Genomic DNA, 143755 nt, shown 5'->3' with positions numbered 1-143755 from the left:
CCAGGCTGCTGCTGAGGTTTTATTCTGATCTCAACCTTTTTATTCCATTTACCACTGGAGTATCCTCAGCATCTTGGTAAAAAGAAAGCAACTCTACTTTCATGGAAAAAACTGCTAAGATTGTGGCACTTTCCCATCATCCTTTCTCCATTAGTCATTCTGGAAATTATACAAAGTGGCATGCATATTTGTGCATCATTATGCATTGTTATCTGCCTAAAAGCAGGCAACATAGAAAATTATCAAGAAGTGGTAGAATTCATAAAATACTTGAACAACATCTAACAAGGAAGGCACATCTTTCAGGAAGCATCCCCCAACAGTGGAGGCAAGAGAGTAGACAGACTGACCATATTGGTCTCCTGGTTTAAGAGCAGAGGGGAAAGGTTCAGAGCCACATACTTATGCTAGTAGTGGGATACAATAAAAGAGCAACTATATAAAACTCTAGTCATTATTTTTTAATCTGAATATATAACAACTACTTACTGAGAGCTTATACACTGCTCAGAATCAGCAGTTTTTAATAGTAAGCCCTGCAAACAATCGTAACAAAATATTATTTTTCTTTCTCCCTCATGATTCAGCCAGTGACGTTTTAAAATTCACAGAACAGCACGTGTATCTGCAGTTCTTGGACTAATTGACAGTTGGAAAGATATTGGCTCCGGAAGATCTAAGCAGGTGTGGGGAACTCATGGCTCTCCGGATGTTGCTCAACTGCAGCTCCCAGCAGCTTCAACACAGCAGTGTCAATTGCAAAGCATACTGTACTGAAATTACCCTTTAGCAGTTACTAAGGGCCTTATAATCCTACAACACTGCCTTGTGGGTTTGTTTGTGTGTGTCTATGTGTGTGTCCATGAAGGTCTATGTATGTATGTTGATTTGTGGGGGGGGGGGGGGGAGAGAAAACCAGGCAGGCTTTCTTGATTTACTGAAAACTTTGTAAGTCAGGGATGTCAAATTTGCGTCGATATGGTGGCGTTATGTAACGTAACATGACTTTTTTCCCCTTCACTAAACTGGGTGTGGGCAGCTCATGATGCATCTGGCCCACGGGCCGCGGGTTTGATAGCCCTGTTGTAAGTGAAATATTGTGGTGTTATTTAAAGTGCCCAGGTTTATTTTTCTCATCCTTTATCTTCAGTTGAAATTTTATTGAGACAGTATATCAGGATTGTTATGTTATGTTTCAACCAGGGTGGATAAAAATCAATGATTTTTTTAAAAAAATCAAAAAAATCAGATTTTTTTTATTTAAATCAGATTTTTTTGATTTTTATCGAATTTATTTTAATAAAAAACTTTTGGGGTAAAAATCTATCGTAAGATAGTTTTCTATTTAAGATACATAAATAATTTAGTTTATTCAGCATGAAATGGAGCTTAGTTATGTAGCATGAGGCTGTATATTCTGCAACACTGGGACTATCGGTGAGTCAACAGTGGGTCAAAGGAGTAGCAGAGATGACAGTTGCTCTTTAAAAATTATGACTTAAATCGAGTTGATTTAAATCAAGCCTTTTTACTAGAGATTTAAATCATGATTTAAATTGTGTTTTAAATCAACTCGATTTAAATCAAATCCACCCTGGTTTCAACTGTCATCAGAAAATTTCCTCTACCCCACTTCTTCTCTATGGCAATGAGGAAAAAAGACAATCCAGCAAGGTGGTCATTTTCTGCAAATTGATTTCTCTGAGCTTAAAGTAGTTTCTAAACAAAGAAGCAGGTTGCAATCATTCGGATGTAATTAGTTGGACCAATGTCCTTTGATGTTGTTTGATCCGTAATCTACTATTATTCAGTCTCTAGGTACTAGCCTGAATGGAATTGATGTACATCCTATGAGCTACTTAAAAAAAGTGTACAAGGGGTACACTCACATTTTAGATTAAGCTAAACATGCTAAACGACAAAATACAGAAAAGGCACTTTCATTTTTATGAGACATATCTTAACAGTAAATTCCCATCCACAATTACATAACAATTTTGATTAGTGTAACTGCTGTATTAAATTGTTATCTGATCTGAATGACTGATCATAGGCCATCAAGTCAGTGTTAACTTTGGTGAGGACAAAGACAGATAATTCCAGAACCATATTAGGGTTCTTCAAGGTTTCCAATGGGGCACTTATCTTGCTGTTGTTGAGTCCATCCACCTTGCTGCTGATCATACTCTTCTCTTTTCTTTCATGTTTCCCCTTACAGGCTTCTCAAGAAAGCTAAGTCATATTACTTAACTATCTATCTCCCTCAGAGCGGGGCTCTGAGTGGTGTGCAATATCAGCAATAAAATTAAACATTTAAATCAGAATAATTTAGGATTAAAAGTTTTAAAATTATAAAAATAACATTTTAAATGATAAAAACAACAATTTCAGAAGGTGAAGAATTCCAAGATGGGAGATTAACTTGTAAATACAGGCAAAGGGGAGGTTCTCATGGCGCCAGCCCACCCCATGGTTATGTGGGCCTCTGTGTCTTCCTTGCAAGCTACACAACCAAATTTTGATACAGCATTTGATAAAGTTGACCATAGTCTCTTTGATCATGGGAACCTTGTGGGATGGATGGTCCTGCTACGAGATGAATTTGCAGTTGATTAAAACTAATGTGTGGTCAGTAATAGATCTATTATACCTGAAAAGAGATATGCAGGGCCTCATGATTTGGTCCTGGGCCCAATGCTGTTCAGTATGTTTATGAATGATTCAGATGTTGACATTTCTACTGTATAGAATTCTAGTACACTCCTTCCACCATTATTTGATTTTCTTTGTATTGGTTACTATTGGTCCACTGATCCTTTAACATACAAATTTAAGGCTGGCACCTCCTTCTAAGTTCAGAGATCTTTTTGAAGATTTGCCTTGTTTTTCTGTATGTATTTCCTTTTTCAGGAACAAATGTCACTGTAATATTGCTTCTTGTCTCTAACAATTCTCTGAAATTCTTTTTTGAGTTCCTTCCTCAGATCTTAAGTCTCTCTTGGCTTTGGCTTCTCTTCTTTTCTTGGTAATTTCCACCACCTGTTCTGATATGTGCTCCTTTCAGGGGTTGGGGGAGGTTGTCAGTCTATTTTCACTTTCATCATTAATAATTATTTGATTCCACAGTTCTTCTGGTTCCCTAACAATGATGGTCAGGACTTCAAAGCAATTCCTGGTGTTCTTTTTGAAAAGGGCTCAAGATACTATCATGAAAACTAGCCACCTTTGTTCTTCTGCTTTACGATGACTTGAAACTTGCATGAGTTTGTAATCTGTTCCAGAGTTCCAGCCTTTCCACCTTCCAGTATTAATAATATAGTCAATTTCTGTGTGATGATGATGTCCATGTATATAAGCATCATTTTAATTGCTTGACGAATGTGTTAGCAATTAAGAAATCAATGCATCTGCAGAAACTACCATAAATCTGTAGTACAGAGCCTATAGTACAGTGGACTAAAGCACTGTTATTAACAACTGCTGCTTGCAATTACTGCAAGTTCAAATCTCACCAGGCTCAAGGTTGACTCAGCCTTCCATCCTTTCAAAGGTAGGTAAAATGAGGACCCAGATTGTGGGGGCAATAAGCTGACTTTGTATAAATATACAAAAGTAGGAAGGCTATTGCTTAACGCATTGTAAGCCGCCCTGAGTCTCCGGAGAAGGCAAAAAAAAAAAAAAAAAATCATTCCTCTGCCTCGTTCTGGTTTCTGATTCTGATCCATATATTTTATAATATATTTACTTCTTCATTATTTCCAACTTTAGCATTCCGGACTGCAAGCATTAGCAGCAGACTTGCTTGCATGTTGTCAATTTCTGATTGAACTTGACCATTAAACTCATATATCATTTATTCTATATCACTGGTTGTAGCACTGGTTGTTGAATAATTATATTAAATGGCTGTATGCAAAATCATATATTCACTGACTGTATTGTACTCAAGTACTATCTTTATTACATCGTTCCTGACAATGAAAGCAATTCCATTCCTTCTTTGTTCTTCATGTCCAGAGTATGTTTCTTTTTACTGAAAGTGTCCAATTCCAGTCCACTTTAATTGCTGATGCCTCAGATGTTAATATGTAATTGATTCATTTCATCTTCGAGACCGTCTTCTGCCACCAATTGCCTCCCACCGACCAGTTCGCTCCCACAGAGAGGGTCTCCTCAGGGTGCCATCAGCCAAGTTATGTCGGCTGGCGACACCCAGGGGGAGGGCCTTCTCTGTGGGAGCCCCAGCCCTGTGGAATGAACTGCCCCCGGAAATACGTAAGATCTCTGACCTCTGGGTGTTTCGTTGCGCATTGAAGACCCTGTTGTTCTGCCAGGCCGGGCTATCAACATAATAATTTTAATTGGGGTATTTTAAATTTTTGAGGTTTTAATCCGGCCAAATTTATTTAATTATTTTAATTTTTAATCATTGTTGTGTCTTGTGTTTTTAAATTGGCTGTGCACCGCCCCGAGTCCTTCGGGAGAAGGGCGGTATAGAAATAAAATTATTTATTTATTTATTTATTTATTTTCACTGTATTAAGGTATTCCATGCTAGTGCCTTTCGCATTCCATGTTTCCGTTGTAATTCTGCCTCCGGTTCAGATTTTCTTTCCCTGCATGATAACATCAACAAAGAGATGCCCCAAAGGTTTTAAACTAGCCACATAATAAATACCATTGGTTCTCTGAAAACAACCTCAGCTCTTCCTCAATAGCACACTGAGTGCCATCTGACTTGAGAGGCCCTTCATCCAGCTCTGTGTTGTTAGTCACTTCATTTGCCTGTCCATGTGGTTTGCTTGATAAAATGTAAAGTTAGTTTACCATTGTCTCTCCCACACAATATTAAATGCCTTTGTTGTTGTTAATCAAGAGATTATCCTCCTCCAACATCTTTTAAATAAAAGTTTATTAAATTTCAGAAAAGTTATTGCTGTCTGATATAGGTGCCTGCTTGCTTAACTGGACAGCCGGAATGACCTTCATGCTTAAATGACCCTGGAGGGAGTACCCTACATACTCTTGGTGTATATTCCCGGCATTCTTTTCTTATCCTTCCCAGGAATACCTCCACCACCATGATGAGGCAGCATAGCAAGACTTGAAGGGAGGGTGGGTTATCTCATCTATGATCTATTAAAATTATTTGAAAACATGAATTCTACATATATTGGCAAAGCTGCTAAAAATTGAAGTATGCACATACAGACCCAAAAACATAATCATATTTATCTGATGACCAGTTTTTCAGGAAATGGAATAGTAAGGAGAAAGTTCTAAACATTTCAGGTCAAGCAATCAACACTAACAACAAGATGCTCTGATGCAAATACTAATAACACCCATCGCAATTCTATAGCAATGTTATAGAATATAACAGTGTATATAACAATATAGCAGTGTATCAGCAAATATTAGTCCAGGTCTCTACTAAGCACTGGTGAACAAGATAGAATGTTATTATTTTTCCATGGACTGACAAAGATAGAGAAAGAAGATAGTCTGAAGCTTTTAAAAATGCAAAAGTAAACAACATGCAGTGGGTTACAGCAGAATTAAGCTTAGAAACCATACCTTTTAAACCAAGCCATACTACAGTCTATTACACGCTACAGTGTATTAAATTGCTTTTATTTTTAAAAGAATGTCTAAGCGAGGTTTCTTTACAATGCTTCATAGCTACTGAGTTAGGAAGGAGAACAACAGTTGTCTACACCATACTGATGTTGAGAAAACAAAATATTAGAAATGGTAAAGATGAAATATTTTTCTTTTTAAATGAGTGTAATTTCAGTTTTATTTCTAATAAAGCCAGATCCCCTTTGGTATGTGGCAGCCTTTTTGGGTTTTTTTACCACACTTTTATTCTTATCAACCCAATAAGTAATTGCAAACCCACTACAAACTATAGATTTATACAAGCATAAGTGGGGAGAATGTATATGTCTGTTTTCTTCTCACATATGTTCATCACCCAATCATCAAAATAAGAGGTTTGATGTTAATGGAGCCTCTTCACAAGAATGTAATCTTGTATCAGGCAAAAGGGAAAAAAACATCTGCCTAATCTTCTGTCACAACCTAATTAAGCAATGTTTGAAGCCTGGTTTCTTTAGAGTTCCCCTGCTAAAAATAAAGGCAAGGAAAAGCCAGCACTCTGGAAATGATATTCAAAACAAACTGACCCACAGTAGCCAAGGTGGCCTTTGAACCTACTTGGCATCACTGTCCTCGACACATCCGACAGCCAAAGAAAATCCATAGTTAGGGTGTAACATTTATTACTCAAGACAAGATATAAAAATCAGTTGGTGAAGAATAAAATGACAGGATGTACAGACATGACATCCAATCTGACCATGTCAAAATATGAAATTGAGAATAAAAAGAATCATACGGCTAGTCGGCAGCATTTGTCTTATAATCAGATTTATAGGCATTCTGGTTCCTTGTTCGCACTTGCTATTCACTCTCTAGGAAGCATCATAGGATGGGCTGAAGGCTAAACTGTACCAAGCAACTATAGTACTACAAAGATGTTAGAGGGTATCCTTAAAGAATTTGAAGAAGTTGGTGAACTGAGCTTTGCTATTGCTATCCACAAACCTCTTTGAATAGGTGACCACTTATTCAACTCATAAAGAAGTCACTTCATTGTAGTGCATAAAGACTGCAGTTATGGCTTCCCTAATACTCTGCCTTCAGTCAAATTGCCTAAAAGCATTCAATGAAATAGAGGATACCAATGAAGTAGAGGATTACCAAGTAAGATGTACACTGTTCAATATTCATACTATTAAGAGGACCTTCATAAAAACGTAAGCATTCCTTTTCTTCTAGTTTGAAGGCCACTGAGTCAAAACCTACCATATGAAGTAACAGAAATAAATTTGTTTGCTTATGTTAAATTAACTTAAATAACTGAAGCAAGCTATCACATCACTTCTTAATAGATTCTTCTCTGCTGCCACTTTGGCCTTTCCTCGCTGAACTTTTATTTACAGACCCTCAGTTCTTATACTGTGAAATACTGTGCATCTCCTCCCATGCACATTCCAGATGACTGATAGCCTTCTTAAATTGTGATGATCAGATCTGAGTACACAACTGTAGCTGAACTTTTCTTAAAACCAAGTTTCATATTTGCTATTAAGTGGCTAATGTCTAAATCAATTCAGGAAACAGGAAAATTCTTATCACTTCAGGCAGTAAAAAGTAACTACAGGTAGTCCTCGACTTACGACATTTCATTTAGTGACCCTTCAAAGTTACAACGGCACTGAAAAAAGTGACTTATTACCTTTTTGCACACTTATGATGATTGCAGCATCCCCATGGTCACATGATTTATATTTTGATGTTTGGTAACTGACTCACATTTATGACCTTCTGACAAGCAAAGTCAATGGGGAAACCAGTTTCACTTAACAACAGTGTTACTAACTGAACAACTGCAGTGAACAACCTGCTGTGACTGTCACCATTAGGTAGGGAGGGTGCGAGGCGTGTGGGGTGCGTCGCTTGGCCTCTGGCTTCTTTTGCAGCCGCAATTGGCTGCAAAAGTGGCCGTGCCTGCTGGAGGCGGTGGCCTGAGCGGCATCCACGAATCAGTTGTGAATGGCAGCCTGAGCACTTCAGCTGATCCGACTAAGGGGCTGAGAAGCCCTGAGGTGACCAGGGAAGGGAAGGGCTGCCTCCTATGCCGGCCACACCCATCCCATCACTAGGGCTTATTTTCAGGGGAGGTATATTTACACCTACCCCAAAAATCAGGCTTGGCCTTATTTTCGGGACATGTCCTATTTTTGGGGAAACACGGTACAAATTTGAGTTCTTAAAGTTCTTAAAGAAATGGTAGAATATAGTCCTAGAACAGTATATAATAACATAATGTGAACATTCTGTGCTTAGCATTATCCTGAAGCTTAATAAGCATATTATTTCACAGTCTCAGCAAAGTTTTCTCACTTTTCAAGTGTAAGATACATAATTGACAATTCAAGATTCTATTAAAAGGCACTTAATTCAGAATTAAACCCCTAATTGTGATGAATAGGAAGCAGTAAAATGGCTTGAACACATAAACAAATGTTTGTTTAAAATACATACAGTCCTTAAAGAGATTCACAGAATTTTGGAACACAATAATTGCATTTTAAGACTGAATTCTGTCACAAGACAAAGCTGAAAACAGGACAACACAGAGCATAGTGGAATGAAATAATTTAGCAATGTCATCTTCTTGATTGCTCAACAAACTAGGGACAGCAAAGCACAAATAAACCAAGCAGAATCAAAACAAATACATCCCTTGGATTTAAAAAAAACTCTTCTCATTTTAAGAGAAGGAAAAAGCAAAAGTAGAATAGATGAACTGGTCTTGGCTCCGAAAGCCAAAGAAGTAAATCAAAAATTTGCCAAAGACTCAGTTTCTATGCAACACTGGACTGCTTAAGTGATCTGATTATTAAAGAGCAAAATAATCTGCAAATCCCTGCCAGCAACTTTCCCAAACCTTTCATTATATCTCAAAAAGAGATGCCTTAGACATGGTAGTTCCCCAAACTAATATGTTTATTCCACACAGGTGCGTTTGCTCCAGGACTGGGTCTGCTTAATGGCCATGCAGGATCCTTAAAACACTGTTTCAAAACACAAAATAAGAGGCTTTCTTTTATTTATGGATTGATATTAAAGACTGGGGTGAACTGGATACAGACAACTTATTGTAGCCTTCCTCAATCTGGTACCTTCCAGGTGCTTTGGAATTACAACTCTCTTAGCCAGCAGACCGTGATATGAATAACTAAAAAGTCCCAGGTTGGGGAAGACTTGCATACTACGATCAACTATGATCTATCCGTATTGTTGACTTTTACATGTCTCAAACACACGGGTGTCAAACTCGCCATGTCACGTGATGTATCATGACGTTTTTCCCTTCAAGGAGCTGGGGTGGGGTGGCCTGCACATGACGCATCCGGCCCACGGGCCGCCAGTTTGACACCCCTGCTCTTACCCAAAATGTGAGTTCTGCTTTCTACATTGTATTCAATGAAGTGTTTAGATAGTACATGTAGCCCTTGATTTACAACCATTCATTTAATGACTGTTCAAAGTTACAATACCACTGAAAAAAGTGATATATGGCTGATTCTCACACTTATGACTGTCTCAGCAACCCCCATCATGTGATCAAAATTCAGGTGCTTGGCAGCACACATTTATTTATGATGGTTGCAGCATCTCAGAATCATGTGATCACCATTTGTGACCTTCCCAGCTGGCTCCCAACATGCAAAGTCAATGAGGGAATCCAGATTCATTTAACGAACTTGTGGATTACTTAACAATCTTGTGACTCACTTAACAACCATGGCAAAACAGGTAGTAAAATCAGACATGATATGCTTAAAAACTGCCTTGCTTAGCAACTGAAATTCTGGTCCCGATTGTGGTTGTAAGTCGAGGACTACCTGTATTTATGGAAAATGCTAACAGTTTACAAAGAAATGATTTTTCTTATGCAATGTAGTGCAATTGCAAAATCAAACAAAGGCTTTGCAATCACGGGTGTTACAATAGTTGAAATATCAGCAATTATTTCACTGAGTTTAATTTAGCTTTTTTGAGAATGACAATTCTATATGTTCCTCCTATGGTTCTGTAACAAGTGAAATTTCTATCCTTTTGAAAAATAAATTGAAATTTCCTAATTGTATTTTTTCAGTTTGCACAAATTTTTCCTCAACTCATTCTGAAAAATTCATTAAGCAAGGTTTATCCTTAAAGAGCTGCATTTATACTTTGGATTTGACTGAGTTTAGAGACAGTTCCAGAAAATCATCTGGTCTGGTTTGGTCTGCTTGAACTGGACCTGTAGAGTACATGTTGGAATCCTGCTGCCAAAAGAATCAACTGCACATAGAAGGAAGCAGCAGAAAGCCACAAGAATCAGAGGCCAAAGCTACTTCAGCATCCCCCTCAAGGATTTTATTTATTAGTGCAACTGAACAACTGACCTAAGGCCAAGCATTCAGGGAACATTTTTTTCTAAAATTGGAGGCATTTTAGAATAAACTTCCTGGCAATCTTAATGCTTTAGCTGAGAAGATCCACGTCGCAAGCAATGATGCATCATGAAATTATAAGCATCAACAATTATTTTTATTAATTTCCACCAATAATCTACTGCACATTTTATAACTAATTGAAAGTCCCTCTGGATCTACTAAATGCCAACTACACTTCTTTTCCATGATACTGGAAGCAATATCACTTGGTTACATTCTAATGCTCAGGCATCTAATCCAAGAACAGTTTCTTCATTTAAGGAGGCCTCAGTGGCAGAATCCATGCTTTGCCTGCACAGAGCCTTCAGTTCAATACCAATATTTCCAGTTATGGCAAACTTGGATTGCAGGTGATGAAAAAGACCTATCTATGCCTGAAATCTTGAAGAATAGCTACTATCAGTGGTTTCATGTTAGACACATAGTAAGCTTACCTTGAAATTCCTGGCAGTTAGTGTGAGATAGAAAGTAAAATGGTTTATGAGTGGACTTTATAGGTAGAAATGTGGTCTCAGACTGAGCCAATTTGGTTAAAAAAATGCTTGTTATGTGGATAAAGGGGGCTATCTTGCCTGCAAAACATAAAACAATCTAGGATTCCTCTCTGACTATTATTGCTGTATATAAGACAAGAATAGTTCCAACGCATTTGTTTAAAATAACACTTCTACTCTGAGAGCCTTCCTGTTCCCCCAACCAAACAATGGGGATGGCTAAAATTATAGTTTACATCCCAAGACTTAGCACTGGAGACAACTTTTAGAGCTCAATTCAGACACCTAAATCAAATTTGTCTCATTTGTTCTGGCTATATGTTAAGGAACTGGATGCCAAATCATTTCAGAACCTCCCCTTCACAGGTTTAAGAAGGAAAAGCCATAGTTTTTCTCATAGCTGACAATTACATAGCCTCACATTATGGCTGAGTGATTCCAGCATGACCACATAACCAAAATTCCACAAGAATTACAGAATAACAGGCTGTAATACAAGCAAGAGCAATTTAGAGTGATAAAATATATGTTCTGGTAAGTAGAAAAGTATGTGATGGGCACTATTCTGCAGAGGCTGCAAAGAAAACTAGAATAAAGAATGCTCCAAACCACCTCTGAAGCAAAGAATTGCACTCATATTATTGATCTCTCATTGTTAATTTGCACTGTTGACCAGATACAATGCAGAATAAGGGGGGAAAGGAGCTGAAAGGCCTTACACAAATTACTTCTCTGACAAATTACCGTATTTTTTGGAGTATAAGACACTCCAGACTATAAGACGCACCTACCTTTTTTGGGGAGGAAAACAAGAAAAAAAAATTCGGCCTCTGCCTCCCAGCAATTTGCCTCCTTGCAGCAAACAGCCCATTTCAACTTCAGCACAGCCTGGTTAGCACAAGCAGCTGATTGTCAGTTGGATCAGCCTCCCGAGGATCAGCTATTTCAGGATGCAGGGATTACCATAGCCTATTGCCACCTCCATTTTCCGCCTCCGCAAGCCCCATTTTCTGCCCATTCTGGGCGGTGGGGATCGGAATGGGCAATAGGCAATGGCAATCCCTGCAGCCTGAAACAGCTGATGGTTGGGAGGCTGATCCAACCGACAATCAGCTGCTTGTGCTAATCAGATAGTGCTGAAGCTGAAACTGAAATGGGCTATTTGCTGCAAGGAGGCAAATTGCTGGGAGGCAGAGGCCAAAGGGTGGGGGCCAGTGGATGGGAGGGGCTACATTCAGTGTATAAGAGGCGCCCAAATGTTCACCCTCTTTTAGGGGGGAAAAGTGCATCTACGGTACTTGGCTCAGAGCCCAGGAGCCTTGGCTTCAGAGCATCAGGAATTGATGCTAGAGTTTATGTGATTGAGGTAAATGATTAATTAAATGGATAAAATGGAAGCCAATCCCATGACTGACTGCCGTTTCTTTCTGATGAGGAGAATTTGGTACATTTATTAATATCATTATAGAATCCTCTCCTCCGATGTGAATATATATTCATCATACAGATATGCTTACCATCTTTCATACTCCTCTCCAATATTTCTAAAAAAGTTCATAATACGTTAAAATCAGCAGACAGTATATAAGTAGTGACAATACACCACGAATCAACAAACATACAACTTTTTTCTACAAAAAGCATGATAATCAATAAGTTGATCCCAAAAAGATCAGACTAATTTGAAAATTAGGCAGAAACAAAGATGATTAATGACTTTTGGTACTACTTAGGGGAAGAAGGTGCTCATACAGAAAGGTACATCTGTACATCCCGAGATCCTGACTAGATGGCCATTTATTAAAGGCCAGCCTCTTATCTGCTCAAGAATTCATGACTACCATAACTAACCTGTCCTGTCACAGTTGATATCTGCTGTACTAATTAAGTGGGGCACATTTGACTTCCTGCATCATGATTAACACTCCATAGATGGAGAAGCTAGAATTGAATCCTTTGTCATGGACTGCTCACCATTCTAATTAAAGTACACTTAATGGCTCTATCCCATCTTTGCACAGAGGATGATTTTGAGGTTCTATCTACTAGAAATTTGCTGCTGAATCTATCTCCTGCAGGACCAAACGTTTGGGTGGAGGACTCAGTGGCAGATTTAAATCTCCAGCTCTCAGTCTAGACTGTAGACTATTTGGCTCCTAAGCAATTTCTGCCTTCCCACCAAGCTGTAAATCTTCTTTGCTTAAGGAGTTATAGACTACTGTATGAAGCAGGCAGACAGATGGCCACAGCAAAAGTGATAAAAATCCGAAGTAACTATGATCACATAGCTGGATTAGTTTACAATCTGGCATAGGGGGTGAAAAAAAGAGCTTCTTCTCCTCTGTCATTGCATCTGCAGAAAATCACCAGATGAAGCTATTCTGGGTAGTTTGGATGCTGATAGAGACTGAAAAAATTGTAGAGTCCTCCTTGAGTCCTTGGAGAGTGATCTGTGAAGGTTCTGTGAAATGTTTTGCAGATAAAGCCAACCATATCAACAGTCAGATGGAAGATACCATTAATTATGACAACATGGAGATAGTCAATATACTTGCTTGTCCTATTTGTCAATTTGTTTGCTGCCCTTGAGTATTTGGAAAAGATGCTTGGACAAGGTTGAGCTATTACTCAACTAAACTCAGTTCTGGGTAGTTCAGATTAGGAGGTATCCATTGAGGGAAGTGATATATTTTCTTATTAACACTTTCTTCTGTCAGATGTTATACCACCTTCATTAAAGATAGCAGCATAGTACCTCCACTGAAGAAAAAATTGCGTTTAGATCCTTCCCTATTTGTGAACTATAACAAAAGATGTTACTGAGCAACTCTTGATGTTCCTGATTATCCAAAACTCTCTCAATCTGCTTTTAAACCAGGGAGTGACATGGAAGATACTTTTGATCACTCTGATGTTCAATATGTTGGGAGTGTATGGGCTTGTGTTCCTCAATCACTTGGTCTATAATACCACTTATAGTATTTTACTAAATTGCCTAAAGCATTTGAAAATCAAAGGCATGGCTTTGCTGTAGTTTCACTCCTAATTTGAAGGGCCTAGGTGCAAATGGTAACTTTGGCTACCCTGCAGCCTATCAGTTGCAAATTTCCATAGGGTTCTATTTACATATTCATATTCATCAATATCTATATGAAGCGACTGGAGAATATCTTATTTTATTATTTTATTTTATTCATTACATTTATTGGCCTTTGAACTTACCATCAAACTCATCATAAGGGAATATGGAACCAAGTAGAATTTTTATCTAGATAAAGCCAAGATCTTTTTTATTTTCATCATCCTCTATTGTACCAGTCTTCATAATAATGATCCTGCTTGGACTATGTAGCGGTCCGATGAAAGGCACCAAACTAAAACAATACCCATACAACTTTGAGTGACCTTTTTTATACAGCCTTTCTTCTATCAACCACCACTCTGTGAGGTGCATTGGGCTGAAAGAGAGGGACTGGACCAAGGTCACCCAGCCGCCTTTTAAGGTAGGATAAGAATTTATGATTTCTAGCTCTGCACCTTAACCACTATATCAAACTGGCACTGATTGGTTACTCTATTTACTAAAAGGGATTTTACTTATTCTGATATATATATATGATTTATATATATATATATGATTTATATGCCGCCCTTCTCTGGAGACTCAGGGCGGCTTACAATACGTTAAGCAATAGTCTTCATACTTTTGTATATTTATACAAAGTCAGCTTATTGCCCCCATAAACCGGGTCCTCAATTTACCTACCTTTGAAAGGATGGAAGGCTGAGTCAACCTTGAGCCTGGTGAGGTTCGAACTTACAGTAATTGCAGACAGCTGGTGTTAATCACAATGCTATCAGTCTGCTGAGCCACCAGGCCCTATTCCCTATTCCCTAGGCCCTATTCCCGTGAAGGAGAGGCATTAAGGGGAAACTTCTAAAGCATTTATTGCATTTACTATCAGACATTGGTGAATAGTTCTGATCTGACCCCTGTAAGTCATGCTTTGGTTATCTCTCAAAGAAATTCCTGTAATGCACTTTACATATGGGGATACTTTGAGGTAAAGCCAGAAGCTGCAGTAGGCCCCATCCTCTCCTCTCCTCTCTTCATTTCTGGAGCAGCAGACTCCAAGAATTCCCAGAAGTTTACAACAACAACAACAACAACAACAACAACAACAACAAATAAAACAGGGTATAGTGACCAGGTTTCTGTTAAGATATTTCTTAGTTGGAACATATATGATACCACTTCTGGATTATCTCTACTCTATTATTTTCCAAATCAAGTGCTAGTTTTGATTTATAACCCTCTGATGCAACTTGGATATTGCCTAACAGAATGATTTCCACAATAATTCAAGAGTTAGGAGTTCCATTCAGCCATTAAGATCTCTTCAGGTACTTCATAAAATGGAGGCCCTGTTAAGATCCAAAGCATTCTCAATAGAGGCATTTTCAATATAAAATTCCTTGTGATCCAAGCTTCACCTTTAAATGCTTTTGAAAGAAATTTGAAAACCCATTTTTATAAACTGCTGACATCTTTTTGATTTATATTTATGACTTGTGTTTGATGACTCTTGGTAAAAATGTGTTTTAGTGTTAATTGTATTGCTTTTATTATTTGTTTCATTAACTGTTTATTAAATATTGTATTGTATACTACATTGGGCTAGCTTGCTGGAAAGTGTGCAGATTAAAAATATGACAATTAAGAAAAAATTAAAAGTAATGCTTAGAACAGAGTCTCAAAATAGACTGGCACACTAGCTACTTAGTTTCAACAAACAGGCAACCATAGTTCATTCTGATAGCCTGAAGTTGCCTTTCAGGATGGTCCCAACAATGTACTGTATATTAATAGGTAACACCTTTGGTGCTAGCACTCAGTGTGGGCTTTGGAAAGGATGCTTGTGCAATCTGGCAGGATAACAAGACTGAATAAAAAGATCAAAACAGAGAATTGTCAAGCCAAAATATATTGTATGTAATCATCACAGATTGACTTGACACTTTTAATTTATTTTCTTTCAATTTTTTGTAGGTGCGAACCGATTTTTTTTTTGTCAACAACATTGAGGGTGAAGTATAAGGCATAAAAGTATTAGCCAATGCTTGAACATGACTAGTTGATGCTTGGCAATGAAAAGCATACTCTCTGATCTGTTTGGTAATGAAAAGTACACTAGTTACTGGAGCAAACACTGCATTTGCAAGGCATAGTTTTGCCTCTAGTGTCTTAATAACCAAAATACTGAGAACAGCTTACTCAAACACAACTTCATTTCAATTTTGAACAGCTGGTATTTGGAAGAATTCTGAGAGACAACAATAAAGGAGTCTGATACTTAAATCCTGAGGTGGGAAACACTTTTAGGGGGTCTTTCTATGATAATTTATAGAAACAATAGTTTTAATTCTACTCCAAAGAAGGAAAAAGACCTTAAAACACACTCTGTATATCTGTGTATATGTATATACATATTATGTACCCTATATATATATGGTGAGTGCAGAGGTGGGTTCTACTTACCTTTACTACCAGTTCGCAATGGGGCCGCAGACGCTTCTGCGCATGCGCAGAAGTTTCCTGATGACATCGGAGTCTGTGGACGGAGCCTCCTGCCGGTTTTACTACCAGTTCTATAGAACTGGTCCGAACCGGGGGCAACCCACCACTGGGTGAGTGTATCTATATGTATACACACATTCACAATACTTACATACATACCATACATACAACACAGAAAATGAATGATCATCACAATTATTTATTTATTTATTTATTTATTGGTTCGATTTATATGCCGCCCTTTTCCGGAGACTCAGGGTGGCTTACAATGCGTTAAGCAATTGCCTTCATACTTTTGTATATACCTGCTTAGTAAGGCTTTCGGCCCCTTCCAAGCGGTGTTCTTTTTTATACAAAGTCAGTTTATTGCCCCCACAATCCGGGTCCTCATTTTACCTACCTTGGAAGGATGGAAGGCTGAGTCAACCTTGAGCCTGGTGAGATTTGAACTCGCAGTAATTGCAGGCAGCTGGCAGCTAAGTGCTACTTAACAGCACTTTACTCCGCTGTACCACCAAGGCTCTTGGTAGTGCAGCGGACAACTTTGCTGCTCCCATTCTTTTCAAGTTTTGTTATATTTTATTGTGTTCAGCTTTCCTCCAGTAAACTTTCTTCTGTTAAATGGACCACCTTCCACTCCATTTAATACTAACCACTAGAATAAATTGTTTTTTAAAACAAGCAGCTTACTCTTCATATTAAGAGTATATGGTAAAATGCTCCTTTACAGTCGATATTTTTTATAAAATCCACTATTTCTAAAGCTTCAAATGAAACATTAACATCCATAATGCTAATTCCTTCATTGCTTTCAGTCCTGTTTATCATACAAAAAGTTACTGTGAATGAATTCAAATATTAATGACAAGGCAAGATTTGGGATTAAGTACATGTACCAGCAAAAAGATTCAAGCTCACATTTTCACATTCCCCATATTCTAGCATCTTAAACTAGCAAAACTATGAATTGCTCATAAAACAGTTGGCCCACAAGCAAGAATAAAATTCATCCAAGGCTGCATTCTGACATACAAGGCTATGTTTTTTATTATGCAAAGTCAAAATTTGAAATTCACTTTTAGAGTAATTTTCAAACTGCAGCTGGATTGTTATGATAAACTGTAACAGGACAAATCAGAAATGCTATAATGGGTACAGCAGTCTCCCCAAAGATGGCATTCTTCAAATAAAGACTTCACATCTTCAGAGTTCTCATGCAACATAGGATAGAATTGATTAGTAAGGTGATGGGTCCTTGATGCTCTCTGAATTTGGTTTTCTTGCAGACATTTCATCACCCAAACTAGGTAACATGATAATGTAACCTAATCTGCATAATGAAACATCTGCAAGAAAACAACTTAACTTAGAGAGCACAAAGGACCACTCATTTCAACCCTGAGCTACAAATATTCTCCTCCATCTATTAGCAAGCTGTTGGAGATGGTAGTGGCTTTTCAGCAGAAATGGGAAGTTTCAACCAAAGGCTTGATTATCTCCTGAAATATATATTTTAGTGGTATATGACATCTGTGGGAAAGGCATCCTTCTTTTATATATCCAAATTCAGAAGTGTAAGTACACAGAGAAATGAGCTACTTTCCATTTCTTTATACACAGAGGTGAATACAGGAGTACTGGTCTGGAAAAAGCAATTGAGACTTCTCTATCATCAAACCAGTGTTTGCTTGAGAACTCTTAGAAAGTACTTCATCTGACTTTCGTGGCGAAAGTAAACATGCTTTTTCCTCCTCTGATACCAGTAACAGGAAACATTTGTGTATGCTTCAAAAGGATTAATAAATATCACATCCATGAGAATGGGTCAAATAATCTAGTGCTATCATTAGGTTTGGTTTCCCATACTGTGAGTGGATGGGGCTGGGTGGGAGAAGGAAGTAGTATATGCAATAAAACTTGGCCTATGATTACAGAAATTCCCAGGACATTTAGAAAAAACACAAGAAGTAAATGGAAACAGTTGCTAAGTAATATTTCTACCTAAGTAAACAATACAAAGAACTGTTTCTCACATACACACACCTCTGAACTTTGTCACTTTCTAAAGACAAGTCAGTAGAAAAAGCAGAATTTTTTTCCAAAGTTATGAATCCACCAAAGAAGGACTTTCCAGAGTTACAAACTCACCAAAGAAAGTCTATTTAAGATTATGTGGGCTAGAAGTTCTTTTTGTGTTAGAAGGAAAAATCTTTCTCAACAGACCTAGACTTCAAAGATCAGCTCCCTGAATAGAGTGAATATTCTCAATCGCTATATTCATCCAGGGTTTTTTGTAGAACATTTGCTTTTCCTGTTCCATGAATTCAGCATATGGCTGTCTTTATACTAGTGCAGGGGTCTCCAAACTTGGCAACTTTAAGATTTGTGGATTTCAACTCCCAGAATTGGCTGGTGAGGAATTCTGGGAGTTGACGTCCTCAAGTCTTAAAGTTGCCAAGTTTGGAAACCCCTCCACTAGAGAAATTGAAACAAAATACATAGGATAATATCTCAAAAAACACAGGATAAGCAAATAAGACTGAATAACTATTATTTCAGAATAGATGCGTTTTTTTTTTCCAGTGGATATAAGCAGGGCTGAAACTGGGGGAAAGGACACTGCGGCATGGTAACAAAAATGAAAAATACAAATTTGTTTGGGGAAAAAACATTTTCCTTGGCAAAATTCAATATGAAAGCAAATAACAGAACTTTGATATTTTGTCCACTGAATTAAACAAAGGGGCTTGAATAGAATTTGGTGAACAATACACAGGGTCTTTATGGTAGAAACAGAATGCTTGTACACTATATGGAAACATATGGTCCAGTCTATATCATCAGACGTTTTTTCAGACTATGGCCTGAAAAAACATTTACTTAGCATACCACAGCTTCTGGCAAATAGGTACATACTGAGATAGACAAGGAAGTGACAGCTTTTTCAATAGCCTTCTACCACATGTCTAGAAGTCAAAGTAGAAGGGAGCTACTGTACAACTACAACCACAACTTCCGGGTGATCATTTTGAACAAAAATGTTCTATTAGGACAATAAACTATTTGCAACAAATGCCTTTAAAAGTTGGCAAATATACCCAGAAGAATTTCAGTAAATCATGATAGTTTGTCAAGTTAACATTTTTACTGTTGTTTATCCACAAGTACTGCTACTCAAAATGTTTTGGCCTTATAAAACAAATGAATAAATGGAAAACAGAACCTAGAAGAAAGCTTGAGATTATAAATAATGAGTTTAGTAATCAATTAAAAAGTTTTGTTTCTTCCCTTCTAGTAAGCCCTAAACACTGACAAGCAATTTCAAATGGGCATGATAAAGTTTTCAAGACAGCCAGCAGACACATAGATGCAACCAATTAATATAGTAAGCAGTTTTCTGCACTAAAACCAAGATTTTAGAAAATCATCCAGCTGGCAAATTAAGCTGCCTTTGGAATAAACACTGGCTCAAGATTCATACACACACAAACACAGACACACACACACAGACACACACACACACACAGAGGTATGCACATACATAGGTATGAAGAGTAAATCCTCAAGCAAAGCAATACAATCAGTCCACCTATGCACATGGGAGGAACTGTCCTATCAGTTATTTTTATTTTGCATTAAGGAATATCAAGAAAGCCTTACGCCCAATCATATTTGTTCAGCAGCTCAAGCATTTAAGTATTTAATTTATTACAATTCTTCAACAACTCAGATGAAGGTGTTTCCAAGGGTTTGTTAGGTGATCTTCCAGCTGAAGATAGAAAACTACAGAATTTGAGTGTTTATCCTGTATTACCTATGCAGAATACAATTATTTCTTCTTCAAAGTCAGATGAAGAACATCCATTTGCTGTAGGATGGAAAGGGTTCAGAGATTTATAGACCATTAGTACGCAACCTACAGCATTCCAGAAATTGTTAGAACTATAACTTGCAGCAGCCTCCAGCTAGCCAATGATGAAGGATAAGGGAAACTGTAGATCAGCTGGTAATAAGACACTTGATAAAACTAGAATTGTGACAAAGCAGCTAGAATGGGAGACCAATCATTTTACAAAACAACTTGCTTTCAGGACAAGCAAAAGAAATTACATATAGCAATAACCTGAATTCATCAACTTACCTCTCTGGCAATGGGCATGACTCCAACAACGCTCAGTGAAATCACCATTGACCACAGTCTGAGGACAGGTGCTTTTTCCTTGCATTATTCCTGGGCATACATCTCCACACTCATTATTATCTTTGTTATCAACAATATAATTATCTTCTACAGAGTCCAAAATCCGAGACCAATCAATAGTTGACAAAAAGCAGAGCTCAGCATTCTTTTCAATCCGTACGGACCCTCGAGTAATGTTCATCAGACTGTAAAGGCCAATCTCTTTCAAGTGAACCATCTCAAAGATGACCAAAGCATAATTGAAAAAGAGATGAGTCCCACGAATCACAGTCAGATTGGGGAAAAGCTTCCTGAAGCTCTCCACACCGTAGACTCGGAATAGCAAGATGTATTCAGTTACCATCGTCAGCATAGGAAAGCTGAGATCTCGAAAATCCTCAGCCTTAGTTCTGAACAAAAGCAAGATCTGCAAATGTCCCTCAATCACAGTACAATTCTCAAGCATGCTGAAATTGGTCATGTTATTCCGGATGTCTATACTTGGACAAACTGGAAGAAAGAAAAGAAAAGTATTATTTTCAAACTGATAAACATTCCACTGATTATTTTCAATGTTACGGTTATCTTTATAACTAACCACCCATCCAAACGTACTCATTTAAAGTCTTCTTTGTAAGACAAGGTACAGGTAGTCCTCGTCTTATGACTACAATTGGGACCTGAATTTTGGTCATAAGTCATGACAGTCGTAAGTTGAGGCACCTACATGATTGGATCCGATCTTACAATCATTTTTATGGTAGTTGTTAAGCAAATCATGTTATCCTAAGCCCGAATCCATCCTCCTTAATAGGCATTTTTTTACTGTAAATTGGCAAAAAGACAGAAACCAGCATAAAAAAGCATTGCAAATCATAGTCATAGGATAACTGGATGCTGCAAGTAAGTAAAAATATGAGCCAGATTCCGAGTGCCTGAAATGCAATTATGTGACCACAGGAGTGGAGGAGGTGAACAGCACCTTATGATGCCTGAAGTGCTTTACAAGTCATAAATCATCCTCTCTGACGTTGTTGCAACTACAGGTGGTCATTAAATAAGCAGTCATAAATCAAGGACTACCTGTACTTCAAATACAATTTTTCTTGTAAAAACAATTAATAAAACTAAGATGTTATTAAATTCACTACACTCTGCTCAGTGATAGATAACATAGCAAGCAAGTAATACAACAGCCAACATCTCAGGGATTTACTGTTTCAATACAGTAACATGCCACTGCCCAATATTGTAAATAAAACCAGCTAACTATAATCATGCAAAAATACGTAATTCTTGTTTAGTTTTCTTTATTTTCAGTAGTTGTGCTATGTATCATTGTTTAAAAAGCAATTAACATTTTGGCTTCATTCTCATTGCAGAAGCTAGTCTGTGGCAGCTTATACTTTCAAATTTTAGATGGTGACTACATGCAATAGAAAGTTCCCCTAAGGGAGTGGGCCTCCATACAAACTCTCTAAGGAAGTCACCTTAGCACCATTTCCCAGTTTATCACAACCTTCAGTTTCAAAACATTTGGATGATCTAATATAACAAATCCAACATACATTCATATCCCCCACACTTTTTAATTAATTCTTAACATCGCTTGCCTTTTAACAAATTTAAATACTGTTTTCACGCTTTTAATATTTTATTGTACACTGTCCAGAGTCCCTCTGCGGGCTGAGATGGGCAGTTCTCAAATATGATAGCTAGATAGCTAGACAGATAGACAGACAGACAGACAGACAATCATGATCCAGATTACAATAACTATTTCAAATTTAAATGTACATTTTTTCAAATTTGACTGTTCAAATTTAAATATGGCTTTTGCATGGGTTTGTATTGTACATCAGTCGTACCTGTTCCTACATCAGGGGGCTCTACTAACTGGCACTCATTCCCTTGTTGCATCCCATTTGAATTTCTGTAATGCTGTGATTCTCCCCCCAATTATATTGAGCCATTCCAAATAGCCTGATATATCCAGGCCATTTGCACTAACATGAAATATTTATTACCTTATATATTTTAAAAGGCAATGTTATTAATATTGATTACTGAATGTGTATGTGGCAATCAGAAACCTAAAAAAACAATTTCCCCTGGTTTGAATAAATGGATACAAATATTATACTAAGATTTAATTTGATTGGTTTGGTTTGGTCTTAGCATTAGTGTAGCTCTAACACTGTGGTTTAGGAACCATTGCTTATGGCTAAGTTTGTTGTAGGAAACTGGCCAATTATAGTTTTCAATAAGCCATGTTTCTGATATAACCCTGTACATGTACATTAACTGTACATATATAGCTACTGTATTAGTCCAGAAGTATAATTTTAAAATATTTGAGGCCTATGAAATAATTTGCATGCACAAAACATAGATCATCAGATATAGCCTACAAAAAACCTCCCAACCTGAGTATTAATATATCACTAAGTAAATTTGGTTTCTAGTTGTTGGGAATCATGGGCCTTTAGGTACCTATTTGGAACCTATTTGTGCTTCACAAAGCTGTTTTCGTTGTCTCATAAAATAAGTAAGAAAGAATTCTTATTATTTGTTTATAATAGTATTCTAAGTTTTATTTATCCTTCTGTATAATTGGGTCCAATTCTGAGAGACTATTTGAACAAGTTCCTGCAGGTTCCTTGGCAAAGTTTTTCAAAAGTGATTTGCCATTATTTCTTACTAGGTTTAAGAGAAAGTGATTGGCCCAAGGTCACTCAGTTGGCTTTGGGCCCAAGACAGGGCTAGAACTCACGACCTCAGTTTCTAGCTTGAGGACTTTAACCACTACACCAAAATACATCTAGACAGAGCACTTTATTACCTTCTTGTTTTAACTGCTACTAACAAATACAGGGTGCATTTGAGATTTATCTCTATAGCCTTATCCATTTTTCAATTTATAAAACTTTTAGATTTCTAAAACTTTTTAAGATTTTAAAATCAGATTTGTAGGGATCCATTTTTTTAAGTTTACATATTTCAGTGCTTCCAACAGTTTACTGCCGCCCGAACCCGCGATCCCCTTCCCGATTCCAAACATGGGGTGTGTGCAGAGACAAAAAAAAGTGTACCGTGTTTCAGGTGGCAGATCTGGCCAGGAGGAAAGAGAAGAGTCTGCTGAGAAGGAGGACGGGGGCACGCGGCTCTGCAATGTGCAGAAAAACACTTTCAGGGGGCAGCGCTACAATCTCCTCCCCGAATCCAAAGCACTTCCCAGTTCCCCGCTGCATATTGCAGGGGAACTGGCCGCCACCTGAAGCGCGACTCTTGAGGTTTGCATTTTGGAATCCGGGCAGTGATGGCTGGAAAGGAGGAATGTTTAGGGGCTCCCATTCAGCTCGGCTTGGCTCCTGGGCGCAGAGAGGGTTAGGCAGCGGCGGCGGCTCCTCACATTGCTGGGGAGTGAAGTCAGCGCAGCCAGAGGGGTGACCAGCCACAAATCATGTCACCCGCCTTGTTCCCCAAAGCTGCTGGACAGATTCCTCCCCGCCCACTGTCCCAAAGAGGGAGGGTTGTTCCTCAGGCTGTGCCCCAACCCAGATCCCTGCCGCCTGGAACTGGCCAAAAATGGCTGAAGGGTGGGGGCCGGCGGGTGGACGGGGCTACATTCGGCGTATAAGACGCACCCAGATTTTCACCTCCTTTTTGGGGGTAAAAAGGTGCGTTTTATACACTGAAAAATACAGTAATAGGATTTACCCACCATCATTAGAATAGCAAAAGACACAAGGCTTACTACATTGCACAATCCCTTGGAGCATCTCAATCATCAAACCCCAGAACCCTATAAAAGTCCAACCACTCACTTAGCCATGTTGTCAGCCACCCCAGAAACATGCTGCTGTCACTGAAGTTTCTGGAAACCAAATAAATAGAGATCTTCTTTTGTTGTAGCCATCCTCCATTTTATTTCCAGCGTCTTTCTCCTGGCTTAGAACCGGACTGGATTTTTCTTCCAACACTGGTATCTATGCAAAAGCTATAGATAGCTTTCTGAGCCTGGGACGCTGCAACTGTCATAAATATGTGCTGGTTACCAAGTACCCAAATTTGGATCACATGACTTGGGGATGGTGCAACGGTTATTAAGTATGAGTCCTCATACTTTGTAAGTGTGAGTCCCTTTTTAAAGTGGTGTTGTAATTTCAAATGGTCTCTAAATGAATTGTTGTAAACCGAGGACTATCTGTGTAATAATGACAATGATCCCTAGCCTTAACAAGGATAATTGGGAATGACTGGGTTTGCAGCAATGGTGGATTGCCCCCGGTTCGACCGATTCACAAGAACTAGTAGTAAAATCAGCAGGAGGTCCCGCCCACCGCCCTGGATGTCGTCATCAGCGATCTGTTGCAAACTGGTAGTAAAGGTAAGTAGAACCCACCCCTGATTTGCAGGATTTTGCTGGCAAAAGCCACCAAACAATCTTTTGTACTAGCAGAATACATTGGAACAAGCAGGAAAATATTTAGCTGTCCAGCATACTTCATTTGCTACCTTGTAGACAATTTGTCTGTCTGAATAGAGAAGTCAGATTACCACACAGACTTTGATTTCAATTAATATTCCACACAAACATATCAGTTTTGGGAAATGCAGTTTGAAAAACAGCATGTAAATAATTAAAATGCTGTTTATGATTAGAGTAAAGGTTATTTAATGATTTACAGAGAAATAACATAATTAATAACTCATTGGCTTAAAAAAATTAGGAAAATCCATATGTAGAAGAGATTTTAATAGGTCTTACTTTTTGCGGTATTATTTTAATGAAGTAATGAATTTGTTGATTTAATATATATTATTTTATTGCTTGATTTTTTTTCACTGCGGTAATAAAATAAATAAAAAAGAAAAGGGCCCAAGTCTTACATGTTCTCTCAGTAGCCGAGTCCAAAGGACAAATCATGGAATGCAAAAAAACAATTTGACTGCTTTGAGCTTCCTCTTCACTTACAGGGTGGGGAGTGGAAATCATCAGTTTTGTGTCCCCATTCTTATTGTGATCATCAGGATGACAAACATCAGCCCAAGGTACAAAACGGGAAGCTCTTATCTTTCTTAGAACTGTATGTGGTTTTGGTAATAATTGGGATGATCAACTAATCCTCTTTCTTAAAATACCTAATAACCCTAACAAACATATTGTCATATTTCATAGTATGGGGCTTACTTCACTCACGTGTGGACACCCATGGAAACCTCTGATCCAATGCCCTGTGCTTGCTTTTCTATGTGGCACATTGTAATTCAATTTAGGCACATTCATCTACAGGAGATAGAGGCATTTTTAATCAGAGACTAAGATTATGAGGTCTTCCAGGCCTATGGCAAGTATGGCAAGTAGCCTGTTTAATCACACATATAGCATTTTTTTCCTAAGATCTAAGAAAAAGCTCTTAATGCCTGCTTCCACAATATTTGTGTCCAGAGGGGATAGAAGAATGTGGCTATTTGTGCTATAAAAGCCAGCTCAATTGGTGACAATTTCACAAATAAACACACACCTCTTACTTGCCTCATCACAAGAATGAAGCATTCATAAACAATGATTTTACAACTCTGGGATTACTCCGACTATTATGTTCACTTGTCAAAATAATCTCCACTATTACAGTTACTTGGAATGTGCATGTATTCATTGTAGTTGAGGTAAAGTATATAGGTCAAACCATAATTCTGCGGTATTGCTTGAGGTTATAATCTTTCAGTAAGAAAACCACAGACTTTTGTAGCATTCGATTCATGAAGCAGCAAGATCCTACACTAAGCAAACAAAACAGTTCAGATTTAATGTGAATTTTATTTCATCACATGCAATCAAACCCTCAGAGGTAAACAGATGGGAGGGATTAGTATTTCCACAACATCCATTTTAATGCCTAACAAAGCAATGCCCATAATTGCTCTTCTGTAAATTAGTATCTCAGTTAACAACCCTGTATGCAACTAAGATGTACCTAGCACTATGGCCCATCTAAATAAACTCAAAAAGCCTCAGCACTTTGAACTCACTTTTTCATGTGTGTGTATCTGTAACATGGCAGCCAATCAAAGGCAGCTATGCAACAATTGTTCAGTCTCTGGTGCTATCCATTCTATCACTGACAAAGTGCCCTGCAGCCATTTGACTGAAATGGGAGAAGGCTGCAGGGCATTTCTTAAGCAGCAAAAGGAGGATCTGAATATCTACATTACTATGAGCAACACATCCATTTGTCATATTAGCCTCCTGTCATCTTAGGGAACAAAAAGCACTGCAGTTGCTTGCCTAAGAGCAGTCTGGAGCAACAGAAAAGCCATTCCAGAGACTAAAAACTTTCTTAATTAGTTTCAAAGCTAGAATTATATGTACCAGCAGAGAATGTTAAATTACATCTAACACCCTGGGTCTCTTTTTAATGTATATCTTGGCCCTAATACAGGGACTAGCAAAACATAGAATATTAAACACTCAGTTCACACGTTCTTTTAGTTATGAGTCCTACTTAACAGAATACACTATTGATTGAATACACCTAAGATAAATGTGCATAAACTCCTTTGACTCCTAAACCAACTTCTAGTGCTATACAAATTAAATTAGAAAGGGAAATAAAGGCAACCAAACACCCTAATATCCACAAAATTACTCTATACTCTTTATGTGCATGATTGCATTCCCATTCATGCTATAATACTATTACTAAATTTGCAGATGATACAACAGTGGTGGGACTCATCTCCGGGGGAGGGGGGGAATGAGTCTGCCTATCGAGATGAGGTGGACAGGTTGCTTCTGTCCTGTGGAGACAATAACTTGGTCCTTAACACCAATAAGACTAAGGAGCTTATAGTGGACTATAGAAGGAATAGATCAGATATCCAGCCCTTGCTTATCAATAGAGACCGAGTGGAGCAAGTTTCTGGGTGTTATCATTTAAGTTTCTGGGTGTTATCATAAAAGAGGACCTGACCTGGGGCATCCACATTGCAGCACTGGTCAAAAGGGCCCAGCAGAGATTACACTACCTGAGACTTCTCAGGAAACAACAACTGAATGAAAAACTGTTGGTGACCTTCTACCGCTGCACCATAGAGTTTTTTTTAACTTACTGCACCTGTGTATGGTTTGCCAACTGCACAGTGGCAGATAGGACAGCGCTCCAGAGGGTTAATGTCACTGCCCAGAGGATTATTGGTTGCCTTCTCCCCTCTTTGGAAGAGCTTTATAGCTCCCGCTGCCTTAAGAAAGTTCAAAGCATTCTTAAAAATCCATCTCATCCTGGGCACCCTTTTTTTGAACTATTACCATCTGGCAGACAGTACAGGATAATAAAAACAAGGACAAATAGGCTGAAAAACAGCTTCTATCCCAGAGCAATAACTATATTGAATTCTACTGTATAGTGCAATATTAATGCAATATCGGTTTTCAGTTCAATTGTACAGAATGTGAAGGATGTGTGTTTGTATTTGTATTTTTATAATTATAATGTACACTGAAGATGGCATTTAATTTCATTGTACAAGGTGCAATGACAATAAAGTAAACTAACTAATTAACGAAAAGCCATTTATACTTAGTCCTGACAAATGCCATCACTGTGGTTAATACCAACATGATCTAACAAGCTGGACTAATGTCCTAGGAGCCCTTTTCACAAATGGAGGGGAAAAAAAAACAGAAGCCACGTAAGAAAACAATATTTTTCTAGCAGAAATTGTCTCATAAACGCAATCACTGCAAAACATTTAACAACCTGGTTTCTTCAGTGCTGAGTCTGCAACTTGGGCCAGATTTAGACTTCGTTCCACCACAGGAGCCCTACTGGCACAACACAGAATGTACAACCTTCTTATCAATAGTCTTAAGTACGTGTTTCTGAAGACTGCAAAGCTAGCTTCATAGATGCATTCTAGTGTAATTAAATTACAAATGCCACTTTGTGAGTAATCATTTAAGACCCATTAATTAAAAAAATATTAACTTGGCAACATTACTGTGAAATCTGGAACAATTTGGTTGCTCAACAGGATTCTTTTGGCATTTATAGCTAAGTTGTCTCATAAATCATCAATGGAATTTTTTACTCTGCTTTAAAGCAACACTGCATACTTCTGGTACCTTAAAAGGTAATACAGGAAGGGTCTCAGGACAAATAACTATCTCTGCTTTAATGTTTGTGAAGATTAACAGAGAGAGAACAAAATAGCAATTATTTTATGGATTTCTTATACTGCAAATGATGTATTAAGATAAAAACTGAGTAAAATCCCTGGATTTAAATAATAAAACATTTTAAGTCTTAATGTGATCAAATTCTAAAGCCACCAAACAACTTTGAGTGGCTTACACAGCATTAAAAATAATCTATATATATATAAAAGCGAAAACCACTCATGCATTAATCACGAAATCTCCAGAACCATAAAGCCTACAAACTTGAAATTTGCCACTTATGTTCCTCTTAGCTTCTAGGTGCTAAGAAAGGATTTTTCAAAATGACCATCAGAGCATTAGTACTTCCTATATTATTATAACACACTCTGATGCTAATTAGTTAGACGTTCTACTCCCCCTCCCAACTTGAAAATAACTCTGGAGAGAATGGGACAGCATAGGACAGGCTTCTGTGGGGCAAGCCTCATGGAGAGAAGGGGTTAGAAAGCCTGAGGGAGAGAAGGGGATAGGATAGGAAATGTTTCTATGGGGCAAGGCTGAGGGAGAGAAGGGGAGGGGAGAGGAGAGGCTTTTGTGGGGTCAGCCTGAGGGAGAGAAGGGGATAGGAGAGGATCTATGGGGCAAGCCTGAGGGAGAAAAGGTGATAGAGAGGAGAGGCTTCTGTGGGGCAAGCCTGAGGGAAAAAAGGGAAGAGGAGAGGCTTTTGTGGGGCCAGCCTGAGGGAGAGAAGGGGTAGGATAAGAGAGGCTTCTGTGGAGCCAATCTGAGATAGAGGAGAGGAGAGGCTTTTGTGAGGCCAGCCTGAGGGAGAGAAGGGGAGAGGAGAGGATCTATGGGGCCAGCCTGAGAGAGAGAAGGGGATACAGAGAAGAGGCTTCTGTGGGGCAAACCTGAGAGAAAGAAGGGGAGAGGAGAGGAGAGGCTTCTGTGGGGATAGCCTGAAGGAGAGAAGGGGAGAGGACAGGAGAGGCTTCTGTGGGGCCAGCCTTAGGAAGAGAAGAGGAGAGGAAAGGAGTGGATCTATGGGGTAAGCCTGGGGGAGAGAAGTGGAGAGTAGAGGCCAATCGTAACTACTGATTAATTTTCAAACTCTAAGTGTCAATTTATCAAGCCCGATCACATAGTTTCGTAGCAGAGCACGGGTATTCAGCTAGTTTAAAAATAAAAATTAGAAAGCACCAATAACAAGCAATTGCATTGAAGAAGAAATAACCACCCTAGCACCACAGTTACAATACATTTAACAAGAGCTCCATCCTTCCTCTATCCAAGCTTATCTAAGCCTGTGAGAAACAGCCCTGTTCTCATTAAAGAGCCTTCAAAGCCCTTTTAGAGGTCAGCATTGTATTACCTTTTTGACCAGTTGGATGCTTGTAAAGTCCACAAGTAGCCACAGCAGCTGGCACTCATAGGCATTATAGCCACTGGACATTATCCTTCTTTCCAAATTCTGTTTTAATCTATATTTTATTAATGGAAAACCTTAAGGAAAATATTTTAACAAACCTATAACAAACAACATATACTTGTCAGCTTCATCCATATATTTGCTAAAGTACCCCTAAAGCAAGACTAGGTATTTTCCCCTAAAAATTGATTTATAAAATGGGAAAGTCAGTACAGAGTTGCTGATAGTCAATGGAGATAGATGTGGTTTTCTTACCTAACATCCTTTGGCAGAAGCATCTATGATTTATGGTTCTCTAAAGAGAGGTTGGGACAACCAAGATTGTAGCTAATCACTTTTACTACAGATTATTCCCAAACAGAGCCTTGGTAGTACAGTGGTCTAAAGCAGCCTGTTATTAAGAACAGCTGCCTGCAATTACTGCAGGTTCGAATCTCGCCAAGGCTCAAGGTTGACTCAGCCTTCCATCCTTTCTAAGGTAGGTAAATTGAGGACCCAGTTGTGGGGGCAATAAGCTGACTTTGTATAAAATATACAAAAGAATGAAGACTATTGCTTAGCGCACTGTAAGCCGCCCTGAATCTCCGGAGAAGGGCGGCATAAATCAAATTAAAAAAAAAGAAAAAAAGAACCAGGGTAAAGAATTAGGACATGAGAACAGCTAAACTTTCAGCTAAAGGAATTTTATATAATCAGGCAGAGATGTTGTTAGCATCTATTCCACTAGCCGAACCAAATATCTGGTTAGATAAAAGGAGTGTGCTTTCTTCAAGGATTTGTTCATCAAGACAGTTCTGCTCAGCTTCCGAGGGTAATGAAGAAGTTCGATGTTTTACTTTCCTTTTAAAATTTGTTAAGGCAACTACCGTGTTTCCCTGAAAATAAGAACCTGTCATTTTTTTGAACCCTGGAATAAGCGCTAGGCCTTATTGCCATGCACTCAAAAGCCTGATTGGGCTTATTATCAGGGGATGTCTTATTTTGGGGGAAGTAGAAGGCCATAAACAAGTCTGATACTGGATTACGAAGCATGAAAGGGAAAAAAAACCATGATTTTTAAGAAAGTGATGATCGCTAACCAAGAAATCCTTATGAGAACATGCAATTCTGATAAGATCTGCTTTGACATAAAGCTATCATCCTTTTCATTCTTCTTTCTTTGGGTCTCTCCATACAGGTACCCAAAAATCATGATCTGCTTGCTTCTCTTTCAGTTTCATATCCAACTTGGCACAATTCGTTTTATGTGTTTATAGAAGTGCAACTGAAAGCTAAATTATATATAAGAGGTGCTTGGTTAAATGCTATATGATAAATGAAGCCAAATCAGCAGCACAACATCTCTGCAGCAAAGACAACACCAATTACCAATATTCCAGTCTTGGGCATAAAATGAATCCAGTTCAAAGTCTGCCAATTCAGCTCAACTATAAGAAGTAACAGCCCCAGAAAGTCATGGAATGAAACCAGGCAAGGGGGAGGGGCACAGTTTATTATATAAGCTAATTTAATAGTATACCCTTCAGCTATCAAAGAGTAAAGTCAAAATAGCACTTTGCTGGGGCAATTCTGGAATGCAAGTGTATGTTTACAGTAAATAATCTGAGTAAGAAACCTTCATGACTCATATGAAGCTTTGGCTTTTTGTATGGGGAGCACTGGAGAACAGAACAGAAGACCTCCGGCCATGAACAGAAGAAAGATGTTAATACAAACATAAAGTTGTAATACATTTCAAAGCATACCTTTTATTTATATTTAAAATATTCTGGGAGAAAGATATTTATAATTTCACTTGCCAGCAAATACCATCATGTTAAACTGCATATCCTTCAGTTAATTCAAATAAAATCAGGGCAAGTTCACTGGCAATCCAAAATGCTTAAAATAAGGAATTATTTTAAGAAAGCAAGTTGCCTGTCTGATCATTTATTTTTCCTTCTGTAGTATGAAAATAATATCTTCTTACTAAACTACACTAAAGCTACAAATGAATACACTAGCATTTAAAACCTTTGGAGAAGCATATTGCCTGACTGTTTTCATTTTTTTTCATTAACATGTTTCAAAGTCATAATAATTAAAGCCCTTATATTGGAAAAAGTGTAAGTCAGATGAATTCAAATTTAAGCCTAGATCTATCAAGGCTTTTCTCCATACACAAGGTTTCAAAAGTCTTTTTATTTTTGAAGTTGGAAAACGCCTTATCTAAATTTTTATTTAAAGAATCACATTTATGATATTACTGTAGAAACTAGGGAAATGCATGGCTGTTGACTAGTTTAAGCTTTGAGTTTTAGGGAAAAAAAATATTTGCTTGGGGAAAAATACCAAACTCCAACATAGAACAGATAAATCTAATTCAGTTAATAAACTGCCATCACATGCTACAGTAGTACTACTATTATTTTCTGCAGGAACTTGTTTAGGTTTCTTTCATTTACCTCATTTTGCTTAAATGCCAATGCCTACCCACAAACATATTTTGTTTATTTAAAGGTAATGCTTACTACATTAAAAAGAAGTTACTTTGTACCAGCTAGCAAATGCTGTAAAATATTTGTTTTTGTGTATGTGTTCAGAGAGAGATAGAGAACCCTCAAGATGGAACTGTGTGTTTTCTTGGCACAACTCAAAAACCCAGAATGCCAACCAGCATTTTGCATAAAAGAATGCTAACATAACCTCTCTGGCAAAGAGTCATTTTGACTCCCTATTTTATATATAGCCAGTTCTGAATATATAGACAGGGATTGTACAATTATACCTCTGCATGTTCCCAATGCCACATTTGAGAGAAACCATTTTAGAACCTGATGCAGAAGGCAAATTAAAAACACTGGGAAGGAGAAACTAGGACCCATTTCAAAATATTTGTGGCAAAACATTAAAAGTGGTAGATCCAAAAAGCCTGGTTAAGCACAGGAATTATTTAGTTAACCTTAAGTGAAATGTTTCAACAACCAACATAAAATTTAATGTCTGTCTGTCTCTCTCTGTATGTGTATACATACACATACATACATACCCACACAAATTTGGATTTAATACTTTCCTTACATTGGGGACAAAGTGGTTCCCTTACTGAAATACGCCAAAGTGCCAAAAGAACTGCAACCATATCATATTCAAATGCCTGTTGGACCTTGAACTTTCCCTCCATAACTCGCAAAGTTTTTTCTTTAGGGAAAAAAAAACTTTTCATCTTGAAATAGTAGGCCTCTCCATGCAAAAGGCCATGTTTTATTTTTTACCCAATGCAATTCACAGCATGCAAAAATTCTCTAAGTTAAATTCATAGAAGAAATAGCTTTAGTCCCATCTAACGTTGCCAAATATATTTCTAATATTAATTGGCTCATTTTTCTAAACACAATACAAACCAAGGAAACTAGAAAATGGACGCAATTTTTACCCGTAGAAAAATAAAGGTATCATAACACGTATTGCTTACATCAGTGGTTTAGGCTTACAGTAGTTGATATTATAAAGGTAAAGGTTTCCCCTGTCCAGACGTGTCAGACTCTAAGGTGCAGTGTTCATCTCCATTCCTTAGCTGAGGGAGCCAGCATTGTCCAAAGACACTTCAATGATCATGTAGCCAGCATCATGATACGCTGAGGACCATGGAATGCTGTTACCGGCCCACTGAAGTGGTACCTATTTATCTACTCGCATTTGCATGTTTTCGAACTGCTAGGAGGGCAGGAGGTGGAGCACATAATAGGAACTCACCCTGTCAAGCAGCGCTTAAGTCTCTAACCCAGGCTGTCAGGTTTCCAGCTGACAAGCTTAGTGTCTTTAACCACTGAGCCACTGCACCTCTTTCCTTTATTTGGGGGGACACAATTCGCTGCTCCATTATGACAAGCAAATCTACCTTTTCCTTCCTCACAATAGAACATTTATAATCATTGTAACAGACAAGGAAGCTGATTGAGACAGAAAGAGGGTTGCAGACCCATAAAAGAACAAGTTTTCAATGGAATAATTCCTTGGCTGTATGGAAGTAATCCAGTTCAGTACTATTTACTTTTACTAATCCTTGAAATATGTATTGGAAAAATGGCTGGAAAATAGTCAATAAAACTGCAAAAGGCTTTAACTATTCATAGGCATGTACATGTACACACATAATAAACACAGCTATTAAAATAAGTTTAATAATTTCACTACTTCACAGAAAACATTACTGAACTCCTAATCAGTACTGCAACTTCACAGAAATGTAGTTTTCTATTTCTGAGCCACCTTTATGTCCAATCTGCAAAATGGGGACCTCAGCTTTTGTTTAATAATAATATATATATTAGTGCATTCACACAATTTAAAGAGCTATAGATGTATCCAGTGGTGGGATTCAGCCAGTTCGCACCACTTCGGGAGAACCGGTTGTTAACTTTCTGAGCAGTTTGGCAAACTGGTTGTTGGAAGAAATCATTAGGGCAGAGAACCGGTTATTAAATTACTTGAATCCCATCACTGGATGTATCTTATATTCTTGCTTCTTCCGTCCTGATGTTCAGAGGAAAGAAGAAGAAAAGCAAGATGTGATTTTGCTACTACTATAATTTAATTCTGGTTTATGCTTACCAAGTGTACACAAAGGTGCTTTCTTTCAAAAGGCAACTTGTTTTGCTTGAAGAAAGTCCAGTTGCCTTTTGAAAGAAAGCACCTTTGGGACAACCATGGCCTCAATGATTGAGAATCTCCATAGACATTCAACAAGTGGATAATCAGTGATGTTCTTCAGCAGTAGATAGAAAAAGACAGAGATGTATGGCTCATCCTATAGCCAATTTTACCCAGAAAATGCAAGAGCCTGGGCACAGAGAATGTTCTTTTACCATAAAATGTGATAAATATTAATGTCATCAAGTCACTATTAACAATAGTATAAACAGTACAGTTGTTAACATCCTTGAATGAGAAATCTATTGCCTGCCTCAAATGAGCTACTCTGGATTATAACATAACATTTTAAAAATCATTATTCCATCTAAGCCAGGATATTACGTGAAAAAAAAAGGTGATGCTTGAACTAGATACTACTGAAAGGCCCAAATATGAATCCTAAGAAAACACCTAAGAGTACAAATGTGATTAAATAAGAGTAATATTAATAATGTTACGTGAAATATACAATAGTATATATCATATAGAATATCAGCTGGCAAAAATATTCAGAATAAAATGTTACATGCAATTTTATTTATATTGTCGGAGGATTTAGTCTGGTTTTAAATGATCCTTTATGTGTTTAAGACCAATGTTTACAATGGTTAATACTTAATGGTTAATACTTGAATTTAGAGTATACGAAGGGTAAGCAGAATATAAACATATCAAAATAAATAAGTATACTTACACATCCAGGGTGTTATCCAATAAACATTTTTAAGAGTTCTGCTTATTTTAGAGTAGCAAAAAAGTAATTCTCCTACAGAATTCAATCACAATTTACACAGTAAAGTTTTTCTTTGATAGTGACAATATACTTTTGTCTATTTTGAAAAAACTTGAAGGGGATTCACACTAAATAATTCTTAGTAAAAGACACTAAAATATAAAATGTTAATGCAATTAAATATTAAATATTATTAAGCCAGTATCAGGTGAAGATACTTCTTGAGTTGTTTTAAAATTTCTACAAACTGCATGGAGTAGAGGTACTATAAAGTACAATAAATTAGTTGTCAAACTGTCATAAGATTTTTTATCACCATAAAACTCACAAACTGAGAATATGATATCCATATTACTATTACATTCTACTTAGGAAGCAAAAAGAGGCACCCATAGGACTCGTCCAGTCACTTTGTCAAGTAATACCTATTAAATTGCCAATACAATTATTACAGTAACAATGATCACAATAACAACAATATAAAAGATCCTCAGAAGCTTCAGAGCAAATACTTCTGGAGAAAAAATGGAATAGAAAACCCAGCCTTAGTCTCTCATTCAATAGATCCTCCCACTTTTGTAACTATTTGTGCCATTGCACAGGGCAAAACAGTTCAGGGGAAAACTTCAAAGCACACTCCCATGAAGGAAATTGTCTACTATAGGCACACATGTGCCTAGTTTTTAACTTAAATCTGACTGTGAGGAAAAACTCCAAAGTATCCCTCTATACCTCCCAGAGTCACTTAGGTAAGATGGGAGATGTAAAAATGGGATAGGATGGGATAGATAGATAGATAGATAGGAGATCTATAGATTAGATAAGAGATAGAAAGATTAGATAAAAGATAAATTAGATAAGAGATAGATAGATAGATAGATAGATAGATAGATAGATAGATAGATAGATAGATAGATGATACAGACAGACATCGCTGAGATCACTTGTCCTTGCACCGACAAACAAGTTATTTACCAAGAGACATACCTTTGGCAGCCCTAGGTAAGCGCTTCCAAATAACCTCACCCCAAGTAAGTGATATGAAGGCTGCCCCACAGCAATGCAACCAGCAAGACATGCATGCATATTACTGTTTCTGCCGCAGTTACTATTCAAACTAGGGCTTAAAAAAAAAGCGAACCACCACGACCCCCTTCCCTTCTTCCTCGGCACTCACCTTTGGCCAGGCTCCAGGTGCCCATCCCAGCCAGAGCCACGGCCAAGGCCAAAGCCAGGGCCGGCCCCGACCACCACCGCGTGGGACGCATGGCGAGGCGGCGACGGCGGCGGCGGCGGCTGTGGGCTGAGCTGTCAGGAGCAGTCGAGGCTCCGGGCCCGCTTCTGCGTCAGGCTCTGCAGGACCGCCGTTTGTGCTGCTGCGGTTCGGCGGGGCCTTCTCATACCCGCCAACGAGGGCAAGAAGGAGCCCGCCTCCTACCCGCGCCCGTCACCGACTGACAGGAGCGCTGAACGGCGGCGGTTGAGTCGGTCGGTGGGTCCGTCGGCGGTGAACAAAACAGCCCCGCCGCGCCGCGCCTCCTATCTGCCGCCAAGCGAGCCCAGCCGTGCGTCCGCCTTTCTTTCCCTCACGGAGAGCGGTGGGCACAAAAAACAACAACAACGAAGCCGCCCGCTATAGCCAAGGCCAACCCCGCTAAACAAGCAGCAGCCGCGGTGGCGGCGGCAGCAGCAGCAGCGGCGGAGCGTAGGGCGGAGAAGCGAAGAGCAACGAGGCGCGGCGAAGGGCCGGGCCTGATGGGTCCTGGTCCTCCTCCTCCTCTCCTCTCCTCCTCCCCCTTCTCAACTATGAGCCGGGCAGCCCTGGAGACGGGAGGGAAAAAGCGGCTCCCGGAGCCCGGACGGGAAGGCAGGGAGAATAGCCGCGCTCTCTTCGAGGGGCTTCGGCTCCTGACTGGCAAACGGGGGGTCGGTGTGTCTCATATATATATATGTATGTATACATATATGTGTGTGTGTATGTATATATATATATATATATATATATATATTTGACTTTTTGTCTTTTGGGCGGACGGGGGCTGAGGGGGGGGGAGCAGTGAGGGATCATTAATTGACGTAAGGACTGCTTGATACAGGCAGCGCTGCGCCGCCTCTCGTTTTTTTATGGCGGGTAGCGAGCGGGTGGTTCGGAGGCGCTCGAGGGGTTGTTTATTAACCGCTTGATCGCCTCATCGATGAATAAATGCCGGTCTCTTCCGTTGTGAGGCGAACCATTGATTTGCTGAGGGGGAGGCTGAGGCGAGAGGGGGCAGCACTCTCATTCTCTCCCCTCAGGAGGGGAGCGGTTAATACGTACCTTATTGCGGATGGGAAATGAAGGACTAATTCAATAGGTATTCCTAGGAATTGCTGCCCTGATCAATAGCAGGGGCTGAGGTTGAATAAGTAATGGGTTGCCAGCGCAAGGAGAATAACGCATTTAATCGTAGAGGCAGGTTAATTAAAGATGTATTTAGAGACCAGCCAACGCATTGATAGGGCAGTAATTAATGAAGGGGGGGTGTTAAAATTGGTAATTACAGAGAGGGAATAGCAAAGGGTGTGAAAACACATATTAATGGGATTGGGAGGATAGCCAGTTAAACCAGTACAGATTAAAACAAGTATAAGAGGTTATTAATTAAAAGGGGAAGGGAAACATTTTAAATGAGAATAGCAGGAATAATACAAATTAATTTGTATGGGAAAGTCACATTTCTGAATCTACAGAATATAATGAAAGATGCTATCAATTTCTTTAGGGATGTTCACCATACGAATTGTACTTCCACTTAGAAAGAAAAGCAATGGAATAGGGATTTTTGTTTGGTTGGTTTTGTCTTTTTCTGCATTTGCCACTACCTGCAATGTCTCCCTTAATTTAATGCTACATTTTATAAACTCGAAATGAAATGGAAATAATAAGAAGTTCCTCCCCAAACATATTGCTAACTTATCTCTTTTAAAAACTCCCTTGACACTTATCTTTCGCATTCCTAGTTGTCCAGATTAAATTCCCATGAACTGAGATTAATAAATGAGATTATTCCCATTGCTGAAGTGTTGTTATATTTCATCCACTTTGCCCTAATAATTAATTTGTTGAGCAACTGTCCTCATGATTCTTGAGTGTTAAGGCTAGATGCCCAGGTACTGATGTTTGGGGAGGTTAGTACCTAATATTTCCTTTAATAAGGATATTCACTAAACTTTGATTTAAAGATGTTAGAAACTCTCATGCACGTTTGCAGGATAACATTTTGAACTTAACTAAGGATTTACTGCTGAAATTTCATAATTTCTTTATTCAAAGAAATCTAATCTTATCATTTTATTGTAAGCTTTTATGCTGTAGCATGCGTTTCCAATTCATCAACCATTTTGACCATATTGATTCACTTCTCTCTGTTCATTTTATGACAGACTATTGGCTCTTCTTTCTTCTCAATTGACTTCATCTGAAGTTGAATCTCCTGAGGGGCTGACAATGGCTTTTAATTTTGCCATTTGAGCCATGTTTGATCTTTTGATTCCACCCTTTGAAAAATCAACCTGAAAAAACAATTCTCATCCATGGCTGACTCCAAACTTATAAAATTTTCAAATTCATCTTGATAAAGTAGAACAGAAAAATAGAAAATACTTATCTACTGACAATAGTGATTCCTTTCATAAAGCTGCTACTCATTTTTTGCCATATGGGAATAAGCCAAAATTTCATGTGTTCAAGCCAAGTCCCGTGGACATTTTTTGTGATGTCTTGGCCTCTCGTATTTACTACATACTGCTATTTAAAGTTCCTCTATGTTTAATGCAATCGTTTCAGAAGAAATTAAGCACTCTAGGCTTCTGTTCCTTTGCAAGACTTGCAGTACTTGCTGTTTCTGTTACCCCAGATTTTTCTAGTTTTTATTTTGTTTTGTTTTGTTTTCTTCAGTTACTGGTAACCCAGTAAGTTTCAGAAGTTATTTGAAACTTTTTCCTTCTTTCCCTTTAATAACTCTTCTTCCTTTTCTGCAATTCTTAAGTAGACTTGTTCTCTTATGACAGACATTTTTCTAAATTCTCTGAAAGGTACCTCTGAAAGGTACCTAAATCTTCACCATCTTTTAAAATCCCTTCATGTGATGCTTTGATTTGTTCTAGTTCTTATCTAGTATCTTCTGTTTTATTTTGTCCTCGATTATTGGGTGATTTGTCCTTTCTCAGTTCTTATTTACCTAGCAGTAAAGAATCTCACTGGCCCATTTCAAGCAGAATTTTGTGCAGGTCATACTACTGAGTCAACACTAGTTTGGGCTGTCAAGTGATTAGTGGTGACTATAAAAACAAAAGCAATACTTTAACATAAAATGAAAAAATTAGAAGCAAAGTTTATTTTTTTAATAACAGGAAAAAAGAAATAAAAGACAGACTTGTAAGTAATCTGGTCTTGGAGTACAGGTAGTCCTCGACTTATAACTACAATTGAGCCTAAAATTTCTGTTGTTAAGTGAGACATTTGTTAAGTGAGTTTTGTCCCATTTTACGACCTTTCTTGCCAGTTGTTAAGTGAATCACTGCAGTTGATAAGTTAGTAACTCAGTTGTTAAGTGAATCTAACTTTCCCATTGACTTTGCTTGTCAAAAGGTTGCAAAAGGTGATCACATGACCTTGAGAGACAGCAATGTCATAAGTATGACTCAATTGCCAAGCATCTGAATTTTGATCACATGATCATAGGGATATTACAAAGGTTGTAACTATGAAAAATGGTCCAAAGTCACTTTTTCAGTGCTGTTGTAACTTTGAACAGTCATTAAATGACCGTTGTAACTCAAGAAGGACTACTGGTATTTGTTGTCCACTTACAGAACTTGTTAAGTATCTGCTGACAAGATGTTCTCATTTGTTTTCCGAAAGTGGACAGCTGAACTTCTCTTTGGAGAGACCTGCATAATTAAGCTGTCATGGTGGACAACTGAGCCCAAAATTTCCAATGTTAAGCAAGACAGTTGTTAAGTGAGTTATATCCCATTTTATGATTTTTTTTGCCACAGTTGCTAAGTGAATCACAGCAGTTGTTAAGTGATTCATGCAGTCGTTAAGCCAATCTGGCTTCCCCCATTGATTTTGCTTGTTGGAAGCTGGCTAGGAAGGTGATCATAAACCCAGACGCAAATGGTGATCACATAACCCAGAGACAGCTGTCATAAATGCATGTCAGTTGCCAGGCATCCAAATTTTGATCGCGTGATCATGGGGATGCTGCAACAGTCATGTGAGAACCAGTCCTAAGTCACTTTTTCAGTGCCGTTCTAACTTCAGTCATTAAACAAATGGTTGTAAGCTGAGGACTCTCTGGAGTTGGTCTAGATCAGGGGTGTCAAACTGGCAGCCCATGGGCTGGATGCAATACACAAAAAAATGTGATAATACATCATGTGACACAACGTTGTGGTCTAGAGCCTTTAGGCTTTACAAACTAATATCCACATCTTGAATGGGCTTGGTATCCCATGGGCAACTAGTGCAGTACTCTCAGAATTAGTGTTAAAAGACAAAACTTTAACTTTAAACAATAGCGTTGGTGAACTCCAGGAGGCTTAGTATATCTATTTTAGGATTTTAAAAACTCTCCATGTGTTTTAAAAAGAACTGAAAATTCCAAGTACCATACCATACCCTTTGGTCAATGTATCTCCTCCAATCCTTGAAGGTCATTTTTTTAAAGGGAGAGGATGTCTATATTCTAGCCAGAAAAAGTTGAACATTTTTATATTGATTTAGAAACGAAGATTTACAAACTACAGTGGCAACAGTTACAGTGTTCATTTGACATACTAAATCAAAAACAAACCAGCTCCCTATTATTGTATTTAACAGGATCCTTAGACATTTGTGCTCCCTTCAGTATATTGTAATTTATTTTCTGGCAACTAATGGAAACAGTTGCCATATCTTTATTCTCCTACTTCTGTATTCACATTTGTAGCCCAGAACATAATGATTTCTTAAGTATCGTGTTTTGTTCAAATTCTTAAGAGTATCGGTTTGAATAGTATGCTGTCAGCCAAGAACAGGGGTGTGAGAGAACAACTCCCAAGGTTTAGCTGATCCAAATGGCATTGAAGCACGTAAGAAAGAGTATCTAAAACGATCACCATGACCTTTACTGACCTAAGCAGGAAGACCCTGGAGGATCTGGTGGCATTCTCATCCATCTTTCCAGTCGCTGGGACAAGAAATAATGCTGCAAATAGATGGCTAACTTTATTGTATCAATGGGAGAGATCATTGAGAAACTACAGACCAATCAGCCTGTGGCAAAATCCTAGAAAAAGCAATCGAGCAACATGCTGTGGATATAACATACTTGGATATCTCTATGGCATTTGATAAAAGCAAACCACAGCCTACTTCTTGGCAAGATTGAACAATGTGGAATAGACAGTACCACTACAAGATGAATTTGCAGTTGGCTAACCAACTCTTTGAGGGAGGTGGTTCTTAATGGAACTACATCTATGTGGAAAGAAGCATGCAGTGGAGATCCTCAAGGTTCTGTCTTCAGCATAGTGCTCTTCAACATCTTCATAAATAACCTAGATGAGAAGATTGAAGGGATCATCAAATTTGCAGATGACATAGAGCTAGAGAGAATTGCTAGCACTTTGGAAGATAAGTTTAAGATCCAGAAGAAACCTGACAGTTGATCATTGGGCCTAGTCAACAAGACGCAGTCAGTGATGAGAAATGGGAATCCATTTAGGCATCAAAAACCAGGTGCATAAGAACATATTAGGCAGTAATTGGGTCAACACTAATGCCGATGAGGATTTAGATGTCCTGGTGGACTGTTGCTCAATTATGATTCAGCAGTGTGCTTTACTGAAAAGGCTGCTTTATCCTGGGCTGCAACAATAAAGGGATAGTATCAGGATCAAGGGAAAGGATAATATTGCTCTGTATGGCACTGGTGGGACCACAGAGAATACTGCATCCAGTCATGGTCACAATACAAGTAGTCCTCGACTTACAACAGTTCATTTAATGATCATTCAAAATTACAATGGCACTGAAAGAAGTGACTTATGATGAGGACCCAGATTGTTGGGGGCAATATGCTAATTCTGTAAACCACTTAGAGCTGTAAAGTACTGTGAAGCGGTATATAAGTCTAAGTGCTATTGCTATTTCACACTCATGACCATTGCAGCATCCCCATGGTCACATGATCTACACTTGAATGCTTGATAATTGACTCACATGTATGGTTGCGGTGTCCAAAAGTCACGTAATCCCCTTTTGTGATCTTCTGACAAAGCCAACGGGGAAACCAGATTCACTTAACAACCATGTTACTAATTTGAGAACTGCTCAGAAGGCAGCCGAAAACAACCACTGGTTGTTTTCTCGGTTTGTAAGGCAGCCTCGCCTCTCCATGCCTCCCCCCCCAGGCGTGAAGGTAGGTGAGGAAGAGGGCGAGCAGGCATTGAGCGAGCAGTGGCTCCAGGGCAAGGCTGGAGCCGGGGAATCGCACGTTTCCCGACCCGGTCGAGGCGGGTGGCAACTTCAGGGCCTTGGGGAATGGCGCATCCCTGGGCCCCAGCCCCCAACCAAGATGAAGGGTGAGCAGGAAGCATGCATTGCTTACCTTTGGTGAGCTGAGCGGGTGAGGTGACTGGCAAGGTGACTGGCTGGGTCGCGTGGCAAAGGCAACATATATAGGGCGGGGTGAGTGGTGACCAGGTGGGGGTGGGCAGGGCCAACCAGGGGTGTTTTTTAGGATTTGGCGAACCGATTCAAATTGTCCCTACTGGTTCGCCTGAACTGGTTCAAACCAGTTGAATCTCACCCCTGAATTTTGCTACCTGTATAAAAAAGATGCTGAGGCCCTAGAAAAAGAGAGAAGGGCAACAAATATGGTAAGAGGGCAGCTGGAGGCTAATTCCTATGGAGAACGGGTAAAGGAAAGGAGCTTTCCTGACAGTGAGGACTATTAAGCAATGGAACAGCTTGCCTCTTGGAGTTTGGGTGATCCATCGTAGCCAGCTTTCAAAAAAAGATTGACAACCATTTGTCTGCGATCGAATGAGGAGTTCTGCCTTGGGCAGGAGGTTAGACTAAGACCTTCAAAGTCCTTCCAATACTGTGATCCTATATTTGTTTCTGGAGTCATGGTCTGAATTATGTGGATGTTGAACTGCTGACATGAAATCAGTTGCACTTCACAGAAGTAGTAAATTGTGTTTGGCTGAAATATGACAAGCTTTAATAAGATTTCAAACAATCCCAAGGGCTAATATAAATACCTCAGATAATAGTTTGTACATTTTAGAGGAAAACAAGAATAGTGCTATATTTTCATCTAATGAAGTATTGAAAAATCAAAATGAACATTGGCAGAGTTTACAGCTTTTATTTGACTATTCAATAATGTTCAGAGTACGCGAAATAACATGAATTTCAAAATAATAACTGTAGCAGAAACTAGCAGCTGAAATATACAAGTTTATAATAAACAGAAGAATTAGAAAAAGGTATTGCCTGTCCAATGAAGAACATGTGATGATTTTTACTCTTGAGTAAGTGGCAGATCTTTTAAAGTGTGATAAAATGTTTCCTTTATGCTGATATCTGTTGGGAGCAAATTCTGCCAAACTTACTTCATCCAGGAAATTCCTAATTTGCCTTGATACTGTAATTTTTTTTAGTGGGTGAAGGAAAACAGCAATAATCCTTTTTTTAAAATTCCATATGGAAAATGTAGACAAAATCACAATGAATTTTAAGGGAAATTAAAGCTGAAAAGAGTGGAATGTGCACCTCAGTACTTAATTTTAAATACTCAGAGCAACAATTATAGGACTCCAAGATAGGAGACCTGACCCATCATCCCAGGACCAGGACATATTTGTTAATATTTTGAATAAATCTTAGAAAAAAAGCAGTTCAATAGTAACACTAGACAATTGCGGAAAGTGGTTTACTGACTAAAGCAAAGACTAGAAAGCCAAATTGCTTCAATTTGGATTCTTGAGTTGGATTCAATGGACAAATGATTAATAAAATCAGAATTGGCAGTCATTTAGGCAATCAAGTCCCTGCCCCCTGCCTTAGTACAGGAATCCGAAATCAGGTATTCCCAACAAATAGCTATCTAATCTGTCTGAACATACACAATAAAAGGGGCCCTGCCATTTTTAGTTACACTGTTGAGCAGCTTTTACTTTCAACTCTGATTCTACAACAAGGAATATCATTTAGATGGGTTTAATTTTTCTTGTTTCTTATAGCATGAATTGAGGCTAGCTTTAATAATGAGCTGCAAGCCATCCCAATTCCCTAGAAAACTTAGCACATGAGAAATAACATATTTGTGTCAACGTGCTTAGAGTCCAGGAATCAGTCCAAGTATCATGATACCTGAATTTCCACGATAAGATTTCTTGCCCTCTTTTCTAAAACCTCCCATTATACATCAAGCTGACCACCACCCTTGAGATTTGACACTGTCAGCCATTCCCACTGTGACCAAAACCACACAAAACAACTATTGCACAGTTTTCAAGATAACACACTATACAATGGTTTGGAGCCAGTAACAATTGAATTTATGCATGAAACTGATTCATTTCATTGCTGTTAAGTCCCATGAGGCCAGATGTAATGGGCTGTCTTGGCAGTAAGGAGGGAAGAAGGCAATTCCCATGCCAGGCCCACCCTTGTTTAATAACAACTAAAATTTCCCCTTGGTTAGGGCGATTTCATTTTTTTTTTAGTACAACTACTAAATCATGCAAGCAACAAGATGCTTTTGAGATTTCCCTCTTTTCTTTTTCTTTTGATTTATTGCTGTTTCCCACATCAACATAAGAGATTTTTGTTTCTTATTGAATGCCTGACTTCACCCACTTAAATCAGGAATCTTGATATATGCAAAACTTTCATTGCCATCCTTTTGCCTGTTGCAGGGTTAAGAGTCAACAAATGTCACTTTTACAACCATGGTGCAAAATCACCAGATTAAATCTGGGGAGATCAGTTGGATTCCCACAAATAATCTCAATTCAAGATAATGATACATGATGGGTGGACTTTCCAAACACTGACGTTCTTTCAGTATTGGGGCAAGGATACTTCCGGAAAGATATAGCAATATTGATGTTCCAGTTTTGTATTATATCTGACATCCACTTTCTAAATCTAACTCCCTAAACCAGAGGATATCCTTGTTTGTCACCAGTTCTATAACTGAAAGCTTGGAACATAATGTTCCCCTGTTCCCCAAATCTCCTGGCAAGTACTGAACCTGGAAACACGTACACATCTGCATCATCTTCCAACTTTACCCTTCCTAGCTACTGATAGGAAGCAGCAGGAAGCATGGAGATCCTTGGCCTATTATATAAGGAAAATCTTTCCAAGCTTCTTTGGCTTAGACAGGAAATATCAGATCCTCTATTGTGATAGTAATAGCAAAAATGGAAATGGCAGAAGCCAAATTGCCAAAGCAAACAAAGTTCTGGAAAATCATCACACAGCAGTAGAGCACATGGGGGCATGTAGGTTTCATGATCAGTTCCCGATAGGTGATGGTGACTGACCTCTCTTCTGCAGGCCTAGGGCACCGTTTCTAATCTTAGCCATTTTAAGAGGTGTGGACTTCAACTCCCAGAATAACCCAGCCAGCTTTTACACAGCAGAAGGGATGGGTACATTGCTGGCTGTGGTATACTGGGAGTTGAAGTCCACACCTCTTAAAATAGCTACGTGGAAAATATTGCCCTAGAAAAGTGCTGATCCAATACAGGCTTTTGTTAATTTAAATTTATTGGCTACCCAACTGCAGTGGACCAAGATTTGGTCTTGTGTCAGGTTCTTTTATCTTAGCGAAGGCCAAAAGTTGCATTCTGATCCAGCAGCTTGACATTTCCATGATCTTACCATATGTTTATGACACTAGGAAAGTAGCAAAGCTCTCTTCTCAAGGTTTACAAGGCTCAGCCTTTACCGCAAAGAGCCTCTTGCAGGCAACTTGCAAGAGAATACATCAGAGTTACAACAATTTATAACGTGCAAGTCGTGACATGGAAGTTGACAATGCAACAAGCATACAGGCAGTTCGGGTTAACTGCCAGCCTCATCTACAGCTTAATGAGCCGACTCCAAGTCAGCACTTCTTAACTGGGGAGGTAGGGGGTAGGAAATGGGGGAACAGGCTCAGAAATTACAGCACAACAGCAGTAGCAGCTTCTGTGTGAGCAGCAAAGGCGGCGACACTCCTCTCCCTGAAGGGATTGCACTTTTTTGTGCCCATCCCTTCTGTTGGGTAAATGCCAAGTTAAAATGCTGAGGCCCAATTGTGGGGGAGTTGCTGTTTCCTACAGATTATTAACCACACTGCTGGTGCGGTACTTTCAGGATGGTTGTTAATGAAAAATGCCCATAAAATACCTCCACTCACCCACTTCTTTGCTCTACCATTTTTTTGGAATGTGCAAAGGAATAACATCCACAGTCCAGACGACCATGAATTCATTCTCAAACGTACATCTATGTTTAGATGAGGCCCAATCTACCTTCAATTGGTAAATCTGAATTCTTCCCTTACAGTCTCCTCTCAGTTAATATATCAAATGAAAAAAGGGGATGCCCTCAGCCTTATATTGCCTCAACATCCAAATTTGTGGAGGCCCTCCATCAAGCAGCACTGATTCCAAAGACTTAACAGTGCCACCTTTTCATTCTTCAAGGTCACTTAACTGCCAATCTGTCATGAACGTCTCCCTAGAAATGTAACCATCTCCCACAAAGACATAGTCCCCAGAAGCAGGGGGGACTAGCAAATATATTCATGAAGGAGTATTTCAGCATTCCAAAGCAAAGAAAATTGGGAAAGCGTCTATAGCCCAGGGTTGTTTGTCAGTGAACCCAATGATCAAAACAATATTGTAGAGACTGATCTGTGAAAGAAAAGTCATTAAGAACAGCTAAGTATTATCTTTTTCTCTTTCAACCCCTCCCCGCACCCCAACCACAGTAGGTGAAGTGACCTTCTATTTTCAATTCACCTAACTCTGCTTCTCACCAGCAGCAAGGAGAAGCCTTTGTTGCATTGTAATTCAGGAATGGAAAACTTTTGCTAACCAAAAGATTTGTTACTATTTTGCCCCCACAGTGGGTCACCACATTCCTTACAGGATTATTTGCTTCTAAATAGATATGTTAAATTCAGAAGCTCCACTTCTATTGCTTCCCCCCCCCTTTAGCTTTTGTTATTTAAAATATGGTGCCACCCCTTTGGGGGCTGTAGGCCATAAAAACAGGAACTTCTGGGGTTGTTGCATAAATCCCATAAATTGCTTAATCCTGCTATAACAATGCAGAAGCTTTCCTATTCAGTCTTTCAAGCAGGAGGAAAACATTTCAGCTTAGATTCTATGAACTTGTTGCAACCAAATTATTCTCCCATTGAGCATTTTCACCAAGTTACAAAAGCCCAGCAAGGTTTGATGGGTTAAATGAAGAAGATAAGGTGCCAGGCTGCTGCTGCTGCTGACACCAGCCCAGGAATCATCTTAGTTTTGGGAAGATTCTGATGAACAGGATCATGCTGATGAAAATGAAACAGACAACGATCAACATTAGCCACAGAAGCCAGTTGACAGATTTCTTGGCATGCTGTTCCAGGCGATCTGATTCATTCTTCAGTTTCTCAAAGTTATGGTCAGCCAGCTTGAGTGACTGCGTCAAGGTCTGAAATAAATCATAAAGTGTCAATGTTTTGAAAACCAACAAAATGCGGGCAGGTGCAGGAGAAGGCGCAAAACGTTGCTTGATTGCACATCACGTCTTTGGAGAAACTCAACAAAAAATGCTTTTTCAGGAAAGGGGAAACTTATAGTGCTCGAGTGCCATGCCAACAAGTACTGTTTGGCTCTGCCCGTAATGCTCTGGCAAGGACAAAGCACTTTCTCAAAATTAGACACAATTACAAAATAACTGTACAGAATTCACACTTGGGAGGGGGGAGGAGTGTCAGGCTGTACCTGGTTATCTTGCTTGATCACATTCTGTGCCACAAGAGTGTTGTTCTTGAGATTGCGTGCCAGGTGCAACATCTCTTCAGCTAACTTCTCCTGGATGGTGTGATGGTGCTGCAGGACTGCATCCAGTTCGGCAGCTGACTGCTTCTCATCAGGAACTGGAGTACTGGGGGGGGGGGGAGAGAGAGAGAGGGATCTCCTTATTGGCACACCTTAAAAAGACTGCTTATGTACAATTGGCTTTTGGTGCCAATTGTGTATGTTTCATAAAAAGCCCAGAATACGAGAAAGGATAAGAAGATGCTACATGCCCATGTCAGCTCAAAAGAAAAGCTCCATCACAAGTGCAGTATCTGTGTGAAGCTGTTTAATGCAACTGCATTCCTCTTTGCATCTTGAAGAGGGATACTCAAATATAGCTTTTATATACTACTAAAACTCTTATGGTATTGTTTAATTGGGTGAAATGGGGCATCATAGAGTAACAATTTTTGAACCTATTCTGTGCTAATTTACAGAATATGCCCCAAATCCAGAACCCATGGGAACTTTCTCAAAGTTGTGGCTCGTTCAATGCTACTGACTGCTATGATCACAGTTTCCCAGCCAGTCTTGCAATCCCTTGCTCCCCTCACCCACCCAACAGAAGCCACTTAACTATCAGAACGGAACGGGAGGGAAGGGAAGATTTTGGATACTCTCTACCAGATTCCTAGAAGGAAATTCAATGGGAAAGCCAGCAGGAAGTTGGAAGTCACTCCTGTTCCATTGTTTTTTTGCCCACACTGGTCATTCTGTTTTTCTTTTAGGTAAGAAAATAGGCATGGGTTGACTAGTTTGAGGGGGTGAGGGGGTCCACAGAGAAGCATTTATCTCTCTATTCCACAACGCAAGGTACAGTATAATGTGATTGCAAGCAGGTAATCACAGACTCCATCCAAAGCTGGAAATGGCAAAATAGTTGAGGATTTATTGAGGAACAGAACTCTCTGAACTTTTCTATCCCCCCAACAGAAATAAGACAAAACCAGGCTTGTGTTTCTCATGAAACCATGGAACTAAGGGAAGTTTTACTTTCAAAGTAAAATTAGTTTACTTTGAACTTTAAACAGGGCAAAATTATTCTTAAGTATTACCTCTTTTCCCTTACCAATTTCCATTTCCCTGAAACTTCAAAGTATTTATATAGTCTGAACAAAATGATTGCAACTCTTACTTCCCCAATCCCCTTTTCTTGAAACCGCCATATACTCACATGCGTTTTCTTAAATTTTTCTCTTCCATATCTGTGAAGGGGAAAAAAATATTTATACCCATAGCTATATTTATACGTATAAGCAATGAACAAATGCTCTTGTCCTGGAAATCAGTTTATTTGGTAAATCTTAAAGATATGAATTGATGCAAAGATGCAAACAGAAATTACACCACTTTTTTATGCATAAGAGGAAGCCAGCAGTAAGGAAGGAAAAGGCAAGCTGGCAGAGAATCAGGGATGAAGAGGGGCATATAATAACTTAAAATGACATTTTCCCAGTATTTGGTGATGGGCCAAAAAAAATGACAGCGGCAGGCATATCCAGCTTCTGGTTACAGACAGGAATTTTCAAGACAATCAGAGGGCAACTCGGCATAACGATCAGTTGGGAATTTACAGTGCTACAATCCCAGATGAGGAAAAAAATGGGAAATCTAGTGAAGTGTAGGATATAAATAATCATGTATTATATTGCATAATGCTGGGGAGTTTAAATATTTTGTCCTGCAACCTCCAGAGTCCTTTTGCACACCCCGCATGATCAGTACACACTTACCATTGATATAGGAAGGGTCCTGGGAAGGCAGAAAGAGAGGAGAAATAAAGAGTTCCGTAATAAATGGCATAAGAAAGGGTCTTTGCGATTTTTAATCTTTTGACCTCTGCCAAATAATTTCAGGCCCTCTAGTGAGAGTAAATGAGAGTAAAGTGAGAGTAAGATACCACTTCATTACATAGATCAAGAGACAACTAGCTCCACCTATATCAAGAAACCAAGGTCCCTCAGTTAATTATTTGACCTTGATATAAAAGATAAGAGCCGTGGTGGCGCAGAGGTTAAAGTGCAGTATTGCAGGCTACTTCAGCTGACTGCCGGCTGCCAAAAGTTTGGCAGTTCGAATCTCACCGGCTCAAGGTTGACTCAGCCTTCCATCCTCCCGAGGTCGGTAAAATGAGGACGCAGATTGTTGGGGGCAATAGGCTGACTCTGTATATCGCTTAGAGAAGGCTGTAAAAGCACTGTGAAGCGGTATGTAAGTCTAAGTGCTATTGCTATACCACCAAAAAACATATGGGGGGGGGGGAAGGCAGAGAGAGTTGGGATGAAGGAAGCAGTACTACAGAAACTTGAACAAATGGATGCCCAGAGGCAAAAATGAAGAGGAACTGTTTTAGGACGTGTGATTGTACTATTGGCTAAGAAGACATACTGTACCAAGCAGCTCATTCCTCATCTCGCCCATAAAGCGGGCCTTGGTCTGTAGATGCACGGTTTTTGTTGCTGGGGTCCGCTCTTTGGCAGTGGTAGGAGTTCTCCCAGGAGCCAGAAACTGATTTGCCAATGCCTTCTCAGAAGAGGATGACTGGAAAAAAAAAGAGAGAGAGCAAAAGGTACCTAATGACTGACCTTCTCCCAACAGAGGGTCACTTGAGAAGAGGTTCTCGAAAAGGGTTAAAAAAGAAAAATCACAAACAAGGAGCTTACCAATTTCTCTGCTTCTAGCAAGCCCTTTAAAAAATCCACCTTACGAGAATATTCATTCAGTACTTCAGGAGCTGGTTTGCTGAAAGGGAATCACAAATCTGAGACAAGAACTACTGTATAGAGAAAAAAGCTCTATGGGGTTTCTCAGTCATCCGGGTCATGGTTGTCCCAAAAGTGTTTTTTCAAGAGGCAACTGGACTTCCTTTGTTTTTTCCTTGAAGATGTTTCGCTTCTCATCCAAGAAGCTTCTTCAGAACAGAACTAAAGAAGCTTCTTGTGTGCGAATGTCTTCAAGGAAAAAACAAAGTCAAGCTGCCTCTTGAAAAAGCACCTTTGGGACTCCTCATACACCTTCCTCTCATTTCTCATCCTCATGAAGTGGAGAAGGCCATCAGGATTAGCTAGGACGGTCTAACCAGGAGTGAAACTAAGATATGGTTCAATTCAACAGCAACATTAGGAAATTAAAAATAAAAAAATAAAACTGATTTTCTATATATTTGTGGTTTCCAACTCCATCTCCTTACCCAGCATTGCCAATGGTCAGGGATGATGGGAATTTAAGCTGTACATCTCCTATCTATGATACAGTGATTCAGGTTTTTCCTTAGAGGCAATGAAGAATTGCCACCAATTCCTGTTCTATACTGTCATTTTCTGGCTCATTTCCTACACCAGGTTCATTTCCAAGAATCTTTTGCAATATGTGACACACAGAAGCTAGAAGTGAAATCTGATTATTACTTTGTGCTTGCCAAAATAACCTAATTAAAATGGAATTGATTACCAGCAAAGGTTAATATTCCCTACAAAGACAGAATTGTCAGAGGCCTGGCATTAAAACTCTGAACATAAAACCCCAGATTCCAGTTGATGTGACGTCTATCTATCCACCCTATTTCACCTTCCTAGAACTATAAATTGGATTGGATCCGTACCAAAGCAGACCCATATACATCCTAGAAAAAGCAACTCACCTGGAGTGTTTCTTCAATGTGAGCAACATCTCCTCCAGAGCAGCTACGTACTAAGAAGAAAACAAAATGGCACATTTGGAATAATTAGCACAATTCTGCCAAATGTGGCCTTCTAGCCTCCAGTAATACAAGCCAAGTCTAAAACTGCTAGAGAATTTCTAGAAGCCTGGCACTCTGATAAATTAATAGATATCAGTCAAACAATAAACACATAGACTTAAACAGTATCTACATACTATGCAAGAGAGAAAATTAACAACCCAAAAAGGGAACAAAAAAACCAACACACCTCCCCACCAGCAATCAGCACCCAAATAAGCATAGATTAACTCCAAGGTTAACATCAGACCAACAATCAACTAAACAATACCCCAAATCAAGGAACTACCAAACAGGCCAACAGTAAACAACCCAACTAAAGAATCTCCAAGACTACCAACACTGACAGGGCAAACCACTAGAGTAGGTGTGTCAGCAACCTGTGGCTCTGGAGCCGCATGTGGCTCTTTGGGCCTTCTGCTGTGGCTTCCTGTTGGGTGATCCCACCACTGGCTGGCACAATCCCTCGCCCTCCCCTCCCAGTCACTCCTCGCCTGGCCTGAGAAGGTAAGGGCGATGGCAGGGGATGGAGAAGCAGCCAGAGACAGAGAGAGACACAGAGGGGGGAGGGAGGGAGGGAGGGAGAGAGAGAGAGAGGGAGATGTCAAAAGGGTTTTGTAGTTCCCGGTGTTTTTTAACAACCGGTTCTCTGCCCTAATGACTGGCTGGGTAGGCGTGACTGGGGGGGGGGGGGTGTCATGTGACTGGTGAACGTGAATGATATCAAGTTGGCCATGCCCACCCAGGTTTTGTGGCTCCCGGTGTTTTCTTTTCTGTGGGAGAAAAAAATTCTGAGAGTTGAATTCCAGCCATCCAAGTTGAAAAATACTGCATTAAAGCATGAAACGCGAAAGTAACCTTGATTGTGTTACTGTCAGTTGTAGCATTACCTCCCAGGACTATAGTGAGGATGGAACAAAATGCAGCCTTTTCTTTTTTTTTTAAATTTGATTTATATGCCACCCTTCTCCGGAGACTCAGGGTGGCTTACAATGCATTAAGCAATAGCCTTCATACTTTTGTATATTTATACAAAGTCAGCTTATTGCCCCCACAAACTGGGTCCTCAATTTACCTACCTTAGAAAGGATGGAAGGCTGAGTCAACCTTGAGCCTTGGCGAAATTCGAACCTGCAGTAATTGCAGGCAGCTGGTGTTAATCACAATGCTATCTGTCTGCTGAGCCACCAGGCCCTGCCTTAAGCTACCATTTTACCTGAGAAACCTGGGGGAGGGGGGCAGCGTCTCTTACTCCTAAATGACTGAGGAAATGCCAACCCTAATTAGTTTTCCAGAACTTGATATGCCTGAATTTGGCAGACAGATAAGGGGAAAAATGATAAATGAAAGCATGTACCTCCAATTGTAACAGCAACCCCACCTTTTCCTCCAGCCCTCCACCCTCACCCTTAAGAAGTGAACAGGAATCCACATGTCTCCCCCCAAAAAAGAAAAACAACAACAAAAAAGTAAGCTATGGGGGCATCAAGCCAAATGCCACACTGGAGCCAATGACGTTTCTCTGAGGAGTGGAGAGAAAAAGGTAATGCCTGTAACAGCAACCTAACCCTAACCCTAACCCAGTAACAGCCCAGAGGTGGGCTGTTCATAGCTAGATCCCTGTCTGGGAGCTTCTTTGTAAAACTGAAAATCTGCTTCCTTCCAGAACATCAGAACAAAGCAGCAGCTCTTCCCCAGTTCTGGTAAAGCCAGTGTGCTGCTCTCTGGCATTGATGAATTATGATGCTGAATCTCCAGCAAAGAGAATCCTTTTCTAATTGGAACTACTAGGCCTATTTTAAGACTTCATAGAGGAGGCTAATGGTGCACAATAGATTTCTGCAATGTTTTCAGCCTGGGGAATCTGCCTTTCAATCTCCAAACAAGACAGGAGGCTGCCGGCAATGTTGATAACACTGTGATGTTTTGAGCGCTCTATGGCCAGAAATTGGTATTTCTTTCTTCATAGAAGCCTTGCCACCAAATTCTAATGGTGGCATCTCAATGGACTTTAGGTTATGCGAATCAAAGTCTTAGAGGTCATCTTAACTGAGCTCCAGACTGCAATGACAAGAGAAGCCCACCGATAGTCAAGAAGTGGCACTCATAGTGGCTACTTCCTGATAATGAATCAGACAAAGCTTGGACCATGAACTAGCTATAAGATTGATAGCTACTTCCCTTTAATTCCAGTTTTTGAAACAGGGAAATTGCCTCTGAACAGAACGTTCTGTCAATGTTAACAGCAATCAATAACCTTTACCTGCTAAGAATCTACAAGGTATATCACCTTTGTTTTAAAAGTCGTCTGAGCTTCTGACTATATTCTACAAGTTAGAAAAACTTAGGCTGCAATGCCAACATACACACTAACTCCTAGTGCATTCAGCAGTTGTTTTTGAGTAAACAGTCATGGGATTTCTACAGATGCAGTTCTGTTAGCATGCCACAGTAAAAATAACTAGGTCTTGTGCCTGCAACTTAAAGTTGTATTAACTAACAAATACACAATCTATTTCATCAAATTTACTGTATTATGATTCATAAAAGCTTACACTGTTAATACATGTGCTTATTTTTAAAGTGCTGTAAGATTCTCTCAGTTTAAGAACATCAATCTGTAAAAAAAGAGAGGGAGGGTTTTTTTAAAAAATGTAACTATCTAGAAACTACATCCCAAGGAAGTATGATGAAAAATTATTCCAATGAAGTAAGCATCGTTTGCTAATAACCAATCCTAGATTTCACATCAAATCCCTTCTCTGCATCAGAATGTGAAGTGACACAATAACAAAACTGGATTGTCTTTTAGCCTCACAATTATGACACTATATTTTGACTGCTACCATCTGATCTGGCTCTCCGTTAACCAATGACTTCATAATCATGTTTAGTTTCTGAGCAGGCTGCAAAAACTCTAAATCATGAAACCCGAGTCTCTGTCAATGACAAGTGAACTAAATTAACAGGCTGTGGAATACTGTACACAAGTATGTTATATGCTTTAGGGCATTTTTTCTTCTTCAATGCTACGTTCTGAAATAGAAATCAATATTTGAAAGGATTTAGGATTAAATATTAATAATAGAAAACAATGCTTTACTTGTACACTGCTCAGAGTTCCTCTGTGAAGATGGGTGGTTTCAAAATTTGATAAACAAACAAATAAATAAATAAAAATAAAGGGAATGTCTTTCTTTATTCGTAGGGAAACAAATGATGGTCAGCTGGTCATTCCATTCCAAGCAGTCAGTATTAAAATTATGCCTTGACAATTTGATGCCTGTATCTGGTTGTTTTCCTCTTTCTGTTTTCAGCCTTTAGACTGTGGGGCAGAAATTGGCTTTTAATTGATTTTACATAAGCCATGCTTTTTTTTCAGTGAAAAAAAAGTTGAAAAAGCTTTCCTAAATGACAGTAATACATTGGCACATTTACATTTACATTTTCCAAGGTGGATTTAATTAAGAGTAAGTCTCTTGGCACTGACTATCCTAAAATTTAATAGCCAGTATCTGAATGGGGGTTGCTAATTCAAGGCCAAGACCTGCACCACCCTGACACTCAGTGGACTCCATGACGTGGCAACCTCATATTGTAAAAGGCTCATTTCCTCCCATCTCTTCCATCACAAAATAACAAGCCGGTTATCAGTTGTTTGTTGGACTGAGGGAGACACCCAGTGGAGATTGGCAGTCTAACCATCATACAGCGTGCACAATCAATATCAGTATATAGCTGTTCATCTATCTCATGAATATTCATGAGTACTCATGAATATTTTTAGATCAGAAAGCAAAGGAAAGAAACAGATGCCAAAGAAGCAAATTTTTATAATGAAAATTTACTGCTGAGTTATTCTATTAAATCGGCTGGGGAAATTAATGCACTTTATGAGTATAAACATATTATATTAAAATTACATTTCTTTAAAAGATGCAGAAATCCTATGTAATTTGCTAACCTTTTTTGTCTGGGAAATAATCCTTTTGTACTAAACACCTCTGAGGATTCAAATAAAACATGAACATCAAACAGAAAAGCAGCAGTAGGACAAGTACAGTATGCTAGTATTAACATACTGTAGTTCCTTGGCTCAGCATTTTATGTGAACTCAGGTTTAACTATAATTTGTTGAATGAATAAATAGAATAACAGTGTTGAAAGGAACCTTGGAGGTCTTCTAGTCCAACCCCCTGCTCAAAGTAGGAGACCCTATACCATTCTGGACAAATGGCTGTCCAATCTCTTCTTAGCGGGCACCCACAACTTTTGGAAGCAAGACATTCCACTGATTGTTTTCACTGTCAGGAAATTTATCCTTAATTCTAGGTTGAATCTCTCCTTGATAAATTATCATCCCTTATGTCTTGTTTTGCCCTCAAGTGCTTTGGGAAATATCTGACCCTCTCTTCTTTGCAACAGTCCCTCAGATATTGGAAGACTACTATCATGTCACCCCTAATCCTTCTCTTCTTAGACAAGACATAGTTCCCGCAACAGTGCAAATGTTTTAGTTTCCCTCCTCCTAATCATCTTTATTGTTTGGCTGCATTCCTTCTAGAGTCTCAACATCTTTTCTGTATCATAGTGGCCAAAGCTGGATTGAAAAATTTGAAAAAAAATTATAACAGGGTTCCTACTGACCTAGTTCACACTATATATAGTGTGAACTATATATAGGAGCCTGAGTGGCATAGGAGGCTAATGCCTCCTACTAAGGCAGCATTTAACATCCAGCTGCCTGCAATTACTGCGAGTTCAATTCTCACCAGGCTCAAGGTCGACTCAGCCTTCCATCCTTTCTAAGGTGGGTAAAATGAGGACCCGGTTTGTGGGGACAATAAGCTGACTTTGTATAAATATACAAAAGTATGAAGGCTATTGCTTAACGCACTGTAAGCCGCCCTGAGTCTCCGGAGAAGGGCAGCATATAAAAATAAATAAGTAAATAAATAAATATAAACCAAAATAATATTTGTTTGAACTTAGTGTGCTATGCAAACAAGCACTGCGGTTTGTTAAACAAAATTTATGGCATATTAGGTGAATCAGATCAAATTGTAATTTATACAATGCAAATCATGCATTAACGCAATATGTGAGCACAAGTCAATTGCAAGTTGGGCTAAAACTAAGAGTAGCTTCCAACATGAACAGCAAGCAGCTGCACTTAGTTAAGCAAGCCTGATTTTCAACAGTTAACAATATCAGATGGAGCAGGTATTTGGATGGGAAACCAGGATATTCCACAGCTGCAATTAGATTAGGAAGTTAAGAAAGAAAGAAAAAAAACTGGATGAAGAAGCCGGTGGCAAACTGCTCCAAAGGTTCAGCCAAAGCCAAACACGGGAATGTCCACGTAATCGCTAGGAAACACTTCTGACATGTTCCAAAAAACCCAGCCAGAGACTACTGAACGTTGCAAATGCAAACATCCTGCCATAAAGGAATACAATGGACTTTTAACAGTAACAGAGTTGGAAGGGACCTTGGAGGTCATCTAGTCCAACCCCCTGGTCACGCAGGAGAGACCTGTACTAGGGATTCGAACCACCGAAGTTTCTGACCGACAAGTGTCTTAGCCAACTAGCCAGGCTTTTTTTTTTAAAGTTTTTTTTATTTTTCAAAAAAACAAAACAAAACAGAATATAAAAAACCATTATCATTCCATACAATCAAAGACAGTGTTTCAGTCGGTGGCATTTTTTTGTGCTCCTCCTCTCTTCAATTTATCACTAAACATGCTAGCTTATTTCCAAAGATTTCAACATCCATTTATATCATAATTATTTCCAATTCTTATTCTCTATCCATTGGTAAAATAAATCCCAGATCAAATAACATTGTCTATCTTCCTGCTCTCTTATTTCAAATATCAATTTACTCATCTCAGCACATTCCATCATTTTCTTAATAATTTCTCCATCATTAGGTAACTTTTCTCCTTTCCAATTTTTAGCAAATACAATTCTGGCTGCTGTCAAGAGATTCACAATTAAGTATTGCAGCCAGGCTTTTTAATGGTACGGGACGATCTCTTACTTAAAAGCAAATTAATTCATTTATTTAATATAGCACAAATCGCAATTCGGTTAAATAGAGCAAGCAGGTCGCTCAGCGCTTCCATGCAGAGAGGGGAAAAAAAGACACTCTGGTCCAATGTCCGCCTGCAGTCATGCAAAAACGCGCCGCCTGTGCCTGTCATTTCCCACCCAGCCCTCCGGACCTTCTCCAACCGCCACTCGTCCGGATTTCGTTTATCGGCCGCCATCGCCTCGCACCGGCTCAACAGTCGAACCAGCTTCAGTTCTGCACGGGGCACCGGCATCGGACCCATCCCAGCCTCCACGGTCACCGTCTTCATCGCTCTCGCCTGACCCGGGATTTGAAAAAGCAATCAGCGCTCCGCCATTTTGCCCGTTGAGCCCAGGAATCCCACTCTGGCCCTCCTCTCTATGGTCGTGGGATGACTGTAGCGGAAGCGGGTTTCTGTTGCGCGCGCAGCGTCGACTCTTCCCTCTTCCGGCGCGGTCTTTTGCGGCGCAAACCCAACGAAGGTGAGTTCTTTCGTTTGGGATCCCAAAACGATCTCGGAGGATCCGCGTCCATCCTCCCGCCTGAAGCAGTCGGGGAGCGGGCTGAAAGGAAGGAAAGGTGGTCTAGGCCCGGATCTGGCTGGTGGGGGGCGAAAGATTTGTGTCACGAAATGGCTGTCGGGTCCAGTGAACGTCTCGGCGTTTTAAGGCGCGGGGGACTCTGAACAGAATAAACAGGCTCGCGATCCGTTTCAGTTGGTGGATCTAAAAAAAGAGGTGCCTAATCGCAGGATTTGTAGGGAGGCTAGCAGGATTTAAGATGGGCAGCAGGCATAGTGGTCAATGCACAGCAATTTACTGGGAAGCTGCTTAACCTAAGTGGGGATTCCTTGCCCCTGTGGCTCTATAACCGGCTTCCAACCATGGGCAACTTTAAGACCTGTGGACTTCAACTCCCAGAATTCCTCAGCCAGCTTTGCTGGCTGAGGAATTCTGGGAGTTGAAGTCCACAGGTCTTAAAGTTGCCCATGGTTGGAGGCCCCTGCTCTATAATTCAGATTTACACGAGGCCCTGATTGCCTCTGCTTCTTATGTCACAGTCTTCTAAGGTTGATGCGATTTGTAAATAGCATAAGCAAGAATGATCAAAGCACGAAACCGTGACTCAAAAACAGTTGGGGTGGAGTGTTTTAAAAGGGGGGGGGAGGGAGAACCAGGTTCTTTTATAGGTCTCTAAGTCAACAATCGTCCTTTATTCCCAGCTAAAAGATCTAGTGCTTTGCAGCATGCTACATCCCTTCAACGACTAGGCCAGCAGTGGCCATTCATTGCTATTCAGCCGACCCACTTTTCTCCCAACTCAGGGGTGGGCAAATACGGCCCCTTTATGACCTGTGGACTTCAACTCCCAGAATTCCTGAGACAGCTTGGCTGTCTCAGGAATTCTGGGAGTTGAAGTCCACAGGTTGTAAAAGGGCCACAGTTGCCCACCCCTGTCCCAATTTATACTGCCATTTCATCAGGGAAGAGACATCCAAAAGCAGGGAGTATGTCATTTCCACTTTTAAAAACCCCCAAGGCAAATTTTTCCCTTTGCTTAGAGCAAGTAAAATGATTGGGGTGGGGTGGGGTGGGGTGGGGAAGCAGCTTAGTGCATACACACAACATATATTGGTGGAATTTCCACTTACTACAGTAGCTGCTTTTAAGCAATAACTTAAAGCTATACTGATGAAGTACAGAAGAACAGCTATGTTGGATCAGGTCTGTGTTACTCACCTGGCAAAGTTTATTTATTTATTTATTGGTTCGATTTATATGCCGCCCTTCTCCGAAGACTCAGGGTGGCTTACAATGCTTTTAAGCAATAGCCTTCATACTTTTGTATATACCTGCTTAGTAGGGCTTTTGCCCCCCCCCCCCCCCCCAAGCGGTGTTCTTTTTTATACAAAGTCAGCTTATTGCCCCCACAATCCGGGTCCTCATTTTACCTAACTCGGAAGGATGGAAGGCTGAGTCAACCTTGAGCCTGGTGAGATTCGAACTTGCAGTAATTGCAGGCAGCTGTCAGCTAAGTGCTACTTAACAGCACTTTAGTCCGCTGCACCACCAAGGCTACTTTATACAAGTTGTATAAACTTCAACTCCCAGGATTCCCTCGGGGCTGTCTGGCCCAGTATTCTAGTGTTCCCATGTTGACCTGCTAGTTGTGTTGAGGAATTTTGTAAGTAGGGTATGAATGGAAAACATCTTCCAATTTCTGTCTCTAAAACTGGTATTGAGAAGGATGGTTCAGTGCTTTTTAATGACTGGCGTTATTTCCTATACTCCCCCTTTATTTTCTGGAAAAGGAGCTAATTGCCCAGGACGGGTTTTTTTCTACCAGTGGCTGTTACTTGTCTTATTTCAATATTGATGCCAGGAAACAAAAGTTTAATGAAATTAATCATTTTTATAACTCGGTGTATTTAATTATGAGGTTCGAAGACAGGTTTGACCATTTGGATCGAACTCTTTTTACTGGGGTGTTGTGCTGTTGAAATAGAACTGGGGATCTTTCTACAATGTTATTGAAAGACTAATCAATGGGAAAAAGTAAATTCATTAGTATAAATAATTACTGTGATTAGGAAGGACTGTGCTGGGCTTTGGAAGCAAAAAGGTCCAGATAGAGCACTTGAGTTTCTGCAACTAAGAAGTTGCAGTAACATCTGAGATTATACATGTAGTCCTCGATTTACAACAGTTCATTTAGTGACCGTTCAAAGTTACAACGGCGCTGAAAAAAGTGACTTATGACCATGTTTCACACTTACGACCATTGCAGCCTCCCCATGATCATATGATCAAGATTTGAATGCTTGGCAAGTGGCTCATGTTTATGACAGTTGCCGTGTCCTGGGGTCATGTGATCTCCACTTGTGACCTTCTGACAAGCAAAGTTAATGGGGAAGCCAGATTCACTTAACAACCATGTTGCTAATTCAGGAACTGCAATGATTCACTTATACAAATGTGGCAAGGAAAGTCATAAAATGGGGCAAAACTCAACTAATTTCTCACTTGGCAACAAAAATGTTGGGCTCAATCGTGGTCGTAAGTTGAGGACTATATGTACTTGTGTCCTCTGCTGCTATAGGGTCATCCCAGGAAAAGATATACTGATATATGGAGCTGCAGAGAGTTTACATTCCAAAGGACCTTGCCTTCAGATCTGAAATGCTGTACATTCCTTGAAGAAAATTTACCGTATTTTCCGGCGTATAAGATGACTTTTTAACACATGAAAATCTTCTAAAAAGTTGGGGGTCGTCTTATACGCCAGGTGTCGTTCTCCTGTAACCAGGCAGACCAGCCCAAAAGGCTCTGACGAGCCAAGCTCTGACCATCCCAGCTGAGTTGCCTGCTAATCAGGCAACTCAGCTTGGATCGCCAGAGCCATGTAAAAGAAAAAAAGTTTTTTTCCTTTAAATGGCTCTGGCAATCCAAGCTCTGACTATCCCAGCTGAGTTGCTGAGTTGTAAAAGGAAAAATGTTTTCCCCCTCCAGCTTGCTTACCTTAGCTGCTAGTCGCAACGCTTACCTTGCTTCGCTTCCCTGAATCCATTCCATCAGCAAGCCACTCCCTGCCTGCAATCAAGCAGGCAGGGAGTTGTGGACTTCAACTCCCAGAATTCCTCAGCCAGCAAAGGAAAGCTAGCTGAGGAATTCTGGGAGTTGAAGTCTACAAGTCTTAAAGTTGCCAAGGTTGGAAACCCCTGTTTACTATCAGTTTTTCCCCTTTGGGAGCTTTAAAAAAAATAGTTAATTGTGGTTTTTTTTAGTTGTTCATTTTTAGACCTAGCCATTTATAGTTTAGGAAGTTTTAAATTTAACTTTCATATAAAAATAAAAATAAAATAAAATAATATTTGTGCAGCTTTCTGAGATTTAGTGTGTTTCTGTAGTATTTCACTCTACATAAACACAAAATCTCACAAAGCTGTATGTGGAATTTTGTGCGTGTAAAGAGTGAAAGTTGGTTTTTTGGGCTTTTTGTGGCTGTGTGAGGTTCCTGCTTGTTGCAGGGGCCATTTTGGGTCTAGCACAGCTGTTTTTACATTGTGGGTGAGTCAGTTGATGTTTTTTAATTTTTATTTGGTGTGCGTTGGAAGAGGGGTAGTCTTATACGGCGGGTATAGCCCAAACCCTATATTTTAACAGGAAAAGTCGGGGGTCGTCTTATACACCGGAAAATACCGTAATTGGAAGCAGAGAGGGATTTTTATTTATTAGATTTTTATCCCGCCTTTATTACTTTATAGCAATAGCACTTAGACTTATATACTGCTTCACAGTGCTTTACAGCCCTCTCTAAGCGGTTTACAGAATCAGCCTCTTGCCCTCAACAATCTGGGTCCTCATTTTACCCACCTCGGAAGGACGGAAGCCTGAGTCAATCTTGAGCCTGGTGAAATTCAATCTGTCAAATTGCAGGCAGTCAGCAGAAATAGCCTACAGTACTATACTCTAACCACTGTGCCACCATGGCTCATAAGTAACTCAAAGCAATGTACACACTCCTTCCTCCTACTTTTCCCACAAAAACAATCCTGTGAGGTAGTCCAGGAAAGGATATTAGTCAGTTGTTTGGCATGAGTAGAAGAGCATGCTGTCTCTCATCTCTTTGGGCGAATTGGTGGAACAAAAGAGTACACGACTAATCATAACTTCTCTCTGCTCTTTTCTAGCCATGGCGATCCGATATCCAATGGCCGTTGGCCTGAATAAAGGCCACAAAGTGACCAAGAATGTATCAAAGCCACGACACTGTCGACGCCGTGGGGTAAGTTTGGATTTTGGAACAGATGGGAAAAGTACCACAGCAGTCCCCAATCTTTCTGGTTCCATGGACCAGCAACAGTGGGGGAGGGAAGGGATGGTTTTGCGCATGCAACCCAGTTTCCTGCACATGTATAAATAAAGTTTGGGTGGCCCGGATCCCAATGGCCCATGGACCGGTATTAGTCTGCAGCCTGGGAATTGGGGACCCCTGAAGTAGCAGACTTTGCAAGCCCTCCTCATTCCGAATCACCTTAAGTTCTTTGGGTTTGACCTCATTTGAAGGTTGCCATGAAAAAAGAAATGGCTAACAAGATTCTAATAGAAAAAGGCTGTGGCTTGTACCTAGGTGTTATATTAGTAACAAACATAGGAAGAGTGGTTGCAGTTGTTCAAGCTTGGTGAAGTTTCCTCAGAGTAGACAGCCCCCAGAAAATGGGCAGTCTGATCTGTTTCAAGACAATTTCCAAATGAAGTCAGGATTACCGTATTTTTCGGACTATAAAATGCACCGGAGTATAAGACACACCAAGATTTTGAAGAGGAAAAGAAAAAAAAAATAGTTTTTGCCCTCTGTGCGTCCCGTTTTTGCCCTCCCCAACCTCCAGAAGCATTTTGCAGGCCTCCCAAGCCCTCTGCACGTCCCATTTTTGTAAAAAAATGGGCCCGTTATTGCCAAAAACGGGATGCATGGAGTGGGGTTTCTGGAGGCCAAAAATGGCCGTATTTGGTTTATAAGAAACTTCCACCCTCTCTTTTTGGGGTGGGGGGAGTGCATCTTATACTCTGAAAAGTACAGTAGTTATTCTAAAAGAAGGTAATGGATTTTGGGATCACTCATTCAAATCCCGCATAACAATAGCACTTAGATTTATATACTGCTTCACAGTGCTTTACAGCCCTCTCTTAGCAGTTTACAGTGTCAGAATATTGCCCACAATCATCTGGGTCCTCATCTTACCCATCTCGGAAGGCTGGGTCAACCTTGAGCCTGTGAGATGCAAACTGCAGGCTACTTCTGCAGTCAGCAGAAGTAGCCTGCAGGACTGTGTTCTAACCACTGCGCCACCAGAGCTCTCATAAGAAGTGTCCTCTTCAAAATCAGTGCAGATAGTTCTCATTTACCACTCACTCAGCAGCTGTACAAAGTTAACAGGATTGAACAAGGGGGATTGATGACTGGTCCTTGAAGTTGCAGCATTCCCACGATCGTGTAATCATGATTTGGGCACTGGTCTATTATTGTCTCAGTCATCCAGGTCATGGTTGTCCCAAAGTGCTTTTCCAAAAGGCAAGTCCTCAAAAAAGTCCTGTTGCCTTTTGGAAAAGCACCTTTGGGACAGTTTGGGCACTTGGTCATGCCCAGTTCTGAACCGGCCACGGCCTGGATGTTGGTGACCCGTTATAGAAGAATGCTTGTAAATCACTCCAGATTTGTTCTTCCAAACCTATCTTGGAGGATGCTTTGCAGCATCGTACACAGCTATCATAGCATGCAAGATGGTGAGAGTTTGGAGCAGTCTGTCCCAATACCTCTGGATGAAGAGTCTGCCTAGGACCGTGATGGCGAACCTATGGCACGTGGAGCCATATCTGGGCACTCAAGCATTGCCCTAGATCAGCTCCAGCCTGCATGCGTGCACTGGCCAGCTGACTTTTGGGCGTTTCGGGCCCACTGGAAGTCGGGAAACAGGCCGTTTCTGGCCTCCAGGGTAGCGGGGAAGGCTGTTTTGCCCTTCCCAGGCTCCTAGAAAGCCTCTGGAGCCTGGGGAGGGCAAAAAATGGGCCTACCGGGCCCACCGGGCCATCATCTGCCAAAAGCGGGGTCGCACGTGCATGCATGGGGGGCGGGGCACATTGAATTATGGGTGTGGGCACGTGCACGCTTGACCCCCCGCTTGACCCCCCCCCCCATGCTCCCCATTGCTTTTGGCATGCGATGGCAAAAAGGTTAGTCATCACTGGGCCTAGGACAACAGGCCTTTGACTTACCTCCTTGGTTCTTATTCTCTTATTGTTGTAGTCTTCCTATCCTGATGCTACCCTGGAATTCTGAAAGTTGTACATCTGGATGGCACCACCTTAGGGAAGGCTTTAAAGACATGCTAAAAGTAGAAGGCCCCTACGTGGGAACTTTTCTTTCTAATAACCAGTTGCGCCTCCTTATGGAAATCAGTTGCACTATTTTTTTTTTTCCCTCCCAACAGCGGCTGACCAAACACACCAAATTTGTACGGGACATGATCCGAGAAGTGTGTGGTTTTGCGCCATACGAGAGACGAGCAATGGAGTTGCTCAAAGTCTCCAAAGACAAGAGAGCTCTGAAGTTCATAAAGAAAAGGGTGAGTGTCGCGCAGAGCAGCTGGGTGGGTCTTTGGGCGTCTGTCAGGTTGTCCCTTGAAGGCAGAACCATCAGAGGACGATGTTTTTCCTTTGTGCCGTGTGGGGGGATTGTGTTCCTGCGTTCATTTCATTCATTGCCACAGTGAACAAAGCGCCTGGAAGGAGAGGTCACATCACCCAGTTCCAGTTGAGAAAGGAGCCCATTTGCCCCCTTTGCAGTTAAGATTAGCCTAGCTGGTTTCAGTGCTATAAAGCGAAGCAGCATCAAGCCCGATTGTCCCTTGGGTGACAGACCTTTAAAAATTGCCAGGAGGGCTGTTGGGCAAAGAATCCCAGAATTGGATCTTATCAACTTGCTTGTATTGCTCTCAAGAAAACTGCATGGTTGTGCTTATTTACGTCACGGGGAGTTGAGCTTGATTCAAGAGCTCCTTTCCTTGATCCAGAAATAACTAAGATCTGACGGCTGTTGTAAAAGTGGCTGGGAGGCAATCCAAAACAGCCAGGATAATTAAGTTGTCTGACCCTGGTGAACATCAGCCATGTTCCAGTCAGACCTAGCGTCTCTTAAAGGCCTGGCCTTTTGTTACTCCAAAATGTTTTCCTTATCCTGGAAGAAACAGGGGAAGAGGCTGGATCCCTGACATATTGGCCAGAATGATTTTTTTCCCCCTTTTTCTTCTAATCAGCATATTCTCCAGACAGTTTCCATCACACAAGTCTGTTCTTTTCTGCCAAGTTTCTAGCTCTTAGATGCCAACACATTTTGCTCCTTATCCTCACAGGTAGGGACTCACATTCGTGCCAAGAGGAAGCGTGAAGAACTCAGCAACGTCCTGGCAGCCATGAGGAAAGCAGCAGCCAAAAAGGACTGAATTCTGCATCCTGGTTCCCAATAAAGCTTATTTCAGAAGCCCAGCAGTGTGCGGAATATTCTTTGGATTAGGTGGTTATAAATTGAGAGTTGAAAAGCTCACCTTGGGGTGGTTTAGGTGATTATCATCACCCTGAAATGTACAGAGTTATGGAAGGGCTGTTTATGTAACATTAAACCATGCAGATCAACAAGACTTTAAGGTATGCCACGTGTCTAAAGAATACATTTAGACATAGTGAAGTTTTGTTTGAGCTTTAGTGTGTCATATGAGTGCAATTGCTATATCTTTTTACTTGATGTATAATTTAGCATATTGTGCCAAATACAGCACAGTGGGCAACAGATAATTCAGGTGACATCATCTTCCAGATGGGCAGCATTACCAGCTTGCTGGAGGGGTATCCTACTAAAGATTGGCCGATTTTGTTTTTGTCCCATGGGGAATAATCAAATTTATTATATCGAGATCTGTGTACAGGATACAAGTTGCTCCAATCCAGGCCTTTTGCCCTTATCACTGGTTATGCTGTCCAGAGGCGATCTAAATATACCTCCGCTTTTATTTCATAAAGTGCTAGTAGAAAAGTACCAAGAGACAACGGAATCTGGATTTTATAAGTTCTAATAAGAAAATACATTTGAGAAAGGCGAGGAGGAGTAGACTTCCTCACAGATCTTCAGTCTAGTCTTGTAGTCCTGGGTCACAGGAAACATTTTAATTGGTTCATAATTCAAATTGGTTGGAGTAGAATATATTGCAGAGTGACTAAAGGAATAGGAAACCAAAGCCATCATCATGGGCAGCAGGCCATCGCAGGAGTCAAACTCACCCCTCACCCCCTCTGCTGAGCCTGCACATGTTGCTTCCAGAGTGGAGTGAGTGGGAAGGCGAGAGGGAACCCCAGCAGCGGTTCACCTTCCTGGAGAATCCGACTTGGAGAAAACGATGTCAAAGATTTCCTTATAATGTTCGACAAAATGTACTTCAAGTCCTTCCGTGATGAATTCAGCAAGGTCACAGTAATCTTTTTTGTTTTCTAATGGGAGAATGATACAGGAGACACCAGCTCTCTTGGCCTAGGGGGAAAAAGGGAGGAAATGTTGAGAAACAAGCTCTTCCCCCTGGCCTCAGGTTTCTGCCCTCCCATGGTCAGGCCCTGTGCTGTGCTCTTAACCCTGAGACCAGATCATAAAATACTTTATTAAAGAGAAGATATTCCAGACTGTGAAAGTTACCTGGAAACAGCAAACACTTCTGTACTGTAATCTACAATCCCTTAAATTATTTTGGTAGCTCAATTGTCAATACTTACATTGAATTGTATGTCAGGGTTCCAAGTAAGACTCCGAGGCAGGCATTTCCTCAAAGTTCCACTTGATTAGAGATGTCAAATTGGCACCTCTGGGAAAACCCAAATCTGAAAGTCTCCCAGGTTTTCCCCACCCAAAGGAAAATCAAAGTCCCTTCCCCTGCACCACATGGTCCAATAAGGCTATCATCCTAACGACTTGTTTCCCAGTCAGGCCTCTCCAGGTGCAGGCTGAACGTCCTTGACTCCCAGTGAAGGAATGTTGTTATGGCTATACATCTCACCCAGTCACCATCCAACCCCCCCCCCCCAGTTCCCATAGCATGCCCATCCACCCAAGTGGCAGCCCTGAAGATCCAAAGAAAACGATGGCCTCCAGGGCTGACACTGTACCCTACTGTTCGTGATAAAAGGAGAAAGAAAAAGTACTGAATAGCTCCTAACTAGCAGCCACTATCAGATGGATCACAGATGATCAAGAATTTATTTATTTATTTATTGGTTCGATTTATATGCCACCCTTCTCCAGAGACTCAGGGTGGCTTACAATGCGTTAAGCAATAGCCTTCATACTTTTGTATATACCTGCTTAGTAGGGCTTTTGCCCACCCCCCCAAGTGGTGTTCTTTTTTTATACAAAGTCAGCTTATTGCCCCCACAAACCAGGTCCTCATTTTACCTACCTCGAAAGGATGGAAGGCTGAGTCAACCTTGAGCCTGGTGAAATTTGAACTTGCAGTAATTGCAGGCAGCTGGTGCTACTTAACAGCACTTTAGTCTGCTGCGCCACCAAGGCTCTTACAAGAATGTATTACATAGCCCTGAATAACCCAGTTCTCCAGTGCTCTACCCTTCCTTGGACCTTTGTAGGTCATGATGCTCATAAAAACAGTATTTTTAACAAGTAAAATCCAACTGAGCCAATTCAGCCTTTATAAATCGCCTCTGAAAAGTGTATTCAATAACTTTTAAGCAACTTACCAATTGGTATTAAATGATTGAGTTAATGTTCTAAGGTACACAATAAAAATCCTTGCTGGATCAGATAAGGGCTATGGCAATCTCTTCCACCAGTAGATACACAGCGACCGACTAGAAATCTGATACCTCCCTAAACACGGATCCTAATGTTGCTCTGATCCAAATCTCTGGCAACAGAAGACCACCCACAATGGGAAGAGGGATATAACAGACGGAAGAGATTTGCTCTACTCCCATTTTGTAGATTTAATTGTTGCTTGGAAACCTGAATGCCATATAACCCTCTTGGATAAAGTGCAGGAATAGACACTGTGTGTAAACTTTACAACAGGGAAGCAAGCCATCAAGTTTTTCTGAACCAACTGCTAGCAGAAGGACTGCGCAGTTTCCACTTACGGCAATGGTCTTCTCCTTGATGCCTCCCACAGGGAGAATCTTCCCAGTCAACGACACTTCCCCAGTCATGGCCACATTTTGCCTCACAGGCTGGTTTAACGCCAACGACAATAAGGCAGTTACAATCGTGCAGCCAGCACTGGGCCCATCTTTCGGGGTGGCACCCTGTGAATGGAAAGAAACAAGACAACTTGTTTGTTGACTGAAGACGACAATCAACTTTTTAACAGACACGCGGAATCCAAAGGTAAGCCACACAGGCACACAACTGCCCCATGTAAATGAGGAGCCGATCTCTAGCTAAAAATGTTTGCATGGGGCCAAACCACCAAAGGAGCTGAGAGTGAATTTTTATTAGGGCAAGACAACTCATTCCCAATCAGCACAGTATTAACTAGGTTTCTAGAAATTAAAAGTCTAACTGGGGGGTAGAGCAAGGAAGGAACAATTTGCTGAGGTGCACTTTGAAAACTGAAATTTGTTTATCTTTCATTTTATTGCATTGCAACTGCTTTTGGTGTAGTTTCATAGATAAGCGAAAGCAAGCACCAATTACTTCCTCAACAGTATAAAGATTACACTCTTTATAAACTTTCTCACCCCTTGTCTATGTAGTTATCTTAACAGAATAATTAATTCAGATAAAAGATCTATGGACAACATACATTAAAGAAATCTAATCAAATAAAACAACAAAAAAGGGCTTATCTCCAAACTTCAACTGCAGTTTAGCAAATTTCTAATCTACCTTTAGACCTTTCAATTTATCCTCCCTGACTCTACAATTTTTATACCATAATAAATACTGTTCCAACTTCCTGGGTTCTAATTTTTTTTCTCAGTTGTAACTTCATTCCTGAGTTTGTTCCCCCAATATTTTTTAACTTTACTCTCTCTGCTTTTTCTATCCTATTGTTCCTTTGTACTTTTCCTCAACCTGAAAGTATTTTTAACCGGATTATCAGATTATAGTGTGTTCAAAAGTGAACTATTAATCTGCATCACAAAGGTTTTTTATGTTCCAGGTTAATAATTATTAGCAATGTGTTTATAAAGTTCTTTTGACAGAAATGCACATTCTTTTTGCTCATATTCATAAAGAACTGATCCACGGGCCAAGTTAAATTGGTTAAGCCCTTAAAACTGCCATAAAGCAACAGAACGACAACAGCTTCTATTATTTTATTTATTATCCTGTTTTCTGTTCTGTTTTCCACCTGGTTCTCAAGACTACTTTTCCCAAAGATATTTATTACTCATTGGGAGACTGATGTGGGTGTGGGGTGTGGGGTGTGGGTGACAATCTGGCAGGAATGGCTGATTATAGAAAGTAAATAAAACCGCCACCTTTGTTCAGAATAGGCATGCATTCTGTGATCAGATCAAAACTTGAAGAAAGAACAAGCAAAGTTTCTTATTACAACTAAGTATTTTGGAACAGACTTGTGAAATCCAATGTGTACAGGAAATGTCATCATGCTCCTGGAAGCACACTAAACCTTACAGTAAAAGAAAAACTCCTGCGACCTCTACTGGTAGGCAGATGAATAACAGCTATGCAAAACATCATGGAGAGAATGGGAAGGCTTATGCAGATTTCAATCCAATCACAGTCAGAATACTCCTACAGGCATTCAAGAAATGCATATGGGTAAAAAGTTTTCAAAATTTCTGACTTATTTTATAACAGACGGCTACTTCCTTGGGCAATGAACGTAAGAATATTCACAGAATAAGTCTGATAAGATTACAAACAATATCTACTACAAAATGGGTGACATGCTCAGCAGCTTGAGTTTGCTCACAGTTACCAAAATGTTGCTTTGAAAAGGTGGGCTTTTGCCTTGACCTTTCCTGGCTTATCGCTTCTCGGCCTTTTGGCTAAGATCAAGTGTAGTATCTGTTCTTATCAGTTTAATATCTGATATGCTCTCTATTTGAGAGCTATGTATTAAATGGGTTTTTGGAACTGGGAGATGGACTCAGGGCTTGCTCTATCCACTCCAAGCATCAGCCTGGTATTGCAGTACTTCCAGGAATGGTGCCCCTCCCATATAACTGTTCAAAAAAATAGAACTTAATTGTTTTGGTGAGATGGTTATATACCAGGTTGTTAGAAAGGAAGTGTAAGTTTTCACATGCAGCCGGGTAAGTCATTAACTGTTGTTTTACACTCAACCAGCGCGCAAGACTATCTGGTTTACCTGACTATATGGCTTAGGACCTGGTTATCTACGGGACCGCCTGCTACCACCAATAGCCTCCCACCAGCCAGTACGCTCCCATAGAGAGGGGCTCCTCCGGGTGCCGTCGGCCAAACAATGTCGACTGGCGGCCCCTAGGGGGAGAGCCTTCTCTGTGGGGACACCTACGATCTGGAACGAGCTTCCCCCGGAGATACGGAGGATCCAGGATCTGCGCACTTTCCGTCGCGCGCTTAAAACGTTTTTATTTCATCAAGCTGGCCTGGCCTAAATCTTCTCCTCTTTTAAATTTAAATTTTAAATACAAATTTTAATCTGTTTAATTATGGGGTATTTTGAAATTCAGCCAAATTATTTAATTCGTTTTAATCTATTTTAAATTTTGTATCTCTGTGTTTTATCTTCTGGCTGTTCACCGCCCTGAGTCCTTCGGGAGAAGGGCGGTATAGAAATTTAATAAAATAAATAAATAAAATAAAATCTCCCTTCACTCAATGTAGTCCAAGCTAAAAGGCTGAACATGCCTACCTTAAAGCATAATATAAACCTTCCACTGCAGCATATATCTATATATATACAGTTAACTACTCTATGTAACCCTCCCATCCCAATTCATAGATTCTTGTTTTCTTTTGTGGAATACCATAAAAAAGCAGGTTTTATCAAATATTAACTGTCTAATGTCCCCACTATTGTTATTTTGAGAAGATTCCAGGAATCCTGAAGAGATTTCTGGGAATCTTATTTCCCAAAAGCCTCCTGTTGCGCCTCCCCCACCCCATATATCCTTGAATATGATATATGAATATTTTGCAAAATGTTTTTGGGCCCTCTTTCAAATATTCTCAAGGCAGATCTCTCTCCTAGTAAAGCATTAAGCCCGGTACTTTACATAAGAAGATTTCTGTCATCCAAAAGTAACATCCTTGCTGGAACCATGAAAAATGTATCCCATAGTTAAGATATAGGAGGAAACAGAGTTTGCAGCAAGTCTAGTTCCCTGTGTTCCAACATGATAGTAAGAAAAGTTGCAATAACAACAATTTCTCAGCTACCCAACGGCCTAAGGGACAAAAAAGTTCAGTGTGGATTTTTAAGATCGGAGTTCCGTAAGTGTAAATGAACAAACTGTATTAACTTCATTACTGAGAAAAGCATAAGTAAACAAGTTTCCATCCAGAGCCAAATGCTAGGCCCTGAAGACAAGGCCTGTTTTAATACAAACTTATTGCTACGAAACTTCAGAATCTATTCAGGAAACAGGTGCATCCCAAGCTCATAAGAGAAAATCTAGAAACAAAGTAGGCATGATTAAAAGAGAACTAGTTTGGTGTGATTTCAGGCTTGAAACCTGAAACTAGCTTTAGGCAAAAACAAAAACAAAAAAACCCCTAGTCCTCTTTAAGGAACAAAGCCAGCTGGATGACTCCGGATTAATCCTCCTCTTTCCGCCAGGAAACCAGCACGGATTTAACCAGATAGTCACCGGGGGTCAAGTCTGACTTGAAGGTAACTGCCCCCCCCCCAAAGTTGTCTAGACGTGCATAACCTGCTCTGGGTAGGAAAGAGGGGAACAAACAACTTGCTCAGTATCAACAAACCCTGATTGTTGGGCAGTTGGGAATGGAGTTGAGCACTGTCAGGGTCAACCATAAATTTCATTTTACTATGAAATGCACGTCATGCTAAATAGAGAACAGAATAGAAAGATTGGGATGTGGGCTGAGTACCTCTGGCACATGTACATGGATGTGGGAGGACATCAAGAAGTCATTGGTGGGCATCTTCTCCATCAGAAAAGCCCGGGCAAACGTGTAGGCAATTTTGGCACTCTCCTTCATCACATCTCCCAGTTGACCTGTCATTTCAAGAGTCCCATCTTTGCTTTCCTTGTCTTTGGGACGCCGGAGAGAGGTCTCTATGAACAAGGTTGAGCCGCCTGAAGAGAAAAGCCAAATCAAACGTGAAATCCATTCTGGACTCAACTCTACCGCCTAGTAAAGCAAATTGTTCTTGGTTATAATCCAATTCACTAGCTTCATCTTTTGTCTTGCAACCAAAGTAAATGAAAATTTGATTTATAATGTGCCCCCCATATTAGGGCATGATCTAACAAATCAAAACTAAGACATTGGAAAGAAGCAACAAATGGGTAATGTTTGGGAAAGGATGGTGGCCGTCTACTAGGAAGTTCTTCAAACAGGCCTCAATGGAGCCTCCGTCTTCTAGCTTCATGACTTAGGAGACAAGCTATAGAATAAGTTTACTGTATGAAAGTACCAGGAATCTATACAGGTACCATGTTTCTCCAAAAAGACGACCCACCCTTGAAAAGAAGCCCTATCACATTTTTGAGCGGATGTGATCAAATTAAGCCCCACCCACAAAATTAGCCTAAGTGGAGCTGCCCTACTTATCAGGCCTCACACACCCTGACACCTGCCTCACCTTCTTCTGCGTCCACTTGCCGCCACTCGCACGCATCACCCTGGCCTCCGTTTCGCCTTCAGATGCCTTCCGGCAGGCATCTGAAGGCAAAACAGAGGCCGGGGTGATGCATGTGAGTGGCGGCAAGTGGACGCAGAAGAAGTGGGCCAGCAGCGGGCTCCTGCTGGGTGGTGCTGTTGGTGCCACTGCCGCAAGGTGAGTCAATAATTAGAACCCTCCAAAAAGAAGGCCTAACCGTTTTTTCGGGGGTCAAAAAAAAATTAAGACCCGGCCTTCTTTTTGGAGAAATACGGTATTGACTTATGACTGGTTGCTCAGCGACCATTTAAAATTACGACAGACCCCCCAAAAAGGTACAGGTAATCCTCGATTTAACAACAGTTCATTTAGTGACCATTCAAAGTTACAAAGGCATTGAAAAATGTGATTTATGACCATTTTTCACTCCTATGACCATTGCAGCATCCTCATGGTCACATGATCAAAATTCAGATGCTTGTGGGTCAGATTTATGGTGGTTGCAGTGTCCCGGGGTCATGTGATCAGCTTTTGCGACTTTCTGACAAGCAAAGTCAATGGGGAAATTCAGATTCACTTAACAACCATGTTACTAACTTAACAAGTATGGCAAGGTAGGTCCTAAAATGGGGCAAACTCACTTAAATGTTTCACTTAGCAACATAAATCTTGGGCTCAATTGTGGTCATAACTCAAGGACTACCTGTATTTACGAACCAGATTCGAAGATTCAATGGGACCCACCTCCTGTGGTCACATGGACACATTTTGGATGCTGGGCAACTGGCATGCATTTACAGCCGTTTGGAGCAGCCCGTGATCACATAACTGTGATTTATGTTTTTTTTCTGGAAACCAGCATTTACTTCTGGTTTCTGGCAACAAATGCCCCATTGCAAACAATGGCTTCACTTAACGACTGATGCAAAGAAAGTCAAAAAAATTGGGTTGGTCATATGATGACCCACTTAAGAACTGTCATGACTTATGACTGTAATTGCGGGCTCAATTACTGTTGTAAGCTGAGGACTATCGTACTTCTACCCTTCAGAATCCCATCTCCTATCAAAGGGTCATGAGAGGCTAAATATCCACTCTGCTCTCCATAACCCTGAGTTTCCTCCAAAGGTATTCAAACTATTTTGTGTCAACAAATTCCATGCTATTTCTCTCCTTGTCTGTCTTTGACTCTCCAGGCGTATCAGTTTCATTGGAGGATCCTGAGTGCTAGCACCGTGAAAAGAAAATATTTCCTGCTATTTCCATTTTCTGTACATGCTTGCTTTACATATATCCATCATCCCTTTATCTTGGCCTAAGTTGCCCTTCCTAGCCCCGCTTCCCTCATTGTCCATCTTAAAATCGGAAACAGAAGAAATGAGCATTCGATCAAGACCGGTGCCCGTACTGAGACTTGAACCATCCGATGGCGGCCTCACCCATTGCTGTCCAGGCGAGGCCCATCACCACCCCGGGAGGAGTCACATCGTACATCCGATCAACCGTGAAAATGGGCTTCCCAACGAAGTCCTGGAGGTTTTCGGGCGTTACGTCAACTTTCTCCTTTTCTCCACTGACAATTTTGTATGCAGATTTCCGAAGTACCTGAGCATGTGGGAAAGAGGGCGGGAAAGAGGGCAGATGAAGCCCGTGAGAAAATACACACAGGTAGTCTCAATGCCTCTCCCTCAAAAGATACGATGGCCTCACCTTCTCTATTTGTTTCTGGAGGTTCCTCACGCCACTCTCCCTGCAGTACTGCTTAATGAGGACTGTCAGCACATCCTGGGTGATGCTGGTCTTGCTTTCATCCAATCCACAGAGTACACGAGCTTGAGGAACCAAATATCTCTGTCAGGAAAGAAGAAGAAAGGCCCTAAATTATCAAATCCAAACTTCAGGGGGGTTTAGGACTTCCTAATAGCAATAGCACTTAAGACTTATATACTGCCCCCTGGTGGTTTACAGCACTCTCTGGGAGGTTTACAATGTCAGTCAGCACATTGCCCCAACTATTGGGGTCCTCATTTTACCGACTTCAGAAGGATGGAAGGCTGAGTCAACCTTGAGCCCATTAGGATCAAACACCAGGCTGTGGGCAGAGTTAGCCTGCACTTTAATCTCAGGGCTGTGTCCGATTCAGTGTGCAAGTTTCAACAAGCCCACTTCAAACTAATTTATGGATCATCCTTGTAGCTCTCCATTTTTATGTATAAATATCTCCCATCCTTTATCTGATGATGTTTGGATATTCTTACTAATACAGAATAGAGCAAAATATCAATGTATATTATCCACAATTACAATTGACAAGACTGTACTAGGTTTCCACTGCCCTGGTATAAATCAGGACTCACCCATGCCAAATTTAAATTGAACAGAAAGAGACGCAGCAGATAAAAACTAGTCTAAAACCAAGCTGGTGATATTACCTCTGCTATTGCCAGTTTCTCTTGGGCAACGTATCCTGAAACATTGATCATCTCCATCCTGTCTCGCAGGGGCTCTGGGATTGTTTCTGTCACATTGGCTGTGCAAATGAAAAGCACCTGGGCAGAAGGGAAAGAAAAGAAGAGCAAGCCAATAAGATCTGGGTCTAGGGAAAAAGCCTTCTGGTTCAGGGAAAAAGTCTTTCAGGTCAAGTCCCAAAGACGCAACTGGACTTTCTGATTTTTCTTTGAAGACGTTTCGCTTCTCATCCAAGAAGCTTCTTCAGCTCTGACTGGATGGTGAGGAATGGAAGGATTTCTGCAAGGAATATAAATCCTGGGCTTTTCGAGAGAGTGAGAAGAAACACAGACACAGAGATACACACACACACACACACAGACATAGAGAGAGAACACACATACACACACACACAGAGATATACAGAGAGGGGGAGAGAGGGAGAGAGATATAGAGAGAGAAATACAGAAAGAGGGAGGGGGGAGAGACACAGAGAGATAGAGGGGGAGAAAGAGAGAGACCCAGAGATACAGAGAGAGGGAGAGGGAGAGGGGGAGAGATATAGAGAGTGATACAGAGAGAAGGGGGAGAGAGGGGAAGATAGAGGGGGAGAGAGATACAGAGAGAAAGGGGGGGGGAGAGAGAGATAGAGACACAGAGAGAAACGGGGGAGAGAGATGGGAAGAGATACAGATACACAGGAGGAGATAGAGAAAGAGACAGAGATACAGAGGGGGGAGAGGGGGAGATACAGAGGGAGAGGGAGACATAGATACAGAGGGGGAGAGGGGGAGAGACATAGAGACACAGAGGGGGAGAGAGATACATAGAGAGGGGGGAAGATAGGGAGAGGGAGGAGAGAGACATAGATACAGAGAGGGGGGAAGAGGGAGAGAGAGAGATACAGAGTTGGGGAGAGGGGAAGAGGGAGAGGGGGGGAGAGATAGAGAAGGAGAGGGGGGAGAGAGAAAAGAGATACAGAGAGAGGGGGGGAGAGAGGGGGGAAGATAGGGAAAGGGAGACATAGATACAGAGGGAGAGAGAGAGAGAGAGAGGGTTTTGTGGTTCCTGGTTCTCTGCCCTAATGACTGGCTGGGGGGGGTCATGTGACTGGGTGGGAGTGAGTGATGTCGAGTTGGCCACACCCGCCCAGGTTTTGTGGCTCCCTGTGGGTTTTTTTTTGTGGGAAACGGCCCAGGTTGCAGACGCCTGAGTTAGGGTAATGAAACGTCTGCAAGGAAACAGCTCAAAGAGCACCAAAGACCATTAATTAATTAATTAATTAATTAATTAATTCATTCATTCATTCATTCATTCATTCATTATTTATTTATTTATTGGTTCGATTTATATGCCGCCCTTCTCTGGAGACTCAGGGTGGCTTACAATGCGTTAAGCAATAGCCTTCATACTTTTTGTATATACCTGCTTAGTAGGGCTTTCGACCGACCCCCCCAAGCGGTGTTCTTTTTATACAAAGTCAGCTTATTGCCCCCACAATCCGGGTCCTCATTTTACCTACCTCGGAAGGATGGAAGGCTGAGTCAACCTTGAAGATTTCAACCCTGAACTACAAACATTCTCCTTTATTGGTACTAACTGTTCTTTCCCAGAGGCTGGGAAATCCAACGGGGAAAACCATACCTTGGAGAGATCCACGGCCACATCCAGGTAGTGATCCAGGAAGTTGGCATTCTGTTCTGGGTCCAGCAGCTCGAGGAGAGCGGAAGAAGGGTCTCCTTGATAGCCTCGCCCTATTTTATCCACCTGCATCACAGAAAGAATAAGTCCGTTGCTGTCACCCAACAGAATAAACCAGAAACAAAACAAAGGGAGCCAAATAACTGCAAGGCTGCATTTGGAAAACTGCCAGGAAGGAGGCTCATCTGCCCTCACCTCATCAATCAGGATCAAAGGGTTTTCCGTCTTAGTCTTCTTCAGGCACTGAATGATTTTCCCCGGCATGGCTCCCACGTATGTCCGCCTGTGTGGAAAGAACTGCAGTCAAATGACTAATATAGGCATGCAGACTGATATTCCTTGATGCACAGAAGGCGTTTGATAATGTGAACTGGCAATTCATGTTGGCGCAATTAAAAGTTATGGATTTTGGGGAGAGATTTACTAATGTGAATAAAACGATCTATTATAAACAATCGGCAAAAGTGAGGTTAAATGGAGATATGACGGAAAAAGGTTAATATTATGAAAGGTACAAGACAGGGATGTTCTCTATCCCCACTATTATTTGTACTGACGCTGGAAGTACAAGACAGGATAAAGAGATAAAAGGTATGGAAATTAAAAAGGAGGAATACAAATTACAGGCATTTGCAGACGATTTGGTGTTCATTTTAGAAGATCCACAAGACACAGGGCCAAAACTATTAGAAAGAATAGAAGAATATGGTGAGGTGGCAGGATTGAAAATTAATAAAGACAAAACTAAGATATTAGTGAAAAATGTTACAGAGAAGCAGAAAAGGCATGCAGAGCAGATAGAATACTTGCTTGTTTTTAAAAGTCCCCACTTGAGAGTCCATGGGCGAGGATTAGCAATAGCAATAGCCCTTAGCCCTATATATACCACTCCACAGAACTTTATAGCACTCTCTCAGTTTACAGAATCAGCCTATTGCCCCCCAACAATCTGGGTTTGTGTTTTACCGACCTCAGAAAGATGGAAGGCTGAGTCAACCTTGAGCCCCATTAGGATTGAACTGCAGGCTGTGGACAGAGTCAGCCTGCAATTCAGCATTCTAACCACTGCTCCACCAGGACTCCTATTAGTATTAGATCTTCAAGTGTGAAATATACTGGTAGGACCGAGCATTCGGCAACAGCTAAGACTTGACTCTCCTGAAACATTGGGCACCATTTTGAAAAAGACCAAAGGTTCTGATTTTCATTTGCTTGGGAAAAGATTAAGCGTATAAGGTAAAGGTAAAGGTTCCCCTCGCACATCTGTGCTAGTCGTTCCCGACTCTAGGGGGTGGTGCTCATCTCCATTTCAAAGCCGAAGAGCCAGCGCTGTCCGAAGACGTCTCCGTGGTCATGTGGCCGGTGTGACTAAATGCCAAAGGCGCACGGAACGCTGTTACCTTCCCACCAAAGGTGGTCCCTATTTTTCTACTTGCATTTTTTACATGCTTTCGAACTACTAGGATGGCAGAAGCTGAGACAAGTAACGGGAGCTCACTCTGTTATGCGGCATTAAGGATTCAAACTGCTGAACTGCCGACCTTTCGATCGACAAGCTCAGCGTCTTACCCACTGAGCCACCGTGTCCCTATTGTGACACCATGTCCCTAAAAGAGCTATATGGACAGTCAAAAGTCTCAATTTACACAATCAGATCCATGCAAAGACCACGTAGGTGCAGGTAGTCCACGACTTACGACCACAACTGAGCCCAAAATTTCTGTTGTTATGGGAGACATTTGTTAAGCGGATTTTGCCCCATTTTATGACCTTCCTTTCCACAGTTGTTAAATGAATCCCTGCAGTTGATAAAAGTTAGTAACCCGATTGTTAAGTGAATCTGGCTTCCCTATTGACTTTGCTTGTCAGGAAGTCACAAAAGCGAATCACATGACCTCCCCCCCCCCCCCCGGGACACTGCAAAGGTCAGAAATATGAACCAGTTGCCAAGCCTCTGAATTTTGATCATGTGACCATGGGGATGCCGCAAAGGTTGTAAGTGTGAAAAATGGTCATAAGTCACTTTTTTCAGTGCCGTTGTAACTTTGGTCACTAAATGAACTGTTGTAAGTGGAGGACTACCTGTATATACAGGTAGTCCTCCACTTATGATCATTTGAAATTACAAAGATTCTCCGTGGGAGGTACTTATAATCCAGATTCAATGTTCCAATGGTCAGAGCCCCCAAACACAGACATATAATCGCATTTTGGATGCCCAGCAACTGGGCTGCATTTACAGCCATTTGCAGGGTGTTGCATCACATGCCGTTCTATGATGGTTTGCCAAAAACAGGCATATATTTTCAGCAAAAACGGCTCATAGGGAATCACGGGTTTGTTTAACCCTGCTGCAAAAAAGATTGTAAAAATTTGTGTGGGTGAGCCAAGTTATGGTCATGAGTTACAACAGCGATGGGCAGGCTCCATTGTGGTTGTATCTTGAGGACTACCTGTCTGTAGAGATTGTCAGCCATCCAGATCATGGCTTGTCCCAAAGGTGCTTTTTCAGGAGGCAACTGAAGTTCCTTCTTTTTTCTTTTGAAGAGCATTTCGCTTCTCATCCAAGATGAGTCTGAGGACACAGATAAAACCTCCAAATGCTTCAGTGACCCTCTAAAAGGATGCAGATGACCAGCTGTCTGCAAGGAATATAAATCCTTCCATTCCCCACTATCTTGTCAGAGCTGAAGAAGCTTCTTGGATGAGAAGAGAAACATCTTCAAAGAAAAAAAACAAGAAAGGCCAGTTGCCTCCTGAAAAAGCACCTTTGGGTTGAGGACTACCTGTATTGTATATTATAATGCAGATGATTCCAATAATTTGTAGTACCAGAAAAAATAGATGTGATTATGGACAAGGTGTTGTTAACTGTTTACAATTATGCAAAGTTTTCTCCATCTCAAGCAGAGTCAACTTTCTCCTTGCTTGCCATTCAGGTTGCCAGGAGTATTTACACTACATAAACATCCATGCACAGGCTAGTGACACCTTTTCAGCTGGAGAAAGCAGGCGAGTGCCCAAGGCGTGGCGAAATAACAACAACGGGGCATCCATGACAGGGTGATCAAAGCTCTTTTTTATGCGCATGGCAGAACTTCAATTGCTGCATCACAAATGCGCTCTTGGCTTTTTTTTGACCATGCCCCGCATAGCAGCTCAGCTATGACCAGAAAGCGATGGATTTGTTAGTCACTGCCCGCCCAGCGTTACAGCTCTAGTACTTTGGACAAGCCCTGCCAAGGAAGCCCGAGATGAACACACCTGTGGCCCTTGATTTCTGCCACATCCGTCATGCCGCCCACGCTGAAGCGGAAGTACTCCCTGTTCAAGGCACGAGCAATAGAGCGGGCAATGCTGGTCTTCCCAACCCCTGGAGGGCCGTAGAAACAGAGGATCTTGCCTTGCGTGGATCCTCTCAGCTGGCTGACAGCAATGAATTCCTGGGTCATACAAGCAAAAGGAATAGACGTGTGATTGATACAAGTGTTGCTTGTCCAGCTTTGGCTAGGAGAGGTTGGAAAGATAAAGGTAAAAGTTCCCCTCACATATGTGCTAGTTCCCGACTCTAGGGGGCGGTGCTCATTTCTGTTTCTAAGCCAAAGAGCTAGCGCTGTCCGAAGACACCTCTGGAGTCGTATGGCCGGCATGACTAAGGCATGCCAAAGACGCACGGAACGCTGTTACCTTCCCACCAAAGGGGTCCCTATTTTGCTATTTGCATTTTTTTTTTATTTGAAAAGTTTTATAGAAGATACAAACATTTTCTCCCCCCCTCCCACCCCTCCACCCTCACCCCATCCCACCCCCCTTGCCCACCCCCCACCCTTTTCCCCTCCCCCCTCCCCCCTCCCTAGACTTCCCAGAACAAGCACAGGGTATAGCATTCACAAACATAAAACTAAAATATGCTAACAATTTGTTAACTTCAAATTCTCCCTAGGTCTTTAACTCCTTATAACTCAAAACACTATAAACATAAACTAACGATTAAAAATGTTTCATTCATAAGCTATATGAAACTCTATTTGCATTTTTTACATGCTTTCAAACTGCTTGGTTGGCAGAAGCTGAGACAAGTAATGGGAGCTCACCCCGTTACGCGGCACTAGGGATTCGAACCGCTGAACTGCCGGTCTTTCGATCGACAAGCTCAGCGTCTTAGCCACTGAGCTACCACGTCCCTTGGATCGGAAAGACAACCCAGGGCTTTCTTTTTAATCTGCTGGTCAGTGAAAGGCCTGGAGGAGTTAAGAGCAGGGTAACCCACATGTGTTTGTTATGAGCTTTATGTCACGTTCCGAGCTCTCAGCCCCAGAAACAACATTTGTCCTTCATTAGCGTAAAGCGTTTTAATGCAGGCTAGAATCTCGGCACTAAACAAACTAAAGTCAGCGCTATTTGCTCCCGCCACACAGCTGATTTTCAAGGGTCGGAGCACCCAGCTCTTCCCCAGCTGCTTCCGGACGCCGGGAAACGTCAGCCGCGGCTTCATCACTTCTCCAACTGCATGTGGGCTCCGCCTCTCCAGCTGGGATTTGCGTCCCTCTGTCTGTGCCGCTCGGACACCCTCCCATGAATTCAGTCCTTGTATAAGCACACCCTCCCAATCAGCAGGGCGTCCCCTTCCTCCCTCGGGGTCCCCCCCCCATGTATGGCAACCCTGAGACGGCATGCCGGATGCTTGCCGTTTCGGGGGTTGACACCTTATGCTTATTCTCTCCACCAGACTTCTCCAGTTTAACATCCTTATGATATCCTTTAATCTGCCTTTCCAAGGAATGGGGGTAGAGGGGGCTCAAGAGTTCTACTCGCTAAAGTAGCTCTCTAAAAAGTCTAGCGTTGTTGACCTGGGATTGAGCTGGGAGAAACATATTAAACCAACAGAAGAGACCCAAAGCCCTTACCAGCACTCTTTTCTTCACATCCTCCATGCCATAATGATCCTCCTCCAAAACCTCTTGGGCTCTGGCCAATTCCAGGTTCTCCTCACTGCATTTGCCCCACGGGATGGATGTCAGCCAGTCCAAGTAGTTGCGGGTGACACTGGCAGAAACCAAGAGAGCATCAGCATCAAAAGAGCACAGAAGAAAAGCTTGCCCAAACCATACTTTCTTCATAACGTCCTTCAACTCCCTCTAAAATTATACTTGGAAATAAATTTAATATAGGTAGTCCTGTATTATGACAGCAGTAGAGTCTGCCTATCATGGTCATAACTTGTGACGGTTATAAAACAACGTTTTTTATGGTGGTTGTTATACTAAGCTTATTTATCTGGGTCAGGAGGAATGATGAAGGTGGCATTTGAAGGCAATCTTCGGTGCTTAAGAAATAGCCCATGTATAAATGTAGCTATAGCTAGTCCTCAATTTACAACCGGTTCCTTAGCAACCCTTCGAAGTTCCAACAGACCTATCTGGGGAGTGTTTAACAACCTGGATTCAAAGTTCTGACGGCTGCATGATCATCCATGATCAAGGGACTGCGCTTCAGGTGCTCAGCAACTGGGCCTCATTTATCGCCATCTGTGACCACATTTTACAGTGTTTTGATTAAAACCCAGAATTGGGTTTCCAGTTTGCAGCAAAACCACACCCATAGTAAACCACTGCTTTGCTTAACAACCAGGGATTCACTTAATGACCACAGTGATTTTTTTTTTTTAAATTTGATTTATATGTCGCCCTTCTCCGGAGACTCAGGGCGGTTTACAATGCGTTATGCAATAGCCTTCATACTTTTGTATATTTATACAAAGTCAGCTTATTGCCCCCACAAACTGGGTCCTCATTTTACCTACCTTAGAAAGGATGGAAGGCTGAGTTGACCTTGAGCCTGGCAAGATTCGAACTTACAGTAATTGCAGGCAGCTGGTGTTAATCACAATGCTTTTAGTCTGCTGAGCCACCAGACCCTACTTAATAACCTTAATTTACTTAATAACCATGATGGGCAGGCTCCATTATGGTCATAAGTCAAGCACTGTTTGTATGTGTGTGTGTACACATACTGTATATAATGAAATAAGTGTGATGAACAATAGTGTAGACTTTCTAGTACTCCTTTCGTATCACAGTAACACTGCTATTTGGGAATGTACTATGTGCTATATTTGGGGATGTAACCACTGTATGATGGGCTGTTTTGTGTGTGTGTGCGTGTATACGCACACACACACATATACCACAAGCAATGCTTGAGTTATAACTGTAGATTTTTACACACACACACATATAAATAAAACTCCTAACAGCCCATCATACTGTGGTTATATTCCCAAATATATATCACTGTTACTGTGATACAAAAGGAGTACTAGAAAGTCCACACTTATTCATCACATTTATTTCCCGATCCTTAGGAAGAGACAAAGAAACCGCAGCTATGAGCCAAAGTCTCAACTTACTTGAATTCCGAGGAGTGATTATCTAAAAGGCCTAATTTGTTCAGCTCCTCATCGATCACATCCATGACGTGTTTTGGAACCACCAGCGCTTTCAGGCGTTCTCGGAACTTCTCCTCAATGGCGTCTTTGTCTTCCTTTTCCAGGCCCAGCTCCTTCTTGATGATCTTCAGCTGCTCTTGCAGGAGGTACTTGCGGTGAGTTTGCTTGATCTTTTCTTCCACCTGGAGATGGAGCAAAATTGTAGCTTTAGACCAGTGGTGTCAAACTCAAGGCCCAGGGGCCAGATCCGGCCTGCAGGGTGCTTAGATCTGGCCCATGGGGCTGCCCTGGAAACAGCGAAGGACTGGCCCGCGGTGCCTCTGCCAGCGAAAACGGGCTTCCGAGCTCCGTTTCCAGCTGTAATGGCCTCTTGCAACCCTCTGCCAGAACAAACGGAGCTCAGGAGGGCCAAGCTCCATTTGTGCTGGCAGAGGGTTGTAAGAGGCCATTGCAGCTGGAAACAGAGCTCGGGAGCCCGTTTTCGCTAGCAGAGCGCTCGGGCCACCACAGGCACCCCCAACACGAGTGATGTCGAGTTGGCCACACCTACCATGGCCACGCCCACTCCTCCCCCCCGGAGGTCAAACACAACCCTAATGCAGCCCTCAGTGAAATCGAGTTTGACACCCCTGCTTCAGACCTTCTTCGGGACGAATATCTGAGTCGTCAGCATAATCGCAAGATTATCATGCGGTTCTCAACTTGTGCAACTCCCCTCAAATGATAACAAAGATGGGGAAAAAAGCAGCTAAAACATTGGACCAACTCCTCCATGGGAAGACTCTGAAACTCATAGGGCTTTGGAGACATTTTTTCTCGTTCTCTTGCAATATTATAAAATATCGTAGTCTTAATCGACAAAAGAAAAGAAAGTCATAGAATTTGTGACAAATTTGTAAGAAAATGTAGGTGCTGCTGGCTTAACTTGAAACCAGGCGTAATGCTTGCAGATGGTTATCTGAAGAAAATAACTGGCATTGTGGAGAAAGCACTGAGACTGTGATCTAGGAGTAAAGAGATTTTAGCCTTTGTTTCTTCTGCGAGAATTACGGACCCCGTACTTAACATCTACAACTAGAAGAAAGCCCAGGGAAAATGTTTCCCCATCTTGAGTCTCAGAAGAGTGCAGCTTCCCTTCCCTGGAATCCCCATACCGCTTATCACGAATAAGTCATTTCTAGATATGCTCAGCAACAGGATAAAGGATGGCCCACTTTGACTCAAAACAGCCAATAAATATGTCTGCCTATTCATTGGATTTTTTAAAAAATATTTATTTATCTATTTATTTATATGTTAGGGGGATGCGTGGGGGACACAGAGGCCCAAACAACCTTTGTTGTTGAGGTTGGCTGGCTGGCAGTACTAACAATAGTACTGTTGTGAAAGTTCTGACAGATGCCCTAAATAACTGATGAGTCTCGAGCCAAGCTTCAAAAGAAATCCAATTATTTATTAGGAGCAGCATGTCGGCATCTACTCGTGTGAGGTCTGCTCTGCTGCAGGTAAGTCCTTGAGGAGCACCCGGAGGCTCCAACTGGCGCAGAGTGTGGCCGCGCAGGTGGTAATGGGAGCAACATGGCGCTCCCATGTAACACCCCTCCTGCGCGAACTGCACTGGCTCCCGGTGGTCTTCCGGGTGCGCTTCAAGGTTTTGGTTACCACCTTTAAAGTGCTCCATGGCTCAGGACCTTGGTACTTGCAAGACCTCCTACTACCACCAATAGCCTCCCACCGGCTGATACGCTCTCATAGAGAGGGGCTCTTCTAGGTGCCGTCGGCCAAACAATGTCGACTGGTGGCCCCCAGGGAGAGCCTTCTCTGTGGGGGCACCTACTATCTGGAACGAGCTCCCCCCGGAGATATGGAGGATCCTGGATCTGCGCACCTTCCACCGCATTCTAAAGACCTTTTTATTTCACCAGGCGGGCCTGGCCTAACTTTCTCCCTCTTTTTGAACAATTTTAATATTTTTAATCCTCAAAGTTTAAATTTGTTTTAAATTGATTGGGGTTTTAATCTGTCTGGGCCAAACTATTTAATTCGATTTTATTTCTGCTTTTTAAATTTTGTATGTATATATTTTATTGTTGGCTGTTCACCGCCCTGAGTCCTTCGGGAGTAGGGCGGTATACAAATCAAATAAAAGTAAAGTAAAGTAAAGTTACATTTCAACTTTGACCTGTTTCCCCCCTCCTCTCGGTCTGTGTCATAAATCACATTCCCCAACAAGGCACTCCCGCAGCTCACAAACCGGCTTTGGTAATCTGAGATCCAACGTTGGAGGAAGGTGTGCGTGGAATGTGCTCCCCGCTTGCTGCCCATGGCAGCTCGGGAGCAGATTAGAAGTGCTTTGCTAGTTGACAACTGTACTGTTAGAATTCCTCTTCTTGGAATTCTTCAGCTTCTGGAATTTTTATACTTTTGTTTCGATAATTTTAAAACTTTTAATCCTAAATTATTCTGATCTGTTGATGATATTGTATATCGCCAGACCCCCTCTCCGAGGGAGATGGACAGTTAAGAAATTTAAAGTATAAATAAATAAGCAAGTAACTCAAAGCAACAAAAATACCTAATACTCCTTCCTCCTCCTATTTTCCCCACAATCACAATCCTGTGAAATGGGCTGATCTAAGAGAGAGATGGAGAGGGAGAGAGACCATATGAATAAAAGGCGGACATCTATATTGCTGATAGAGACACATCTGGTATTTCAGAGGCCAATTCCAGCAGAGGTTCAGAAGAACTACTAATCCCAAAATTAAAAGAACCACTGCAGGGTAGACTACAGCGGTTGGGGTTCAAATCCTCAATTTAATCAGAAAATTATTTGGGTACCTTTGGGCCAGTTATTCTTAATTTGTTTAATTTGAAAATTACCATAAATATCAACAACATTGTTTCTAGCCAAATCACAGAGATCACCTATTTTAGCTACAATCTGGAAGGAAAAGAAGCAAGCTGCACATATTTTCAATCAAAACAAATTCATCCTTGTCCCAAACTTTCCTCGTCCAATGCCCGCTAATTTCCATCTCACTATAGGAGGAGGAGAACAAGTTCTTGAAGAAGACAGGAGAAATCTCCATTTCTTTTTCCCTTGCGGGCCTCACCTCCCGCCCGAGTCGCTGCTGAAGCTTGCTCAGCTCGTACTCTTTCTTGAGGAGAGATAGTGCTTTGTAGAGGCGTTTTGGTATCTAGAAAAAGAGAAGCAAGAAAACAGATTCACATTCGAGCCAACCAGTGTGCTATGGGCAGCTGTGCCACCCAAGCTGTCACCGTTTTAAAGGGTGGCGGATTATTCCCCATTGCTGAGTCTCATCAAACTCGGCATATTGGTGGCGTGGCAGCCTCTTCTCCCTTACATTTGTTTCTTCTAGGACGTCCTGAAGCTCATGCGATTCAGCTCCGGTCAAAGCTGCGCCCATGTCACTCAAGTAGATGGGGTTGTCAACCACCCTTTGCCCTGCCTGCATCATCTGAAGCACGGATTCTCTGCAAGAACCAAATGGAAGCATATGTCAAAGGAAGGATGCATCTAGCACAGGGGTGTCAAACCAGTGGTGAAATCCAATTTTTTTTACTACCGGTTCTGTGGGCATGGCGTGGCGTGGCTTGGTGGGCGTGGCAGGGGAAGGATACTGCAAAATCCCCATTCCCTCCCCACTCTGGGGCCAGCCAGAGGTGGTATTTGCCGGTTCTCCGAACTACTCAAAATTTCCGCTACCAGTTCTCCAGAACCTGTCATAACCTGCTGGATTTCACCTCTGTGTCAAACTCAAGGCCCGCGGGTCACATCTGGCCCGCGAGGTGCTTAGATCTGGCCCACGAGGCTGCCCTGGAAACAGCAAAGGACCGGCCCGCAGTGCCAGCAAAAATGGAAGTTGGGACACAGCCCTCCCAAACTCTGTTTTTCCTGGCAATGGGTTGCAGGAGGCCATTCCAGCCGAAAACGGAGCTTCTGAGCCTGTTTTGGCTGGCAGAGTGACATCAAGCTGACCATGCCCACCCTGGCCACACGCACCCGGCCCCAAGGTCAAACACAACCCTGATGCATCCCTCATTGAAATCGAGTTTGACACCCCTGATCTAGCAGAACATTACAATGCTTTCTTGTGCATACACCAAAAGAACCTCACGCAGTAGATCAGAACCCTTCCCACAATCCACCTTCCTTGCTTATCTCCGCATTCCTCTGAAACCACACTTAGTAAGTCCGTAGTTTCATTTGGTGGATGAACAAAATGCACATATTTCCCCTCTCATTGTTCTAATGCCATGTTTCCCCAAAAATAAGATCCTGTCTTATATTTTTTTGAACCCTGAAATAAGCGCTTAGCCTTATTGCCTTGTGCTCAAAAAGCCTGATTGGGCTTATTATCAGGGGATGTCTTATTTTGGGGGAAACAGGGTAGTATGAATGTTTTGGGGATGAAAACCGCTCCATATGTAGCGCTCAACTTAAACCCGCAATTGGGACCAAAATTTCCCTTTTTGCTAAGCAAGGTGGCTCATAAGTTAAGTAGCTCATGCCTGATTTTATGGCTTTTCGTGCCCTGGTCATTAAGCAAATAACTGCAGTTGTTAAGTGAATCTTGCGGTCATTAAACGAATCCAGCTTCTCTCATTGATTTTCAGATGCTAGCTGGAAAAATGGCAAACAGTGTTCACACAATGACGAGGCGTTGCAACCATTCCAAAATACATGTTAGTTGCCAAGTGCTCAAATTTTGATTATGTGACCACAAGGATGCCTCAGCGGTCGTAAGTACAAGGACCCAGCCGTAAGTCACTTTTTTTCAGTGCTTTTGTGGTCGCTAAACAAATGGTTGTAAGTTGAGGACTACCTATCCCATTGTTTAAAGTGCATATTACAGGTGGTCCTCAACTTACAACAGTTCGTTTAGTGACCATTCGAAGTTACAACGGGCCCGAAAAAAGTGACCTCTGACCGTTTTTCACGCTTTGCAGCATCCCCCATGGTCATGTGATCAAAATGAAGATGCTTAGCAACTGACTCCTATTTATGACGGTCGCAGCATCCCGGGGTCATGTGATCCCCTTTTTGCGACTTTCTGACAAGCAAAGTCAACGGTGAAGCCAGATTCATAGAACAACCGTGTTACTAACTTAACAACTGCAGTGATTCACTTAACAACGGTGGTAAGAAAGCTCGTAAAACGGGGCAAAGTTTCACTTAACAAATGTCTCACTTAGCAACAGAAATTTTGGGCTCAATAGTGATCCTAAGTCGGGGAGTACTTGTATTACCAGCCTGCAGCCAATAGCTACGGACAAGGAAGAGGACCTGCCTTCAGATTAAGGAACAGAGAAGGTTTATCCATTAGATCAGTGGTCCCCAACCCCCGGTCCGCGGACCGGTGCCGGGCCGTGGAGTACCTGGCACCGGGCCGCGCAGCGGCCGGGGGACATGAACGCTGCAGCGCAAAGGCTCTTGGGCCGTGCACAATGGGCTGTGCGCAAAAGCTCCTGGGCCGTGCCCCAACCCCTGCGCGCGCTCAGCGGGCCGCGGCGATAAAAAGGTTGGGGACCACTGCATTAGATGAGGCAGGATTCTACTTTAACTCAAATTGCTGCTAAATCCCACATTTAGGGGGATGCAGGACGCAGTTCCCCGATTTGTGTGGATTTCGTTGCTTAGCTATTTATACTTTGCTGTTTTTTACAAACCCCAAATTACTAAGAACAAACATGCCCATCAACCATCATCTACAAGCTACCCAGGAAAAATGATTGCTTTATAAACTGAGCTTTATCTTCCCAAGATTACGGTGGGAAAAGACCTGAGGGACGCACAACAGGTGCCCCTGCATCTGGCTGGGTCTAAGGAAGAGAGAAAGCATACCTGTAAAGTGGATTCAAGGCAATGATGTCCCGGATGGTCTTAACAATTTCTGCCGTCAGAGCCTGCAAACAAACGGTACGAACAGATGAATACTGGAAGGGAATCTCCAAGTATACATCTGTATTTGCCCATCTCACAGGGCTCCACGTGTCTGCAAGGGAGAATCTTGTGTGTGTCCTGTTTGGCTAAGACAGGGTTAATACATGCAGAAGAGGGTATCCTTTGCATTCTCAGCTACAGGTTCAGGTGGTTTCCTTCCAGAAAGAAGTCCTGCTAGGTCCCCTCACTCACTTTGACCTCTTCAGAGACCTGGAAATCTTCATGGACCACATTCTCCACTTCCACCATGAGCACCTCGCCTGGAGACGCCTGGAGAGGTTCCAGCACCACTTCAACATCCTGTTGCTTTGTCTCTGGTCGCTCATTCACTTCTTGCTTGGAACGCCTCTGCTTCTGGCGGGGTTTCTTCTTGGTCTCGGTCTCCTCCAACTCCACTTCCATCCGCTTGTTGATGCGAATTCTGAAACCCCGAAGAAGGGAAAATACTGAACGGATTTGGTAAGAACGGGGAACCCGTTGAAAAACATATTTTTTTTCTTATTTTCTAGGCTCGATACAAAGCGTGGCATTTCTGTTTGAAATAACAATGTGGTTTAAGGATTAGGGATGTGCTAAACCTTCTACAGAGCCAAAGACAGATTCAAGTGGCCAATTTTTTTTTTTTTTAAATGAATGTCTGCCCCCATCCAAAAGACATGCAAAGTTAAAGATCTTCTTCATCAATATAACGGTTCAGACCGGTTTGGGCGAACCGGTAGTTCCGACCACCGGCTGGGCCCACCCGCCAGCCCTGGCGCTAGCCTGTCCTATTTATCTCACTCTCTGGCTTTGTTCCCCGCCCACGAAGCGCAGCTGATTGCTGCGCCTCACCTGCTCCACTCACCGTGGCTGCCTGAGAAGATTTGCTGTGTGTTTGAAGTCACATGAAACCGATGCAGCCGCTCACATTTCCCGCAAACTGGTTGTTAATGTATGTGCAGCTCACCTCTGAATATAACATCAAGTCTCTACTGTTGAATGGCATTTTTTCCACATCCATCCACCAAGGAGACCTGGTAGCGCAGCAGACTAAAGCACTGTTATTAACATCAGCTGCCTGCAATTACTGCAAGTTCAAATCTCACCAGGCTCAAGGTTGACTCAGCCTTCCATCCTTTCTAAGGTAGGTAAAATGAGGACCCATTTTGTGGGGGCAATAAGCTGACTTTGTATAAACATACAAAAGTATGAAGGCTATTGCTTAACGCATTGTAAGCCGCCCTGAGTCTTCGGAGAAGGGCGGTATATAAATCAAATTTAAAAAAAAAAAGGTATAGCAACCCCACATAAATGGACAAGAAAGAAAATCCAAGAATTGTAGAGTGTATTTACCTCCGGTGTCCCATGACAATCATCCGTAATCTGTCACCCAGGTCCTGCATTTCATGGATCTGGACAAAAGTCCCCATCTGGTAGATTTCGTTTAGGTTTTCCACCACATCTGATTCATTGCTGACAAAAAATAGTCAAAGTAATTACTGAGAGACATATGTGGAGAAAGAAGAGAACTCAATTTCAGAAAAACACAGTCCGTTTTAATATTAACTTTGAAGCAAAGGAATCTGCTGACAAACTATTTTTTTTTACATCTTATTTTGACACATAAAACTTTAAGCGATAGAAAAGAATTTCTGGTTTTAGATAGCATTCTCCGATTCACTAGGGAATCTTTGAAAAATAAGGAATTACAGGAAATGGGAGATTCTTTGAAATTTGTCATCTTATTGTGACATCTAAATGTGCTATCCATAATCACCACACATCCACAGAACAAGGATCTTACTGACCTGCTAAAAAATAATCCCAGTCAGGATAAAGACAGTATTCTGGATTAAATAATAATTTAATCCAGGAGGGGTTGAGAATACAGGTAGTCCCCGATTTACTATCACAATTGAGCCCAGAATTTATGTTGCTAGGCAAAAAATTTGTTCAGTGAGTTTTGCCCCCATTTTACAACTCTACTTGCAACATTTGTTAAATGAATAACTTCAGTGGTTAATTTAATAACAGGGTTGTCAAGTAAATCTGGCTTCCTCACTGACTTTGCTTGTCAGAAGGTCGCAAAAGATGATCACATGACCCTCGGGAGACTGCAACCCTCATAAATATGAACCAGCTGCCAAGCATCCGAATGTAAACCGCATGACTATGGGGATGTTGCAATGGTCATAAGTGTGAAAAATGGTCATAGGTCACTTTTTTCAGTGATGTAACTTCAAACGCTCACTAAATGAACTGTTGTAAGTCGAGGACTACCTGTAAATCCTATATAAGAAGTTAGGCAAATTCAAAATCATAAATATATTATTTGTAGTTGGCCATATCCCCAATACCAAATATTGAATGCTGCTGTTGGAGGAGACTCTTGAGAATATTGTGGACAGCCAAGGAAACAAATCAATGGATCATTGAACAAATCAACTTAGAGTTATTCTACTTCAGATCTATTATGCGAAAACCCAACTTCCTGGAGAAGACCCCAGTGCTAAGAAAGGCAAAAGGAAAGAGAAGAGGAAGATTAGCAGGAAGGTGGGTGGATTATAGTGGAAGCACCCTTGGGACAGCTGAAGGACCAAGCTAGGGACAGATCATTATGGAGAAAATCTATCTATGAGGTCACTAAGAGTTGGCCATGACTTGTTTGCAATGTGTCAATGGATGGGAGAATCAAGTCCCCAATGTGTCAATGGGACAATCAAGTCCCCAATGGATGCTGCCCCTTGACAGCTATTTTGTGATCATAAAATTTCACAACTGACCAGGGACCCAAATTTAGAGATACTACAACTTAGAATTACAGGTAGTCCTCAACTTACAACCACAATTGAGCCCAAAATTTATGTTGCTAAGTGAAAAAATTGTTAAATGAGTTTTGCCCCATTTTACGACTTTTCTCACCATGTTAAATGAATCACTGCAGTTCTTAAATTAGTAATTTAATTTAATTTAATTTAATTTCCAATTTATATACCGCCCTTCTCCCTGAGGACTCAGGGCGGTGTACAGCCAAGATAAAAAACATAGAATACAAATATTAAAACATTTAAAAATATATATAAATTTTGGCCCGAAAGTTAAGAATCACAGACTATTTAAAAGAATTTAAAAAAATTTTTAAATTTCTTCTTAAGCCAACCCGGCTTGCTGAAAAAGATAGGTTTTCAGGGAACGACGGAAGGCATTGAGGTCCTGGATTCTTCTTATCTCCGGGGGCAACTGATTCCAGAGGGTGGGAGCCCCCACAGAGAAGGCCCTCCCCCTGGGGCCACCAGCCTACATTGTTTGGCTGATGGCACCCTGAGGAGGCCCTCTCTGTGGGAGCGCACGGGTCGATGGGAGGTCATCGGTAGCAGCAGGCGGTCTCGGAGATAGCTAGGCCCTATGCCATGGAGCGCTTGTAACGCGGTTGTTAAGTGAATCTGGTTTCCCCATTGACTTTGCTTGTCAGAAAGTTGCATAAGGGGATCGCATGACTCTGGGACACTGCAACCGTCATAAAGATGAGTCAATTGTCAACCATCCAAATGTAAATCACGTGACCATGGTGATGCTGCAATGGTCATAAGTGTGAAAATGGCCATGAATCATTTTTTTCGGTGCCATTGTAATTTTGGTCACTAAATGAAGTTGTAAGTCAAGGACTACCTGTACTTCATATTATATTGTATAAGTGGGAATTCATGTTTACAAAATTTCAGATTTTTGAATTATAGCTAAGCAACAGCAGAAGCTGTATTTTAACACACAGTAATTTACAACAGTTCTGCAATGGAACAAGTTGTCTTTTTATTTCTAAAATGAGATAGAAAATGTGTCCTTTTAAATTGGCCTTCAGAGCCAATTTAGCTGATCTTTAGAGAAAACATGATGTAAGCATGTTAAAAAATTACAACTTACCTGTCATCCTTCTTGAGAAATACACCTGCATATGGCTGGGCAAGACTTACTTTTCTCCTCAACAGATCAACCAGTTTTTTGTTTTTTACCTATGAATTAAGATAGTCTTAATGAATGAGACATTAACATGTTTTAAGATAGACTTAATGAATGAGACATTCATTAACAGAAGAGATGTCTTGATGCTGAACCCCAATACACCAGCCGTCAACAAGACCCTTCGAAAATAAATTATAAACTTTAATTATCCATATTGTTATGCCCAACCTGGAATGCAGGGTGTACAACATACTCTTTTCCCTCCTTTCCATGGGTCTGTCCATTAAGAATACCAATCTGGGTTCAACTATTTAGCAGTTTCTTTACGCAAGATAGCTCTAGTGAAATCACCCCAACGCATCCATGAGATCTCTTATCAATTTTGGCCCGAAAACATTACACAAACTCCTCCAAGAGTTTGCTTTGCATACATTTCATTTATCTGGCCTCAGAATATAAATATAAATGTATCTCAGGCATATATCCCATTCTTTCTCGGACAGGGCCATCCTGCAAGTGTTGAAACTATACCCCTTTAGATTCTTTAAGTTGGTTGTATGCAGGAAGATTAAGAATCAGACCAGATTAGCTTTTTATTAGCTAAAAATACTAAAATGAATGTTCTAATCAAAGAGAAGATGAGCGAACAGGAGAGGCATGGGGTATGGGGAAATGTCTCTAACGGTGTGGATGTGATGTTCTCAACTTCCATTGCAGAATCACTTACTATTTCATAAAGCAGCAACAGGGTCAGGTGAGAAAGAATGCCAGGTAAAATGAGAATAAAACAGATAGTGTGTCAGCTGCCACTTTACGCTTGCTTATGCTTCACTGTGGTGACAGACTACCATGAACTGTGGGGAGGGGGGAAATGCTCGGGAAACTAAAGTAAATTCTGTATCTTCTCGAGACACTGCCTCAAGGTCACCCAGCTGGAAGGTCTGACATGGTCCCTCCTGGGACACCAAATATTTTCTTCTTCCCTGTTTGGTATGTAAATCTCCTTTTTAAAACTTATCCCCAATTCTTTTCACATCTCAGCCCATCCCCATCATTAGTTTTTACCATATATCTCCATATATGGAGTGACTAACTTCTCCACCTCCAAAAGTATCCCTCCTGACACAGAAGTCAGCTAAATTTGGTTCCTGTTTAGTGTGTGGTACCCTGGTATGTACCAAAGGTGCTTTTATTTTAAAGGCAATGGGACTTTCTGATCAGAAAGTCAGAAAATTCAGTTGCCTTTAAAATGAAAACACCTTTGGGAAAACCATGACCTGGATGATTGAGAACCTCCCTAGGCATATCCTGCAAAATGTAAAAGCATGGAGTGTGGGGACAAAATAGATCAGGTGCCTTAAGAACTTTTGCAACAATTATGCTAATGCAGAATTATCTTATGGAACTGAATGATTTATTTATTTGTTTGTTTGTTTGTTTGTTTGTTTGTTTATATTTATATACCGCCCTTCTCCCGAAGGACTCAGGGCGGTGAACAGCCAACAGATAAAACACAAGAAAATACAAAATTTAAAAACAGTATTAAAATCCAATTAAATTAATTTGGCCCACAATTAAAACACCCCTATATTAAGACCGATAATTAACAATTTAAGAATTAAAACAATTTAAAAGAGTTAGGCCAGCCCGGCTTGCTGGAATAAAATGTCTTTAGGGAACAGCGAAAGGTGCGAAGATCCGGGATCCGCCATATCTCCGGAGGTACTCATTCCAGAGGGTAGGTGCCCAAACAGAGAAGGCTCTCCCCCTGGGGGCCGCCAGTCGACATTATTTGACCAACGGCACCCTGAGGAACCCCTCTCTGTGGGAGCGTACTGGTCGGTGGGAGGCTATCGGTGGCAGAAGGCGGTGTCGTAAGTACCCGGGTCCTAAGCCATGGAGCGCTCTAAAGGTGGTAACCAATACCTTGAAGCGCACACGGAAGACCACCGGGAGCCAGTGCAGCTCGCGCAGGAGAGGGGTTACATGGGAGCGCCAAGTCGCCCCCATAACCACCCGCGCGACCGGTTATGGCCGCGCGGGTAGTAATATCAGCTAATAGCCATCAGTAATGATGGCTCTTAGCTGATATTTTTTCCATGAAAAATAACTTTGAGATTACTGCAATCTGCAATCTTTCTACATTTAGGAAAGCTCAGGTCTTTTTTTTAAAAAAAAATGGAAAACTATCTAAAAGCAGACATTTTCCAAGTTGCTGGTAAGGTCAAGGAAAAGCCAAATATCAATGTTGGTGATAAATTCTAGTTTTAAAATGAGTGGCTTCACTCAAATAAGATGATGAAATATGCTGAAATCTGAAGCAACTGGCTAACCTGTTAGTCATATCCTTTGGCCCAGAAATACCTGGAAACCATGAAATTCTGTTTTGATTCTAACATTAAAACTTATAGATACTCTAAGAATCTATTTTCAAATCTAAGTAAGCCTACTGTGGTTCTACAGTTGAAAAACATGGTAGAAATAAATAAATATCCTGGATATAATTCCTTGAATTTGGGATATCCTCCTTTCTAACAGATCATTTTCACATGTTATTGTTAGTCAAAGCATCTCTGATGAGAAAAAGTTAAGAAGAGTTGCAAATTGTGGTATAACCCTGAACATACTTGAAAACTGAGTTCTGAAGCATTGCCAAGGCCACAGCTGTTGCTACATTTGCACAGAAAGAGAACAAAACCAAGGTCTACAATCTGATTCAAGGACTGAACTGTCAAAAGAAATTTAGTATATAACTGCAATTTATGAACTAGCTCAAGCTAAAGCAAATTGACAGAGGAAATTAGATTCTTAGAATTTTTAAAGCCCTATAACAAATTTAAACTGCATCAAAAAAATTGAATACTCAAAACAAATCATCCTAAGAAATCTATTAAAACAAATATGTCATAATCTATCAAAATTAAGGAATGTCTTTCAAAATCACTCAACAGCAAGACACTGAGTCAGAGGTTTGACAGAATAGAATCCACAAGAATCGTGCTTTTAAACTTTTTGAATGCAATCTTTTAAATATTTTTAAAAATTGTAACTCGCTTAATGAAAAATAAATATGCAGCAGTGCCAAATTTACAAGGTTTGAATGGACAGTGCAGTGGAAAAGTTCTTTCTGACTTGCTAATAATATACCATACTTTAAAAATTAGCTCTCCTGCTTTAGTTACTTTTATATGAATGTGGTTTTTTTCCGAACCAAATCAAATTTCAGGACAATTTAGCTCAGAAACTAAAGAACTCAACTGCTGAACCAATAATTTTTGTTTCTTTTCCTTCAGATGGTTTAACATGGCTATCCTTGTGTTTCATTTTATATCTGGCAGAAATCCTTCACGTTTGCAGGAGAAACAAAGTTTGCCCACTCCAGTAACACAGAGAATGGCATCTGAGGCTTTCAGAATATAATACAAGGGTTGGCTATTTGTGGCCTCGAATTAATCTTTTTGTGTCCCTTAAAACACCCTCTCACCATGGCTATTGGTCAGAATAAACTGACAGTAATCTTCTGCCACCTTGGGGTGGGAAACAAAAAAAAACAACAGCCTTACAATAGGCATAGTGCACTTTTTAAGAAAACTACCATACCAGTGGTGGGTTTCAAAAATTTTTTACTACCGGTTTTGTGGGTGTGGCTTTGTGGGTGTGGCATGGCATGGCTTTGTGGGCGTGGCTTTGTGGGTGTGGCAGGAGAAAAATACTGTAAAATCTCCATTCCCACCCCACTCCAGGGAAAGGTTACTGCAAAATCCCCATTTCCTCCCAATCAGCTGGGACTCAGGAGGCAGAGAATAGATGGGGGCAGGGCCAGTCAGAGGTGGTATTTACCGGTTCTCCGAACTACTCAAAAATTCCACTACCGGTTCTCCAGAACTGGGTCAGAACCTGCTGAAATCCACCTCTGTACCATACCTACTTTGCAACCCTCAGTCACTGAAAGCTTGTCCACTTCTAATGTAAAACCTGTGCTAGATTACTGAATTATATACGATTGTGTGCTTAAAATTACTGTTTCATATTAAACAAGACCACTGATTAAAACAAGCAAAACAAAGCCTTTGCTTTTAGAGTGTGAATTAGGAATGTTCCCATTCAAACATTGTGATTTACTAGAAAGCAACAAATCTTTACAAGAGAGGCCCCTTACTCACTACTTTATGATTATAGTTGTTATGCCTTTGAGTCAGTGTTGACTCCTGGTAACTGCCAAGACCAGTCCCTGCAGTTTTTTCTTGGCAAGGTTTTTCAGAAGTAGTTTGCCATTGTCTCCTTCCTAGAGTTAAGAGAGAATGACTGGCCCAGGGTCATCTAGTTGGCTTTGCACCTAAAGCTGGACTAGAACTCAGTCTTCAGTTTCTAGCTTGCTTTGAATCACTTCACCAAACTGGTTCTCTGCCCACTAGTAGATCCTTCTACAATTTCAGATACATAAAGCTAAATCTGAAATCTCTATATGCAGAGCTATTGTTTCACCCTCATTATTATTACCATTATTATTTCAACTACCTAATTATAAAAGTCACTCAAGCAACAAAACTAATTGCTAAGGTAAAGTCTCTGTCATTGTAACTCGCCTTAGCATAAGTCGGCTCACAGGTGCATTTAGTGGTTGAACCCGTTAGAGCAGCGGTTCTCAACCTGGGGGTCGCGACCCCTTTGGGGATCGAACAGCCATTTCACAGGGGTCGCCAAAGCCCTCTCTCGCCCCCCCCCCACGCCTTCCCTCACCCTCACCCTCTGCCTCTGTTGGATCGCCGGTCGTCGTTCGCTTACCCCGCCCACTCCCAATCTATTGCTGCCTCTGGAGTCCCAGCTGATGGCTAGAGGGAAACAAACCAGTGGTGGGATTCTGCCGGTTCTTGGTGGTTTGTTAAATTGCTGGCTCGCCCCACCCCTTGCCAATAAATAGTGGGGGTGGGGCGGGGCGAGCGAGCCAGTAATTTAACAAACGGTTCGGTGTTTTTTTTGCAATTTATTGGCCTCGCAGCACACTGAACCGTTTGTTAAATTGCTGGCTCCTCCGCCCCTCGCCTTGCCCCGCCTCCCATCCGCGCCCACCAGGGCTGGGCAATTGTGGCTCTTTTACAACCTGTGGACTTCAACTCCTGCCTAGCCCATTCTGGGGAATTGTGGAGAATTCTGGGAGTTGAAGTCCACAAGTCTTAAAGCTGCCAAGGTGGGAGACATCTGCTGTTACACTGTAGAATCCTTTCAAGCATGAAGATGGCCAAGTAAGTATCCTCCTTGAGAGACAACAGCTGAACATCAGGAGGGCTGTTAGAGGGCAGGGCTACATTTGGAAATTTTTGCATTTTTGCAGGTGGTGCAATATGATCTGGTGTCTGCAATGGAGAGCAAAATCCGGCTTCTTCTCTCCGCTGTAAGTTCGGCATCAGGATTCCACCTTGGTATATTTGCAGCACAAGGCAGCCCTCCTCTCTTGCCGCTTGGGACTCGGAGCAGTAAACAGCGTCCGGTTTGGGGATCAGCCGGATTTTGCTCTCCATTGCTCTCTCAGCCCCCTGCAAGCTCTCGTCTCTCGAGGAGCGCTCCCTGAAGTGGTGCGGGAAACTTTGGTTGGGCTTCTCGAGAGATGAGAGCTTGCAGGGGGCCGAGAGAGCAATGGAGAGCAAAATCCGGCTGCTCCCCGAACCAGACGCTATTTACCGCTCCGAGTCGGCAGGAAACGAGGGCTGCCTTGCGCTGCAAATATACCAAGGCGGAATCCTGATGCTGCACTTACAGCAGAGAGAAGAAGCTGGATTTTGCTCTCCATTGCAGACACCAGATCGGCCCCCTGCAAGAGAATGAGAGAGAGAAAGTGGGGGAGAGTGGGGGAGAGAGAGGGAAAGAGAAAGGGGGGGAAGAGAGAAAAAGAATGAGAGAAAGAGGGGAGAGAGCGAGAGGAAGAGTGGGGGAGAGAGAGAAGGGGAAGAGAAAGAATGAGAGAGTGGGGGAGAGAGAGAAGGGGGAGAGAATGAGAGAGAGAGAGTGGAGGAGAGAGAGAAGGGGGGAGAGAAAGAATGAGAGAGTAGGGGAGAGAGAAAAGGGGGAGAGAGAAAATGAGAGAGAGAGAGAGAATGGGGAGAGAGAGAGAAAGAGGGGGGAGAGAATGAGAGTGGGGAAGAGAGGGAGAAAGAGGGGGGAGAGAAAGAGAGAATGAGAGAGTGGGGAGAGAGAGAGAAAGAGAGGGGGGAGAGTGCCTGAAGGACCCTATCCCGTCACTGGGAGTCCAGGTGCTTCAGCAAGTGGTGCACTGGTCTGCAAAATTTAAAATTATGAACTTGGTGGTCCCTGAGGTCCAAAAAGTTGGGGACCCCTGCTCTGGAGGATTTAAGTAGCTTAACTGTGCTTGCATGTCAATACCAGAATTACAGAGTTGGAAGGGACCTTTGGAAGTTTCTAGTCCAGAGATCTCCAACCTTGGCAACTTTCTTTGTCTGGCCTGATGCTTCCTGAGAGGCAGGGGGTCTCTCTGAATGGGACCCCCTCCCCAAAAGGCTGGCCCCAAAGCCCTAGCTCAGAGGTCTTCAAACTTGGCAGCTTTAAGACTTGTGGACTTCAACTCCCAGAATTCTCTAGCCAGCATAGCTGGCTGGGGAATTCTGGGAGTTGAAGTCTCCCAGGCTTAAAGCTGCCAAGGTTGGTGATTTCTGGACTAGAAGATAAATGATGGCATAAATGATGACCGGTCAAAAGTGCAAGGACCTGTCAGAAATTACTTTTTTTCAGCCCTCTGCATAGTCCCTATGTGCATATGGACTACTCAGAGGGCTGAAAAAGTTATTTTTGACCGGTCCTCGCACTTTTGACCAGTCCTTGAACTTACGACTATCCTCACATTTCACGTTTTGCGTCCTATCTTGTCACCGTGGTGAAGAGAAGTGGGGGTGAAATGATTGACACAGTTGTTAAGAATGCCACAATGGGCATAAATGTGAGGATGGTCATAAGTGTGAGGACCGGTCAAAAATGCGAGGACCTGTCAGAAATCACTTTTTTCAGCCCTCTGGGTAGTCCTTTTGTGCACATGGACTACTCAGAGGCTGAAAAAGTTATTTTTGACTGGTCCTCGCACTTTTGACCAGTCCTCGAATTTACGACTGTCCTCACATTTTACGTTTTTTGCCCTATCTTATGACCATGGTGAAGAGAAGCAGTTGTGAAATGAGTGACATGGTTGTTAAGAATGCTGCACGGGCATAAATGTAAGGATGGTCATAAGTGTGAGGACCAGTCAAAAGTGTGAGGATCTGTCAGAAATGACTTTTTTCAGCCCTCTGAGTAGTCCCTATACACATAGCCATGGCCACCCGGTCACATGACCAGCTAGCCACGCCCACCCAATCACATGACCTCCAAGCCACGCCCACAAAATAAGCCACGCCCACAGAACTGATAGTAAAAAAATTTAGAACCCACCCCTGGTTGGGGGTCACCACAACATGAAGAACTGTATTAATGGGTCGCGGCATTGGGAAGGTTGAGAACCACTGCGTTAGAGGGTTCTTCCCAGACTTACTTATCTGGATATACAGATGGTTCTCGACTTATGACCACAATTGAGCCCAACATCTATGCTGCTAAGCAAGACATCTGTTAAGTGAGTTTTGCCCCATTTTATGACTTTTCTTGCCACCGTTAAGTGAATCACTCCAGTTCTTAAATTAATAACACGGTTGTTAAGTGAATCTGGCTTCCTCATTGACTTCGCCTATCAGAAGGTTGCAAAAAGCGATCACACTGCAACCATCAAGAATACGAAACAGTTGTCAAGCATCTGAATTCTGATCACGGGACCCTTGGGGATGCTGCACACATTGTTAAGTGTGTGAAAAGTGGTCATCAATCACTTTTTTCCACTGCCCTTGTTAAACTTCGAACGGTCACTAAATGAACTGCTGCAAGTTGAGGACTACCTGTACCAGCCAGTGAACTGGGATTTTTGTACAGACACTCCCCCCCACAAAAAAGCTATGAGCCCCTCCCAGGGAAAAACGGTTTCTTCCTCTTCTCCTCCCCATTTCTCTTCATTATCCGAAAATATCATTGACGTGGATCACCTCGATTATCTTGATGAAGCGCGGGAAGACGGGGTTCCTGGAGATGGGGATCAGGGGCACGTGGGGGACGTGCTCAGGGACCATGAGCGGGGCCAGCGCTGTCACTACAGTTGGTCCGCCAGAGTCTGAGCCCGAGCTGTCACCGGAGCCAGGAAGGCCTCCGTCGCCCTCGGAGCCCTCCAGGTTGTCTTCGCTGCTGCTGCCGCTGCTGCTGCTGCTGCTATAGCCGCTGGAAGGACGCCCGCCCAAGAGAAAGCGCCGCTGCTCCTCCTCTGCTTGCGGCGCTCCCGAAGGCGCCCGGGCCACCCAAGGTCCCGCCACGGAAGGCGCAGAAGAGAAAGGCCGCCTCAGCCCCGGCGTGGAGTAAACGCGACCCCGACATCGCCAGGACCGACCGGAGAGGCGCAAAAGTAGCAGCGAGCGCGCCGCTCCAGCCGCCATCCTGCCGCTGCGCACCGATGACGCCATCATCACGAGACCGTCCTGTCTCCGGCACCAGCGAGGTTTCTTTTGCACATGGCCAAGACGGGCGGAAATAGTAAGTCCTGGTGACCCTCCTCTTCCGGTAAGGAATTTTCTGCCATTCATTTTTAATCCTGGATCCTGAGTCCTCTTGTGTTTATGTGTGGTTAATGTTTACCTGTGTATGGCTTTCATGTTTATTTTCCTTAATAACTAACTACTAAAATTACACATTTGTATTCATGACCCAAAGCTGATTTACTTAATAACTAACATATTTAGGGTACCGGTATATTAATAACGAGTCTGATCGATATCTCATTATTGCCAAGTTATATTTCAAAATATTCAAAAATATTTTCAAAATATTCAGATAGGTACTTAAATCTCTATTATAGTAATTATTATGGTTCGTCCAGATGTTCAGACTAGGTTTGGCATTTGTTCGCCTATGGCAGGGGTCCTCAAACTTGGCAGTGTAAGACTTGTGGACTTCAACTCCCAGAATTCTCCAGCCTGGAGAATTCTGGGAGTTGAAGTCCACAAGTCTTACAGCTGCCAAGTTTGAAGACCTCTGGCCTATTATTTATTTATTTATTTATTATTTAAATTTGTATACCGCCCTTCTCCCGAAGGACTCAGGGTGGTGCACAGCCAAAATTAAAATACATACAATACAAAATTTAAAATAATTTAAAAACTATGAAGTCGTTCCCAAGGACCTGGAATAGGCAAATAGAGATGTTTGGTGTGTGTTAACAGAGATTGTCACAGGATGTAAGTTCTTCCGAGTAAATTGCCGCCATTTGCAACTATTATTATGAAATTTATTTGCCGATTCTAGGTAATGATAAGATTTCTGATTTGGGTATGTCTGGTTTAATGAAAAGGAGGACTGGGGGGTGACAGTGTTCCAATATCTAAGGCAGCGCTCACCAACCACTGGTCTGTGGACCACTGGTGGTCTGCGAGAAAATTTTAGTGGTCCGCAGAAAAAATATTTGTGTTTTTTATATTGCACTAAATACTGTTTTATCTTTTTTTAAAAATTCTTATTAGTGGTCTGCGGGATTTAAAATTATGAATTTAGTGGACGAGGTCCAAAAGGTTGGCGACTCCTGATCTAAGGGGCTGCCACAAAGACGAGGGAGTCAAACTATTCTCCAAAGCACCTGAGGGCAGGACAAGAAGCAATGGGTGGAAACTAATCAAGGAGAGAAGCAACTTAGAACTAAGGAGAAATTTCCTGACAGAACAATGAATCAGTGGAACAGCTTGCCTCCAGACATTGCAAATGCTCCAATATTGGAAGTTTTTAAGAAGATGTTGGATAACCATTTGTCTGAAGTGTTGTAGGGTTTCCTGCCTAAGCAGGGGGTTGGACTAGAAGACCTCCAAAGTCCCTTCCAACTCTGTTATACTGTATTCTGATTTTTCTTCCTTTCTCAGACGTTAAAGGTAGTTGGTTTTTAGAGGCAGTGAATGGGAAAAAAAGAAGAGCATCTATAATTATTTGACAGTAGCCTCGCTCATAATTTCCCAGCTAGGAGGTAGTTGACTTTATCTACAAAACTCAGTAGGGTTGAACAATAGCAGCTTGATGGGACCAGTGGGCATTCCAGGCTATTGGCTAGATTGGGAAATAAGAAAATAAAACTATCTGGATTATAGTGGCAAACCATTTCCACATTGTGCCAAGAAACTACGATGATTTTTTTTTTTTTAACTAGGAGTTGAGTTTAACTGGAAGGTGACAACTTTTTTACTTTTGTTATCTACTCCAAGCGAACAAGAAGCAAAATCAGAGGAAACACAGATCATTTTGTCAGGAAAGGACTAACAGGCAAAAAGACTAGTAAGAAAATAGCAAACTTCCATCCTCCAAGAGAATTCATAGGCGCGAGGAGGAAAGATAAGGGTTATCAGACATTCAAGTCAATTTGGGGTGAAGGAAAGGAACTGATTCAAAAGTACTTCATAATTAATTTAACAAAGTTGGAAGGGACCTTGGAGGTCTTCTAGTTCCTGCTTAAGGCAGGAAACCCTACACCACGAATGGTGTAGGATTGAATGGACTTGAAGACCATTTTTACCCAGAATCACCAATTAATTGCTCAGCTTCCACCACTGGTTCCTTGTTCCCTATAAAGAACTCTACTTTGGGGTGTTGTATCTGCCACTACTCAGGGAAAGGATAGCAGTCATGAACTACAAGACTGCAACTACAATCTTGTTTTGCTGTCCTTGCCATGTTGCCTCATTTATGACTGATGAACAATTACCTCTACTTGCTTTTAACAGCTGGAACAACAGGTTATAAGAGGTAGCACATCAATACTGTAACATTCCTTGTGTCTGTTGTCCTAGAAGTGGACTGCTATCTATCAATAAGCTTGGGAGCCATTGTGCCCAAAGCATCATATGGTCAATTTGGATTTTGCCTTAAAGCCTGGGAGCTAAATGTGATCTAGCCCTCACCATGAATAAGCAAACGGTTGCTCGGGATACTGTCCCATCTGTACCAAAGGACCACAAAGTACCTCCTAAATAATATATTTTTATTTATTTTATTTAAAACATTTATATAGCTGCCCATCTTCTAACCAACTCTGGGCAGCTCCCAAAGTGTTTAAACAGCATATAAAACCATATTAAAACTATAAAACTAAACACATCGAAACATTTTTTAAAAAAAAATCTATTCTTCTAACGTGCAGTTTTTCAATCTGATCCCAGCATTTGTGGGGGAAAGCCAGGTCTTTAAAGCTTTACAGAAGTTTAAAATAGAAGCTTTGCCAAACTTCAAGGGGCAGAATGTTTCATAGGGCAGAGACTGCCATGGAAAAGCATGCTTGGTAACTCCCATCAGATGGCAAGGCTTTAGGGAAGGGACTAGGAGTGTGTCCATCCATACAAGAATCACAGTACACGGTTGGTTCTTTAATAATACTGTAGCCCAGGACAAAGGTTTAACATTCAGAATTCGATGGCTGCATGTTGTTTTCCAAGTCATTCTGCAGCTCACAATAAGTATAGCACGGAGGTACAGACTAGCCATGAGCAGCATTCCAGAGAGCCAGCCTGGCAACTTGACTCAGCCCAACAAAATAGATCTCCGGGCAACAGTTAGCTTCCTTTCAGCATCATGTGCCAAATAGCACTACTCTCAAGAAATCCCCTCCCACTCTTGTGCTTCATGGCAGGTAGTGTTTCTAAAAGCCCCAGGCTACCTGCAAGACGTGGTCAGAGATGATGGGGTGGGAGACTGGGGTAGAAGCTGTCTAGGAGAGGGAAGAAGGGCAAGGGGAAGAGATGGATCTGGCTACTGTACTTCAAAGGCAAGGACTGCGCAACAATTAAGCATGCAACAAGCAAACCTCTAGAAGAGGGAAAGAAGGATGTTGTCATGCAATGAAAAAAGGAAAGTAACCAGGAAGAATAAAGAAAAGTTCTCTGCCTAGCAAAGAAAGAAAAAAAATTCTTTTGAGTGTTGGATTTGCTAATGTCTTGGATTTGATCTTTTTTTTTTTTTTAATTTGATTTATATGCCGCCCTTCTCCGGAGACTCAGGGCGGCTTACAATGCGTTAAGCAATAGCCTTCATACTTTTGTATATTTTATACAAAGTCAGCTTATTGCCCCCACAAACTGGGTCCTCAATTTACCTACCTTAGAAAGGATGGAAGGCTGAGTCAACCTTGAGCCTTGGAGAGATTTGAACTTGCAGTAATTGCAGGCAGCTGAATGTTAATAACAGGCTATTAGTCTGCTGCTCCACCAGGCTCTTGTCAAGATGTCTTGACATTGTCAAATGTCTTAACAAGACATTTCCCATCAACGCCTGTAATAAACCCAAATACTGTTCTTCTGATTAATAAAGCATTTTCCCACCTAAGTTGCCAAAGTGAAATAGCATTTTTCTTAGCTCTGCTTTGCAAATACCTGCTTGCAGTACATTGAATATTGATGGTGCACCATGATACATTCCACAGTCTTTTTTCACATATTAAAAGAGATTTTTGAATCAATATATGAAAAGGCATGAGCATGGTGGCTTTGGAATGACTGAACTGGTCCTTATGCAACACTGGAGGTCAGTCAGTCATCCAGGTCCTAAGGTTTACATAAGAGGCAACAGGACTGTATCTTCAGTGGCTTTCGAAGGATATGAGACAACTGGGAGAGCAGAAATCTATCAAAGCCATGAGTCACAATTCAATGCTTTGTGCCCTGATGCTATGAGCAGCTACAGAAGAGAGGCTGCCTTGCTTATTTGTCTCTGAAAATAGTTACCAATGTAAAAAAAAAAAAATGAAGATCTGAGCTATATGCATCTTGGGTTGATAAACAAAGCCACTGTGTTCTGAACAATTAACCAATAAGGAAACAAAAGCAAGTAAGCATTGCCATTATGATACTATAGTTAGCAGTCATCATTTAGTGAGCACAATTGGGACTGGCAACTCAGTCGTTAAGCAAAATGGTTGCTAAGTGAAACTGCAACTGTACTTGTGACCTTTACTTCGGTTTTCCTTTGTGCTTACAATCTTTACTTCAGCTTTACAAAGGTAAAGGGACCCCTACAAAGGTCATAAATGTGAGGACTGATCACAAAGTTAATTTTTCATCACTGTAACTGCAAAGAGTCGCTTAACAGGGACTACATGTAACGTTCAATTGTAATGAAGCAGCAACAAGTTGCACATATCATTTTTTTTTAAAACACAGGCTGTACATAATTCTCCACTTTAATGATTCTCATAAATAAACATTTTCCATACCAATAAAGCATCGTGTGTGTGTGTGGGCTGCATTTTTTTCAAGTGCTAAAAAAAATTCAAAAAAGCTCAATCGGTAAAACCGTAACACAAGATTTAAATTAGTTGGTCTTTATGGCACAGCAGAATATGTTCAAAGTTTATCTTCTTGGCAAGGAAATGTGGAGTTGACTTGGTACAAGATACTACCAGCTGTGGTTAAGAGGCGGGACAGGCGAGATCGAACTCTTATTGTCAAATCATGATTGTAGGAGCACAATCACCGTTATAGAAAAAAAAATCCTTTTTTTTCTGGTGACAGAAAACAGGGAAACCGAAGGAGCTGAGAGTTTGTGGGGAGGACTGTGGCTGGCTCTTGCTTCTCTAGTGCTTCACAGTTGTGGCATTTTACAGATCCTATCCCGACAACACTCGGCTCCTCCAAGTCACATTGGTGTCTCACTGTTGAGGTGCTTGTGGGTATCATTCTCTTGGTATATTAGATGGTATGGTTTTTCATTCTCTTCAAGGACTGAGTTGCTGAGCTCAGCATCCTGCATCTCCAGCTCATGGCGAGACAGATGCGCTACAACACCAGCACCCAGTGAATCCCCCAGCACATTGATGGTAGTTCTCAGACGGTCTCTGAAAGCAGCAGCAGAAGGAATTGTTAAGTCAAAAATTGCTTGGGAGAGGGCTGCAGTTTTCAATGTCCACAGACGGGTATCTTCAGTCTCACATAGATATTGCGGGAAAATTATTATTTTATTATTTAGAAAATCTATATTGCCGCCTACTCGCACAAGATGACTCAAGGCTGCTTAAAGGTAAAGGTTCCCCTCGCACGTATGTGCTAGTTGTTCCCGACTCTAGGGGGCCGTGTTCATCTCCGTTTCAAAGCCAAAGAGCCAGTGCTGTCCGAAGACGTCTCCGTGGTCATGTGGCCGGCATGACTAAACGCCAAAGGCGCATGGAATGCTGTTACCTTCCCGCCAAAGGTGGTCCCTATTTTTCTACTTGCATTTTTTACATGCCTTCAAACTGCTAGGTTGTCAGAAGCTGGGACAAGTAATGGAAGCTCACTCCGTTACGCGGCACTAGGGATTCAAACCGCTGAACTGCTGACCTTTTGATCAACGAGCTCAGTGTCTTAGCCACTGAGCCACGGCATCCCTACTAAATGGGGACTACCCGTACTCAATACCACCAATACAGAATGGCAGCAGATCCCCAGGGTTTCTCTCTGCCTGACCTGATGATGCTGGAGACTCAATACAGTCCTTTCTATGGACAGAACAGGAGTTCCATCACTGAATGTGGGTATTCTCATTTCTCAAGGATAGTTGGGCAGGATAAATTCTGCCATCTCTATTACAACGACATGGAGGTTGGGAGGAAGGAAAGAGGTCCATTTATGGGCTATATATATTTAAAGTGGACTTAAACACAAGCATAACTCTTAGCCCCAACCATTTCTCTCTCGCAGGGACTTACAGGAACCAGTCCACAGCCATAATCAAAGTGATGTCCTCCGTTGGCAATCCGACAGACGTCAACACGATTACCATGGTCACTAGGCCCGCCTGAGGAATGCCAGCAGCTCCGATACTGGCTGCCGTGGCAGTAATGCTGTGGTGAAAAGGGCATTGGTTAGATTGGAGGAACATTAGAAAGGTAGTGCCTCACTGTAGGACTCCTCAAAAACCTGGCCTCGCAGATTTTGTTCATCCTCTTCCCCAAATTGGTGTTCTCCAGGTGGTTCTAGATTATGACTCTTACAGGCCAAAGGACTGTGAAAATTACAATCTAGAACATCTACAGGGCATCAGTTTGGAAAAGTTTGCATTAAAATCTACAGTTTGCAAGCTGGAAAATAATTCTGTAGAATTATTTAGCTTGGCCTGGCTGGTCTAGCTCAAGGATGGGGCAACAAATCAAAAAATTCTTTGACTGCTGATATAAAATGCAGCAAACTTTAAAAATTGAATTTTAAGATAATAAAGGAAGTAAAGCAAGAAATTATTGGGTAAAAATTCGAATTTGGTTAGAGAAAATGATACAGCAAAACACTAATCTTAAACCGGAGCTGTTTCTGTTGGGTATCTTACTGGAGAAATTTAGTAAAGAAAATACATATTTGATTATACATGTATTAACGGCAGCAAGAATGGTATTTGCACAAAATTGGAAAGCAGAAAAAAATACTACAAAGGGAGAGCTAATTAAAATATTAGAATGTGCAGAAATGAGTAGATTAACATTAGCAATTAGAGGGAAGGAAGAATTGGAGTATTACAACATATGGGGGCAATTTTATCAATGGATAGAGACTGAATATAGACAATAGACAATGTAAAAATAAGAACCATGGGAAAAATATGTAATACATTAAATTTAAATGTAAGAAGAAAGATAAATATGTACTAAGAAAATGATAAATGTTGAATATGATGACACAAAAATTTTTGTATCCAGATGTTACACTGATTGATTAATGATGAATTGTTTGTTTAAAAATAAAAATAAAAAACTCATTTAAAAAAAGGAAGTAAAACAAATGCAGAAGGACACTATCCACATATCCAAAATCTCAAAAGGCAAATATGTACTAAACCAAGGTCGTCAATCCCAATCCCCATTGGGAACCAGGCCACGCAAATGGCAGGCAAGCGCACAAAGCTGCATTTGTGGCAGTAGGTTACGCACGTGAAACCATCCCCTCCACCCGCCATCACCGCTGCCAATCAATGGAGCTGGAAAAGTTGGGGACCTCTGTGCTAAGCACAGCACTCCTGGCAAAGCAAACCAGCATAGGTAGTGTCAGGTCCACATAGATCCCTATCGGGACATTGCCAGCTGCCATTCTTGTGGGGAGGGCCTGGATGCCAATTTACAACTTTTCCTTGTCTCTGGTCTTTACTTTGATGTAAACTTCCTGGGAAGGGGAGGGGGAGGGAGTAGCCTGGGCCATCTGATTTGTCTCAGCTCGAGCTGAGAATAGATTCTTATCACCTTCTCAGCTCCGGGTTCCCGTAACAATTTCACACCTGTGGATTGGCTCACTTTCAGACTGGACAAAGGGGAAGGGTTTCTGCAACTTAACAGTTTTGAGCGGGAACTTCAGATCCTGCCTTGTTTTCCTTGCTATCACTATCTCCCAGTAAAAATTCCTTTTGAAATGAATGCCGGTTTTAAGAGTTCTGCTTTCTTGAGGAGAGGAGAGGCAAGTCCTCATAGGTAGTTTATCACTTACGTGCGCCTGTACCCACCTAATAGTAATGATCTGACCAAAGTCAAGCTCGTAGTTGTTGACCTGTGCAATGAAAATGGCTGCCAGAGCTTCATAAAGTGCAGTGCCATCCATGTTGATAGTTGCTCCCACTGGCAGAACAAACCTGGTAACTCGTTTATCCACCCTGTTGTTTTCTTCCAGGCAACGGAATGTGACAGGGAGCGTGGCCGAGCTGGAAGCAAAACATCTCATAACTTGCGAACAAGGCCAGAAGGGACCCAAAATGGCTCCTCCCAGCCTAATTCAAACACAAAGCTTAAAACCAACGCAAAGCCTTTGGTTTGGTATCTGAACACCTGCTCCAACACGGATTTGCCTGCTTTTTGTGAGCTCTCTGAGAGACTCTGCTCAAATCAATGCAAACTGGGCCTGATACAAGAGAATATTTGTCGCTCAGAGTTGAAGTGTGCGGCCCTTGGTGCTCTCTGAGCTTGGTTGTTTTCTTGCAAACTCTGCTCCCTTCTAGCACTGATGATGTTACCTAGTTGGGTAATGAAATGTCTGCAAGAAAACCACCAAACTCAAAGAATACCAAGAACTCCCACAATCTGGCCTTTTTGATGTTGGCACCCAACACTCAGCTGGTGCTCACTATGGCCTCCCCCCCCCACCCCAGCAGCTAACTATGGCACAAATATATTGTGGCAGCCTCTTTTTTCAGCCTCATCCCTATGAACGCTGCCTTCAAATTCATTCCTAGCCCATGAGTGAAACGGGCATGAACCGAACTGAGTTTCAACTAGTCTTTCCTCCTTCCAGCATTGTCCAAGAATGGCTTTAAGATATTTAAAATCTTTTACATGATCATCCATTTCCTTGGAAGAACTTCAATGATTGCAAGGGGAGGCAAGATAAGGAAGCAAATTTCTCATGCATATGTATATTTTTGCCGATTCATAGAAGGATGGATAATACTTCGCTTTTGCAACAAAGAAAGGCCCCTAGACCAGTTTTTCTCAATCCTGGCAACTTTAAGCTGTGTGGACTTCCTGCTGGCTGGGGAATTCTGGGAGTTGAAGTCCACACAGCCTAAAGTTGCCAAATTTGAGAAACACTATCCTAGACTGACCATTTGAGTCCAGATAAGAACCATGTAAACCTCCAAATGTTTTTGATGGATGGTAGATTTTAACCTTGCTATTTTCCTACTTTTAATGCCATGTTCTGCTATTTTATGTTACATTTTTAATCTTTTTGTATTTATGACTGAATGTTAATTACCGTATTTTGCTAGTGCGCCTGTGGGTGTGGGTATTTTAATCAATGATAGCAAGTATGGAAAATTTTCTTAGGTGCAGAAGCCATTTTAAAATTAACAGGAAAAAATCAGAAAAGTTCTTAACCTGAATGAAGAATCCTTGATGGACTTTTAGAAGCTAGTTCAAAACCCCATATTCTCTCATTCAAGCAGAAAATGCAATTTTCATGGGATGAAATTTGAGCAGAGTTGCTAAACAGTTTCAAGAATATTATATTCATTTATTCATTATTTCCATTTATATGGCTGTCTGTCTCTCAAATGACTCTGCGGAGCATACAAGATTAAAAACAATTTAACGAAGCCACAGTCACTTTGAATTGTGTGGATGTCTTTATTTCATTCCTGTTTTTTGTCATTCTTTTAATCTGTTATTTTATTTATTGCTGTATTTTTTTCCCCCAGGTGTTACAGTGCTTTTACTTGTGAATTGCTCAGAGTCATTGGAGATTGGGCAGCATACAAATTGAAATAATAGCAACAAAGTTACAGACATAAACCCAACTGATAAAAAACCAACATTAACAATTAATTCCTTTAATTAATTGTGATTGCTGGAACAAATTAAGGCTTACCAGTTGCTTCCAAAGGAAAGAAAAGCTTTTTTTCTCTCCATACTTCCAAGCCAAAATCCTTAACTCCTGCTTCTCCCCATCTCGTTAAGAGCTGCTTCTTCCAACTGTGAACAACAAAAGGGCCTGGCAACTAATCCAACACACAACACACATACACTCCTTGTGACTTAAGATCCCCAATCTGTTGGCTTGGCTGGGAGCTACATTTTCCAACAGAGAGTTCCAAAAAGGCTTGGAAACAACACACACACATACAGAGTCTCCTGGGAGCGGTACCCAGATGGAATACCCATTCCTTTGCGAGAAGACCATCACCTGGAAGATGTTCCCAAGGCTGTAACGAGGGCTTGTAGGAGTCCAGCCACAAAGATCCAGGGGTTTTTGCGTGTGACAATGAAGTAGATGAGTGGAAGGACACAGAGGCCATGGATCAGGAGCCCCACAATGACCGTAAGGGTGTACAGGCCTAATTGGCCTCCCATCACTGCCAGGTCCTCCATCTCCAAAATCTTACCAGCGATCAGAAAGAGGATCCCAATAGGGGCGTACCTGTTATGAAACATGTCAGAACAGTGCTCAACTCCCAAACTCAGCTCTGAGCCAACATGGAAAACAGACAATGCTTTGTACTTTCAGGAAAGACGGTTGACAAATTTACTAGTTTTTCGTGCTGAAGGATCTCAAAAGTTCTCCCAAAGACAATTTTTCCCAAAAGGCAACTGGACTTCGTTTTGTTTTTGTTATGTTTTTTTCTTTGAAAACGTTTGCGGACAAATCTAAATCAAGCTTCTAAAGTCCACTACCAGTCAGAACCAATTGTAATCTCTTGGGTGATCAGCAAATGCTGATTTAGTTAAGGCAATTTAAATGCTGAAATTGAAATTCCTGCCAGTTAAAAAGTTTCAGATTTGCTGAATGCCAAAGTGGTCATGGAACCTTATTGATCATCAAGCAATTCTGCTAAAACAGATAAGTTGACAGTAATTAGCATACTTTTAAGAAAAAAAAACAGATTAGTCATTATCACCCAGGTATGCCAGTCTGGTGCCCTTCAGATGTATTGATTCTACAATTCCAACAAGGCTTGGTCAACTAAGCTATGAGGTAGAGAGATCCCATCCCAGTGCCACCCATCCTCTTGGCTTTTAGTTCTTTTTAATCCTCATTAATTTTAATCGTTTTCATTTTTTTTATTGTTTTGTAAGCCACCCAGAGTTGCTTCAACAGTGAGATGGGCAGCATTTAAATTTAATAAATCAAACAAACTAACAGACTAGCCTAAGGACTAAAAATCCTGAGTTGTAATACCAAGACATCTGGAAGTCACCAGGCTGGGGAAGGTGTCCTTCATTATTTATGGAGAATTCAATTGTTCCTATGCATCAAACTGCCTTTGATACTGTAAGGGGAAGCTCCTAAGTAAGGCATGAAGGTAATGGCACTCTTTCATTTGTCCTTCAGCAAACTGTATTCCGCAAAAACCTCCCTTCTATTTACCAACTGCCAGTTGCTAATCTAGGAGGACACCTGCTGCACAAATAATTGCATTTATTGCAGTTTTAGAATCTGCCTAGAGAACTCTTGTTAGTGGTAGGATTAAAACTGCAATAAATACAGGTGGTCCTCGACTTACAGCCGTTTGTTTAGTGACCGTTCGAAGTTACAACGGCACACTGAAAAAAGTGACCTATGAACGTTTTACGACCATTGCAGCATCCCCATGGTCACGTGATCAAAAGTCAGACGCCTGGCAACTGGCTCATATTTGTGACGGCTGCAGTGTCGTGTAATCGCCTTTTGCGACCATCTGACAAGCAGAGTCAATGGGGAGGCCAGATTCACTTAACAACTGGGTTACTAAGAACTTCAGTGATTCACTTAACAACCGTGGCAAGAAAGGTCATAAAATGGGGCAAAAAGCCACTTAACAAATGCCTCATTTAACAACATAAATTTTGGGCTCAACTGTGGTTGTAAGTCAAAGACTACCTGTACATTACATATAGAATACTTGGGAAGTTTTCTGACCCTAAGCTGATCCTATCCTTGCCTAGATTGAACCAATTTAGCACAGTAAGACTGCTTTTCAAAGATATCACAGCCTTCCCCCTGCTCGGCCTCGGAGGGACCCTGTCCTCACCATATGATGACTGCCACCATCCGCAAGATGGCTTCATTGAGGCAGTCAAAAAATTCCCGCAGGGGGTGTCCCTTTTGCTTCATGTTGCCAATCACCAGGCCAAAGCAGATGGAGAAGACAACGAGGCCAAGGGCGTTCACCCCGTTGACAGAACCTGGGCCGGGGATGACCTCCTCAAAGTTCAGCACTTCCGGGAAGCTCCCTAGAGCTTTAGTGACATTATTCCAGACTCCCAAAGCATTTTCAAGTGGCAGGAGAGGCAAACTGGCAATGGTGGCATTGTAGTTGAAACCGCTGCTGTTGGTATCCCGATTTGGGTGCTGTGGCAACATGGCCGCAGGAGAAGTGTTGCTCACAACCGTTCTGTTGATAACCCGGACACTGTATTGAGTCTTATACTGGAAGGGAAGCAGAAGGAAGGATCAGCTTGGGCTCTTATGAGAGAAACAACATCCAAATGAGCAACTCTCACAAACTCTGCAGATGAGAAAGGTCTTGATGGTGTACAGGTCAGTCAGCAAATCATCCGAAATGAACAGGGAATTGTTGAGCCACAATTTTCCCATTGATTGACTTACCTGGGAGTTGTAGTGTACATTGTTTATATGAAAGACAGTTTTGGTCATATGCTGAAGTGTTGATTATTAATATTGTTGTAGTGTTTGGTTTCAGCTTTAGTTACAAAAGTTGAGAGCTACTCAAGAGTTGGTCACAATAAGCAAGTTCCCAATTAGGATCTTCAACTCTTCTTACCTGTCTAAAGCAGGCTTCTACAAGATTGGGTGGAAACATATTCCTGCGAGAGACAAAAACACAAGGATATCAATGTCCCTTCAGCATCAGTTTGAAGATTTTAAGATGCTGGATTGTGGCTAATCACCATACAAAGACCTCTGAACTGAAACTTTCCTGACTGAGTTAGGAATTTCACTAACAGGGATCACAGAGTTCAATTGGACAAATCTAGCACTGGTCATTTCCTGCTGGAGAACATTAGCTGAGGAAGCACTAGAAAATTACTTCCAGGGTCATCTTGCCACTTCCATCCCACCGCAACGTTAACAGATGAATGACAGCTTCCCCTTCCAACCATTTTATACTTTCCATAACCAGCCCAACATCAGAAGATTCTGCCCTGGCTTAAAATTGCTCACCGGATGAGGTCCATGAAAGCATCAGTTGCATGGACCTGATCAATCTTGCCCTCCCCTTGGAGGCCTTTCTTGCTCCCTTTTCCTGGATGGATGATGAGGACCATAAAGATTCCAATGAAGACGGCGATGATGGTTGTCATCATATAGTAAACAACAGCCCGCAGTCCCATCTTGCCAGAGGCACCGCTGTCCAAGGATGCCATGCCTGAGAAGGGAGGAGAGGTCATAATTCAGCAATGGAAGATCACAGGAGACCATCTCCAAAATTGCCTTGGAAATTGGGATGTTTCATCAGATGGACTTTTTTATTTATTTTATTTATTTATTTTATTGCAATTTATATGCCGCCCTTCTCCTGAGGAACTCAGGGCGGCTTACAAGATAAAAAAATTCAACAATATGAATTAAATATAAGTTAAAATCCAATTAAAATTAATTAAAATTATTACAATGTAAAAAACCCCTCAACGGGTCAGTCCATTTGATGAAAAAACCACGTCTTCAGTTTGCGGCGGAAAGAGAGGAGGTCGGGGGCTGTCCTAAGCTCGGTGGGCTTTGATTGAACCCAGGGCTGCATTTTATACTTATGAAGTCCTGACTAGAGATGGAAACGCCTGGAAAAACCCAGAAAAATTGGAAAAAAACCCAGGGGTTTTTCCATTTTTTTTCCAAAGCCGTTTGAAAAAAAAACAGAAAAATCAGGAGAAAAAAACCTGTTTCCCACCGAAATTTTCTGGTTTTCTTCCAGACTTTCCCATCTCCAGTCCTGACATGATCTGTTCAGCAGAAAGATGGAAACTAAAGAAGGTGCCTTAGTTAGTCCCAAAGGTGCTTTTTCAAGAGGCAACTGGACTTTCTGTTTTTTCTTTGAAGACGTTTCGCTTCTCATCCAAAGTTTCTTCAGATGCCTCTTGAAAACACACTTTTGGGACAACCATGACCTGAATGACTGAGAATCTCCATAGATATGTACTCTATTTTTTGGAGTATAAGACGCACCAGAATATAAGACGTGCCTTAATTTTTGGGGACGAAAATAAGAAAAAAGCTGATTGGCAGGTGGATCGGCCTCCCGGAATACCCCCAATCAGCTGTTCCCAGAGGTGAATTTTAGCAACAGGTTCCTTAGTTGTGAGCTCTGTGCCTTGCTTTTTTTTTTTTGCTTTTTTTTCTGCCTCTGAAACTTCTGAAACTCCATTTCAGAAAAAACTTTTTTTCCTGCCTCTGAAAGCCTCCGAAACAGAGCTTCAGAAAAAAAAGCCTCTGAAGCTCTGTTTGGGGACTTTTTTTTCTGAAGCTTCGTTTCTGATGCTTTTTTCAGCCTCTGAAACCTCCCTTTGAGAAGCTGGGCGTGGCTACATTCGGAGTATAAGGCGCACCCAGATTTTCACCCTCTTTTTTGGGGGGGGAAAGGTGCGTCTTATACTCCGAAAAATACAATACCTTAGGTAGGTTTGCACCCTGAACACACCCAAAGAACAGAAACGGACAATTGCTAATCCCAAAAATATAAAATTACAACCAGAAAAGAGAAGGCTTATCTAGCTCTCCTTGAAAGTGGTGGATCAGAACAATGAGTCCTGCCTTTCTAGGTGCTCTGGGAACCATTCATCCCTGTGGCTTCTCCCAAAATCAAGCAACTGCATTGAGATTGTGCGCCTCTGAAAATGGTGGTTCCTACCCCTGCTGTAGCACCAGATTGCCAGAAGCTGGAGAGCACTTTGCTGATCTGATCTGACTTTAAGGCAACGATTCCCAGGTAACCTGCTCATTCACCTGTGATAAGGCTAGAGACGATTAGTGGAAGAACCAACATCTGCAGCATTCGCATCAACAGCTCTCCAGGAAAGGAGAAGTATTTGATCTGGCGATAGGTCATCCGATATGGCCGCAGGGCGAGGGCCAGAGTAATCCCTGTGAGACATGAGGCCAAGAAGGAAAAATGTTACAATTCCACACCTGACAAAGAACAGGGCTTTTGTTCAGTTGTTTTCCGTTTATTTACCTGCACTGATAATCCCATCTTTTCTCCAGGTGTTCAAGTCTGGGGACTCAGTCTGGTCCACCAGACCTAGAGACCCAACATGGGGTGATGCCTTCCCAAAGCAAGGTTGCTTTCCCACTGCTATCGTCTATCTCAGTTTGTATTTACTGACATTCTAGATCAGCGTTTCTCAATCTTGGCAACTTGAAGTTGTGTGGACTGGACTTCAACTCCCAGAATTCCCCAACTGGTCTAATATGCTTATTAACCAAATGTGGATCAGAACAGAAAAATACTTCTTATCAACCCAACAGTAAATAAATGGAACTGAAGATGGATATTTCCCCGTTTATCACTTTTGGTTGTAGGAATTGGCCTCAACAACTATCAAATATTACTCAGTCTTATTATGAGTTTTTTTATGGACACCCCCAACACCCAATGTATAGGAAAAGTGTCTCTATTATGAAAAGTCCTAGTCCCCCCCCAACCAATACTTCTTAGTAGTTGTGTCAAAGCAGATTAAAAAAAGCAGCACCCATAGCATGACCCTGAATCCAGTGACTCGTTTAACCATGAATGCCAAATAAATCAGAGTGGTTGCATTTGCACGATTTACTGCACAAGCCAAGCAGACTACATTAATATATGACCCAGGCCGCCATTCCAGCAATCTTGTCTCTAAGCAATCCAAAACATGCCTGTAAAGTGGGTTTGCCCGCCCCTGTGGGGAAACAACTCTCACTTCTAATTAAAATGGAACTGCACATTCCCAGTGTATCTGGAACACGTGAGATTTGGGATTCCTGAACTACATTCTTGTCCACACTTCATTATTTCAATTAATTCTACATCCTCTCTCTCTACAACACTACTGTGTACAATGAACTGCATTTAATAACAGTGAAGAAAGACTATTAAGTGTAATTGTAAGACTTTATATCACATGAGAAAGAAAAGAAAAGAAAAGAAAAGAAAAAAGGAAGGAAGGAAGGAAGGAAGGAAGGAAGGAAGGAAGGAAAGATCTGATCACCTCTAGCTGCTTTTGCCTTTAAGAGCTTTTCTTTTTTTCTTTTAAATTAGAAATCTGAAAGAACAGAATTGGTGGTGTGGTTTCAATCCACATTCCAGCCACGTCAAACTGAACTGACTCATGACTATTTAATTTACTTAATCTCCTGGGGTTCTTTCTTTTATGTTTTTGGAAAACAGATGGCTTTTCCCCAACTGTGCGCTCTTAATCAACTTCCAAACCTCCACAGGATTGTGTTGGTACACGTCAAGGGTACGAGAGATCCTAATTTGCACAGGAAAAAAGGAAATTGGATAGCCTAAGGGTTAATTCCCAGTTTTGTTCCCCCTCCTTCCTCAGCTGCAATACAACTGGCTACAACTCAATACAAGTTGGAAACAAAAGTAAACTACCAACCAATCTTGGAGCCAGATCCTGTTGTAGGAGATAATCACTTATCTAAACTGTCAGATGCCAGCGGAGCCAACTACCAGGTCCACAAGGGAAGGATCTGTCTAGCTGTTATGAAAACAGTGACAACAACTCACATGGAGTGCTTACATTTTAACGAATTCTCATTAACATCCCAATTACAGGAGACAATCACTCATATAAGCTGTCAGATGCCAAACTAGCAAAGATGCCAACCCAGCAAAGGCAAGGACCAGAGGTTATGAAAATGATGGAAACACCTCCAGAGAAGGGCTCATTTTTGAAGGAAGGTTCATTAACACAACAAGGACGCTTTTCAAGAGCAAGAGTTCGTAGATCTTTTAATTTCAGTTTCCAAACCAGCAAAGAATGACAAAAAAATCAGCCCAGAACGTATCAAATAACAAGAAAAAAATAAAGATGTCCAGGATCATGCACAAAATATACTTAGCATCAGGGGTGAAATGCTCCCGGTTCGGACCGGATCACCTGATCCGGTAGTGATGGCAGCGGGTGGTTCGGAGAACCGGTAGCAAAAATCCCTGCATCCCCCCTACCATGCTCAGCTGAATCGCACGATCATCAGAGGCTTTTTTTTTTTTTTACTTTTAAAAGCATTTTTTCTACAACCTCTTCTGACGAAAAAATGCTTTTAAAAGTAAAAAAAAAAGCCTCTGATGATCGCGCGGCTCAGCTGGGATCCTCAGAGGCTTTTCAAAGCATTTTTTAAAAAGCTTCTCTGACGATCCCAGCTGAGTTGCCTGATCGCCAGGGGCTTTTCAAAGCATTAGAAAAAATGCTTTGAAAAGTTAAAAAAAAAATTGGCCACGCCCACCCAGTCACATTACCCCCCCCACCAAGCCACGCCCATAGAACCGGTAGTAACACATTTTACATTTCACCCCTGCTTAGCATTGAGGATAACCTACCTCCAGGTCATAAGGATGTAATGTCATGGGACACTTGCGCCTCCAAGCTATTCTCTATTGAACCCCATCAGCATCTCAAGGAATGTCCCCTATGCTTTGCCATTATCCAGAACAAATTGATTGGCATGTCCCCTTATAAAGAAACCCTGCCCCAAAACTCCTGTTAAGGTTTCCGTACCACAAGAAATCTTTTCTCTTCTGAAAAAGAACTCTATGATATTGAAAATGACAAGGGGTTTTCCAATGAGGGACAAATGCCTTCCAATTACCTCCAAATGTTTTGCAACTATCAGAAAAATAATTAGATCAAGTCTTCTCAACCTTGGCAACTTTAAATTCTGTGGACTTCAACTCCCAGAATTTCTCAACCAGCATGCTGGCCGAAGAATTCTGAGACATGAAATCCATGCAGCTTAAAGTCACTAAAGTTGAGAAACACTGAATTAGATTGAGAAGCTAAGAGGGTTGTGAAGGGACCTGAAAGCAAAACTCAGAGGGAGAAGAAACGAAAGTCAGAAAAAACAGTCTCTCACAGGAGAGGATCCAGCTGGCAATTTAAAAAAAAAAAAAACTTTACTGTCCCTCCTAACTGATACAAAAACCCTCTCTTTTAAGCAGCTACTATTCTTCCCCATTTTGTTAAACTTAGGAAATGCACCAGTTCAAAAAAGCCTAGCTTACAACATCTACTGTACTGGTTTTTAACTGGTTTTTCTAAAACATAGTTCAAATAAAAAAACCAATGAAAACATTGAAAGCAGGACGTTGATATTTCTCAGTTAAAGGTGGGATGAGTTACAATTTCACCTGGACTTCTGCACAGGCACAGAGGTGTCCAGTTCAATGGCTCAAGATCCCTCCATGCCCACCCTGGCCTTCCCATGCCTTGATCTCTGAAAGGCCCTTTCTCTCCATACCCAGCAGGACGGCCAAGATGGTGAGTAGCACAAAAGCATTTCTCTGGAAGAAGCCCTTGACGCTCTCTCGAGTGATGCTGTACATTTGCTTCCTGGCATGTGCTGCCCGCTTCTCCAGGGCATGGCGGAAGCGATGCACCCGGCTTCCCGATTCAAGCTGCTTTGATGTCTCCTCATTCAGGAAGAGGCTGTTGATGTGGGTCTGATGCTCGCCCATAATGGGACTCAACATCCAGAGGGTCAGGAGCCCCAAGAAGCTGTACAGGGAAAAGCAGAGAGAGAGGATTTAAGAGGCTGGGAAATATGGCTCTTTCCCCACATAGCCACTTTAGTCCTTGTTTACTGATTTAACTTATCCACACTCTTGGAAGTCCCACTCAGCCTTGCCAAGAAACTGTCAACGATTTTAAAAAATCCACCTGTACACCTACGCACCTGCATATGCACACACAGAGAGAGGTGAATAAAATAAGGAATCATAAAGTAGGAAAGGGATGGTCAGGCCATCGAGTAGTAGTCCTTCCCCCATGATGGCGAACCTATGGCACACATGCCACAGGTGGCACGCAGTACCCTCTCTGTGGGCACGCGAGCCGTCACCCCAGTTCAGCTCTGACACACATGCATGCGCGCCTCTCACTGGCCAGTGGGTTGTCGGGTCTCTGCCACGCATGCGCAGGGGGTGGGGTGCATGCATGGGGGGGCGTGCACGCATTGCGTTTTGGGGGTTTGGGCACACGTTTTGGGCACTCGATCCAGAAAAGGTTAGCCATCGCTGCCCTACCCAATGCAGAATCCCAAATTAAAGCATCCCCAGGAAATGATGAGCCTTGGTAATGCAGCAGACTAAAGTGCTGTTAAATAGCACCAGCTGCCTGCAATTGCTGCAAGTTCAAATCTCACCAGGCTCAAGGTTGATTCAGCCTTCCATCCTTTCGAGGTAGGTAAAATGAGGACCCGGATTGTGGGGGCAGTAAACTGACTTTGTATAAAAAAGAACACCGCTTGTGGGGGGGGGGGCAAAGCCCTACTAAGCAGGTATATACAAAAGTATGAAGGCTATTGCTTAATGCATTGTAAGCCGCCCTGAGTCTCCGGAGAAGGGCGGCATATAAATTGAATGAATGAATGAATGAATGAATGAATGAATGAATGAATGAATAAATAAATAAATAAATAAATAAATAAATAAATGTCATCCAGTCCTTGCTCAAACAACATGCAAGGAAGGGGTGCTCACCGCCTTGTCAAGCTACAAGGAAGATTTTCCTAAGTTTCAACCAGAATCTGCTCTTCTGCAATTTCAGAGCATTACTCTTGTGCCCTACAAAACAATAAAGGATAGGTCTTGGCATTCTTCTGGATGACACCCCTTCGGGTATTTGAAAAAAGTTGTCTTTTTCCTATTCAGCAGTCTTATCCCAAAGCAAACCCTGTTTCCTCACTCTCGCTTCATCAGACTTCTATCCTAAAGGATTGTTGCCCAATTTTGCCCTTCTTGGAACTGATTCCGGTTGAGCTGAATTTTTCAGATTTGGTGCCCAGAAGCAGCAACAGAGATAGTTAGGGGGCTAGAGGCTAAAACATATGAAGAACCGTTCCAGGAATTGGGTATGTTTAATCTACTAAAAAGGAAGACTACAGGTGACAGGTAACAGTGTTCCAATATTTGAGGGGCTGCCACAAAGAAGAGGGGGCTCAACCTATTTTCCAAAGCACTAGAAGACAAGACAAGAAACAATTTAAGAACATTGGAAGGGATTGTGATAGATTGGTACATGCATATGCAAATACAAGCAAGGTATGAAAAAGATGCAAAATTATATGGTTTTTATTTAGAAATGACAGATTTGGATAGGATACTCATGGGAACAGAGGATAAAATAATTTTAAAAATCTATAGCTTCCTGTTTAGTATGGAATTAGAAGAACAACAAGTAAAGGAAACAATGATTGCTTGGGCAAAAAATTGTGGATATTCAATCGAGCTCGATAGATGGCACCAGTTATGGGAAAGGAACTATAAACTAACAATGTCCACTGCATATAAAGAGAATCAATATAAAATGTTTTATAGATGGCATATGCCACCGGAAAAATTGGCAAAAATGTTTAAAGACAAATCAGCTAAATGTTGGAAATGCCATCAAATACCAGGATCTTATTATCATATGTGGTGGACATGCCCAGAAGCTAGAGACTATTGGAGTAGAATTAAGACATGGTTAAAAGAAATGATCCAACAACATATTGATTTAAAACCTGAGCTGTTCCTATTGGGTATACTAGGAGGGAAAATTAGTAAAGAAAATATATACTTATATTTAATGCCGTATTTATATGCCGTTACATATAATAACGGCAGCAAGGATAGTATTTGCACAAAGATGGAAAGCAGAGAAAATTCCTTTGGAAGGGGAAGTAATTAAAAAAATCTTAGATTGTGCAGAAATGAAGAGATTAACTTTGATAATTAAAGAGAGAGAGGATATAGACTATTATAAGATGGGGAAAATTTTATGATTGGTTAAAAAAGAGATATAGATAAAGATTGTGATAATTAAATAAGGAGAATGTTATATTAAATGTATTGTAATTTGGGGGAAATATCGCAACAGAGAAATGGAAACTATCCAGGAGAAATGAAGATAGGAGAAGTAATAAAAAGAAGAAGTCACGGAAGAAACACCGAGAAGACACACGGAAGGATTGATGTATTATGTGTTTGTTTAAAAAAAAAAAAAAAACTCTTTTATAAAAAGAAAAAAGAAACAATGGATTGAAACTAATCAAGGGAAGAAGCAGCCTAGAACTAAGGAAAAATTTTCTAACAGTGAGACAATTAACCAATTAACTTACTTTCAGAAGTTGTGGGTGCTCCATCACTGGAGACTTTTAAGAAGAGACTGAACAAGCCACTTGTCTGGAAAGGTATAGGGCAGTGATGGCTAACCTTTTTGCCATCGCGTGCCAGGAATTCTATGCACCCCGCCCCATGCATGCGCGTGCAACCCCCCTCCCCCCCCGCTCCTGGCACGTGATGTCCCGGTAGGCCCATTTTCTGTCTCATCTGGCTCCAGATCCTCTCTATGCATCTGGGGAGGGCGAAAACAGCCTTCCCCACCCCACCCCCAGGCCCTCTGGAGGTAGGAAACAGCCTTTTTCCTACATCTGGTAGGCCCAGAAGGCCCAAAAATTAGCTGGCTGGCGCGTGCATCCGCGCCCTAGCTGAGCTGGTGTGCCAGGAAACATGGCTCTGTGTGCCACCTGTGACACATTTTCCATAGGTTCGCCATCACGGGTATAGGATTTTCTGCTTGAGCAGGAGGTTGGACTAGAAGACTTCCAGAGACCCTTCCAACTCTTGATATTCTGTTAGTTCACACAGCCCACTGTAATTGGCTCCGACTGTCAATGGTTCTCTTTTCCTAGCTCATGACTCTGAGAATATTGATATTGATATTTCCGATATCATATCATGTCAGAGAGCAGGTTTGGTCTAACGGTTAAAGCACCAGACTAGAAAGCAAGAGACCATGAATTCTAATCCTGCCTTAACCATGAAAACCATGCCTTAACACCCTAGCCAGCTGGGTGATATTGAGCCAGTCACTCTCTCTCAGCCCAACTCACCTCACAGGATTGTGGTTGTGGGTAAAATAGGAAGAGGAAGTGTGTTGGATATGTTTGCCACCTTGAGTTATTTCTAAAAATAGTGAAGGTGGGATATAAACAAATAATATTTTGGCTAGGAAATACTACAGTATTATTACCTCAGCAGTCAACACATATTTCCCCCTGACCTCCAGGGGTCTGCAACCAAGGAGATGTTATGTTTGATTAAAAGGATACAGACGAGATTCCTCACCATGCGTACAGATCCAGAATGGCCCAAATGGCTCTCCTTGAGTACAGGACATCTGAACATGATCCTGATCAAAGGCATTGCTGACCAGAAAAGGGTTAGCCTATATGACTGTGATGGCGAACCTATGGCACGGGTGCCACAGGTGGCACGCGGAGCCATATCTGTGGGCACACGAGTGTTTCCCTAGCTCAGCTCCAGCACGCATGCATGTGCCAGCCAGCTGGTTTTCGGGCCTTCCGGGCCCACTGGAAGTCAGGAAACCTCTGGAGCCTGGGGAGGGTAAAAACAGGCCTACCAGGCCCACCAGTAATCTTTTTGCCATCGTGTGCCAAAAGTGGGGGGGGGAGACCGTGGGGGGGGGCTCATGTGCACATGCGCAGGGGGGGGCACGGGGAGGAATTGAATTATGGGTGTGGCAGGGTGGATTTGATTTAAATCGAGTTGATTTAAATCACAATTTAAATCATGATTTAAATCACTAGTGTAAAGGCTTGATTTAAATCAACTCGATTTAAATCATAATTTTTAAAGAGCAACTGTCATCTCTGCTATTCCTTTGACCCACTGTTGACTCACCGATAGTCCCAGTGTTGCAGAATATACAGCCTCATGCTACCTAACTAAGCTCCATTTCATGCTGAATAAACTAAATTATTTATGTATCTTAAATAGAAAACTATCTTACGACAGATTTTTACCCCCAAAGTTTTTTATTAAAATAAATTCGATAAAAATCAAAAAAATCCTATTTAAATCAAAAAAATCTGATTTAAATCAAAAAAATCTGATTTTTTTGATTTTTTTAAAAAAATAATTGATTTTTATCCACCCTGGGGTGTGGGCACGTGCATGCGTGACCCCCCACACTCCCTCTGCTTTTGGCACACGACAGCAAAAAGGTTAGCCATCCCTGCTATATGACTTCCCACTCCTTACACATCTTATTTCATCCCACAGAAGGATTGTAGGAATCCCTTTTGAGTAAGTCAACTTGATTGCTTCATTTCAATGATCTCTCTTGATCCACCTAAGCTCAATGCTATTTACTCTGACTTCCGTAAGTGCCCCCAAAATCCTTCCCGTTACTGTTTCACTGGAGCTGCTAGGATTCATCTGAGACCTTCTGCAAAACAGCAGAGCAACAGGCCTTTTCCAACTTAGCAGGAATATGGAATATTCCCAAACCACAATTGCCTATCTTCTCCCCCCTCCCCCCAGGTGGTACCAAATACCTCTTGGCCACAAACTGAGCATCAAAAGGCAGGTTAAGACTGGAATGTCAACCATCTGACTTTTTTCCACTCCTGGTGGTCTGCCAAGTCCTTGAGCATCTGGCTAATTATCCAAGAACTCCCCACCTCCCCACTCACCTAACACCAAAGAATGACAATCAGGACATTTGGGAGATGCCAGCGAGGGGCACACCATGTTTTGGGGGTTACACCACCAGAGAAAAGAGAACTTCAGGATCTAGAAACAATCCTTTCCTGCAGAAATCTTAGGTGACTCCCAGATTCCTCCATCTTCCAGCTATTGCCAACCCGTGCTGCTGTCTGAGTTGATGCCTCATCTCAAAGCATCAACAATGAATTGACCACCTACCTACCAACCTAGCTAGCTAGCTATAAACCCATCCATCAACAAAAAGGTCTTTGACTGATCAATTACCTGCTTTCTTTTCAATCTATTGCATATTGATTAGGTTCCCAGATCACACTAAGCTAAAGTTTATTCAATCTTGATTTAATGAATGAATCCAATTATTTGGATTCATACAACAGGCTAAACTTTCAAGCATGGTTTATAAATACAACATATCCTTTATTATGAAGGACAGTCCTTTACTTCAGAAAGCTGTCCTTTAGATTTATTTATCTTTTCAAAAAACTCACATTTGTCATTTATTTTTTGAAAAGTTTTTCTTGGTTTTGCTACTGAATTTTCTTTTACGAAGCAAAATCATTAAACAATTGCAATTTATGTTCATGTCTTTTGGATCTGCTTTTTTCAAATTTGTCCTTCATTTTTCTCCCATGGAAATACGATCACCATCTTTAGAAACCACCACAAAGAAATCACACAATATACTCAGCAACTGATCCATATAAGGAAAAAGCAGAATTTCTATTGTAAAAGCGTATCACTGGCTCGATTGATGACCTGAGGATATAGGGCAGACCGCAGTCATCCTTTCTGCACCATTGAGGCTGCAGCTTCCAAATGTTTCTTAGTCATCTTAGCCTGGGACTTTTGTGAGTGGCAGTGCCAGCATACTTGGATGGTGCCTGGCTGGGGAAGGGCACTCTATTGCATATGGGCCCAAGAAACATGTAAGGGGGGAAAAAGCACATAATTCTATATCAGTGATGGCTAACCTTTTTGCCATCATGTGCCAAAAGCAAGGGGAGCGCAGGGGGGTTGCGCGCGTGCGTGTCCACACCCATAATTCAACATGCCTCGCCCCCCCCCATGCAATGTGTGCGACCTCCTCCGCACTCCCCCTGCTATTGGCACACAATGGCATGGTGGGACCGGAAAGCCCGTTTTTTCACTCTCCCCAGACTCCAGAGCCTTTCTAGGAGCCTGGGGAGGGTGAAAACGGCCTTCCCCAGCCCCCCCCCCCCGAGACCCTCCTGAGACCGGAAATGGCCCACTTCCCAACTTCCAGTGGAACCGGAAGGCCTGTTTTTCACTCTCCCCAGGCTCCAGAGGCTTTCTAGGAGCCTGGGGAGGGCAAAAATGGCCTTCCCCATCCCCCCAGAGGCCAGAAACAGCCCGTTTCCCAACGTCCGGTGGGCCCAGAAGGCCGGAAAATCAGGTGGCCGGCACATGCATGCACCCTGGAGCTGAGCTAGGGCAACAGCTCGCGTGCCCGAAGATATGGCTTCGCGTGCCACCTGTGGCACGCATGCCATAGGTTCGCCATCACGGTTCTATATGGTCTTGCCTCTACAATCCTTCCCATTCACCTGCTGACATTTCTTTGTCAAATTATAGATTACTACAGATGTGTCCCCTTCTACTCATTAACAACTTCGCAGAACAGCTATCTTCATTCAAATACCAGATTTGTAAATAAATGCCGTAGTTTAAGCCTCCCCTCTCTTTTGTTACTTTTTTAATATTTTCTCTGATTCCTAGTTCAGAAAGTTGGCCTCCCAAGCAAAATTAATCGCTCATTTCTTACTTACTAACCCCCTTTTGTAAAGGAGTCAAAGGCCCAATTTACAGAAGGGGGGGAAAGGGGAACAGGGAAAGGGAGCAGAGAAGCTGAGGGCATTCAAGGACCCATCAAAAGGCAGCTTCAGCCAGCAAGGAGAGATGTCAAGAGCCCGGATATTTAAAAAAAGCAGTCTGGAAATTTTTATGTTTGCCAACGGGTAAACAGCTCCACTCCTCAGGTTTATCCTGTCCCACCTCTAAAAAATACACCTCCGGAAATGGGTGAACTCATTCTTCACCAGAGGAATCAGCCAAACTCCCCACCCGCCCCAAACTTCCCAACTGCAGACTCCCTTCCCACCTGGAGCAGCAGGAGAAGCTGCTGGGCTCCCCCTGTGAGGCAGTCTTCCTGTGGCTGGCAGTCAGTCGTCCACCACCGTGTTCTTTCTTCCCTGTCTGGAAATCTTCTGGCAAAAGAGAAGAAAAAAAGTGAAGTCAGAGTAGTTCGTTGGAAGGTAGAGAGGAGGAGGAGGTGGAGAAGGAGGAGGAGACTTTAGTGGCTTGGGATTTGGAGCATCTAGTCTCTTTCCAAAGGCTGCTCACCAACCACACAAAGTAAATGCAGCCAGGAGAGGGAAGATGCATTACAGCACAATGTCCATTCATTCAGATGGAGAAAGATGTCAATAAATTGGAAAAGGCTTTGGGATCAAACCAAAGACGTAGTCGATACAGCATCCTGGGGCCAAACTGTGGTCTCCAGGATCATTCTAGATATTTTGACCCTTACTCTCTACAGGTAGTCCTTGACTCACAACCATTCAGTGACTGTTCAAAGTTACAACAGAACTGAAAAAGTGACTTATCAACATTTTTCACGACCACCGCAGCATCCCCAGAGTCGCATAATTAAAATTCAGACACACACACACACACACCACAATTGGCATGTATTTATGACGGTTGCAATGTCCGAGGGCCGTGTGATCACTTTTTGTGGCCTTCTGACAAGCAAAGTCAATGGGGAAGCCAGATTCCCTTAACAGCTATGTTACTAACTGCAGTGATTCACTTAACAACTATGACAAGAAAAGTCATAAAATGGGGCAAGATTCGCTTAATAACTGTCTTGCTTAGCAACTGAAATTTTGGGCTCAATGTGGTCGAAAATGGAAGATTACCTGTATTTCCAAGGCAGCAGCCTCTAAAAACAAGCAAGGTACATACAAAAGCAGTATCTCCAACCCCACCACTTAGTTTTTAGAGGTACACTAGATCTGTTCAAGGAGGCTCCATTTAAAAGAACATAAAGGAAAATGCCTCCCATCTTGACTTTTTCATGCCAATAGCCCAGCGAAACTCACAGGTATTTCTGGTTGGCTGTCCACATGTTGAGTGAAAGCAGATCGAATGTTCATATAGCAATAGCATGTATAGTACTTCATACTACTTTCCAGCCCTCTCTAAGCGGTTGAGAGTCAGCATACTGCTCCCAACAATCTGGGTCCTCATTTATGACCATTTGCTGTATCCCACAGACATGTCACCACGATTTATGATAGTTTTGTGCCCATTGCAGACAATGCATTCAATTCATTTGTTCACATGTTCATTTAGCCATATAGTCGGCAACGACTAACGGCGTAAAATCCGCAAGGACTACTTTACCTTTTACTTTACCTGTTAACAAGAGTCCCCCAAAAGGTCATACAATCGGCCCTGGTCACGTGATGACCCACTTAACAACTGGCATGACTTATGACCATAATTCTGAGCTCAATTACAGTTGCAAGTTGAAGATTAGTTGTATATGGAAGTGCTATTTAATTCTCAGGGCATCTGGAGCATTCCATTCTCCCGTTTTCTTCATGCCGAAGAGTTTTAACAATTTTCTCCTGTTCACCCCAAGGCAGATTCAAGATTCCTACTCCCACCCGCCAATTTATGTCCCCATGGAAATGGAAAATCTTCCAATGTGATTCAGCATCAGGTTGCTGGAGCTGAAGGAGACCAGATGCTACCACCCACCAGTCCCACCACATATCTCCTAAGCCGCCGCCACCGTTCTGATGTGTTGCAGACAGCATGGCGCTCAAATAACAGGAAGGAACAGAATCTATGAAAACTAGAAAGTTCACATCTCTAAAGACCTAAAGACTGGATAACTGGATAAAGCAAATCACAAGAACTCTTGACTAAAACCTCCATTAAACCAGTAACCTCTTTGACTTAGGCCAACCACAGGTTCCAGGAGTGGAAGATTTTCTGTCATTTAGGAAGGAATGCAGAACTTCCATTGTCAGATGCAGCCTACATTGAGGGGGCAGTCCCTAGGATAGTGATGGCTAACCTTTTTGCCATCGTGTGCCAAAAGCTGGGAGAGTGCAGGGTAGTCGCGGACGTGTGTGTGACCATACCCATAATTCTATGCACCCTACCCCCCCACGCATGATGGCACGGTGGGCATGGTAGGCCCATTTTTTGCCCTCCCCAAGCTCCAGAAGACTTTCTAGGAGCCTGGGGAGGGTGAAAACAGCCTTCCCCACCCCACCGGAGGCCCTCCAGAGGCCGGAAACAGCCCGTTTGCTGATTTCCGGTGGGCCCAGAACGCCCAAAAATCAGCTGGCCAGCGCGCGCATGCATGCTGGAGCTGAGCTAGGGCAATGCTCGCGTGCCCACCAATATGGCTCAGTGTGCCGTGCCATAGGTTCGCCATCACGACCCTTGGATTTTATATCTGGAGTAAACCGCCTGTGGAAGTTCCAATAAGGATTTCTTAGCAGCTATTAATGGATTTAGAGTTCTCCTAATCGTGATTTGGTGAACTATCCTGACTAGGATTCTGGAGATAATATAAGCACAACGCAACATGCTGTGTTATACCAGAATCTAAAAGTCTGCCTCATCTAATAACTTGCAAATTTCTGTTAACAAAGCTTTGCCATAAAATATAATTAGTTAGAAACCGGTCATGTTTCCTACCTGGTCTACCTGATAAGAATGACAGTAGCCAACTACATTTTAGCTTGGTATAGTGTGGCCACTTTACAGATCTATTCTAGAAATCTGAACCTGGCCCTCCATGTGGTTTGTTTCAATCCTCCACTTTGTCCTACTTCATTTAAGGAATCAGAAGATTCCCCAATTTCTTTTTCTTTTTTTAATGCCTAATATGGAATTAACCTTCACTGGCTGGCAAAGAAGTCTAAAAGGGTTATACCAGATATTGTACCTGTCCTTGTGCCAGAAAAAGGCTTCAAGGAGCAAAGCTGGTGGAAAGGAAGGAGAAGAGAACTACCAAGCTGGAAAAAAAGGGTACCCCACTGAGATAAACATTATTATTCCTTCTCACAGCCGATTGCTTAGCAACACTGCACTGTGCTACAGCTGTATCTCCAAGCTTCATCCACCCACAGCTGTCTGGCTGAGAATTAATCCATGCATTTCATGAGCCCTTCCCCAACAGAAACCTCATGGAGGTCCACAGGATACATCCCTGATACTCTGTCTACCCTACAAGGCTTTGCCATTCACTCGCACATTCTTAGTTTAGCCTGTCAACTCAATTTTCCTGGAGACACGTGCAACCTGAAGAACAAATCTTCCAATGCCGCATCTCCAGCAGCTTCTGCTAACAAAGCAGCCAAGATCTCAAGAACGTAACATGTGTTCGCATGTGCACGTGAGAAAAGCGGGGAGATGTTTTCAGCCTGCTCAAGCAGCATGCAAGGCAATCAACCAAACAATAAATTGTTTGGTTGCTCCACATGTTAGTCCTCAAAATCTGAAGCTGGCTGGGATCACACAATATATTAAGCCTGGAATAAGCCCAATTGTTCCTGTTCACATCACCTCATGCTGTGACACAAACACAGCATGATGTGGTTTAATAGCATTTCTATACTGCTCCACAGTGCTTTACAGCCCTCTCTGAACTGTTTACAATGTCAGCCTATTGCCCCCAACAAACTGGCTCCTCATTTTATCAACCTTGGAAGGATGGAAGCCTGAGACAACCTTGAGCCGGTCTTTTCTTCTTTCTTTTCTTTCTTTTATTAGATTTATATACCGCCCTATTCCCGAAGGACTCAGGACGGTGAACAGGCACAAAAATAAAATACATAAATACAAAAATTTAAAAGCAAAAATAAAACCAGATTAAACAATTTAGCCCGAGACAAATTTAAAATCCCAATAATTTAAAAACAGATTTAAAATTTTAAATTTAAAAGAAAAGGGGGGGGAAAGGTTAGGCCAGGCCAGCTTGCTGGAATAGGAAGGTCTTAAGAGCGCGGCGGAAAGTGCGCAGATCCGGGATCCTCCATATCTCCGGGGGGAGCTCGTTCCAGATAGTGGGTGCCCCCACAGAGAAGGCCCTCCCCCTGGGGGCCGCCAGTCGACACTGTTTGGCTGACGGCACCTGGAGGAGCCCCTCTCTATGAGAGCGTACCGGGCGGTGGGAGGCTATTTGTGGTAGTAGGTGGTCCCGTAAGTAGCCAGGTCCTAAGCCATGGAGCGCTCTAAAGGTGGTAACCAAAACCTTGAAGCGCACCCGGAAGACCACCAGGAGCCAGTGCAGCTCACGCAGGAGAGGTGTTACAGGGGAGCGCCATGTCGCTCCCATAACCACCCGTGCGGCTGCACTCTGCGCCAGTTGGAGCCTCCGGGTGCTCCTCAAGGGGAGCCCCATGTAGAGAGCGTTGCAATAGTCCAGGCGGGAAGTGACGAGGGCATGAGTGACTGTGTGTAAGGAGTCCTGATCCAGAAAGGGACGCAACTGGCGAATCAGGCGAACCTGATGAAAAACCCTCCCGGTCACGGCCGTCAAATGCTCTTCTAAAGACAGCCGTGAATCTAGGAGGACGCCCAAGTTGCGAGACCTCTCCGTGGGGGCCAGCGATTCGCCCCAATAGTCAGTGATGGCGTCAACTGACTATATCAGGACGTCGGAAACCACAGCCACTCGGTCTTGGATGGGTTGAGCCTGAGCCTGTTTCTCCCCATCCAGATCCGCACGGTCAGATTCAAACTCCCAGCAGTGGGGAGAGTTAGCCTACAATATTGCATTCTATCCACTGGATGTAACGTATGGGTATAGTTTTCAAAAGACAATGACTGACTTCCTACATCACTGAAGTATGAACTACCCAACCAACCATATATAAATCTAATGTTTTGGTGAAACTCTTCATCGGATGCCCCAGGAAATGATATATTTTATTCATAAAATATGTAATTAGAAAAGACTTTGGGAGGCTTAGAGAGATAATAGAAGCATGATGAATTTTAAACACTTAAAAAGAATAAAACATGAAAGGTCTAGATTGGATAAGAATGTTTTGAATTGCTTCCTGAACTATAATAAAGTGGGAACTTGCGTCAATTCCAATGTCAGTATGTTCCCTAATATGGGACTCGAGCCAAATCAAACAGAATTAGCTGTTAATTTTATTCATTGCAATATCCACGAAGGTGCCCTACTGATGTCTTTAGAGTGAGGGCCAGACTGAAGGGTGATCCTGTGACTAGCTTAGGCCTAACCCATATATAACTTTCTATACTGTTGTCAGCACCTTCACCCAGACAAGTCTTTGGATTGCAAGAACTTGGGAAATGCATAACTGCTTTAATGAGATGGATACAGGGCTGCATTCATGCACCTTCTTGTCTCAAGGGTGCTCTTTTAGAACTGAAATCGAATCAGAATAGAGCTGGAAGGGACCTTGGAGGTCTTCTAGTCCAGCCCCCTACTCAAGCAGGAGATCCTATACCATTTCAGACAAGTGACTGCCCAGTCTCTTCTTAAAAACCTCCAGTGATGAAGCACCCACAACGACTGAAGGCAAGCTGTTCCACTGGTTAATTGTCCTCACTGTTAGAAAGTTTCTCCTCAACTCCAGGTTGCTTCTCTCCTTGTTTAGTTTCCATCCATTGTTTCTTGTCCTGCTCTCTGGTGCTTTGGAAAATAAACTGACCCCTTCCTCTTTGTGGCAGCCTCTCAAATACTGGAATACTGCTATCATGTCCCCACCTAGTCCTTCTTTTCTCTAGACCGGCCAAACCCAAATCCTGCAACTATTCTTCATATCTTTTAGTCTCCAGGTCTTTAATCATCTCAGTTGCTCTTCTTTGCACCTTTTCCAAAGTCTCAACATCTTTTTTGAATCACTCTACTGCTCACCCACTCACCTATATATTTCTCCCCCACTCCTTTTGTTTTTTGGATTGCCAGAAAATAAAAAAGATGCTTTCCTAGTATTGTACAGTAAGAAAGGTCTTTCAGAAGGAAACAGCCTATACTTCCAAGGCTGAAAGTTGAACTACAGCAATGGCTTTAGGGAAGGAACCGGCAGTTAGTAAAACATGATTTAATCCTAGAAAAAGAACATTAAAAAGAAACTTAATCTGACTCCACCTTAACTCTCTTGTGTAGCAGGAGGGAGGGGAAATGCAGCTACTTTTCCAAGGTCATCTTCTGTAGTTTTCTATCCTCCCAAACCTTTTTATTGCGACCTATGGAGTTTCCTCCAACTGTACTGAATTTCTGAGGCATATTGTTTTGAGGCAAAAAAAAACCCCAAAAACTATTTTACTCTCTCAGTAAGGGTCAAATCCCCTCAAATCCCAACTTTGCTCTATGTGTATATCCAAGGATTTTGCTATGATCCCATTCACTTCACCCTTTGACCCAAAAAATACGTTTGTTAGTGCTGCCCAAAACTGCAAGAAATACTCAGTACTTTGTACTAATTGTGTTACTGTAACTAGAAAACGTTCCTTAAATCTCCAAAGAGCCACAACTTTTTCCACATAGGATACAAGCAACTTTATTTCGTGTGATCTGTGGTTTAAGCTATATAGTAGAATCTTAGCTCCTTTGTCATTTTTTCCCTGAAAACTAAATCCCACATTGTTTAAAAAATACTGAGATAATAAACCAGTTTGGCACTCCAGAACATGTCCCATCCTGAATACTATCCAGTGCTGTTTTTTTTTTGGCGTTTCAAGTTAAATGCAGTGCCTAGTTCTGATTTTTCCACATCTCTGCAATAACCCTGAGAAGCAGAATTGGAATATTCCCATTAGAGGCCCTGAGTGCAGGTTGCGACAGAGAGGGAGAGGAGGAGAGGAAGAGAGGAGGAGGGGAGGGGAGAAGGAAAGGGAAAAGGGAAGGGGAAAGGATAGGAAAGGAAGGGAAGGGAAGGGAAGGGAAGGAAAGGAAAGGAAAGGAAAGGAAAGGAAAGGAAAGGAGGGAAGGGAAGGGAAGGGAAGGGAAGGGAAGGGAAGGAAAGGAAAGGGAAGGGAAGGGAAGGGAAGGGAAGGAAAGGAAAGGAAAGGAAAGGAAAGGAAAGGAAAGGAAAGGAAAGGAAAGGAAAGGAAAGGAAAGGAAAGGAAAGGAAAGGAAAGGAAAGGAAAGGAAAGGAAAGGAAAGGAAAGGAAAGGAATTCTCCAGCAGCAAAGAATGATGTACAAAGGGCACCTCTGAACATGTGAATACTATACAGAGAGAGAGAGAGAGAGAGACAGAGGGAGAGTGAGGGAGAGAGACCCCTGGGATCTAAAATTACATTATAAGACATGCAGAGCTGTCAGAGCTTGCCAGTTCTTTTTGCAAAAATTAATCACTAGCAAATCCCTTGCCAAAGGCAGCCTTTAACAGACTTGAAATGTAACACCCACACTTACTTGGCTCAAGGCCCACCTCAGACAGATATTTCCACTCTAAAAATAAATAAATAAACACAGAAGCAGGATTTTACTCCTACTTTGCCACACCAGGCCAACTCACTCTGTCTGTCTGGATACAACTTCCTGCATCAATTTCTGTCCCTCCCGGTCAGACCAAAACAGCCCAAACAAGAACTCTACTCAGAGAGTGGAAGACTATCTTTGGTTACTGGAATGATTCAGAGCCTTGTATCAGTTTGCAGAACACAGCCAAATCTATTATTACAGCAAATATAACTCAATGGCTGTGACCAGGGGTATTTTTTTTTTGCCTCTGTGCAACTGTAGTTTCAAGTTTCAGTCCATGGGGCAGGAAAGCTTTCTTCACTGAAGATTTTGGTTGAGGGGAGGACACGACTTGATGGTCAGGGCAGGCAACACTAAGAGAGAGATAGTTTTAGGGTTTCCCAAACTTGGCAACTTTAAAATGCATGGACTTCCAACTCTCAGAATTCCCCAGCTAGCATGGCTGTCTGGAGAATTCTGGGAGTTGAAGTTCACAGGCCTTAAAGGGGCCACGGTTGAGAAACCCCATTTTAGGGGCGCCTTTTAAAGCCCATCCTTGCCCAACGTTTGCAGTTCCAATCTCCATTTTAGGTAGAACAGGGGTGGATAATGTGTCACCCCTTGTAGTTTTCCTCAATACTGGTGGAATTTTCCACAATACGGTCATTGGTGAGAAAGCTCCATAGAACGCCACTGCGGATTCTAGGTGGTTTTGATAAGTTTAATGTATGTGTTCTGAGATCCAGTTTGGTGTAATGATTAAGGCATCAGAATAGAAATTGATAGGGAGGGAGACGGAAGAGAATGAGAAGAAAGACTGCTGTACAATAAAAAAGATAAAATGGAAGAAAGGCAACCCCGAACATGTGTAAATGTATTAGGATAAAGAATGAATTATTAAAAAAATAAAAAAGATGAAATGGAAGAAAGGCAACCCTGAACATGTGTAAATGTATTAGGATAAAGAATGAATTATTAAAAAATAACAAGAGAATAAATATGAATAAAAATAGAGAAATTAGAACTTGAGGGCGAATGAAGAGGTTGTTTATATAAATAAACATAGAAATGTTAAGATATGATCAAAAAACATGGAAAAAGATTTTGGCAGAAATTGTAACTAAGTAAAATGTATTGGGATATGATAAGTTGTATAAGATATGATATGGCCAATACTCTTCATAAAATATGCAGGTGAATGTGGGGGGATAAAAAAATCAATAAAACTTGATTCAAAAAAAAGAAAAAAGAATAGAAACTGATAAGACTGTGAATTTTAGTCTCGCTTTGGGCACAAAAGTGACCGCCAGGTGACCTCGGGCCAGTCACTTCCTCTCAACCCCAGGAAGGAGACAATGACAACCCATTCCTGAAAAACCTTGCCAAGAAAACTGCAGGGACTTGCCTTGACAGTCTTCGAGAATTGGGCCATGATTGTATGGAAAAAAATAATAATGTACATGTTAAGGAAGGAGGAAAAAAAAACCCACTTCCCCAAAAAGTATTGGGGGGGGAGGGAGAAGCCTGGCTTCTCTGTAATGATACCATTACATCATGCTCAGTTTCCTGAAAACCTTGCAACAGTTTAAAAAATAGGGAAAAAAATATTCTGGATTCCAAACGGCTGCTTGTCCCTGTTCAGTTGCCTTTACAGTTCTTGTTCAGTGACGGAAAGCCTGTTTTGCCTGCCAGAAGTGTCACAATCCATCCCAACTTAAACCATTTTTTTTGGGATCAGAAGAGCTGTATGACCTACCAGTAGAAGCTCTGTTTGTTTGGTTGCATGGTTCTGTGTTCAGCCTTAGGAGTCACCTTCTTGAGGAACCTCAGTTCCTACTGCTGGGAATGCCTTGGACAACACACAAAACTTCTCCAGTTTGGTGCTCTCCAGCCGAGAGGTATACAGGTAGTCCTTGACCTACAACAGTTTATTTAGTGACCGTTCGAAGTTCCATCACTGAAAAAAGTGACTTATGACCGTTTTTCACACGACCGTTGTAGCATCCCCACGGTCATCTGATTTACATTCGGATGCTTGAAAACTGACTCACATTTACGATTGTCATGTTATCCTGGCGTCATGTGATCGCCTTTTGTGACCTTCTGTCACAAGTCATTGAGGAAATTAGATTCACTTAACCACAGTGTTACTAATTTAACAGCTGCAGTGGTTCAGTTCACATGTGGCAAGAAAAGTCATAAAACGGAGCCAAACTCACTTAACAAATTTCTCATTTAACAACATAAATTTTGGGCTCAATTGTGGCTGTAAGTTGAGGACTGCCTGTATAGGTAGTCCTCAAATTATGACTACACTTGGGAGTAGAATTTCTGTTGCTAAGCAAAGTGGTTGTTAAGTGAGCCGCACTTGATTTTACAACCCTTTTTGCCATAGTTGTTAAATGAGTAACTGCAATTGTTAGGTGAATCATGCGGTCATTAATCGAATACAGTTTCCCTGATTGGCTTTTGCCTGTCAGAAGCCAGCTGGGAAGCTCGCAAATGGTGATCACATGACCCCAGGATGCTGAAACTTGTCATAAATATACGCTGGCTACCAAACACCTGAATTTTGATCATGTCACTGTGGGGATGTGGCGACATGTGCAAGTGTGAGGACCAGTCATGAGTCACCTTTGCTGGTTGTAAATCGAGAACTACCTGCATGGAGGTGTCTCCTTCAGGCAGATGCCAGGTGGAGAAACATCCGTGGATGCTCCGTTGTTGGGCTGGGAATGAGCTCAGAGAGCCATCAACAATGTGCGTAGATAAAAGTCTGTAGAGATTCTCAGCCATCCAGGTCATGGTTGTCCCAAAGGTGCCTTTTCAGGAGGCAACTGGACTTTCTTGTTTTTTCTTTGAAGACATTTCGCTTCTCATCCAAGAAGATTCTTCAGTTCTGACAGGGTAGTGGGGAATGGAAGGATTTATACTCCTTGCAGACAGGTTCATTGAGTATAGAAGTATAAATCATTCCATTCCCCACTATCCTGTCAGAACTGAAGAATCTTCTTGGATGAGAAGCGAAATGTCTTCAAAGAAAAAACAAGAAAGTCCAGTTGCCTCCTGAAAAGGCACCTTTGGGACAACCATGACCTGGATGACTGAGAATCTCTACAGACTTTTAGCTATACAATTTGGGATGAACACCCTTTGAATGGTGTGGGAATAGCAATGGATTTCCAGAGAAAAAGATGGAACCAGGAGCACTACTCAGGTGACCCTGCGGACACAGATAAACCTCCAAGTGCTTCAAAGACCCTCTAAAAGGATGTAAATGACCAGCTGTCTGCAAGGAGTATAAATCCTTCCATTCCCCACTATCCTGTCAGAACTGAAGAATCTTCTTGGATGAGAAGCGAAATGTCTTCAAAAGAAAAAACAAGAAAGTCCAGTTGCCCCTGAAAAAGCACCTTTGGGACAATGTGTGTAGATCAAATTTCTACAACCTGGCTAAGAATCATGGGAGTTGGAAGCTTACCCATCCGGAGAAGACCAGGTTGAAAAAGTCAAGAATAGAAGTACAGGGTTGGCTGAACTAAAGCTCCAAATTGATAGATTAATGGCTATTAGCCTTGATGGCAGGGTGACTGCTTCCAAAGGCCATCTGCTAGGAGACGAGTGGGGCTTCCTTGGCCAGTTGGATTGACCACTGTAAGAACAGATGGACCAGAGATCCAATCTCATGTCGTCTTTAACAAGGGGGTGAAAGAAGGTGGCCACAGCGGGGAAGGGGACAAGGAACTGCAGTCACCTACCCTCAAAAGCTACAGAAACAGACACACACCGTTAAAGAGGAGCTCTGGTGGCTCAGCAGACTAAAGCACTGTTATTAACATCCACTTACATCTGCTGTCTGCAATTACTGCAAGTTCAAATCTCACCAGGCTCAAGGTTGACTCAGCCTTCCATCCTTTCTAAGGTAGGTAAAATGAGGACCCAGTTTGTGGGGGCAATAAGCTGACTTTGTATAAATATACAAAAGGATGAAGGCTATTGCTTAACGCATTGTAAGACGCCCTGAGTCTCCGGAGAAGGGCGGCATATAAATCAATTTTTTTTAAAAAAAAAAAGAGTCCACCTTAGCTAGGAAACCCTACCAGCCTTGCTATCCGGGCTCCCAGGCGTCCCATGTAGAGGAAGCCCCAGGGGGATAATTCACACATAAAACCCACTTGAGAGCAGAGGCCGGGCTGACCTAAATCTAAAGCGAGGAAGGGCGAAATTCCCCTGCGTGCCTCAAAGGAAGCGTGTGCAAAATCCAGTTCCATTTTCTCTCGGGAGATTAATTTTATTATTGGGGAGGTGGGGGGGGGAGCTCTGGTGCCGCCTGCCTTCGCCATTCCGGGGCTTCTCCGAAGGCCATTCGCATCGCTGCGGGGAGAAAGGCAAGCAGGCGCACCCACCCCCCCATAGCCCTACCTGCGCCCCCTTTTTTTCCCCCCGAACCCAGTGTCTCCCTCGCCCGTTCCATATGGAGTCTCCACGCGGGCTTTCGCACCCCAACACCATCGGGCAATTCAGTTCCCCGCGATGCGCGCAACGCCAGTTTCCCAAAACCCCCCGACCAAACACGGGTTTGTTCCCCCCCCTCCCATCCCTCTCCCTCCGCCCCGCATTTCGCCACTTGCCTTAGCAAACGTGTGAAGGGCCTGGGGATTCCGCAACTGCAGTAACGGGGCTGGGCAAAGAAGTGGGGAGGGGGGAGGCTTTTTCTTAGAGTGGGAAGGGGGCGCTTCGCCCAGATCTAGCGGGATGCGTGTTTGGGGAGGCGGGTGGGCGCTGATCACGCTCCGCCGCTGGTCCGGTTGCTACGGGGTTTCGCGGGTCCCGAGGGCAACGCGCCTTCCTGCCAAGCTTTCACTCGTGCTCTGCGCTTTCCACGTGGACCAGGCGACGCCTCTCCGGCACCATCTGCTAACGATCGCCGCTGCAGTCGCCGACGGTCGCTTGCCGACGTCTTCCTTCTGCTGCTCTTCCACTTGCTTGGCGACCGGGATCGCGACTTGGGCCAGCGCGGGGGAAGAATGATTCGATATTCCGGCCCGTCATTGGCCAGGCAAGGCGGGCGGGAACACGAGGGCGGGCGGGCGGCGATCGCGGGCGATCTCTCAGCGCCAAGCGGGTATGCTCCCCCCCCAAGCGCGCCTCCGCCTGGCGCAACCGGGAGGATTGCAGGGCTCGAATGGAGCCGCAGCGCAAGGACGCGCGGGAGGCGATGGCGAGGAGCCTCTGAGTGTAAGCAGAGCGCCCCTTGCTCCGATGCCGCAGGAGGGACCCTCCGATCACATCCTTTAAGAAAACGGGATCGGCCCAGTCCGAGGCCAGATGTTCAGGAGAACAAGCGCTGCCTCTGTTGTTCCCGTGCATACGGGTCTCTTCAAAATTTTGAGACACCCCCCCCCCCACACACACACACTTAAGAGCAACTGCGAGCATGTTGGGAATTTTAGTTTTTATTGTTGAATTTTAATTGGATTTGTTGTTTATTGCTGAGCCTCCGAGTCCTTGTGGAGAAAGGGCGGTATATAAGTCCGATAATAAATAAATAAAATAAATGTGCAGAAAAACCGCACCGGCGCCACAGGCGAGGGTCCGGATTTGGGGGGGAAATATGGCGGCGGAGGCGAAGCTTTTTCTCCTCAGCCTTATGAAATCCCCGCTGTCGGCCGAAGTGCTGGAGCATCCTCTTGTTTTGTCAATGAAGATTAACACGTTCATCCTTCAGTTTAAAAAAAAGGGGCGGGGGATTGTGGCTAGTGGAGCTGGAGGAAAGTTTGAAGAATTCTTGCAAGTTGGTGCGTTTTGGGTTGGAACTCGTGGTTTGCCTTCTGTCCAAAGCTTAAGCTGAATGATAAATGGGACATGGTTTTCTGAATCGCACTTAGGTCACAACACAATAAAGGGATTATGTTTACAAACCATATTTCCTGGGTTTGTAGGCTAAGACACAAATGCAAGATGTGCTTTTGCTTGGCGTGCGGTGTGAACTCAGTCATGGTGGTTTAATCGACAAACCACAATTAAACCAGCCATGATCTGACACCTGAGCCAAGTCAACAAGTGATTCCTTTGAAATGCTTGATCACACTTTTGCAAAGTTTCGTCCTAGAATCTGAAACCGTCACAGAGGAGAAGGAATTGGAATCTGCAGACGTGGTCAAGCAAAAAGGACTTGCTTGCTTCCACAGAAGTTCATCTTGGAGAGACTCCAGAACTTTCTCCATCAAGAGAAAGTTTTCTGATCCTCTTTATATTGCCACCCAGCCATCACCTTGTGTCTTTGTGTGTGTGTGTGTATCGGCTGGCAGTCACTGAAAGCAGGAACAGTTAACACCAAATACATTATGATTGGTTATCACCTACATTATGGTTGCTTATCACCACACACCAAAGGTTCTTGCCCAATTCAATCTTGCAGCACACCTCCCTCTTTTCAAAACAAATAGAGCTGATGCAATTTCCTCTTCCTTAACAGCTCTGCCCAGACAATCCAGCCAGGGATAGGACTGAGCACACACACACACACCAATAGTGAGGATATATTGGAATGTGCTAAACAGACTTTATCAAGAGTTGATTATCTGTAGCTCTGAGAAGTTCTTGTTCTCTGAGCTTGTCTGTTTGCTTGCCAATGTTTCATAACCCAACCAGGCAACATCTGTGATACTCTACCTACTTCCAAAGTGGTAGATTATGATTGGAACAAGTTACTTAATCACCTTTTTTGGGATGGGCGTACGAGTAGAGCACACTTTCATGTATCCTCTAATAAAGTGTTTCTCAACCTTGGTAGCTTGAAGATGGGTGGACTTCAACTCCCAGAATTCCCCAGCCAGTGCTGCTGGCTGGGGGATTCTGGGAGTTGAAGTCCACCCATCTTCAAGCTTCCAAGGTTGAGAAAACACTGCTCTAATAGAAGGTACAATGTAGTCCTCAATTTACAACAGTCCGTTTAGTGACCATTCAAAGTTACAATGGCGCTGAAAAATGTGACACGATCGGTTTTCACGGTTACAACCTTCGTAGCATGAGATCAAGATTCAGATGCTTGGCAACTGGTTCATACTTATGACCATTGCTGTGTCCTGGGGTCAGGTGATCACCTTTTGTGGCCTTTCTGACAAGCAAAGTCAATGGGGGAAGAGCCAGATTCACTTAACAACCCAAGTTCCTAACTTATCAACTGCAGCTGTTCACTTAACAACGGTGGCTAGAAAAATTATAAAATGGGGCAAAACTTACTTAACAGGTGCCTCAGCAGAACAACAACAGCAATTTGGGGCTCAATCGTGGTCGTAAGTTGAGGACTACCTGTACTATTTTAGGTGGGACATTCTCTGTGTCAAAAAAGGGAAATTCCTATTGTTAGAAGTTGCTAAATGATGGTGTCATTTAAGCATCATTTGTTGATCAAATCAATCAGTCCAACAGATAAGCAATTGCTGTTTGCTCAATTTCAGATAGCCTCTTTTTCGTTCAGCTGCTCTTTCTTGCATCACTGACTGAAAGTTTCAGTGGGACACACTATGCTAAGTCACACTTTCAGTTCACAAACCAGGAACAAATTTGGTTTTAAACGATGATTTGCTACCCTTAAACAAACTCAACTTTCCTGACTTCCAATGCTGAGGCCAAACCGAGTGCATTAAATACTTTGTGTAGTGTGTGACCCAAGAGAGGGGAAAACCCTTTTAGTAAGTGGCTGCAGTTTCAAAATAAATCATTATGCTCATGAAGCGCGTTCAGCTATGCCTGGTATTAACCATGGGTAGATCATCCGTAAAGCCAGACCAGATGGCACAGCCAATAGAAGCTAACCCTGCTTTTTTAATTTATGACTCTTTTGGTCGGCATCCCAGTCATGTGTGCAATGAATGTCTG

General features: G+C 42.0%; 5 protein-coding genes and 1 non-coding gene across 11 annotated transcripts in view; 2 read left to right on the top strand and 4 right to left on the bottom strand.

Moving 5' to 3' along the window:
• Positions 1 to 37246, bottom strand: part of INSR (insulin receptor) — an 86044-nt gene extending 48798 nt beyond the window's left edge. For both annotated transcript variants that reach the window (XR_015734368.1, XM_034437584.3), the window contains exons 1-2: positions 36506 to 37246; positions 20290 to 20838 (exon numbers count right to left, since the gene is read on the bottom strand). Coding sequence is in view for 1 of the 2 variants with exons in the window: in XM_034437584.3 (XP_034293475.2) it covers positions 20290 to 20838; positions 36506 to 36596 (640 nt within the window). In the remaining variant the exon portion in view is untranslated. The remainder of the gene's footprint in view (positions 1 to 20289; positions 20839 to 36505) is intronic.
• Positions 37247 to 43714: 6468 nt separating this feature from the next.
• On the bottom strand, positions 43715 to 58547 carry USE1 (unconventional SNARE in the ER 1). Of its 3 annotated transcripts, XM_060694195.2 has the most exons (9): positions 58410 to 58545; positions 53260 to 53311; positions 52082 to 52131; positions 51105 to 51183; positions 50830 to 50982; positions 50175 to 50193; positions 49616 to 49646; positions 48364 to 48526; positions 43715 to 48070 (listed from the first exon to the last, which is right to left on the bottom strand). In XM_060694195.2, the coding sequence occupies exons 3-9, from the start codon at positions 52108 to 52110 to the stop codon at positions 47888 to 47890; spliced, it is 657 nt and encodes a 218-aa protein (XP_060550178.1). In that variant the 5' UTR covers positions 52111 to 52131; positions 53260 to 53311; positions 58410 to 58545; the 3' UTR covers positions 43715 to 47887. The 3 variants fall into 3 exon arrangements, with proteins under 3 accessions (XP_060550178.1, XP_034293477.2, XP_034293478.2); XM_034437586.3 differs by lacking the exon at positions 53260 to 53311 and having other exon boundaries at positions 58410 to 58547; XM_034437587.2 differs by lacking the exons at positions 50175 to 50193; positions 53260 to 53311 and having other exon boundaries at positions 50835 to 50982; positions 58410 to 58547.
• Positions 58548 to 58600: 53 nt separating this feature from the next.
• On the top strand, positions 58601 to 66300 carry RPL36 (ribosomal protein L36). The gene is made up of 4 exons (XM_034437589.3): positions 58601 to 58740; positions 62949 to 63043; positions 65247 to 65381; positions 66168 to 66300. Exons 1-4 carry the CDS (start codon positions 58650 to 58652, stop codon positions 66255 to 66257), a joined length of 411 nt encoding a protein of 136 aa, XP_034293480.2. The 5' UTR covers positions 58601 to 58649; the 3' UTR covers positions 66258 to 66300.
• A 548-nt stretch (positions 66301 to 66848) lies between these two features.
• Positions 66849 to 102729, bottom strand: LONP1 (lon peptidase 1, mitochondrial). Its single transcript, XM_034437585.3, has 18 exons — positions 102196 to 102729; positions 94082 to 94170; positions 91514 to 91633; positions 90374 to 90602; positions 90083 to 90144; positions 87582 to 87711; positions 87330 to 87413; positions 84175 to 84395; positions 82673 to 82811; positions 81030 to 81208; positions 77961 to 78048; positions 77709 to 77831; positions 76049 to 76165; positions 75327 to 75467; positions 75056 to 75221; positions 72881 to 73089; positions 68947 to 69111; positions 66849 to 67336 (listed from the first exon to the last, which is right to left on the bottom strand). The coding sequence occupies exons 1-18, from the start codon at positions 102664 to 102666 to the stop codon at positions 67172 to 67174; spliced, it is 2898 nt and encodes a 965-aa protein (XP_034293476.2). The 5' UTR covers positions 102667 to 102729; the 3' UTR covers positions 66849 to 67171.
• Positions 70808 to 70998, top strand: LOC117677529 (U2 spliceosomal RNA). Its single transcript, XR_004594806.2, has one exon. It is a non-coding gene; the product is annotated as a U2 spliceosomal RNA (small nuclear RNA).
• Positions 102730 to 107389: 4660 nt separating the features above from the next.
• On the bottom strand, positions 107390 to 141261 carry LOC117677425 (excitatory amino acid transporter 1-like). Of its 3 annotated transcripts, XR_015734364.1 has the most exons (12): positions 140503 to 141253; positions 128499 to 128604; positions 121108 to 121364; positions 117610 to 117747; positions 115834 to 116038; positions 115433 to 115475; positions 114680 to 115077; positions 112855 to 113088; positions 112540 to 112643; positions 110684 to 110878; positions 108909 to 109043; positions 107390 to 108059 (listed from the first exon to the last, which is right to left on the bottom strand). XR_015734364.1 is itself a non-coding variant. In XM_087894544.1 (11 exons), the coding sequence occupies exons 3-11, from the start codon at positions 121337 to 121339 to the stop codon at positions 107861 to 107863; spliced, it is 1779 nt and encodes a 592-aa protein (XP_087750670.1). In that variant the 5' UTR covers positions 121340 to 121364; positions 128499 to 128604; positions 140503 to 141261; the 3' UTR covers positions 107390 to 107860. The 3 variants fall into 3 exon arrangements, 2 of the variants coding, with proteins under 2 accessions (XP_087750670.1, XP_087750679.1); XM_087894544.1 differs by lacking the exon at positions 112540 to 112643 and having other exon boundaries at positions 140503 to 141261; XM_087894553.1 differs by lacking the exon at positions 112540 to 112643 and having other exon boundaries at positions 128499 to 128601.
• Positions 141262 to 143755: the final 2494 nt, after the last annotated feature.

Source organism: Pantherophis guttatus, chromosome 1 (genome assembly GCF_059756535.1).
Source record: "Pantherophis guttatus breed Tessera chromosome 1, ASM5975653v1, whole genome shotgun sequence".
Classification (NCBI taxonomy): domain Eukaryota; kingdom Metazoa; phylum Chordata; class Lepidosauria; order Squamata; family Colubridae; genus Pantherophis; species Pantherophis guttatus.
Note: the sequence above shows the minus strand (reverse complement) of the source record. Positions and strands in the feature narration are given on the sequence as shown.

What these genes read in the sequence shown, in the direction of transcription:
- USE1 (XM_034437586.3), bottom strand. Translation starts at nt 58,547, where the DNA reads ATGAAGACGGTGACCGTGGAGGCTGGGATGGGTCCGATGCCGGTGCCC. An exon ending in ACGAGTGGCGGTTGGAGAAG is followed by an intron (nt 52,132 to 58,409) that starts GTCCGGAGGGCT and finishes TTTTCTTCTTAG; the next exon opens with TACGTAGCTGCTCTGGAGGA. An exon ending in TGATCAAGCAAGATAACCAG is followed by an intron (nt 48,071 to 48,363) that starts GTACAGCCTGAC and finishes GATTTATTTCAG; the next exon opens with ACCTTGACGCAGTCACTCAA.
- RPL36 (XM_034437589.3), top strand. Translation starts at nt 58,650, where the DNA reads ATGACTGTAGCGGAAGCGGGTTTCTGTTGCGCGCGCAGCGTCGACTCT. An exon ending in GCGGCGCAAACCCAACGAAG is followed by an intron (nt 58,741 to 62,948) that starts GTGAGTTCTTTC and finishes GCTCTTTTCTAG; the next exon opens with CCATGGCGATCCGATATCCA. An exon ending in TGAAGTTCATAAAGAAAAGG is followed by an intron (nt 65,382 to 66,167) that starts GTGAGTGTCGCG and finishes TTATCCTCACAG; the next exon opens with GTAGGGACTCACATTCGTGC.
- LONP1 (XM_034437585.3), bottom strand. Translation starts at nt 102,666, where the DNA reads ATGATGGCGTCATCGGTGCGCAGCGGCAGGATGGCGGCTGGAGCGGCG. An exon ending in GCCTTGAATCCACTTTACAG is followed by an intron (nt 87,712 to 90,082) that starts GTATGCTTTCTC and finishes TGGTTCTTGCAG; the next exon opens with AGAATCCGTGCTTCAGATGA. An exon ending in TCCATGTACATGTGCCAGAG is followed by an intron (nt 69,112 to 72,880) that starts GTACTCAGCCCA and finishes TTCCATTCACAG; the next exon opens with GGTGCCACCCCGAAAGATGG.
- LOC117677425 (XM_087894544.1), bottom strand. Translation starts at nt 121,339, where the DNA reads ATGTTGAGTCCCATTATGGGCGAGCATCAGACCCACATCAACAGCCTC. An exon ending in ATGGTGGCAGTCATCATATG is followed by an intron (nt 113,089 to 114,679) that starts GTGAGGACAGGG and finishes GTTTCATAACAG; the next exon opens with GTACGCCCCTATTGGGATCC. An exon ending in GGTCAGATCATTACTATTAG is followed by an intron (nt 109,044 to 110,683) that starts GTGGGTACAGGC and finishes TTTTCACCACAG; the next exon opens with CATTACTGCCACGGCAGCCA.